We start from the raw sequence: 124,379 nt of genomic DNA, 5'->3' as shown, positions 1-124,379 counted from the left end.
AAGAAGATGTGGTTTATCTATACCATGGAATACTACATGGCAATGAGAAACAATGAAATCTGGCCATGTGAAGCAACGTGGATGTACCTTGAGGGTGCATGCTGAGCAAAATAAGTCAGGCAGAGAAGGACAAATATCATATGTTTGCACATATAGGAAGAGTAGGAGGAACTTTACTGAGGATCATGGGGGAGAAGAAGGGGGGAAATTGTGGGGGAAAGGGAGAGGGGCAAACCATGAGAGACTCTTGAATGCTGAGAAACAAACTGAGGACTGATGGATGTGGGGGGGAGGGGGAAGATGAGCATGGAGGAGGGCACTTGTGGAGATGAGCACTGGGTGTTATATGGAAACCAATTTGACAATAAACTATTTGTTAAAATATAAAAAAATAAAAGAAAAGAAAAAAGAAAAGAAAAAAAGAAAAAAAAGAATGTGCTAATAGCAGGGGACTTTAATACTCTGCTTACATCAATGGATAGGTCAACTAGACAGAAAATCACTAAAGAAATAATAGACTTGAAAGACACATTGGACCAGATGGATCTGACAGATATATTTAGAACTCTACATTCTGAGGCCATGGAATTCACTTTCTTCTCAAGGGCACATGGCACATTCTCCAAGATAGGTCACATACTGGGACATAAATCAACCCTCAATAAATATAAAAGAATTGAGATCCTACCATGCACACTCTCAGATCATAATGCTTTGAAACTTGAAATCAATCAGAGGAAGAAGTCTGGAAAACCTCCAAAAACATGGAAATTAAAGAACATACTACTAAAGAATGAATGGGCCAATCAGGCAATTAGAGAAGAAATTAAAAAATATATGGAAAGAAATGAAAATGAAAACACAATAAATCAAACTCTATGGGATGCAGCAAAGGCAGTCCTAAGAGGAAAGTACATTGCACTCCAGGCCTATATCAAGAAATTAGAAAAAGCACAAGTCCAAAATCTAACAGCTCGTCTAAAGGAACTAGAGGCAGAGCCACAAGAACGCCCTACACACAGTAGAAAAAGAGGATTAGTAAAATTCAGAGCAGAAATAAACAACATAGAGACCAAAGAAACAATTGAACAGATCCATGAAACCAAGAGATGGTTTTTTGAAAAAGTAAACAAAATTGACAAGCCTCTAGCCAGGCTTCTCAGAAAGAAAAGAGAGAGCACCCAAATAGACAAAATTATGAATGAAAATGGACTTATTACAACCAACCCCTCAGAAATACAAACAATTATCAGGGAATACTATGAAAAATTATATGCCAAAAATTGGACAACTTAGAAGAAATGGACAAATTCCTAAACACACACTCACTACCAAAATTCACATGGGAAGAGATACGAAATCTGAACAGACCCATAACGAGTGAAGAAATAGAATCAATTACAAAAATCTCCCAACAAATAAGAGCACTGGATCTGATGGCTTCCGTGGGGAATTCTACCAGACATTTAAAACAGAATTAATACAATTCTTCTCAAACTATTCCAAAAAATATAAATCGAAGGAAAACTCCCGGACTCATTTTATGATATATAGATTCATATACACAATGGAATAATATTTTTCAATCAAAAAGGATGAAATCTTGCCTTTTGCCTCTATGAAGATGGAACTAGAGGGGATTAACCAAGCTAAATTATTCAGTCATAGAAAGACAAATATCATATAGCTTCCCACATATGAGGATTTTAAGATACAAAAAAGATGAACATAAAGAAATGGAAGCTAAAATAATATAAAAACAGGGAGAAGGATAAAAACATAAGAGACTCTTAAATGTGGAGAACAAACAAGGGGTTCCTGGAGGGGTTGTGGGAGGGTGTGGGATGGGGTAGATGGGTAAGAGGCATTTAGGAATATAGTCCTGAGATCATTGTTGCAATATATGCTAACTAACTTGGATGTAAATTTAAAAAATAAATTAAATACATATAAAAAAATAAAAGATAATTGAGAGAATAAATAAGGTGAATCATGTTTATTGAAATTATGTTAATGTGTATTCATTTTTTGAGAGAGAGAGAGAAACAGGGCAGGGCAGGGGAGAGAGAGAAAGAAAGAGAAGAAGACACAGAATCTGAATCAGGCTCCAGGCTAGAGGCTGTTAGCACAGAGCCCAACGCAGGGCCTGAACCCACGAACTGTGAGATCATGATCTTAGCTGAAGTCGGATGCCAAACTGACCGAGCCACCCAGGCGCCCCAGGTGAAGCATGTTTGAGCCAAATAGAACAACACATAAGAGGAGGCACACAGTACCTTGGAAGAATGGGAAACCGACAGAACTCTGGGATGGGTGGAACATGGCATATGAGGTGAGGAAGGGCAAACTGTGTTAGAAAGATTAGGAGGATGCAGATCAAAAAGGGCCACATACTCCATGTTAAGGAGTTTGGCTTTTATCCTGGTGAAAATGAAGTCATTATTTTTCTTAAAATACAGTTATAAGCTTATTTCTCATGCATAGAAATACAAAAAAAGAAACAAAAGTGAGTTTATATTCACTTTCCAAGTTATTTTTAAAAATAATATATGAATTTTTGAAATTTAAACATTAAATTTCAAAATGAAAAAATGCAAATCACTCTTGTTAAAGGAAACCACTGTTAAAAAACATATTTTTATAATGCCTTTCAGAAAAAAAATCCTTATCCTACCATACAAGTATATACATATACATAGATGTGTGTGGATATATGTGTGTGCATGTGTGTATCTTAAAGCAAATGCAAGATGCTCACTGTTTTGTACCGTGCCTTTTACTTAATGGTATATCTTGCAGATATTTTTTCATATATGCATTCACATATACATATATTCAACACATTTTACCAGTTTGAATTTCATCCTTACCCAGGGGTCCTGCTAAACTCTGTATTACTCTAATTTCAGTCAATACAGCAAGCACTGCTGGAGGGCATTAAGTAAGGAGAAATTATAATCACCTTTATGATTTGGCAAAAGTAGTTTTGGCTGTTATTTAAAGAGCAGAATTGTCGGAGACTGCACTGGCCATGTCCAGGGGTCCCTGAAGGATGGACGGTGTCGGCGAGGGAGAGACTGAGAGAGCCCCGAGAATCTTTCTGGTCACCAGGCAGGCATCTCCGCTCTGACTGGGACTCAACTTTATTTTATAATTAAGTGTTTGGGGGACTGCACAGAAGTGGCATTTGCCTTAGACAATGATTTCTGATAACAAACTTCTTTGATATGTAAGAATTTCCCAGAACTTAGATTTGTAGAAGACTTCTGCATAACCTTTATCAATAGTGATTGAGGTAGGTGACTTAGATGCTTATCCTATGGGGAAGAAAGGTATCTTTAGCATACAAGACAGTTTTTAGCATAAAAAGGGTGAAGTTACTTCTTTGTGAGCAGGGGAAAACAGGTCTTTAAGGAAACACCTCCACTCCCATAATCACAAAAGAAGAAGTTCCTCAGTAGGTTCCTTCACAGGGAGCAATCAGCATATTCAAGGCCAGAATAAGTCACTCCAAATGCTGATAACAAATGCCTGGGGGGGGGGGTTAGTTCTCCAAGCAGAAACAATTGGATGGGGGTGGAAATCTGCCCTTAATTCTAAATTAGGCTCTTTGTCTCAGGGCCAGACTCAACTGTAATTCATGTTCTTAGCCCCCTTTATTATCTAAGTCTTGGATCTGCAAGGCCCATAGGAAGAGCCTTTTAACAATCATCCATAATGTTTTCATCTGAAATCTCTTTTGAAAAGACAGGAATATGCTTTTCTTTATGAGCAATCTGTGGGGAATATTGGCCTGATCTGGAATATTGTGAGACCTGGTCAATACCAGCAGCCTCATTTCCAATATGAGCCAGTAGTGGCAGAAAGAGATACCAGTTTTCATTTCTCATGGCAGGAGCTGTGCAAATGCTGCCATTTCCTCACTGTGACTGTCATCCAGCGAGGCCTGTGCGGCTCCCAGCACAGAATGTGCCGGACAGGAATGAAGGCAAAAAGAACAGCAATGATCCTATTAAGAAATGAGAATGGCACCGTCCCTCATCATCAGGGAAATGCAGATCAAAACCATACTGAGATGCCACTTCATGCTGGTCAGAGTGGCTAAAATGAACAAATCAGGAGACTATAAATGCTGGTGAGGATGTGGAGAAATGGGCACCCTCTTACACTGTTGGTGGGAATGCAAACTGGTGCAGCCCCTCTGGAAAACCGTGTGGAAGTTCCTCAAAAAATTAACAATAAAACTACCCTATTACCCAGCAATAGCACTGCTAGGAATTTACCCCAGGGATATAGGAGTGCTGATGCATAGGGGCACATGGACCCCAATGTTCATAGCAGCACTCTCAACAGTAGCTAAAACATGTAAAGAGCCTAAGTATCCATCAACTGATGAATGGATGAAGAAGATGTTGTTTATCTATACAATGGAATACTACATGGCAATGAGAAAGAATGAAATGTGGTCATGTGTAGCATCATGAATGGAACTTGAGGGTGTTATGCTGAGTGAAATAAATCAGGCAGAGAAAGACAGATACCATATGCTTCCATGTATAGGAGAATTAGGAGAAACTTAATGGAGGACCATGGGGGAGGAGAAGGGGAAAAAATAGTTGGGGAGAGGGAGGGAGGCAAACCATGGGAGACTTGAATACTGAGAACAAACTGAGTGTTGAAGGGAGTGGGGAAGAGGGGAAGGGGGGTGATGGGCATGGAGGAGGGCACTTGGAATGAGCAGTCGGTGTTATATGGAATCCAACCTGATAATAAACTATGAAGAAAAAAATAAAAAATAAACATTAAAAAAAAGAAAAGAAATGAGCATGGCTCAGACTAGTGGATGGCAGTGGCCAAGCAGAGAAGTGGCTGTACTCAAAAGATATTTAGAATACAAATATCACAGGACTTGTCATTGGAATGCATTTAGAGTGAGGCAATAACTAGGAATCTTGGATGACATTCAGAGATTAGAGAAATGAGAGTGTGTAGGAAGATGCTGTAATCTTCCTGAAGCTTATCCTGATGCCCATCCTTTGAAAATTACCTCTCCCTTTTCTTAAATGGTATATCACTTTGTATAGGCCTCCCTCTCTCATTTACTATGTTCTTTAATACTAATGAAAAACTTTATTCCTGCATTGTTTAATTCTTGTTTACTGACAGCTTCTTACTAGTGGTGGGGGGCAGATAGCCAGGTGTAAGGAAAGTAGAGGGGGTAAAGAAAAAGATTAGCATTAATTGGTCACCTATTTTGTGTTAGGCCCTTTTATAGACATCCTTCCATTTTATTTTCACAACTTGATTTTACAGGTGACATATTAAGGCTCAGAGAATTCAAGTAACTTTCCCAAGATCACACACTTCAGGAAGAGGCAGAGACAGGATTCAAACAAGAATTGTTCATGCCCAAAAGCCACAATCAGGAAGCCACATAATATAAGAGTAAAGTAGGAGCTGATGCAATTAATAGAGCTGTTCAAGAAAGGCAGCCAAAAAACAAGACATATTAACTGAGCATGATGGGGAAAGAGCTTCGCCAAGTCAGGTAGGAAGGGTCTCGGGCAAAGGAAATTGGTAAATAAGCGTTGGGAGGATGTTTACAGCGAGTCTACATGAATAAGGTAAGGGTGCTGAAGGAACTATACTTTTGGTCTGGGGACATAGATAAATACTGAAGACCAGGAATGTCAAGAGCCCAAGACTCATTTTCAAGTTAGCCAGCAGGGGGTGAGTTTCAAAACAAGCATCCCTGAGATTTGAGCAGTGGTTCTCAAAGTGTGGTCCTCAGTCCAGCAGCATCAGAGTCACCTGGCAACTTGTTGAAAATGCAGATTATCAGGTCTCACCACAGATTTAATGAAGCAGAGACTCAGTGCCTTAACAAATCCTCCAAGGAATTCTGGTGTATCCTCAAGGATGAGACTCATTGCTTTGGAGGACTGAAGAAAGCAGCAGATAGAATTCAAGAACCAGTGTTTCCTGAGGGAACCCAGGACAGTTACACATTGTAGCAGTGTAGCTCAATCCTTCAAAGCATGATGGTGCCTACTGGTCAAAGTGATGGTGGGGACTGTAAAGAGAGGGTGATTGCTGGGAAATCCCTTTCCTCCCTGAACCTCTCCACTTTTTTCCATAGTTTTTTGTTGTTGTTGTTTTTGTTGTTTTGTTTGTGTTCTTTAGAACTATTAAGGGCAAGCTCATCAAATGATCCTGTGATAAAGCAGACAGACTGGCTCTGCTGGGACACTGCCCATGAATTTTTTTTTGTTTATTTATTTTTGAGAAGTGGAGAGGGGCAAATAGAGAGGGAAACAGTATCTGAAGTGGGCTCTGTGCTGACAGCAGGGACCCTGATGTGAGGCTCGAATTCATGAACCATGAGATCATGATCTGAGCCAAGAGTCAGACACTTAACCGACTAAGCCACCCACACACCCCTGCGCATGGCTTTTATTTTCACTAAGTATCTTATGCTATCACTAAACTTCACTGTAAGAAGGATGGAAAGGAAAAATAAAACATTTATTGAAGGTCCCTAATGTGTTGAGCAGTGTGCTAATCGTTCATGCAAATGAACCATGAGCTTATTTAATGAGCTTACTTAATCCTCACAATGTTTCAGTCATGGAAGTTTTTGTTGTTGTTGTTGTTGTTGTTGTTTTGAGAGAGAGAGAGAGAGGCAGAGGAAGAAGGAGAGAATCTTAAGTAGATTCCACACTCAATGAGGAGCCTGATGCAGGGCTTGATCTCATGACTATGAGGTCATGAACTGAGCCGAAATCAAGAGTTGGAGGCTCAACCGACTGAACCACCCAGGCACCCCCAGTCACTGACATTTTATTGTTTCCACTTTACAGATGAAGAACCAGTGGCTCAGAAAGGTTAAGTAACATAGTTCAGAAAAAAGTCATACAGGATACAATCTCTAGTCCTTCTGATTTCAAACACCATGCTTCTCACACTAGATAGTAAGGGACCCTGTGAACCTCTCATCTAGCCATCCCAGAGCCACACACTTGTGACTATCCATACAGAGTTAACCTGGAAATATCAATTAGGTGAATTGATGAATGGATGGATTAGTGACAGAATTTGAAACTTAAAGGATTTTTCTCCCTCCCTCCCTCCCTTTCTCTGTCTCTGTCTCTGTCTGTCTGTCTCTCTCTCTCTTTCTTTCTTTCTTTTCTGTTACTTAAGTATAATTAACATACAGTGTTATATTACTTTCAGGATTACACTGTAATGATTCAACAATTCTAAACATTGCTCAGTGCTCATCAAGTTAAGTGTACTCTTGATCCCCTTTATCTATTTCATCCCTTCCTTCAACCACCTCCCATCTGGCAGCCGCCAGTTTGTTCTCTGTATTTAAGATTCTATTTTTTAACCTTTTTGTTTGTTTGCTTGGTTTCTTAAATTTCACTTATGAAGGAAATCATATGGTACTTGTCTTTCTCTGACTGACTTACTTTACTTAGCATTATAGTCGTTAGGTCCATCCATGTTATTGCAAATGGAAAGATTTCATCTTTCTTATGCCTGAGCAATATTCATTGTATTTGTATATACACTCCAAATCTTTCTAATCCAATCATCTATCAATGGATACTTAGGTTGCTTTCATATCTTGGTTATTATAATAATAATGCTGCAATAACATAGGGGCGAATATGTATTTTCAAATTAGTGTTTTTATTTTCTTTGGATAAATACCCACTAGTGAAATTACTGGATCATATGGTTATTTTATTTTTATTTTTTCATATTTATTTACTTTTTGGGAGAGTGCAAATGAGGGAAGGGTAGAGAGTGGTGGACAGAGGATCCAAAGCGAGTGGACTTCACAGTGACAGGCTGACAGCAGCAAGCCTGAGGTGGGACTTGAACCTAAAAACCGCAAGATCATGATCCAAGCCAAAGTTAGACGCATGACTGAAAGAGCCACCCAGTTGCCCCTATTTTTATTTTTTGAGGAAACTCCAACCTGTTTTCCATAGTGGCTGCACCAATTTGCATCCCCACCAAGGGTCTATTAGGGTTCTTTTCTCTACACATCCTCTCTAACATTTGTTATTTCTTGGATTTTGATTTTAGCTATTATGACCAGTGTGAGGTGATATCCCATTATAGTTTTGATTTCCATTTCCCCGATGATGAGTGATGTTTAGCATACTTTCATCTGTCCTTGGCCATCTATATGTTTTCTTTAGAATAATTTCTATTCAGGTCCTCTACCCATTTTTAAATCAGATTATTTGGGGGGGATTGAGTTGTATAAATTATTTATATATTTTGGATATTAATCCCTTGCTGGATATATTATTTATAAATATTTTCTTCCATTTAGAAGGTTGCTTATTTTTTTCTTTTCTCTTCTTTTTTTTTTTTTTTTTGAGACTTAAGGGACTTTAGAGTACATTCTGGTCTTATGTTTCTCAAATGTGTTTTTAGAGCCATCAAGATTCCTTGCTGGTGCTCCAGGATTAAGCACATTGCCTGGGTGGTCAGCCATACAATTGGACAAGTCCCTGGGTCCCCTTAGCCTTAAGTATTTTCTTTCTTTCTCCTAGCCTTACCAGAAAAGCTACACTTTCGCCTTCCATAGGTAGTGGGGGTTACTGTAAGATTCTGTTTGGGAAATAGTTTTGCTGCCAAAAATAATTTTGAAAAATCACAAATCTAAACCACCTTCTTCGTTTTACAGGTTAGGTACTGAGTCCCATAAAGGCAAAATGATTTGTCCAAGATTACCTGTGTTTTCTTTAGTAATATAACTAGAACTTAAAATCAGGATTCTTGAGGGGCTCCTGGGTGGCTCACTTGGTTGAGTGTCCGACTTCGGCTCAGGTCATGATTTCACATTCGTGGGGTCGAGCCCTGCATCAGGCTCTGTGCTGAATGCTTGCTCAGAGCCTGGAGCCTGCTTTGGATTCTGTGTTTCCTTCTCTCTTTGCCCTCCCATGCTCACACTCTGTCTCACTCTGTCTCTCTCAAAAAAATGTAAAAACAAAATTTTAAAAATGAAATAATTTTTAAAAAAATCAGGTTTCTTGAAATATTCTTTTTTTCCCCACGAATTAGTACAGCTTGTTTTCTAAGAATAATTTAGATTAATTTCTTTATTGAAAAATTTGAAGTGATAACTTATTTTTTGGAATTTATTTTTTTTGCCAGATACTCTGCTAAATAGTTCATATGTATAATTTTATTTCATTTTTCATAAAAGCCTTAGAAAATAGATACTATTATTATGTTCAATTTTTCAGAGGTAAAACTGAGGCTTAGAAGGATTTAATGACTTTTCCAAGGTCAGAGACTCACGAAGTTGTAGAGTTGGGATTTCAATCCAGGATGTCAGATTCCAGTTTCTGTGCTCTTAATAAGTTGCCATGTTGCAAGTGTTTATATTTCAAAGCAGTCTATAGCAGGGTTATTTAAACTACAGTTTGTGGGCCAAATTTGTCTTGCTTCTTGTTTCTTAAATTAACTTTTATTGGTTCACAGATATATCCAATGTGCTGCAATGGCCTACTTTAGTACTTATGACAGAGAGAGGCTATATATTCTCCAAATAAAATATTTATTAACTTGCCCTTTACTGAAACAGTTTACCAACTTCTATTCTATAGGTATCAACTTAAACGTTTTTAGGTGTCTCCTGAGGAAAGACACCAGAATTATGCCTAGGACTTGTAGAAGAGGTAGGTGTGTGTGCCCTGCAGTAAATTGCTGAGTGAATAATACAAGCTCAGAAACCTAGCCTCTTTGGCCTCCCCCAGCCTTCATTGTGTTGACTTAAGTATGTCTATATTACCTGTTTCTTGTTGTCTTTTATGAGTCAGAACAGAGGTCTTATCCCTTCCACTCCCTGTCATAAATGCCTTAGAGCCTGGACTTGGATCTCAGCTTAATGGGTTTGATCTCCACCTTCCTCCTTTAACTCCAAGTTCTACATCTGTGCCAAGTAGGGAAAGAGGCAGATAACCCAAAGGGCTGCTGTGGCCTGATCCAGCTTCCTTTGATCACTAAGCATTTCTGAGGGAACTGTAGCTTGTGACTACACCCTTCTCTGTCAGTTGCTTCTACTTGGCTAAGCCTGAGGTGCTGTCTGTGGGGACAGCACCTAAGTGTCTAGGCACTCTTAAACACCTCCACTGGTTTATGGCCCAGACTTTGCCCTACCAACTCAGTCTTTGAAAGTCCTCCTCCCTGGATCCTGCTCCAGACACTTTGAATCCAGGAGAGAAAGATGTGTCAAGCCTGCCCAGAGAACAGCATCTGCTTCTAGCCCAGATCTCGTCACAAAGTAAGGATACTAAGTGGTGGAACAACCATCATACTTGTCTCCTTCCTATATCTGGTTCTGTTGGGTAGATGCAGTCCTTTCCAAAGTGGAATGGTGTTCTTTGCCTTTTCTCCACAAATTACTCAGTACCCATTCTTTCCTTACACTTTGCATATTTGAAACTTCTTTCTTGTCTACTCTTAATATAAAGAATATGATGTCTTTATGGAATCCCAGATATGTAATTTATAGAGCTTGGAGGGTCTGTATCTAGTTGTAGACTTTTATTATTCAAATGGAGAAACTGTAGCCAGGAGAAAAGAAGAGACTGGGCCAAGGCCAAATGGCTGATTACTGCCAGAGCAAACCAGGGCTGGAACCTAGGGCACTTGACTAAGGCTAGTCACTTTCCACTACCCTCTCTTTCCAGCAGGGAAAAGGGTGGCCTTTGTTTTTTTTTTTTAAAAAAAAAAAAAAAAACCCTCCACACTCCAGTTTCACTTGGAAATTTTAGGGGCCATTTGCTCTTTTTTTTTTTTTTTAGCTTTTTTAAAATTTAATATTTCTTTTTTTTTTTTAATGTTTTATTTATTTCTAGGAGAGAGAGAGAGACAGCGTGAGCAGGGGAGGGTCAGAGAGACAGAGAGTCACAGACTCTGAAACAGGCTCCAGGCTCTGAGCTGGCAGTCAGCACAGAGCCCGACGCGGGGCTCGAACCCACGAACCGCAAGATCATGACCTGAGCGAAAGTCGAACGCTTAACCGACTAAGCCACCCGGGCGCCCCTAAAATTTAATATTTCTAATTCTTCTTGGTCTTCTTAGATTTTAGGATATTGGCCTATCTTACAGCTACATTGGTATCCTTCATGGAAAAATGTTGTTAATATAGTCCTGGGTTTTAATTCTAGGAGTTGCTAGAAATTGCAGAGGCAGAACTAATGTACATTTAAAAAAAAAAAATCTAGGGGCACCTGGGTGGCTCAGTCGGTGAAACCTCTGGTTTAGGCTCAGGTCTTGATCTTGTGGTTCATGCGTTCAAGCCCCATGTCGAGCTCCATGCTCATAGCTCAGAGCCTGAAGCCTGATTTGGATTATATCTCCCTTTCTCTTTGCCCACCCCCACCCCCCGACTCATGCTCTCTGTTGCAGGCTCACTCTCTCTCTCTCTCAAAAATAAATAAACATTAATTTTTTTTTAAATTAAAAATCTAGCAGTGACTGGTGGGCAGCAGGCACATAATTTTGAAGTCACTTTTCTCATCTCAAAAAGGTTCTCTGTTTCTCCCCCATAGCAGCACAGTGTGGTAGTGTGGTGGCTAAAAGTCTAGACAGACCCAGTAAAAATCACATCTCAACTTCTACTTCCTAACTGTGGGACCTTGAACAAGTTGCCTTCCCTCTCAGAGACTGGTTTTCTTCAGTTGTAAAATAAGAATAAGAGCAACTGTTTCACAGGATAATCATGAGGCTTAAAGAATGCATGTAAAGTGGTTAGCCTAGGGCCTGACATGTAGAAAGCTTTTCTGTTTTATTACTAGTTTCATTTTTCTCTATTACCAAGCAATAATAGCCTCAGAATAACAGATATGGCTGATAATCTTGCTTCACAGCAGGAAGGAAATAAGTTGGTGGCAGTGGGCCCTTCCCACATCTAATAATCCTTGCAAAGGGCTCCATTTCTGATATAGGGCTGTTGGAATCTGTAAGCTTTGACTAGCCACACTGGCAGTGCATTATCTTCTCTTTTTCAGCAAAAGACCAACTACCAAGTTTCAATAACAAAAATGCAGCCCACACCCTGTGATTCCTCCTGAGATCCTAACCAGGGTTTAGAAAACATCAAGATATGGTCAAAGAACCATCTAGTGTTTTGTACCAAACCAGAACAAATAAGACATTCCTATATAAGGCACCCAGCGCTGCCCTCTCTTCTGTCCACCCCACCCCAGTACCACCAGCCAAATTGGAAATTTGGACTTAATTTATGAGAAAGGCGTTGTAGCACTGTCTCTCCCTGGGGTCTGCAGTGCAGCACTAGGCTGCTGACATGAATATGGAAGGGTTTACTTTGGCAAAGGTAAGCTTTCTTTCTTATCTTTCCAAGCCCTACCTCACTTTCTTTTCTTTGAAAAATGACTATTTGGCTGGGTTTAGGGTAGTTGTCAGCCACTGGGAGAGAAAGTCAGTGGCAGAGGAGTTGGAGGGAGCTTGGCTGGGTGTGCAGGGAAGTTAAGTAAACATTAGGCTCCGTTCATTCCTTTGGCCAAAATGACCAGGACCACACTGGCTTAACTGCTTCAGGGATAGTCATGGAGTTGTAGAGACGTAGTTAATTTTCTTGTTGAAATAATGATAGTCCTCTGACTCACAAATTGAGGAGTTTATTGAGGTGATTGATCTGAAGAACACATAAGTGGGAATCTCAAACACTTAAAAACAACCACTTGGTTTCATGTTTTGAGATCCAAATTGGCATAGAATAAGCCAATACATGATAGCTGAACCAAACTATCAGTTTTAAATTTAAATTGCTCTCCATACTTTGTGTCTAAATAGTAGAAATATTTTAGAAAACATGTTTTCAAATTTTGGCTTTGCTAGTAACTAGCTGGTTGACTTTGAACAAATCCCTTCACTTCTCTGGCTTCAGTTTTCTGGATGTCGCATCAAGGGGTTGAAAAAAGATGGTTTCTAAAAGTCTTTATGGATGTATGAATTTGTAATGCACTCAGTCTTTTTTACAGAGCATTTATTATATTCCAAGCCCTTTGCTAGGATCTCAATTTGGATTTTCAAAATAATCCTGTGAGATAAATATTCTTATTTTTGGATGAGAAAACTGAGGTTCAGGGAGGTATGAAAGGTCACATAGCTATTACAGGCAAGAAGAAGGATTTGATTCTAGGTCTTCTGATCTCAAATTCTATGATACCACAATTGGGGTATGAGGAAATAAAGCAGTATTATTATTACAAATGCAAATATGTAGTGGAATCATATTGTCCAGGATGGTATAATGGTGATATGCTGGACGTTATTGCCAGACTGGGGTATCAAGAATCTTAGGTTCTAGTATTAGCTCTCAGGACTTTAGGTGAGTCCCTTCCTCTTTGGGCCTCAATTTTCCCATCTCTGGCATGCTAGGATACAGTAATAATGATTAAAGAATAATATACACCCAGTGCTCTATTCCCATCTCCCCCCTCTCCACCCACACCCATGAGTCCTCAGTTTGTTCTCAGCATTCAAGAGTCTCTCATGGTTTACCTCTCTCCCTTTCCCCCACCATTTCCCCACTTCTTCTCCCCATGGTCCTCTGTTAAGTTCCTCCTAATCCTCCTATACGTGCAAACATAGGATATTTGTCCTTCTCTGCCTGACTTATTTCGCTAAGCATAACACCCTCAAGGTTCATCCATGTTGCTACACATGGCCATATTTCATTTTTTCTCATTGCCATGTAGTATTTCATTGTATAGATAAACCACATCTTCTTGATCCATTCGTCCGTTGATGGACACTTAGGCTCTTTCCATGTTTTGGCTATTGTTGAGAGTGCTGCTATGAACATTGGGGTACATGTGCTCCTATGCCTCAGCATTTCTGTATCCCTTTGGTAAATTCCTAGCAGTGCTATTGCTGGGTCATAGGGGAGTTCTATTGTTAGTTTCCTGAGGAACTTCCACACTGTTTTCCAGAGAGGCTGTACCACTTTACATTCCCACCAACAGTGTAGGAGGGTGCCCGTTTCTCCACATCCTCGCCAGCTGGGTGTTATATGGAAAACAACTTGACAATAAACTATTTGTAAAAAAAAAAAAAAAAAAAAAAGAATAATAGAAATTGTATTTGTACTATCCGGAACCCTTTGGGCTTTTAATACTCTCTCCATTTTCCATCCCAGAAAAGAAAGACTTATATCTATTGAAGGTGAGAAAATTCCTATATGGAAACTAATTTTTTAGTTTTTATTCAAATTCCAGTTAGTTAATATACTGTGTAATACTAGTTTCAGGTGTACAATTTAGTGATTCAACACTTCCATACAACACCTGGTGCTCATCACAAGTGCACTTCTTAATCCCCATCTCCTATTTCAACCATCATCCCACCAACTCCCCTCTGGTAACCATCAGTTTATTTTTTATAGTTCAGAGTCTCCTTCTTGGTTTGCTTCTCTCTCTCTCTCTCTCTCTCTCTCTCTCTCTCTTTCCCCCTTCACTCATTTGTTTTGTTTTGAGTCACAGGGTGAAGAAAGAGCATTAAACCTTTAAAAAACAGAGAACCAAAAGGTCGATCTTGACAGACGGTTCTATTAGGAAGGCTGCTGAGATTAAGACAGGCTGTCAAGAGTACCTCAACATTCCTGTGTTCAGCTGCATGATTCCTTCACTCTAGAATGAGCCTGTTCAGCCCACTGTAACCCAATGCAGAAAGAGAGATGGAGAGAGAGAAAAGAGCATTGTCTCATTAAAAGAACAACTTGCAAATTCTAGGGAAAACATAGTTTTCCTGGGTAATGGAGACCAGGCCCACATGATAGTGAGATAAAAGGAAGATAAGGTAACGGAAGGAGAGGCTTGACTTACTGCTCGCTGACCTCCTTAAGACTATTTTCAAATGTATATTAATTAAATTTATATCTAATTCCAAGTAGCCCAAAAATTCATTCATCTTTTTTCTGTCTCTCTTTCTCCATATTCTTCTCTCCCTATCTCTATCTCCTCCTCTCCTCCTTTGGGCACCTCTTCATTCTTTTCTTTTGTTTTCTTTACTTCCTTTCTGTTCCTTTTATTTCTTTTATTTTCTGTTTTTCCTTTCTCCCAGGACCCCTGCTCACCTTATCTATTTTATTTACTTATTTATTTTTACCTTTCCCTTTTATTTTCCTTCCTCAGTCTGGCCTTTCTTTTAAGACTTCCTCCTATGGATTTGGCTGAGAGAAAATAGCCCTGCCCAAGCGAAAATTTTACATAGGGTTTTACATCCTTTATCTCACCAGATTTTCATAACAAACTTATGAGAAACCCAAAGGAGAAATTTCTCCATTTAAGAGATCACTTCCATTTATAGCTCACTATATTAGGTGACTTGCTCAATGTCATACAACTAATACATGATGATTCCAGAATAAGAACCCATTTTTTTCTAGGATATGAAAACTTTCAGTGTTACTATTAAATACCCAAGTGATCCTTAAGTTTTATAGGTTTTCCCTTTCTTCTGTTCTTATAGCATACTATAAAAACAAATAAAAAATGACAGCAACAATAACAACAACAAATGCAGCTTTGGGAAGAAAAAGAGTACCAGTCAGTGTGTTAGAAATAAAGAAAACTAATATTTATCAGGTGCTTATTAAGTACTCAATGCTATCTCATTCAAACACAACTGAAAACAGTACTCAAACCTGTTTATCTGAGTCAAAATGTATAGGAACTTATGAGTGTGTACATGTTGTAGCTATCTATAAAATGTTAAAGCTTTGTGATCCTGGAAAGTTTCATTTCTAAACCTGTTTCCCATCTGTAATAATAATATCCATTAATACTTTTTGATTACTAACTTGGACACTTGATCACTTTTTTGTGTCTAATGAACTTACATATTATAATTCATTTAATCTTCAAAGCTATTCTGAGATGTAACTAATAGTATTAATTCAATTTCAAATATGAAAACACTTTATCTAGAGAAATGAAGCAGTTTATCAAATCAAAGAGCTTGGAAAAGTGGAGCCAGAATTTTGTTTAGGTAGTCTGATTGCAAAACCTGTGCACTGGATGCAAAATGGGGAAGACAATTCCTATCTCACAAAAGTTTGGAATTAACAAGATGGCAGATATAAAAACCATGCTGTATAGTGGGAAATGCTAGGCAAATGTTAGGTAGCATTTTCCCCCAGGATTTATTGTCTAGCTCTTTTGGTCATTAGTCACTACCTTTGAATGCTTGTTCATTGTATGTTGAAGATCTGTACTGGTTTATTTATAGAATATTTTCACATTTATTATGTGTTTCTCTGATTGTGAAACTCTTACCTGGCGTCAGTTTTCTCTCTAGTTAAGTGAGTTTAAGGCACAACAGCTTTACTGGCATCTTTGTTTAAACAAAGTCTATGTTATATGCAGACTTTTGTTGAACTAGGTCACTCCCTTCTTGTTGAGTGTTCCAAGGCATTTGTGTCACCATATGTGGTACTATATGCAGACACATGTAAATGCACCTGTGTTTCACCAGTGAATGTGAGTATTGTCAGAGTGTAAGAGCTTAAAAGGACTTTTTGAGAGCTCTTTATGTAAAACCTTTTTTTTTTTTGTAGTTCTGCAGTTTGCATTTCATTATATTCTCAAATATTCATGACCGCACAAAGGTAGTAACCATATAGTGCAGCTCTATTATTTTATAGATAAGGAAATTAAGGCTCACTAAGGTGAAGTAACTTGCCTAAAGTCACTCTTTTAATCAGTGGCAAACTTGAATCAGCATCAGCTGGTGGGAGAATTTATGTTTGTGTCACTCTATGGCGTTCTAGCAGTAGCTGTTTATGGTATACCAGCAGAGTCCCTATTACCATTTTTGGCAATAGATACACAAAAACTTCTAAGACATGTCATCCACGTCCAAAGAGTTTATAGTCCAATCTGGGAAATAAAATCAGTTCATGAGGCAGCTCACAGAAAGGTAACAAAATTACAAAGTGTGACTTAATGCAATTGGGTGTTATAGAGAGTAAGTAGTCTTTCAGAGAACACTGGCATAGAGAGCCTGCAAAGGACCTTCTGTTCTGGGGAAGTTAGGATTTAAGTTGGCCCTTAGAGTAGAAATATAGAACATATGGTGTGGTGGGGACAGTAAGGATTAAAAAAAAAAAAACTGTAGCCAGTGGAGGGGGGGGGGCAGGGAGAAGGAAACCAGCAGTTACTTTCTGTTATGTTCTAAACTCTAATTGTACTTGGGCACTTTCATGCAAGTTTTGAATTTACTTCTCCAAGGCTGATAATATTATACATATTCCATAGATAAAGAAAACAAATTTAGTGTGGTTAAATATTGCCCAAGGCTATACAGCTGGTCAGTGGGAGACCTAGGTTTTGGAAAGAAAAATCCAGGAACAGGTCCTCCTCTGTACTTTGGCTCTGTACTTGGCTTTCTACCAAATGATAAATGGAGATTGGGGATTAACACTTGGGCCACTGCTGTGTGTGGAAGGGCCTGAGATTTTGTAGGGAAGTCTATTGTTCTGTTTATTAATCAAGGTAAATATCTAGACCTAGCCAAAATAAATATCTGGGAATTTCCTATCCGTATGTGAATCTGCATAGTTTTGATTTTCTATTTTTGATTAACAGTCCCTATCTCATGAGTTTAGGAGTAGGAGTTAGTGAAATAATTTATAGAAACCACTGAATATGGTGTTTAGTATATAGTAACTTCTCAATAAATGGTAGTTTCCATAATTATTATAATCATAAATGATATCAATTCAGTGTATCTCTTCCAATATGAGTATGTATGTCTGTTTCTAGAAGTGATTATAACTACATGTGATTGCGTGTTTCAGAGTGTACAGGGCTTTCCTAGATATGGCTATGGATACGGCATATTCATGTTCTCTGTGTATATATCTATGTGAGTGTGCAAGTATATTTTGTGGAAGGTGGTATAGTAAGGTGATTAAGAACACAGACATTGGAGTCATATTTTCTGGGCTCACAACCCAAGTCAACTGATTGTTAATGAGGTGACCTTGTTCAAATTACTTTACACTTCTATTCTCTAGTTTCTTTTTCCATAATATAGGGATAATAATAGCATTTGCTTCATAGTGTGGTTGTATTAAAAGACTTAATCTATATAAAATACATAGAATAGTGTTGACTTATGCACATTCAATAAATTATTATTATTATTAATTATTGTTATTATTGTTATTTTAGTACAAAGGCTCTTTGTGACAGTGTGGTTTTATGTTTGGATGCAAGTGTGTGCATTTTTGCTTTTAGATATGATTCCAATACTTCTATATGTGTATTTATATTATTGTCTTTCTTTCTGAGTTTAACTGTAGCTGTGTATGGTATGACTGAATGTTTCATCCCACTCCCAACAAGTCTAACCTCTTGGCTGATGTACTGGAATGAAAGCCTAAAGGTTTTAGTTCTGACTCTGACTAAGGATTGGTACAATAAAAAGGGTTTGTGCAGAGCGGGAAACAAGCAGAGAACATTTCTTCTGAGAAGTTAATATTTCCCTCACATATTCTCATTTGTTTTGTTTCATTTTTCACTTTTTTGAAGCATAACATATATGCAGAAAAGTTAACAAATGCTACATTCATAACTCAATATATTTTCACAAACTGAACACACCCATGTAACCAGTATGTAGATCAAGATACATAACATTACTTAGAAGCTTTTATCCTCTTCATTTCTTAGTCACTTATCCCTTCCTAAAGGGTAAACACTATCCTGACTTCTAACAGCATAGATTAATTTTGCCTGATTTTGTATTTTATGTAAATTAAATCATATAGCATATACCTTTTTCTCTGGTTTCTGGTGTCTTGTTTCTTTCTGTAACATTACATTTATGAAAGACATACATATTTTTATGTGTAGTTGTAGTTTGTTAATTATCATTGCTATATAGAATTACATTGTATGAAAAAAATACAATTTGGCTATTCATTCTAGTGTTCATGGACATTTAATTATCATTTGTTTTTAAACACAATTCAAAGAGGATGGGAAGTAGCAACAATGAAAAAAGAAGCAGAGGGAGAATTGGTGACATGCCTTAGATACTGAGTGAGTCGGTGGCCCAATCGGGTTTCTGGTACCTGTTTCCTGATTCTTGGGCCAGAGTACATTCTTCCTTTTACACTGTTGAAAGAACTGTATCAAGATTTCTAATCTGAAAGAAGTGATACATAATTATAAGTGACTTTCTAACTTTGCTTTCCAAAGTCCACTGTACAGAGATCATTGAATGTTTCCTGAAGTGAAAGGGATCACGTAAGGGAGAGATTCTGGGCTAATTGTTTTTTGCTTTCTAAGTCACTTGGTTTGGCTCTTGCCTTTTTAATTTTCCAGATACATGCAAAGCCCTTTTGTTTTCTTTCTTTCTTTCTTTCTTTCTTTCTTTCTTTCTTTCTTTCTTTCTTTCTTTCTTTCTCTCTTTCTTTCCTTCCTTCCTTCCTTCCTTCCTTCCTTCCTTCCTTCCTTCCTCCCTTCCTTCCTTCCTTCCTTCCTTCCTTCCTTCCTTCCTTTCTTTCTTTCTTTCTTCTTTCATACCAGCAGCTATTCATTTGCCTGTTTCCCAGAGTTATGTGGACCATGAAACCATGCCATCTCGTCTGGACTCTGTTGTTGATGTCTTTGTGTCCACAACTGACTGATGGGACCACTCGAGTCTACTACTTGGGGATCCTGGATGTGCAGTGGAACTATGCTCCCAAGGGAAGGAATGTCATCATGAACCAGCCTCTGGACAATGATATGTATGTTTAATCATTTGTGTAATTATAGCTGGAGTGGAGGGCACCATTGAGGTCAGGAGGTAGCCTTTTGAAGACCTTTTTTCAGGGTGTGTTTAGTCAGCTCCTAATCTCCAAGGCCATGCACCCAGTGGCATGTTTCCTGGTAAGATGGCTAGTTGATTCAGGAGCCAGCATCCTATATGGCGTCTGCTTTTCCATATTGAGGTGCCCCAACATTTGTAGGGTCCTAAAAATAATTCCATATTCTCTTGATTCTCAAATGATATCTACAATGCTTTCAAAGGAGAAAGAAATATGAAAAATATACAGTACTTATAAGATGTGTATGATGGAAACACTCTTCCATAGGTCAGTGGAACTCTATTGATTTCAGATATGGGATAATTTGAAAAATTATGGTAATCCTCAGAATCAGGTAAATAACAGTAATGACTATCCCTATGTAACACTTTCTCTATGACAGTCACCATACTAGAAATTTACATACTTTGTCTCACCTAATTATCACAAAAGCTCTAGGACATGAGTATAAATATCCTCATCTTATAGATGAGAAAACTGAGATTCAGGGAGATCAAGTGACCTGCCCAAGTCTCACAGCTAGTAAAAGGAAGAGCTGGAATTTAGGCCTTAGTAAAGTGGATACAAAGTTGGTACTTTTCTTGCCATTCTGCCTTTCACAGTTTTCATAAGATTAACCTTTCTTTTTTTTTTTTTAATGGTTATTTATTTTTGAAAGAGAGAGAGACAGACAGAGAGTGAGCAGGGGAGGGGCAGAGAGAGAGGAAGACACAGAATCAGAAGTATGTTCCAGGCTCTGAGCTATCAGCACAGAGCTGAACATGGGGTTTGAACCCATAAACTGTGAGATCATGACTTGAGCCAAAGTCAGTGACTAAACCAACTGAGCCACCCAGGCTCCCTGAGGTTAACTTTTCTTAATCTTAGAGCCTTGAAGATGCTCCATAAATATCTGTTGGGGGGAAAAAAGACTCCTTTGTGATCTTGAGTCACTGTTTCTCCCCCAAAGACTCAGAGTTTTCCAAAGTTAATTGTAACATATTAGAACTCTCTAAGAAGAATTAAAGTAAGAACAGCATCTACCTTTTTTTTTTCAAACCACCTTCCTATCCATCTAGTTTTGGAGTAACAGTCTTTTTATTAAAGGTGTCTTTGGAGGATAATTTTATTATCTTCCATCCCAAGTACATTGAAAGAATAGTTAACATTTATTAAGCTGTTACTATTTTCCAGGCACTGTCCTAAGCTCTTCATATGTTTTAAATTTTTTAGTCACCAGTATTGACTGTCCAAGTTGGGTGCCATAATTATGTCCATTTTACAATGGGAAAAATGTTCATAAAGAGGTTAACTAACTTGGGGCACCTGGGTGGCTCAGTCATATAAGCTCACAACTCTTTACTTTGTCTCAGGTCATGATCTCATGGTTCATGAGTTTGAGCCTTGCACCGGACTCTGTGCTGATAGCAGAGTCTGCTTAGGATTCTGTCTCCCTCTCTTTCTTACCGCCTCCCACTTGCTATCTCTCTCTCAAACTTAAACAAACAAGCTAAGTAACTTTCTCAAAGTTCCACAAATTTAGAAGTGACAATATGGGTAATATGGGAATAATCTTCCAAACCTTGTGATCTTAACCATTATGCTAGAAGACCTGTCATATATAGTAAGATGACTCAAGGTCAGGCCAGATGGATTGGGAGTTGATCACTTAAAAAGAGTCAGCCCATAGTTGATTGTCTCTTCATTGCTATATATTAGGTTGAACTGTGTGAAATTGCTTTTTTGTAGTTTAAAAGTGATCAAATATCAGCAATTTTATATAGTTTAATTTGATGGTTCCCATTGTCTAACGGATTCTAACCTAAAGTTTCTGTGTTTTGATAAGTACAATCACATTTTTCTCTTGAACAAAAATAGACCTTTTTTGGTCAGCTTCCTCTGGAAAAAAGCTCTCCAGATGTTTAAAGACTGTGGCAAAATCGTACGTCATTCTTTTCTTTCTTCCCAGAGTAGCTTCCAGCTTCTTAAAATCTGACAAGAACCGGATAGGGAGCAGCTACAAGAAGACCATCTACAGGGAATACAGAGATGGCTCTTACATGGATGAAATAGCTCAGCCTACTTGGCTGGGCTTCTTGGGTCCAGTGTTGCAGGCTGAGGTGGGAGATGTCATCCTTATCCACCTGAAGAATTTTGCCACTCGTCCTTACACCATCCACCCCCATGGTGTTTTCTATGAGAAAGACTCAGAAGGTAAATAAGACCACCCTTTCTTTCTCCTATCCGCAACAAATACTGCATTGCTTTTACTGCCATTTGAGAGAGAAGAGCTGGGAATGAAAATAATCTTTAATCTCCTTATTGATCTGAGATGGCAGGGTAGGTACATGGGATTCAATCTTCTTTTTATCATAAAGAATTACTTGAATAACATTTTTTCAAAATTTTATTTAAATTCTAGTTAGTTAACATATGATATAATATTGATTTCAGGAGTAGAATCTAGTGATTCATCACTTACACATAATACCCAGTGCTCATCAAAACAAGTGCCCTCCATTATACACATAAAATATTTAAGGGGTACCTGGGTGCCTCAGTCAGTTAAGCCTTTGACTTCGACTCAGGTCATGATCTCACAGTCTGTGAGTTCTAGCCCCATGTTGGACTCTGTGATGACACTTCAGAGCCTAGAGCCTGCTTCAGATTCTGTGTCTCCCTCTCTCTGTGCCTCTTCCTTGCTTGTGCTCTCTCTCTCTCTCTCTCAAAAATAAATAAACATTAAAATAAATTTAAAAAAATATTTGACTGTGCTTTGCTAAGAGAGAGTGTGCTGCAAATTCAAGAGAGTATTATTCTAGTGTCACAGTCTTCTTTCTTTCTTTCTTTCTTTCTTTCTTTCTTTCTTTCTTTCTTTCTTTCTTTCTTCCTGCATCCTCATACCACATTTAATATAGTTTACATATGTTTAATTTACATATATGTTGAGTTGAGTTTTACTTGACTAGTTAACATATTTTGTAAACATATAACATTTATAATTTTAATTTCATTATTTTACTTTAACATTTGGAACAACAACATTCTTCTGAATCTTAAATAATTCCATAAGCCCTTGAAAAGCTCAGTGACTATCAGGCACTGTGACCATGGGTTTATTTATTTATTTTTTAAATTTAAATTTATTTATTTAAATTCAAGTTAGTTAACATAGAGTGTAATATTGGTTTCAGAAGTAGAACCCAGTAATTCATCACTTACATATAACACCCAGTGCTCATCCCAGCTCAGTGTCGCAGTCTTCTGAAAGGTCTGGTTTTCTTCTTAAGAGGAAGTTCAGTTTACTAATCTGTATCCCCCATCCAATGGCCTATGATAATGACAAAACAGTGAGCGTGGGGAGTAGAAGGGAATCATGTTTTGGCTGAGTCACTAACTCCCTGTATCACTTTGGGCAAGTTATTTTCCCAGAGTTTTCTCCTCCATAAAATGGGTAACTGGACCAACTGATCATTCAGTTGGCTTCATTTAAAGAAAGTAATTCTAATATAGTTAAAATTCAGTGTTATATTAGTTTCAGAAGTACAATACAGTGATTCAACACTTCATACATCACCATGTACTCATCACAAATGCCCTCCTTAATCCCTATCACTTATTTAAGCCATCCACCCACCCACCTCCCCTCTGATAACCATCAATTTGTTCTTTATAGTTATGAGTCCGTTTCTTGGTTTGTTCTCCTCCCTATTTTTTTCTTTTGCTTGTCTTGTTTCTTAAATTCCACATATGAGTGAAATCATATGGTATTTATTTGTCTTTCTCTGACTGACTGATTTTGCTTTGCATAATACTCTACAGCTTTACCCATGTCATTGCAAATGGCAAGATTTCATTCTTTTTTTATGGCTGAATACGCCATTGCATCTATCTATCTATCTATCTATCTATCTATCTATCTATCTATCTATCATATATTTACCATATCTTCTTTATCCATGCATTAATGGATGGACACTAGGGCTGCTTTCATGTCTTGACTATTGTAAATAATGCTACTGTAAATATAGGGGTGCATGTATCCCTTTGAATTAGTGTTTTTGATCTACTCTAGAGGAAAGGGGTTGGTCTGCATGGTGCTGGATCCTTTAAGGCTTCGAGTTTTGAATCCCAGCCATGCGCCAAAGAAAAAAACACAGGAGAGCTGTGGCACAGCGTGAGCTGACTGACCTTGCTATTCTGTGACCTTGCCTGAACAGTGAGGGATGTGAGATCCTCTGTCTGGGGACAAGTGATTGGGTTGGTGCCAACCCCCCCCCAACATCAACACGATGGGACTTCAGAGAAGCACAGCAGCCCCCAATGGAGGCGGGACATACTTACACCAGCACCCCGCTGGTGCTGGCAACTGCGTATTTACTGGAACAAGACTAACTTTGAGCTAGCCCAACATGCCTCTCTTCTAGAAGACCTGAATAGGCAGCACCCAACATGCACCAAATGTACTGAAAATTGAGTGCTTCAAAATGACACTTGCAGCTCTGGTGGAAATAGTTAGACTTATTTTTGTTTCTGTTTTTTTTTTTTTCTTTCTTTCTTCTTTTTTTCTTTTGGAATCAAGTTCATAGTTTCTTGTTTGTTTCATTTCCTTTTCTGTTCTGTTCTGTTTTTGTTTTTGTTTTGATCAGGCTTCTTTTTTCTTTTCTTTTTATGATTACTTTTTCCCCCTTTATTTTTCTCTGGAATCAGCTGTATAGTTTTTTTAATTCCCTTCACATTTCTTGCTTTTTTTTTTTTTTTTTTTTTTTTTTTTTTTTTTTTTTGGATCATGCATTTTCCTTCCAGGCTTATTTTAACAGACAAATCAAAGCACACCTAGTTAAAGGCCCAAACACTTCCCACTGCAAGCAAGGAGAAGCTCTGCAGAGGATTGCCCACTGGGAAAGACTAGGCAAAACACAACAGCTGAGTGCACACAGCATATACCAGAAATACTTCCTAAAGTGCCATGCCCTGGACAGTGTATGATCCTTTTTTAAGTACAGATTCAGGAAACATAACAAGCTTTTAAAACATGCAAAAGACAGAAAGTTAGTCAAAATGACAAGACAGAGGAATTCTCCCCAAAAGAAAGGTCAAGAAGAAATCAGAGCCAGGGAGGTGCTCAAAACCGATATAAGTAATACATCTGAACAAGAGTTTAGAACAACTTTCATGAGATTACTATTTGGGCTTGAAAAAGCATAGAAGACACCAGAGAAACCATTACTGCAGAGATCAAAGACCTAAAAGCTAGTGAGGCTGAAAAAAAATGCCATAACTGAGATGCAAAACTGACTGGATATAGTCACAATGAGGACAGAAGAAGCAGAGAAGAAAATAGGTGATACAGAGGATAAAATTTTGGAAAATAATGAAGCTGAAAAGAAGAGGGAAATAAAACTATTAGATCATGAGGGGAGACTGAGGGAACTAGTGACTACATAAAATGAAACAACATCCGTATCATAAGAGTCCCAGAGAAAGATGAATGGGAAGAAAGGTCAGAAGGTTTATTCAAACAAATTATAGCTGAGAACCTCTCTAATCTGGGGATGGAAAAAGACATTCAAGTCCAAGAGACACAAAGAACTTCCCTCAAAATCAGTAAAAACAGGTCAATATCATGACATACCGTAGTGAAATTTGCAAAATGCAAAGCTAAGAAAAGATTCTGAAAGCAGCTGAGGACAAAAGGTTCTTAACCTACAAGGGTAGACACATATATGGTTAGCATTAGACCTGTCCACTGAAACTTGGCAAGCCAAAATGGAGTGGCAGGAAATATACAACGTGCTGAATGGGGAAAAAAAATGCAGTAAAAAATTCTTTATACAGCAAGGCTGTCATTCAGAATAGGAGAGATAAAGAGTTACTGAGTAGTTTTTCTCCCCTCCCCCTCCCCCTCTTCCCCCTCCCCCTCCTCCTCCCCCTCCTCGTCCTCCTCCTCCTTGTCCTCCTCCTCCTCCTTCTTCCTCTTCCTCCTCCTCTTCTTCTTCTTCTTCTTCTTCTTCTTCTTCTTCTTCTTCTTCTTCTTCTTCTTCTTCCCCTTCTCCTTCTCCTTCTTCTTCTTCTTCTTCGGGGTAGCTTCCTAGTAGTGTGATTACTGAATCATAGGGTTGTTCTATTTTTGATATTTTTAGGAATTTCAGTTAGCNCTCCTCCTCCTCCTCCTCCTCCTCCTCCTCCTCCTCCTTCTTCTTCTTCTTCTTCTTCTTCTTCTTCTTCTTCTTCTTCTTCTTCTTCTTCTTCGGGGTAGCTTCCTAGTAGTGTGATTACTGAATCATAGGGTTGTTCTATTTTTGATATTTTTAGGAATTTCAGTTAGCTTAGATTGAAATTCTGTAATTATCTGCTTTCTATTTTCTAAAGAGTGCCTGAAGAGGGGGTGGGGGGGCGGGGATTCTGTGTTCTTTCTCACTTCTATGCCATTAGCTTTGAGCTAGGATACTATTAGATCAGTCTGTGCAGCACTTTCCATGACCACAGACCCTTCTCCAATGTCTAGCACCTCTCCAGGTTCTGGGAGGTTGATAAAAGTTTTGTGGTTCTTTGGCTGGTTATTTCTTGAACATGTTCCCTCCTCAGATTGTGAGGACCGCTGTCTCATATATCAGCCCTCTCTTTGCTTCTATATCTGTTAGGCTCCTTCCTACTCACCCTGAGACTGGGCATGTGCAATTTCATTTTCTAGGCTCCCTATACCCAGATGGCTCCTCTGGTCAGCTAAAAGCTGATGATTTTGTTCCCCCGGGAGGCAGCCACATTTACAACTGGACCATTCCAGAAGGCCACGCACCCACTGATGCTGACCCAGCATGCCTCACCTGGATCTACCATTCTCATGTAGATGCTCCACGAGACATTGCTACTGGACTCATTGGACCCCTTATCACTTGTAAAAGAGGTAAAGACCCCATGGGCCAGCAGATGTGGTGTGGGATATCTACAGGAAGCAGTGATGTGTGTTGGATCAACAACCTGAAGGGATGTTATTTCAGCACTCTTATTTATTATCAGGAATAAACCATGCTAAACTTTTTTTTCCACTATTTTTTTTTTTCAATTTCGTTACCTTAAAAAAAACTTCAGGTGCATTTGGGTGATTCAGTTGGTTAAGCGTCCAACTTTGGCTCAAATTATGATCTTGTGGTTTGTGAGTTCAAGCACTATATCAGGCTCTGTGCTGACAGCTCGGAGCCTGGAGCCTGCTTCAGATTCTATGTCTCCTTCTCTCTCTGCCCCTCCCCCACTCTCTCTCTCTCTCTCAAAAAATATTAAAAAATAAACATGTTTCTTTTTTTTTTCTTACTTCCTTTTAAAACCTTAACTTAGTAATGATGGGAGTAAAATCATATAAAAGTAAGGTGCGCGATAAGAGTTTAAGTGTGGTTAGTATCGAAAGTAAAACCATTAGGATTTGGAGAGGACTGGAGACTTGGTTGGAAATACGGTATGTTTAAGTATTGTCAGGCCCAGAAGACCTGGGTATTGCAGGGGTATGGTCAGAGTAAGGCCCGGGTTGAATGCATAGGCAAGGATGGTGGGAGGGAATTATTTTAGATTTATATGCCCAACCATCAAGCTCTAGGCTCAGCTGAATTGGGTTTAACTGGGGAAATAGAAATTTGGAAATCGAAATTAGCAGCAAAAGTGGTGCTTAAGCGGCTCAGTCAATTAAGCATTTGACCATTGATTTCAGCTCAGGTCATGATCTCATTCATGGTTTGTCAGTTTGAGCCCCATGTTGGGCTCTTTGCTGACAGCCCAAAGCCTTCTTGGGATCCTTTCTTTCCCCTTTCTCTGTCCCTCTGTCACTTGCTATCTCTCTAAAAATAAATAAATAAACATTTAAAAATTGGAAAAAATAAGAAATTATCAGCAGAAAGCCTTATCTGCTTTCCTGTTGCCAACAGACTCTTAAATCACTCTCTTTTGCTATTTCTTTCTTATGAGTACCCTTTGCAAGTTACTGTTGCTAAGGAAAGGGTGTTTTCAAGGGCATTTTCTTTCTTACTCTAGGAACCCTGGATGGGAATTCCCCTCCTCAGAGGAAAGATGTGGACAGTTATTTCTTCCTGCTCTTCAGTGTGGTAGATGAGAACCTTAGCTGGCATATTGATGAGAACATTGTCACTTACTGCTCAGACCCTGCTTCAGTAGACAAAGAAGATGAGGCCTTTCAGGAAAGCAATAGGATGCATGGTGAGCTGGGAGAGGGTGGCCACACCATGGGACTGAAGACTGATGGAGGGTTTCTACTGGGCCTAGCATTTGGTATTTACTTTCACATATCTGGTTCTTTTTAATCCTCACAAGAACTTAAAATAGTAGGTGCCTTTTCCCTGTTTTACCTATGAGGAAACTGAGGCTCCAAGATTACACAATAGATAAAGTATACAGCTAAAATTCCAACACTTATATGTCTGACTGCACAGGCTGTGTCTTGCAATTAGATTCCTTGGCTTCTAATGTAGAATAGCCTAAGTTATCAATTACAAAGTCATATACTATATGCTCAGTCACTCAGGGTGAGGGTTTCCCACGGGTACGATTAGTCAACATTTCTTTGTCCTAAAAAGGATGGAAAAGTTACCGGCTTTGTGGGAAAAACTGTTCACTACGAGGGAGTAGATCATTTTAATTAAATTTAAAACAAACTAAAGACAAAAAAGCTCTGAGTCATGGGCAGATAATGATTTTAGTAATAGAAACAAATTTATTTATTTTTTTTGTTTAATTAAGAAAGGGATTTACTTCCCTTTGGTACCAGAGATTGTCTCAAAGCCAGAAAGTCCCAAGGGGGGTAGGAAACTTAGATGGAAGATGTAGGGATGGGTTGGACAGTTCAAATTTCTCTTTGGTGTTACACCAATTGCTTTTGATAACCATGGTAATTAGTTAACTTGACAATTGTCCTGTGGAAATTATCAAAGGGAATTGTCCTGGAAGGAAAGAATAGCTTGCAAAATAAACCCCATTCCATAGAAAATTTCTTCAGATTTCTGGGTTGGAATCTTGTTTCTATCACTTAATAGCTCTTTGGCCTTGGGAGAGAAGTAACTTTACTTCTCTGAGCCTTGGTTTTCCCATTGTTTGCTTGAGATCAACGATATCTGCTTATTTTCCAGGGATGTTTGTGAGATTTTAAATGAAATAAAGCATCTGGTCAACACAGTCTGCTTTTTAAAAATTCATTTAAATGTTATCTATTATTACTGTCAGATGACAAACCTTCTCCCATTAGACTGTACTTTCCTAACTCTGATATTTTCCTTGGATTTTCATTTGCAGCAATCAATGGCTTTGTCTTTGGGAACTTACCAGATCTAATCATGTGTGCACAGAAGACTGTGGCCTGGCACTTGTTTGGCATGGGCAATGAAGTGGATGTCCACACAGCTTTCTTCCATGGACAGATACTGACCATCCGGGGCCATCGCACTGATGTGGCTCACATCTTTCCAGCCACCTTTGTGACTGCTGAGATGGTGCCTCAGGAACCTGGCACCTGGTTGATTAGCTGTCAAGTGAATAGTCACTTGCAAGGTGAGAGTCAACATCTCTGACCCTTGAAGTATAGAAGGGAGATGGCATTAATGATCATCAGGAGTCTGGAGCCATAAGATAGGTCTCTCAGGTGGGACAGTTAGGTATAAAGAATGAAATACTAGACTAGAATTCTAGGACTTAACCAGAACTTTCCCTGGCTCAGCTGTTAAAACTTGCTGTCCTTTGCTCAGAATTCTAAGGAATTAAGACCTTGAGTAATTTGCAGCTGATTGAACAGGGACTGAAGGAGAGATTACAAAAGAGTAAGGCTTCTTCAGGAGATCATAAAGTACTGTGAGCAAGTAGTGATGCTTTAGTTGAGACCCAACAGTAATAGGGGTAGGAGATTTGGTTGTCAGAGAAAACATTGTTGAACTAATGACATAGTGCATTGAGGAGCATCAAAGGAGAGGAGAAATATATGAGAAAATGGGAAATGAGAAATATATGAGAAAAAAACAAAGGATGAGTGATTAAAGGTTTGAGTTATTGTCTCACCTCTGTGAAAAACTCACTTGTATGACTTTGTAAAATTGTCTCCCCATGTATAGACCTCATTTTCCACATCTACAAACTGAGTGGTTGATTGATGTAAATAGTGTCTAAGATCCCTGCTAGCTCTTTATTTTTTTTCTTTTCCTTTCAAAATTTTATTTAAACTCTAGTTAGTTAATATATAGTAAAATATTCAGCTCTCACTTTCTAGGATTATTTGATATATGATAAATTAGGTGGATCTCAGGAATGTAATATGAGTCTGTGAAAGTAGATTTGAGTAGGCGAGGAGTTATAGACTAGAAGGATAATGAGTCTGTGGTAGTAGGTGTGAACAACAGAGAACATTTACCCAGGCTTCATTATCCATGGCTTTCTCTCAGTCCCAAACATGCCTGGGTAAAAGTATAAATGTGGATGGATATTAGGGATCCAACACAATCGTGAAGCAAGTATGGGTCTTAGGGACATGCAGAAAAGTTTTAATTCAAATCCTGGTTCTACCAGTTGCTTAATATAACTTCTCTGAAAAAAGAAAATGATCATTCCAATTTACAGTTAAAAGATAGGATTTTAAGTCTCAGTTTCACCATTGACTAGCTGTGTAATATTGGGCCAGTTTCTTAACCTCTCTGATCCTTAGTTTTCTTCATGTACAGAAGGGTATATTAAAAGTCTGTTTCACATGACTTTTAATCCTCATCATCATATGAGGATTGAAGGAGGTAACATATGTAAAGGTAACATAAAGCACTATTTATACATTATCACTATGCATACCTCAATATAAATTCTTCCACATTTGGAGATACTATTTAGAGTTCAAATTTTACTAGGGCACCTTGGTGGGTCAGTCAGCTAAGCATCCAACTTTGGTTCAGGTCATGACCTCGCGGTTTGTGAGTTTGAGCCCTGCGTCAGTCTCTGTGCTGACAGCTCAGGGCCTGCAGCCTGCTTCAGATTCTCTCTCTCTCTGCCCTTCCCCCACTCATGCCCTCACTCACTTGCTCTCTCTCTCTCAAGAATAAATAAACATTTTTTTTAGAATTCAAATTTTCTTGACATTCCCAAGTCTAAAGTGTCATCTCTATGTATAGAAGATGTTCCATTATTTTGAGAGCTTTCCAGTTTACATGTAACTTAGCCCCGTTTTTATTCTTCTCTTTTTTTAAAATGTGATGCTCCTACCAGCCCAGTGGTAGACCTTCCTATTCTCCTCATTTATGAAACAGGGGTTAAAGCTCAGATCTATGAAGTGACTGGCCCAAGGTCTTATAGCAAGTGATAAGGATTAGATTTGAAGTCAGGTATTTCTCACTTCAAACTCATTGATGTTGATACAATGTAAGCCTTTTGCAGAAGTAGGAATAAGGATCTAGTAAATGAGCCAGTGTTGAGCAAGTGAAGGTAATTGAATTCACACATGGCTCCCTTTCTCCCAGTCAGGCTATTGAGGAGGGAAAGAAAGTGGCATAGTGAAAGTTGGGAGGGGGAAAAAACAGGAGAAGGAGGAAGGTGGGTCATTTGGGTATAAGACCTGTTGGGTGGAATGGATCCAGCCATGATATTCTTCCTCCAGATGGCATGCAAGCACTCTACCAGGTCAAGTCTTGCTCCATGACTCCTCCCATGAACCAACTCACAGGCAAAGTTCGGCAATACTTCATTGAGGCCCATGAGATTCTATGGGACTATGGCCCAATGGGTCATGATGGGAGTACTGGGAAGAATTTGAGGGAACCAGGCAGGTAAGAGGCAATGGGCTTCCTTCCCCAGCTTCTGGGACAAGCCCGCCACCTATTACTCCCTCTCAGAAATATCTCACTACACTTGGGGGTTATACTTATTGTCTGGCTGCAATTACATAACACAACTGTTTGCCAAATTCTTGTGGTTCCCTAAAGAGGTTGCTCTTGGGAAGATACAAAGATTTTTGTAGGGTTATGTCATATTCTTAGCAAAGGATTCAAGCAGAGTTTGAGATTGCTCCTGCTATGATCCCAGGTCACATTCAAAAAATAAAACTCAAAAGAAACCAGAACAGTTGAAATGGCATTTATCCAACTCTTCTTTATTTGACTCATTATTTACCTCATGGTTCCTTCCTTTCTTTTCTAGAGCCTAAAGGAGGCATTTGAGAAGGAGTATAAAAAGCACTCTAAGAAATGTAGGAAGTGTGGGAGAAATCTACCTTGTAGCCATTCCATTCTCATTCTTTTGGAGGAATTTCTCCAAATTCTCCTACCTCATCTGTAACTCATGTAGGCAAAATAGAGCAGAAGGTTGCTATTCAGTTGCTAGGCCTTAAGATATACTGACTCACTGGGCTATCAGTGGTTACAGGTATTTTACAGAAGAGGTGCTTAATAAATGACTAGGAGAGTTTTCAAAGAAATATTCTAGGGCACCTATCATGTTTATTCTTTCAGTAAGAAATAATGGAATGAATCTGAAGAAACCATAAGAAAATAGGAACCTGGATCTCAATATAACTTCTAGAATCTCCAACTGTGCTTGCTAAGTTTGTTGGCTTTCATTTTGAAATGAAGAGTATTTTTTACTAAGGTGAGAAAGGATCTTGAATACATGAGGATGATTAGGGCATGTATAAGGCTATGTAACTTAAGAGGGCAGAACTTGTCCCATTGTCTGGAACTTACAAGGGGAAGATTTTAGCCTACTATAAAGAACTCTAACCATTAAAGTTTGAATAGTAAGAATGATTGCTTTCTTTGAAAATAAGTCCCCTGGCCTTTGAAAGACTCAAGCAGGCAGAAGCTGTATATCACTAATTAGTGGTGTCATCAAAGGAGATACCTTCACTGGGTGGAATTTAACCTGGATGATCCCTGAGGTTCTTCCTAAACATAAGTACCTATAACGTATTGAGACTAAGAGTGAGATGGGGATCTATATGATACATAATTAAATCATATGATATTTGCCTCTTTATATCCAGTGGCTCAGATAAATTCTTCCAGAAGAGCTCCAGTCGGATTGGGGGTACTTACTGGAAAGTCCGATATGAAGCCTTCCAAGATGAGACATTCCAGGAAAAAGTGCAGGTGGAGGAAGATAAGCATCTTGGAATCTTGGGTGAGGAATTCTTAACATATGAAATTCACTTACTGGAACATGATAACTGGTGAAGTCTTAGAAACTAGAGCCTGGGTGGGGGCACCTCAGAGGTACACTTGAAACAAACATCTCCCAAACCGAGTCCTGAGGGATGAGTGTCTGCTGAATAAAAGGTACAAGTCTGAATGTGTTTGCAAAACACTATGTTAAACATGGTCAAATAGCGTTCTTTGCTGCAAGACTTCTCATTAACTTGCACTTATTTTTGTTTATCATAATTATTCAAAATGGGAAGAGTATATAGAATTTATTATACTGAACTACTGAACTTTTTACTAGTGAACATGCTCTGGTAGCACTGTTATACAGAACACACTTTAAATTTTTTAATGTTTATTTATTGGGGTGGGGGGAGAAAGAGAGGGAGACACAGAATCTGAAACAGGTTCCAGGCTCTGAGCTCTCAGCACAAAGCCTGACGCAGGGCTTGAACCCATGAACGGCAAGATCATGACCTGAGTCAAAGTCAGATGCCTAACCGACTGAGCCACACAGGTGCCTCCAGATTACACTTTTAGAAGTGCTTCTCTAGGTATATTTCTGAAGGGATATATAAGACAATAAGACTGTCCAGGTTCTTGGCAATATGAAGCTAGGAACAGATTGGAATGGCATGCAGACATGCTTGCTACAGTGAGGGATGTAGTACAAGGCTTAAAGCTTTATCCTGGATAAGGTATCCAGAAGAATAGTATTGTGAAAAGCACAGATATAGCAAAGTTGGGTGTGTTTAGCCACTTGGTAGAGCCAGGAACTAAAATAGATTGGATGGAAGAAAACTTTTGGAATGAAAGTAGTGTAATTGACCATGTTCTGGGGATAAGTGTGTGACAGTTGATTCTAGGAAGTATGAACATTTGTTCTTCCCATCCATGAGCATGGAATGTCTTTAAATTTCTTTGTGTTGTCTTCAGTTTCTTTCATCAGTATTTTATAGTTTTCAGAGTACAGGTCTTTCACTTCTTTGGTTAGGTTGATTTAGGTTCTTAATTTGGTGCAATTGTAAATGGGGTTGTTTCTTAATTCCTTTTCTGCTGTTTCATTATTAGTGTATAGAAATGCAACACATTTATGCAAATTTATTTTGTATTCTTCTTTACTTAATTAATTTACCATTTCCAGTAGTTTTTTGTGGAATCTTTAGGGTTTTCTTTAGATAGTATCATGTCATGCAAATAGTGAAAGTTTTCCTTCTTTCTTACCAATTTGGGTGCTTTTTATTCCTTTTTGTTGTCTAATTACTGTGGTTAGGAATTCTAGTACTATGTTTAATAAAAGTAGTGAATGTACATCCAGTAATCACACTACTGTATATCTACCCCCAAAACATCAAAGCATTAAATCAAAGGGATACACCCATCTGTATGTTTATAGCAGCGTTATTTACAATAAGCAGATTATGGAAGTAGCCTAAATGTCCATTGAAGGGATATATATATATGAATATATATGAATATATATATGAATATATTCAGCCATAAAGCTTGCAATTTGCACCAATATGAATGGAACTAGAGAGTATAATGCTAAATGAAAACTGTCAGTCAGAGAAAGATAAATACCATATAATTTCACTTCCATGTGTAATTTAAGAAACAAAACAAATGAGCAAATGAAACGAGAAAGAGAGAGGCAAAGCAAGAAACAGACTCTAACCTATAAAGAAAAACCTGATGGTTACCAGAGGGGAGAAGGGTGGGAGGATGGGTGAAATGGTGAGTGAAGAATCATTGTAATGTACACCTGAAGCTAATATAACACTTTATGTTAACTACACTGGAGTTAAAGCAAAAATAAAAATAAAAAAAAAATCCCCTTGCTAGTTACAATTCTATTCAGACTTTCTCTTTCTTTATGCTTTAGTCTTGATAGGCTTTCTGTTCCAGGACATTTTCCATTTCATCTAGGTTATCTAGTTTGTTGGTATACGATTATTCATAGTACTTTCTTAAAAATTTTTTTCTGTAGAATTGGTAATAAAGTCCTCACTCTCATTTCTGATTTTAGTAATCTAAGTCTTCTCTCTTTTCTCTTAATCCATATCTATGACAGTTTGTCAATTGTGTTGATATTTTTAGAGAACTGACTTTTGTTTTCATTGATTTTCTTTACTGTTTTTATTTTCTATATTTTATTTATCTCTGTTGCTCTACTCTTTGTTAGTTTATTCCTTCTTCTATTTTTGGGTTTAGTTTGTTTTTATCTTAATTCTTTATGTTGTAAAGTAGGTTGTTGATTTGAGATGTTTTATTAACCCAAATATTTATAGGTATAAATGTCTCCCTTAGCACATTTTCCATGGCATCTCATTTTGCTACATTGAGGTTTCATTTTCACTTGATTCTTGGATCATAAGTACGGCATTAGGTGTGGAAATTGAATACAAAACAAGCCAGAAATACTGAGCTAGGGTTTGAGTCTGCACAAATGCTCAGAGTATTGTCTTGGTACTTCTGGTTAATGTCAAAGGTGACTGAGCCAGATTAAAGGTTGTGGATAGTGGAACAAAAACGGCTCCAGGAATCATGGCTCTACTACTTAGCTCAGGACCTGGATAGAGGATATAATAATTTTATATATTCAGAATTGGTTTGGGCTTGAGGCAAAATTAGATAAGTATCTGATGTATTTGATGAGTAAATGCAGCTATGGGAATTGGGGCAATAAACGTAGGGGAAATGGGATTGAACCTGACAGTGGAATGGGGTAGGAGAAAGACTTGGCTTTAAGTCATGATTCTGTTTCTAATCAGTTATTTGAATTTGGGAACATCAATTCCACCTCTCTGAGCTGCAGTTTACACATTTGTAAAATAAAAATATCCCCTGCCCTGTATATAATGCTTGAAGATCAAAATGAGAAAATTAATTTTTAAAAATGCTTTTTATGGCTGTAAATTGCAATACACTTAAAGGAATTATTTTTATTATTACGCAGGGAGGGTTTATCTTTTTCATTCACCTTTTCTTTCCCTCCCTCTTGTTTCCAACCTCAATGGTTATCTCTGTTTTCAATCCTATTGTCTCTCTTTTCCATCTTCCAGGGCCAGTGATCCGGGCTGAGGTGGGTGACACCATCCAGGTGATCTTCTACAACCGTGCTTCCCAGCCATTCAGCATACAGCCTCATGGAGTCTTTTATGAGAAAGATTACGAAGGAACTATATACAATGATGGTGAGCAAGCAGGATTTCCAACTAATGTGGGCTGCAGTAAATATCATGTAGCTCTAGAGGACAAATAAATAGGGGAGGAAATGAGGGAAGAGACAGAATTAATTGCCCTGCATGGATACCACTGAATGAATGCATGATATTATAGTGAACCAGATCTGGGCTCAACAGGAGACATATTCTTTGAAATATACTTTAAATATATATTTCAATATATTATGACTGACATTTTAATGATATTTGTCCTTCCCATCCATGAGCATGGAATGTCTTTAAATTTCTTTGTGTTGTCTTCAGTTTCTTTCATCAGTATTTTATAGTTTTCAGAGTACAGGTCTTTCACTTCTTTGGTTAGGTTGATTTAGGTTCTTAATTTGGTGCAATTGTAAATGGGGTTGTTTCTTAATTCCTTTTCTGCTGTTTCATTATTAGTGTATAGAAATGCAACACATTTATGCAAATTTATTTTGTATTCTTCTTTACTTAATTAATTTACCATTTCCAGTAGTTTTTTGTGGAATCTTTAGGGTTTTCTTTAGATAGTATCATGTCATGCTAATAGTGAAAGTTTTACTTCTTTCTTACCAATTTGGGTGCTTTTTATTTCTTTTTCTTGTCTAATTACTGTGGTTAGGAATTCCAGTACTATGTGTTTGCACGTATAGGAGAATTAGGAGGAACTTAATGGAGGACCATGGGGGAGAAAAAGGGGGGGAAATAGTGGGGGAGAGGGAGGGAGGCAAACCATGAGGGACTCTTGAATGCTGAGAACAAACTGAGGACTGATGGGGGTGGGGGGAGAGGAAGGGGGGTGATGGGCATGGAGGAAGGCACTTGTGGAGATGAGCACTGGGTGTTATATGGAAACCAACTTGACAATAAACTATTTTAAAAAAAGGAATTCCAGTACTATGTTTAATAAAAGTAGTGAGTGGACATCCTTTCCTTGATTCTGACGTTAGGGGGAAAGCTTTCAGTTTTACCCCATTGAGTATTATATTACCTGTGGGTTTATCATCAATGGCCTTTAAGGCTAGTATCTAAAATATATAAAGAACTTATACAACTCAACACCAAAAAAAATAATTCAATTAAAAAATGGACAGAAGACATGAACAGACATTTCTCCAAATAAGACATCCAGAAAGTCAACAGACCCATGAAAAGACACTCAACATCACTCATCATCAGGGAAATGAAAATCAAACTACCCTAAGATATCACCTCATGAATGTCAGAATGACAAAAATAAAAAACACAAGAAACAACAGGTGTTGGTGAGGATGTGGAGAAAGGGGAACCCTCTTACACTGTTAGTTGGAATGCAAACTGGTGCAACCACTATGGAAAACAGTATGGAGTTTTCTCAAAGAGTGAAAAATAGAACTGCCTTATGATCCAGTAATTTCATATTGGGTATCCACCCCCAAAATAAGAAAACACTACATTGAGTATCATGTCATCTGCAAATATTGAAAGTTTTTTCTTCTTCCATGGTGATTAGATGTTTTGTTTTGTTTTGTTTTTACCTTTTGGTTGTCTGGAAGTCCTAGTCTGGTTGTGGCTAGGACTTTCAGTACTATATTAAATAACAGTGGTGAGAGTAAACATCCTTGTCTTGTTACTGACCATAGTGGAAAAGACAAAATTGTTGGTTTCTGGAGGGAAGATAGGTGGGGGAATGGATGAAATAGTTCTTGAAGACTAAGAAGTGCAGTTGTTGAGATCAGTACTGGGTGTTGTATGGAAGAGTTGAGTGATTATATTGTACACCTGAAAATAATATTACACAGTAAGTTAATGAACTAAAGTTTAAATTAAATTAAAACTTTAAAAATTTCCCAAAACACTAATTTAAAGAGATACGCACACCTCTAGGTTTATAGCAGCATTATTGACAATAGCCAAATTATAGAAGATGAAGCACCTGTCAATAGGTGAATGGATAAAGAAGAAATATATATATATATATATATATATATATATTTCCTATATATATATATTTCCTATATATATATATATAGGAACAAAATTTAAAAATCAAAAAATATATTCTAATTATAAAGGTCATATATATGTATTATGGAATTTTGAAAAAACATGGAGAATTCTTAAATAAGCATTATTCATAAATAAGTTGCCATTACATTTTGATATACCTTCTAACATTTTCCTGTGCTTATAAAAACATATATATTTATAGGTTTTGTGATCATATGGTTTGTGCAGGTTTGTATCATACTGATTTTACTTAAGATTATATTGTATAGATTTTCTAATCACATTATAATGTTAGAAACTTGTTACTGTGTATAAAATACTCTATCACATGGATTTACCATAATTTATTTACCTTATTGTAGACTCTGGTTCTAGAGTCCTTTCTTTGCTAGCAAGAAAGTGGGACACCGGATTAAAATGCAAGAGATGGCTAATGCTCTGGAGAAGACAACAGCCCTAATTAAAGGTGCTTGCTCCATTTTTATTAGGATGAGAAGGCTTACAAATATGGTGATGGATGTGCACAGACATTGAAACTTTGAACATTAACTCATGGATCTGAGGGAAAGGAGGTTTTGAAGTTATGCAGGGTTAGGGATTTGTGTTAATACAAAACAAGATCCAGGCTCTGGGCAGTGGCTGAGTGGAGGGTTGTCTACAGAAGATATGAGACACTACCTCTGTTTACCTAAACTGGTCTAGGGGACAAGAAAGACAGAGAATACTACCTCAGGGTCAAAAAGGCACATCTGTTTTGTTAATTAACTCCACTCTGGGCAACTTTGCCCTGCAGTGGTCTATAGCCCTATTTATCTGTTTACCCAGTTTGGTCCTTCTTTCCTGTGAAAGCACTTGTCTGCTATAGTACAAAATTGGGGCATTTCCGCCCTAAATACCTAATCTTGTTTACCTTATGTACCTTTGTTCTATACTGGGGCCTTTGCCTCGCCTTCTCTATACCTATTTACCTAATCTTGTTTATCCAAACATGGATTTGAGCATCCCATGGGTTTCTAATTCTTTATGCCTGGTTAACCCATCTGTGCAAGCCCAGGGAATTCCTAAACTTATTCCCCACATCTTATCTTCTGTTGTGTGAACATGTAGTTTGTTTTCATTATTTTTGAATGTTGTAATTCATGTCACAAGTAATTCTTATGTTTGATTTGGATTACCATCTCAAGAGAGAATCCTAGAAGTGGGATTATTGGGTATTAATTTCTTGTTTTCTCTGAGAATATTAAACATGCTAATCCCAGGCCTAAAACATAAAAAAAAAATACTGAAAGCAAAAAGGGCAAAATTACAGACAAATCTACAATAAAAGAATATTCTCTAAGGCTACTGGTCTAGTCTCTTCTAGAAGTGAATGCTACAGGGAAAAAATTAGGGACAACGGAAAAACAAAATCTTGGCTGACTCTGGTTATAAAAAATATCCTTAAGAGACATTTTGGAGATAATTGGAAAATTTCTTATATAGACTAGATGCTAAATGATATTAGGACATTTTCTTAGGAGTAGTAATGTTATTGTGGCAATATAGAAGAAAGTTACTGATGTATTTAGAAGCAAGACACCATGATGCTTCCAATGATTTAGCAAAAGCAAACAATCAAAAACTGTGTGTGTGTTTGTGTGTGTGTGTAGGTATACATAGACATAAATATAGGTAAACTAAAGATGAAAACATGTTAACAATCTACTCCAGATGGTAAGATGATTATTGTACTATCCTTTAAACTTTTCTGCACATTTCAAAACTTAAAAAGTTGGGAACAATAAATGAATTAGAAAATATGTTAAAACGATCTTAAATTATACCGCCTGTTATAAGTTGTACGACAAATATCCTTGTGTATGCTTCATTTCACTTTTTTATGATTATTAACTCAGAACAATTTTTTAAATGTTTTTATTTATTTTTGAGAGAGAGAGAGAGACAGGGTGAGCAGGGAAGAGTCAGAGAGAGAGGGAGACACAGAATCCGAAACAGACTCCAGGCACTGAGCTGGCTACCAGCACAGAGTCGACGCGGGGCTCAAACCCATGAACCATGAGATCATGACCTGAGCCGAAGTCGGACGCTTAACCGACTGAGCCACCCAGACACCCCCACATTGAATTTTTTTTTTTTTTACAAATAGTTTATTGTCAAATTAGTTTCCACATAACACTCAGTGCTCATCCCCACAAGTGCCCTCCTCCATGCCCATTTCCCCCTCCCCCCCACATCCATCAGTCCTCAGTTTTTGTCAGCATTCAAGAGTCTCTCATGGTTTGCCTCTCTCCCTTTCCCCCACCATTTCCCCCCTTCTCCTCCCCTTGTTCCTCCATCAAGTTCCTCCTAATCCTCCTATACGTGCAAACATATGATATTTGTCCTTCTCTGCCTGACTTATTTCGCTCAGCATAACACCCTCAAGGTCCATCCATGTTGCTACACATGGCCAGATTTCATTCTTTCTCATTGCCATGTAGTATTGCATTGTATAGATAAACCACTTCTTCTTGATCCATTCATCTGTTGATGGACACTTAGGCTCTTTCCATGTTTTAGCTATTGTGGAGAGTGCTGCTATGAACATTGGGGTTCATGTGCTCCTATGCATCAGCATTTCTGTATCCCTTGGGTAAATTCCTAGCAGTGCTATTGCTGGGTCCTAGGGGAGTTCTAGTGTTAGTTTCCTGAGGAACCTCCACACTGTTTTCCAGAGGGGCTGTACCACTTTACATTCCCCCCAACAGTGTAGGAGGGTGCCTGTTTCTCCACATCCTCGGCAGCATCTAGAGTTCTCTGATTTGCTCATTTTAGCCACTCTGACTGGTTTGATGTGGTATCTCAGTGTGGTTTTGATTTGTATTTCCCTGATGAGGAGGGATGCTGAGCATCGTTTCATGTTTCTGTTGGCCATCTGGATGTCCTCTTTGGAGAAGTGTCTGTTCATATCTTCTGCCCATTACTTCACTGGGTTGTTTGCTTTTTGGGCGTGTAGTTTGGTGAGTTCCTTATAGATTCTGGATATTAACCCTTTATCTGATATGTCATTTGCAACTATCTTTTCCCATTCCGTTGGTTGAAATTTTTGATAGCTATGTTCAAGTTGCTATCTGTAAAATTTGCAGTCCCATAAATTTGGACTTTTATCAACAGTAACAGTTCAGGACAGCCATTTGAATTTTTGTCAAATGTCAACCTTATAGGCAAACAACAATAACCAAGCTCATTGTTGTTTTGATTTGCATTAGGTTGGATGCTCATTTCACTATTTATTGTGTATCTTACTTTTCTGTGGGCCTGAACCTTCTTATGTCTTTTCATACATTTTGTCAAAATTTTTTCCTAAAGGGCTATCTATTCTCATTTACACTTACCTGTTCTATAGTGGAGTGAGAGGGTTAGTTGCCACCTGAACCACTTCTCAGTCCCTTTGATTATAATAATGTGTAAAAGCTTGCCACATTGATAGGCAAAAAAAAAAAAAAAAAAGGTTATGTTTCCATTTTCATTTCTACTTGCTTGGTTACTAATAGGTCTAATTTTTTAATTTTTTATTTGACTTCCAGTTAGTTAACATACAATGTAATATTAGTTTCAAGTGTAAAATATAGTGATTCAACAATTCCATACAATACCCACTACTCTTCATTAGTTTGCCTCTCTGTTTCTATTTTCCTCCTCTTTGTTTGTTTTATAAATTACACATATCAGTGAAATAATACAGTATTTGTCTTTCTTTACATCAGTTATTTCACTTAGCATAATAGTCTAGCTTCACATCATTGCAAATGGAAATATTTCATTCATTTTTATATGGCTGAGTAATATTCACATATTATGTAAATAAATATCAGGGTGCATGGATCCCTTTGAATTAGTATTCTTTTTATTCCTTCAGATCAAATACCTAAGAATGAGACCTGAAACCATAAAAATCCTAGAGAAGAACATAGAAAGTAACCTCTTCAGCCTTGGTCTTAGTAACTTCTTCCTAGGTCTAGGTATGTCTCCTGAGGCAAGGGAAATAAAAGCAAAAATTTACTATTGGGACCTCATCAAGATGAAAAGACTGTTCAGAGCAAAGAAAACAATCAACATAACTAAAAAGCAACCAACGGAATAGAAGAAGATATTTGCAAATGACATATCAAAAAAATGATTAGTATTCAAAATATATAAAGTACACATAAAATTCAACAGCCAGTAAATGAATAATCCAACTAAAAATGGGCAGACATGCCCATTTGATGAATAGACATTTTTTTCAAAGAAGCAATCCAGTTTGCCAAAAGATACAATAAAAGATGCTCAATATCACTGATCATCAGGAAAATGGAAATCAACACCACAGTGAGATATCACTTCACACCTGTCAGAATGGCTAAAATCAACAAATAGGAAACAACAGGTGTAGGTGAGGATGTGGAAAAAGGGGAATGCTCTCGCACTGTTGGTGGAAATGCAAAGTGGTGCAGACACTCTGGAAAATAGTATGGAGGTTCCTCAAAAAAGTTAAAAATAGAAGTATCCTATGGTCCACTACTAGATTTAATTTTTTTAATAAAATTTCTATGCATCATTTGACCATGACTTATAAATCCACTTAAGGAATTATAGCCTTAGTGATTGATTATTTTTCATATATACATCCACTCATACCTGCATATAGAAGGGAAAATGTGTCCATTAAACAGAACCATTCAAAGAGGAAACAAGCTATGAAGTCAGGTAGTAAATCTCCCATATTTGGAGATTTTTAAATAGTGATAGGTGTTCAAGATCAGATAAATGTACGTTTTCAAATGAGTAGTGTTCTGAATAAGTTTTTTTTTTTAATTTTGTAGTTTTTTAAATTTATTAATTTAAATTCAGGTTAGTTAACATACAGTGTTGTCGTGGCTGTAGGAATAGAGCCCAGTGATTTAACTCTGATATTTGACACCCAGTGCTCATCTGAACAAGTGCTCTCTCTAATGCCCATTACTCATTTAGCATATTCCTCCATCCACCTCTCCTCCAGTAACCCCCAGTTTGCTCTTTGTATTAACAAGTGTCTTCTGGTTTGCCTTCCTCACTGCTTTCATCTTATTGTTCCTTCCCATCCCCTATGTTCATCTGTTTTGTTTCCTAAATTCCACATATGAGTGAAATCATGTGATATTGCTCCTTCCCATCCCTATGTTCATCTGTTTTGTTTCCTAAATTCTACATATGAGTGAAATCATATGATATATGTCTTTCTCTTACTGACGTATTTCATTTAGCATAATACATTCTAGTACATCCAACTTGTTACAAATGGCAAGATTTCATTCTTTTTGATCACTGAGTAATATTCCAGTGTGTGTGTGTGTGTGTGTGTGTGTGTGTGTGTGTGTATCACATCTTATTTTTTAAATTTTTTACGTTTTGTTTATGTGTGTGAGAGAGAGACAGAAACAGAGAGAGAGACAGAGCATGAGTGAGGGAGGGGCTGAGAGAGAGGAAGACACAGAATGTGAAGCAGGCTCCAGGCTCTGACCTGTCAGCACAGAGCCTAATATGTGGCTCGAACTCGCAAACAGTGAGATCATGACCTGAGGCAATGTAGGACACTCAAATGACTGAGCCACCCAGGTGCACCAACATCTTCCTATTTTTAAAAAAATTTGAAGGTTTTTTTTTTTTTTTTTTTGAGAAAGAAACAGAGTGTGAGTGGGGGAGGGGGGAAGGAGACACAGAATCCGAAGCAGGCTGCAGGCTCTAAGCTATTAGTATGGACCCCTATATGGGGCTCAAGCCCACAAACCATGAGATCATGACCTGAGCTGAAGTTGGATGCTTAACTGACTGAGCTACCAGGTGCCGCCATGTAACATCTTCTTTATACATTTATCAGTCAATGGACATTTGGGCTCTTTACATTAATTCATATTATTGACAGTGCTACTATAAACATTGGGGTGCATGTGCCCCTTCAAATTAATATTTTTGTATCCTTTGAATAAATACCTAGAAGTGCAATAGCTGGGTTATAAGGTAGCTCTAGTTTTAATTTTTTGAGGACCCTCCATACTGTTTTCCAGAGTGGCTGCACCACTTTGCATTCCCAACAGTGCAAAAGAGTTCCCCTTTCTCCCCATCCTCACCAACATCTGCTGTTTCCTGAGTTGTTTATTTTAGCCACTCTGACAGGTGTGAGATGGTATCTATTTGTGATTTTGATTTGTATGTCCTCAATGATGAGTGATGTTGAGCATCTGTTCCTGTGTCTGTTAGCCATCTGGATGTCTTCTTTGGACAAGTGTCTATTCCTGTCTCTGCCCATTTCTTCACTGGATTATTTGTTTATTGGGTATTGAGTTTGATAAGTTCTTTATGGATTTTTGATACTAACCCTTTTTCAGATATGTCATTTGCAAAACGGTCTCCCATTCTGTTGGTTGCCTTTTAGTTTTGTTCATTGTTCCCTTCAGTGTGCAGAAGACTTTTATCTTGACGAGGTCCCAATAATTCATTTTTGCTTTTATTTCCCTTACCTCTGGAGACATGTCTACGAAGAATTTCCCATTGCCAAGGTCGGAGAGGTTGCTGCTTGTGAATTTTGATCATTTCCTGTCTCATATTTAGGTCTTTTATCCATTTTGAATTTATTTTTGTGCATGGTGTAAGAAAGTGGTTCAGGTTCATTCATCTGCATGTTGCTGTCCAGTTTTGTCAACACCATTTGCTGAAGACACTGTCTTTTTTTCCATTGGATACTTTTTTCTGCTTTATCACAGATTAGTTGGCCATAGAGTTTTTTAGTCCATTTCTGGGTTCTCTGTTCTGTTCAAATTGATCTACATGTCTGTTTTTGTGCCAGTACCATACTGTCTTGATTATTACAGCCTTGTAATACAGCTTGAAGTCTGGAATTGTTATACCTCTAGTTGTGATTGTCTTTTTTAACATTACTTTGGGTATTTGGGTCTTTTCTGGTTCAATACAAATTTTAAGACTGTTTGCCTTAGCTCTGTGAAGAATGCTGATGTTATTTTGATAGGAATTGTATTGAATGTGTAGATTGCCTTGGGTAGTATCAACATTTTAACAATATTTTTCTTCCAATCCATGAGCATGAAATGTTTTTCCATTTGTTTGTGTCTTCTTCAATTTCGTTCATAAGCATTCTATAGTTTTCAGCATACAGAAATCAAATGTTCATTCTTCATAGATGACATGATGCTTTACATGGAAAACTCAAAAGACTCCACCAAAAAATTGTTAGAACTGATATGTGAATTCAGCAGTGACACAGGATGTAAAATCAACCTACATAAACTGGTTGCATTTGTATACACCAATAATGAAACAGTGGAAAGAGAAATAAAGGAATCAATCCCATTTACAACTGCACACACACACACACACACACACACACACACACACGCAGATACCTAGGAATAAACCTAACCAGAGAGACCAAATAAGTTTTAAAGGCCCTATTAATCCTTCAGTCTTATGAGTTTAGAAAACTGAAACTTGGCAAAGTTTAAATTTCCCCAGTTTGTATAACAACTATTGGCAGAACCAGAAACTAACATTGGTTAGTTTTTTAATATTCAGTATTGCATATTTCTGCTGCTCAAAAATAACTTACAGTTTATAATATTTACCACACTTTGGAGCTGTTGATTCTCATTGTAGCACGTATGATAATTAGTCATTTTTTCCCCCTGCAGGCTCATCCAACCTCGGCTTGGTGGCTAAGCCCTTTGAGAAAGTAACATATCGCTGGACAGTCCCCTCCCACGCTGCCCCTGCTGCTCAGGATCCTGCCTGTCTCACCTGGATGTACTTCTCTGCTGCAGATCCCATAAGAGATACGAATTCTGGTCTGGTGGGGCCCCTATTGGTGTGCAAGGCTGGTGCCTTGGGGGCAGATGGAAAACAGGTATTGCCAAGGTTTATGGCTGGAAAGCCTGCTGGGAAGAAGATAAGGCTGTGTTGATAAATAGGAAATAAAAATGGAAATGTGTTCTGAGATAAGGGAATGGAAAAAAAATAACCAAGCTATTAAATCAGAAATGAATACTTGGTGATCTCATGCTATTTTGCATGCTATTTTTTCATTCATAAACATCTTTTATTCTTAGTCTCTATTTCTATTTTTTATCCTCTCATCACCTCCTCATTTTTAAGCCTCAGTTTCCCTTAAACCTGGATCTTAATATTTTTAAATATCTTTCTCATTTTTAAAATGGAAATTAAAGTTAGTTTACATAGAGCGTTGTCATGGATTCAGGAATAGAGCCCAGTGATTCAACACTAAAAGTATTTTTTAACATTTATTTATTTTTGAAAGACAGAGCATGAGCAGGAGAAGGACAGAGGTAGGGAGACACAGAATCTGAAACAGGCTCCAGGCTCTGAGCTGTCAGCACAGAGCCCGATGCGGGGCTCAAACTCATGGACCATGAGATCATGACCTGAACCGAAGTCGGACGCTTAACTGACTGAGCCACCGAGGTGCCCCCATTGATTCAACTCTAAATATGATACCAAGTGCTATTCTCAAGTGTCTTTCTTAATTTAGCCCATCACCCACTTAACCTATCCTTCCACCCACTTCCCCTCCAGCAATCCTCAGTTTTCTCCCTCTCTATTTAAGAGTACTTACAGTTTGCCTACCTCACTGTTTTTATCTTATTTTTCCTTCCCTTCCCCTATGTTCATCTGTTGTATTTCTTAAATTCTACATATGAGGAAAATCATATGATATTTGTCTTTCTCTATCTGACTTATTTCGCTTAGTATTACATTCTAGTTCCATCCACATTACTGCAAATGGCAAGATTTCATTCTTCTTTATCACCAAGTAATATTCCATTACCACATCTTCTTTATCTATTCATATCAACTGATGGACATTTGGGCTCTTTCCATAATTTGGCTATTGTTGATAGCACTGCTATAAACATTGGGGTGCATATGCCCCTTCAAATTAGCACTTTTATATCTTCTGGATAAATACATAATTGTGCAATAGCTGGGTTATAAGGTAGTTCTATTTTTAATTTTTTGAGGACCCTCCGTACTGTTTTCCAGAGTGGCTGCACCACTTTGCATTCCCACCAACAGTGCAAAAGAGTTCCCCTTTCTCCCCATCCTCACCAACATCTGCTGTTTCCTGAGTTGTTGATTTTAGCCACTCTGACAGGTGTGAGATGGTATCTATTTGTGATTTTGATTTGTATGTCCTCAATGATGAGTGATGTTGAGCATCTGTTCCTGTGTCTGTTAGCCATCTGGATGTCTTCTTTGGACAAGTGTCTATTCCTGTCTCTGCCCATTTCTTCACTGGATTATTTGTTTATTGGGTATTGAGTTTGATAAGTTCTTTATGGATTTTTGATACTAACCCTTTTTCAGATATGTCATTTGCAAAACGGTCTCCCATTCTGTTGGTTGCCTTTTAGTTTTGTTCATTGTTCCCTTCAGTGTGCAGAAGACTTTTATCTTTTTTTTTTTTCTATTTTAATTTTTTTTTTTTTTACAAATAGTTTATTGTCAAATTAGTTTCTACATAACACTCAGTGCTCATCCCCAAAGTGCCCTCCTTCATGCGCATCCCCTCCTCCCCCCCACATCCATCAGTCCTCAGTTTTTGTCAGCATTCAAGAGTCTCTCATGGTTTGCCTCTCTCCCTTTCCCCCACCATTTCCGCCCTTCTTCTCCCCCTTGGTCCTCCGTCAAGTTCCTCCTAATCCTCCTATACGTGCAAACATATGGTATTTGTCCTTCTCTGCCTGACTTATTTCGCTCAGCATAACACCCTCAAGGTCCATCCATGTTGCTACACATGGCCAGATTTCATTGTTTCTCATTGCCATGTAGTATTCCATGGTATAGATAAACCACATCTTCTTGATCCATTCATCTGTTGATGGACACTTAGGCTCTTTCCATGTTTTAGCTATTGTGGAGAGTGCTGCTATGAACATTGGGGTACATGTGCTCCTATGCCTCAGCATTTCTGTATCCCTTGGGTAAATTCCTAGCAGTGCTATTGCTGGGTCATAAGGGAGTTCTATTGTTAGTTTCCTGAGGAACCTCCACACTGTTTTCCAGAGGGGCTGTACCAGTTTACATTCCCACCAACAGTGCAGGAGGGTGCCCGTTTCTCCACATCCTCGCCAGCATCTAGAGTTCTCTGATTTGCTCATTTTAGCCACTCTGACTGGCGTGAGGTGGTATCTCAGTGTGGTTTTGATTTGTATTTCCCTGATGAGGAGGGATGCTGAGCATCGTTTCATGTGTCTGTTGGCCATCTGGATGTCCTCTTTGGAGAAGTGTCTGTTCATGTCTTCTGCCCATTTCTTCACTGGGTTGTTTGTTTTTCGGGCGTGGAGTTTGGTGAGTTCCTTATAGATTCTGGATATTAACCCTTTATCTGATATGTCATTTGCAACTATCTTTTCCCATTCCGTTGGTTGCCTATTAATTTTCTGGGTTGTTTCCTTGGCTGTGCAGAAGCTTTTAATCTTGATGAGGTCCCAACAGTTTATTTTTGCTCTCGATTCCCTTGCTTTTGGGGATGTGTCAAGTAAGAAGTTGCTGCGGTGGAGGTCAAGGAGGTTGTTTCCTGCTTTCTCCTCTAGGGTGTTGATAGTTTCCTGTCTCACGTTCAGGTCCTTTATCCATTTTGAGTTGATTTTTGTGCATGGTGTGAGAAAATGATCTAGTTTCATTCTTCTGCATGTTGCTGTCCAGTTCTCCCAACACCATCTGTTAAAAAGGCTGTCTTTTTTCCATTGGATATTCTTTCCTGCTTTGTCAAAGATCAGTTGGCTGTATACTTTTGGGTCCACTTCTGAGTTCTCAATTCTGTTCCATTGGTCTATGTGTCTGTTTTTGTGCCAATACCATACTGTCTTGAGGATGACAGCTTTGTAGTAGAGGCTGAAGTCTGGGATGGTGATACCTCCCGTTTTGGTTTTATTTTTCAGTATTACTTTGGCTATTCGGGGTCTTTTGTGGTTCCATACAAATTTTTGGATAGTTTGTTCTAGTTTTGAGAAGTATGCTGGTGCAATTTTGATTGGAATTGCATTGAATGTGTAGAGTGCTTTAGGTAGTAATGACATCTTAACTATATTTATTCTTCCTATCCATGAGCATGGAATGTTTTTCCATTTCTTTGTGTCTTCTTCAATTTCCTTCATAAGTTTTCTATAGTTTTCATCATACAGATCTCTTGTATCCTTGGTTAGGTTTATTCCGAGGTATTTTATGGTTTTTTGTGCAATTGTGAATGGGATCAGTTTCTTGATTTCTCTTTCTGTTGCTTCATTGTTGGTGTATAAAAATGCAACCGATTTCTGTACGTTGATTTTGTACCCTGCAACTTGGCTGAATTCTTGGATCAGTTCTAGTAGGCTTCTGGTGGAGTCTGTCGGGTTTTCTATGTAGAGTATCATGTCATCTGCGAAGAGTGAAAGTTTGACTTCCTCTTTGCCAATTCTGATGCCTTTGATTTCCTTTTGTTGTCTGATGGCTGATGCTAGGACTTCCAGCACTATGTTAAACAACAGTGGTGAGAGTGGACATCCCTGTCGTGTTCCTGATCTCAGGGGGAAAGCTCTCAGTTTTTCCCCGTTGAGGATGATGTTAGCTGAAGGCTTCTCATAGATGGCTTTGATGATGTTTAAGTAGGTTCCTTCTATCCCAACTTTCTCGAGAGTCTTTATTAAGAAGGGATGCTGTATTTTGTCAAATGCTTTTTCTGCATCTATTGACAGGATCATATGGTTTTTATCTTTTCTTTTATTGATATGATGGATCACATTGATTGATTTGCGAATGTTGAACCAGCCCTGTAACCCAGGAATGAATCCCACTTGATCTTGGTGGATGATTCTTTTGATATGCTGCTGGATTCGATTTGCAAGGATCTTGTTGAGAATTTTTGCATCCGTATTCATCAAGGATATTGGCCTATAGTTCTCTTTTTTTGTTGGATCTCTGTCTGGCTTGGGAATCAGAGTGATGCTGGCTTCATAAAATGAGTCCGGGAGTTTTCCTTCGACTTCTATTTTTTGGAATAGCTTGAGAAGAATTGGGATTAATTCTGTTTTAAATGTCTGGTAGAATTCCCCAGGGAAACCATCAGGTCCAGGGCTCTTATTTGTTGGGAGATTTTTGATCACTGATTCGATTTCTTCACTCGTTATGGGTCTGTTCAGGTTTTCTATTTCTTCCCGTGTGAATTTTGGTAGTGAGTGTGTGTTTAGGAATTTGTCCATTTCTTCTAAGTTGTCCAATTTGTTGGCATATAATTTTTCATAGTATTCCCTGATAATTGCTTGTATTTCTGAGGGGTTGGTTGTAATAAGTCCATTTTCATTCATAATTTTGTCTATTTGGGTGCTCTCTCTTTTCTTTTTGATAAGCCTGGCTAGAGGTTTGTCAATTTTGTTTACTTTTTCAAAAAACCAACTCTTGGTTTCATTGATCTGTTCAATGGTTTCTTTGGTCTCTATGTTGTTTATTTCTGCTCTAATTTTTACTATTTCTCTTCCAGAAGACTTTTATCTTGATGAGGTCCCAATAATTCATTTTTGCTTTTATTTCCCTTGCATCTGGAGATTTGTCTAGTAAGAAATTGCTGTGGCTGAGGTCAAAGAGGTTGCTGTCTGTTTTCTCCTGTAGGATTTTTCATGGTTTCCCATCTCACATTCAGGTCTTTTATCCATTTTGAATTTATTGTTGTGTATGATGTAAGATAGTTGTCCAATTCCATTATTATGCATGTCATTGTCCACTGTGATCCTAATTCCTAAATCTCTTTTAATATTTGTTTGTGCTCCTTCATGTCCATTTCACCATTTCTAACTGTATAACCTTGGGCAAGTTGCTTAACCTCCGTTTGCCTCAGCTTCTTCATCTGTGGTAAAGGTTAACAACAAAAGCAAGTATCTTGGATTTTTGCGAAGATTAATTAAAATAATACATGTGAAGGGCTTTACAGCAGTGTCTGGCACATAATAAGCCCTAAGTAAATGTTAGATGTAATAATAATAGTGATGATGATGATGATGATGACAGCACATTAATAACAATTATATAACTTTTTATTTTCTAATCCCCTCTGGTCAGAGTCCTCTCTTGATCTCCCAGCAACACACCTTGCCCCAAAACTTTCCCCAGGTGACTCCAGGCTCTCTTCCATCACATTTTTTATTTCTTCATAATCCCCATCTTGCACTTCTTCCCTGTCCACTTTAATATATTCCTCCCCTACAGTTTTGTCAATTTTTTCTGATCTCTTTCACCCACCTTCAGTTTGAAATTATCAGAGGAGGGGAGCCTGGGTGGCTCAGATGGCTGAACATCCAACTTTGGCTCAGGTAATGATCTCACAGTTTGTGGATTTGAGCCCTGCATTGAGCTCTGCGCTGACAGCTTGGAGCCTGGACCTCACTTCAGATTCTATGTCTCCCTCTCTTTATGCCCCTTACTCTTTGCAATTTGTCTCTTTCTCTTTCAAAAATAAATAAACATTAAAAAAATTGAAATTGCCAGAGGAAAAACTGTGTAATGACAACTACAGCCCTAAGTAGGTGGTATGGGCTTGGTTCTGTATCTGGAAAAATAAATAGGAAAGAATCCAGGCTTTTTAGATCTGGAGTTGCACAACCCACAACTGCTGAAACTATTGTCTTTTTTTTCCTATGCTCTCTTCCATGGACCTACAGAAAGGGATCGATAAGGAATTTTTTCTCCTTTTTACTGTGTTGGATGAAAACAAGAGCTGGTATAGCAATGCCAATCAAGCAACTGCAATGTTGGATCCCCAACTGCTCTCAGAGGATGTCAAAGGCTTCCAAGACTCCAATCGGATGCATGGTATGGGGAGTGCTCTTGCCCTGAGATACAATTGTGAGGCTATAAGTAAAAACCTAAAGTAGCCTTAATCATGTCCCATCTGTGAAAGCAATGCACCCATGGTCAGCTCTACCCAAAAGATGAGCTAGCTTGAAGAATTCTAAGACAACATGTCTTACAATTTGCACCTTCTTGGACTGTATCTTGTGTTACACAGTATGGGAGACATTGGAAGAAAGGTGCTATGAAATGAAAATTGCAAACAAGGTATCCAGTAGAGAGTGAAGAGAGTGAGCTGGGATGATACCTTTCCAGTCTTATCATCTCCGTTATTGACCACTACGCTTATCTCCCAACTCTATACTCCTGCCAAACGGGGCTATTTTTCTCTTTATATACATAACTTGTATTTTTCTGACTTCATGCTTTTACAGTGCTTTGCCCTCCAGTTTAAGTGCCTTTTCTTATATTTTTGCGTTTAGCTGGTGGAAATTCTTTCCATTCTCTAACGTCTTACTCAAAAGTACTTCATCCATGTAACCATTTTTTATCACCCAATCCCAGGACACCCTCTTCTGAACCATTATTGATTTTTATCAGATTATTTTAATAGCATGTTCTATATAGTTATTTGTTACATGCCTTTTGACTTCTGCTAGAGTGTAGTTTCTTGAAAGGTGGGTATTGTTTGTTGCTCTGTATAGTCTACATTTTCTAATACAAAGTAAATTATTATTGAGCAAATGAACTATCGAATTAATGAGTAGGTATGTAGATGGGTGAGTGAGTAAATGGGAAGACACATCCCAGTTTGCAAAGAACTCCCAGCATTTTGCGATGAAATAAGACTAATAACACACATACACACATGAAATAATTATAGAACAATCCAAGACCAAGTATAATTAAGTACTAACTTATGTGAAACAGCTTCCAAGTGACATGTAATTCATAGGAGAAAGTTAATGAAGAACAATTCAAAATAAAGGATTCTTGGGAGAATGGAGTTCTTGATCTGGTTTCAAAAGCTAAATAGGTTTTCAATTATGCATTACAGGCAAGGGAAGCAGAATCAAGAGATTAGCAACGTTCTCATCAGCATTTTGAGGAATTACCAAGTAAGGTTACTCACTAAAGGTGGTTCCAGTGGATGTGAGGACATTGAAAAGGGGTCAGCTTTAAGCAGGCCTCTCAGTATTTTCAAGAGGAGTTTAAAGTAAGGGAGGGAGTCATGAATGAGTATGTTGTCTTTTGACTGTATTTCTTGGTTCTCATCACCAGTCAGTTATATCAGCTGGAAAAAGTAAACCAGTCTTGTGAACCAAGTTAATTTCAGTTTGAATTTATGGAGAGTGTGAGTGGTACCAGACGGCATGTCAGGCCCTTGGGCAGTCACACCAATACAGAAAAAAAAAAAAAAGTGCTTCCTTCTAGGTCAATCTAGTGTGGGAGATACACTTGTAAATAAATCATTGGACTCTGTGATAAGTGATATGGAAGAATTTTGTAAGGGGAAAATTTCATGGAAGTGAGAGAGAAGAAGATGGGGGAGAGAGAAATAGCTCTGTTTCACAGGGGAGGTGACATTTGAGCTGAGGCATAATGGATGAGTAGCAGTTTGTTGTAGAGAAACCAGAGAAAAATGTTATTCCAGATAGAGGGAATAGTGTGTGAAAAATCAACATATGTTTTGTAAGCACCTAGCATGTTTAAGGCCTTGGGGATACAGAGACAAATAAAGCTCACAGGAATAGTGTGTGGCTCTGTGTGAGATAGGTAGGAGGATATACTAAAGGCAAAGGCACCAGGGATAGGGCTTTTGAGGGAGTTCAGGCCAGAAATGATGAGATCCAGATACTGGGCAGTAACAGTGAAGTGAGGAAAAAAAGGCAGATTGAAATATGAATATGGAAACTTGAGGGAACCCCAAAACTTTATGGAGGGTGAAGTACAAGAACAAGATGAAAGAGGAATAATCAGAAAGGTTGTAAGAAAACCAGGAAAGTGTGATGCCACAGAGGCCAATGGAGGAGAGTTTCAAAAGAGTGGGAATAGTAGAGGCTGGTATCTGTGTGTGTGTGTGTGTGTGTGTGTGTGTGAGAGAGAGAGAGAGAGAGAGAGAGAGAGAGGGAGAGAGAGAGAGACAGAGAGAGAGAAAGGGGGGGAAGAGTTGTGGTAGTAGAAAGAATTTCAGTTTTGCAAGAATGTGAAGTGTGGTATAGGAGGGGCAGAGGGTGAGTTCCGAAAGACAGTTGGGCCCTTATCCCAAAGAGGCAGATCTTTATAAGTAGAACTAAGGTGGCTTACCGAAAAAGGCAGAGGAGTTGAGGATTAACCTTAAATTTAAAATTGTGTGAATCCTTATGCCCGAACGTCTCTAAATTTTTAGCTAGCCCTCCATAGTAGGTTGGCCAAAGGCTGCCATACCCTGATCAATGCATAAGTCCATTATCAAATGACTTGTTCAGATCAAAAAATTAGAGCCCAAAGACTTAAAATCCTCCCTACAAATTATACTCAAGGACAGCTGTAACAATAAGCCTTACATTTCCTACAAAGTTCTAAGAAGTTATGCTAATCTTTTCTAAACATCTGGTGAAACTTGAAAACAAAAGATTGAAAAGTTTTCTTCTCTTTCTGTTAGCTTAGCACAGTCTACTAATTTAGTAATAATTTAAATAAATTGGGTAATAGAAACTAAAAAAAAAATTTGTGGGAAACCATAGTACAGAACTGATGCTATGCTGCTGGCCAGTGCCTGAGGAATCTGTTCTCATCTTCCTGTTTTGTCTTGCATTTTTGTTTTCCAGCCATTAATGGGTTTATGTTCTCTAACCTGCCCAGGCTGGACATGTGCAAGGGTGACACAGTGGCCTGGCACCTGCTTGGCCTGGGCACAGAGACTGACGTGCATGGAGTCATGTTCCAGGGCAACACTGTGCAGCTTCAGGGTATGAGGAAAAGTGCAGCCATGCTCTTCCCTCATACCTTTGCCATGGCCATCATGCAGCCTGACAACCCTGGTAAGTGACTTAACATCTGGCCCTAGGCTGAGAGGCTCTGTTGGGCATGGTGCTGGGTGAGGGAGGCAGGTGAAGAGAAAAGACAAGTTGAGAATTCATGGGAAGTTTTCAAAACACTCCTGACTTCTCTCTCCTCAATGTGCACTCTATGTTCTGGTTATTTGGATATTTTTCTTAGCTGTAGGCAAAAAGTAGAGCTTAGGAAGCTGTTTTCTGGAAAAACAGGAAATAAATATGGATACTGCATGGCAACAGGGCAATTCTTATATAGGTAGAGGGTGGACTTGGCTGTGCACTCCCATGGTTACGTAGAAATTTTATAGATAAACTCCTTGCTTTGTGAGGGAGGTCCACGAGATGTACCTATATATAAAGTGCTTTTAACTCTAATATTCTGTGAGGATTTGTGCAAACTTCTGGTGGGAGAGGGGTGCGGTGTGCTGTAACAGTTTCAGCCCAGGAATAAGAACATAAAACTTTTAGCCCAAGGTCATTCATTAATTTGCTATTTCATTTTGGTCTAACCAACCCCCACCCTGTGGCTGGATTTCTTTCTTCTTTCTTTCTCTGTCCCACCACCCTCCCTCCCTCCCTACCTCTCTGTCCTTTCCCATCTTCCCCTTTTCCTCCCCCATTCCTTTCCTTTCTCTCCCTCCCTCTCTCTCTCCCATTGTTCATTCCCCTCCCTTTCCCCTTCTTTCTCTATCCCATTTCATAATTTCCCTATCCTTCTTTCATAAAGAAAATTGACTAGAATATTCCTTTAGAGTCCATCTATCTCTGACATTTTATAATGTAATAGTACTTTTTATTTTCAGTTCCTAGCGGTATTATTTTTTTAGGCAGTAGGTTGCAATAGCATTTGCCAGAAAAATCTGTCAGTTCCATACAGTCTCCACTAAACCTTTATTTTAGTTCTGGAAAATACATTTGGATTTGGAAAAAATATCCTGAACCAAACAAATCTCCCTGACAATTTAATAATTTCATTCTGGCACTAGGTTTGAAAAACATTTGACATAAAGGTGGTCTCCACAGACTTCTTGGGACTTCATTTCTGTTCATTTACCTGGGATAATTTCTTGGTTAAGGAGAGTTGTTTCTAGTAAATTAGAAACAATGGTTTATGGAGATGGAAAAAAAAAAAACAGACATAAATGTTTGTAGTAAGGCCTAGGGTGGGAAACTTCTAAATGAGAAAGACTTTCCAGGAAGGAAAAAGGAAAGAAGGAAGGAAGGAAGGAAGGAAGGAAGGAAGGAAGGAAGGAAGGAAGAGAAGTCAGAGAAGAAGCAAAAGAGGAAGGGGAAGACAAAAGACCCTCCTCTCTAGCTTTGATCCCCAAACCAAACCCTAGGTTTACTCTCCTTCCTGCAAAATTAGCCAGGCTCCCCAGCCAAGTCTATATGTCTCCCCATGCTTACTCCTACTTTGGATAAATGAATTATTTTTATACCACATCAAAGGAGGCCCAAGAAGGGTTGCTGCTGATGGTTTAAAAACATTCTAATTGGTCATATGGGGGGAAAGAGAGTGAATGGGTTGATTAAAGACTTGAAAGGTTATTCTTGGTCAAGATTCCTTAATTATTAGCAAAGGCCCAAACTCTTTTTACCTTTGCATTTTCCAGACCTTTCAAATTCTTTTATCTTTATCAAGAATGCATGAGTAATGGATTGGAGGAAGTGGTAGAACACTTTTGAGATAATCTCTATTTAGTTACTTTACTACTGATAGGAAAAGACAGAGACCTGGATGGAGAGGGTGATGATTTACTCAGGTTAAATATCTTGACTTTATATTTTTCTTACTGTCTTGCCTTTTCACCATCAAGCTTTGATTATTACTCCTAGATGATCTCTTGAATCTGAAGTCTCCTTCATTCTTTCCCTGGGGACTTGATCTCCAGCGAAGATTGAGAGAGACCATTAGGAGTAGCTCTCCAAACACAACACAAAATTACTGAGTTAATGGAAAAGGCAGCACAAGAATTTGACTTTGAAATTCTAGAGGAATTCTAGAGGAAGGAGTAGCAATGGGAATTGGTATATATATATATATATATATACAACCAATATATATTATACAGATATACATAACTAACTAATGATCCTGGAATTTAAAAAAAATTATTTAATATTTTTATTATTTATTTCTAAGAGAGAGAGAGAGAGCTTGAGCACGGGAGGGTCAGAGAGAGAGAGGGAGATGTGGAATCTGAAACAGACTCCAGGCTCTGAGCTGGCAGTCAGCACAGAACCCGACGTAGGGCTCGAACCCAGAAACCGTGAGATCATGACCTGAGCTGAAGTCGGACCCTTAACCAACTGAGCCACCAGGCGCCCCCAACACTGGAATCTTAATAGGCAGGGAAACTGGCTGATAAAAAGCTAGGGCTTGTAATATGTTACTTCCACCCAATTCATGTTAGATTTCTCAGCAGCAAAGAGAAGAATTCATTATTTATTGTTGCCCTGTCCTTAAGGGTGTCTTTCCCATCCTTCACCATTGGAGCTTTCCTTATCATTCCTCTCTTCCCCCCCTTTTAAAACTTCTTTTCTTCCCACTGCTCCTTTTTCCTGCCCTTTCTCATTTTTCCTCTTCCTCATCCATCCTCTCTTTTTGTTTTTCTTATCTTTTTTTACATCAAATATTTAATAATAAAAATTCTAATAATTCTCTTTAAATACAAATATTTAACATTAAACAATATTCAACCACATGCTTCATGTTAATAACAGATAATATCAGATTGAAAAAAATACAGCTTAATATAAGAAACACTAACCTTCAAAATCCTACAGAATTTTCACCACTGGACTTTTTGACCTCAGCCAGAGCAATTCTTACTAGAAACGTCGCTGAGGGCAAGGGAAACAAAAGCAAATGTGAACTATTGGGAACTCATCAAGATAAAAAGCTTCTTACAGTGAAGGAAAAAAAAAAAAAAAAACTAAAAGACAGCATATGGAATGGGAGAACATATTTTCAGGTAACATAGCTGATAAAAGATTAGTGTCCAAAATATATAAAGAACATATTAAACTTAAGACACATAAACAAATAAACCAGTTAAGAAATGAGCAGATAACTGGTGCAGCCACTCTGGAAAACTTGTGAAGGTTCCTCAAAAAACTAACAGTAGAACTCCCCTATGACCCAGCAATAGCACTGCTAGGAATGTATCCAATAGATACAGGAGTGCTGATGCATAAGAGCACATGTACCCCAATGTTCATAGCAGCACTTTCAACTATAGACAAATCATGAAAAGAGCCTAAATGTCCATCAGCTGACAAATGGACCAAGAAGATGTGGTTTATCTATACAATATATCTATACTACATGGCAATAAGAAAGAATGAAATCTGGCTATTTGTAGAAACGTGGATGGTACTCGAGAGTATTATGCTAAGTGAAATTAGTCAGGCAGAGAAAGACTACAGAGGACCATAGGGGTGAGGAAGGGGAAAAAATAGTTAAGGAGAGAGAGGGAGGCAAAGTATAAGAGACTCTTAAATACTGAGAACAAACTGAGGGTTGATAGAGGGTGGGGGAGAGGAGAAAATGGGTGATAGGCATGGAGGAGGGCACTTGTTGGGATGAGCACTGGGTGTTATATGGAAACCAATGTGACAATAAACTATATTGAAAAAAAAGAAAGAAATGGGGCACCTGGGTGGCTCAGTCGGTTGGGCATCCAACTTCGGCTCAGGTCATGATCTCACAGTTCGTGGGTTTGAGCCACGCGTCGGGCTCTGTGCTGACAGCTAGCTCAGAGCCTGGAACTTGTTTCAGATTCTGCGTCTCCCTCTCTCTCTGACCCTCCCCTGCTCATGCTGTCTCTCAGAAGTAAATAAAACATTAAAAAAAAAGAAATGGACAGAAGACATGAAGACAGTTTTCCAAAGAAGACATCTGAATGGCTAACAGACACATGAAAAGATGCTCAACATTACTCATCATCAGGGAAATGCAAATAAAATCCATGGTGAGATATCACCTCATACCTGTCAAAATGGCTAAAATTAATAACTCAAGAAACAACAGCTATTGGTGAGAATGTGGAGAAAGCAGAACCCTCTTGTACCATTGGTCAGAATGCAAACTGGTGAAGCCAATCTGGTGAATAGTTTGGAATGTAACTCAAAAAATTAAAAATAGAACAATCCTATGACCCAGGAATTGCACTATTAGGTATTTGCCCAAAAGATATAAAAGTACAGATTCGAAGAGGCACATGCACCCCATAGTTTACAGCAGCATTATTAACAGTAGTCAAACTATGGAGAGAGCCCAAATGTCCATCCACTAATGAATGCATAAAGAAGATGATATACATATAAATTTATATATTCTCTGACTTATTTCACTTAGCATAATACACTCTAGCTCCATACACATTGTTGCAAATGACAAGATATCATTATCTTTGATGGCTGAATAATATTCCATTATATATGATACAATGTGTGTGTGTGTGTGTGTTTCTGTGTGTGTACAGCACCTCACATCTTCTTTATTCATTCATAAGTCGATAGACATGGACATTTGAGCTCTACATGGACATTTGAGCTCTTTCCATAGTTGGACACTTGTTGATAATGCTTCTGTAAACATCGGAGTGCATGTGCCCCTTTGAATCTGTATCTTTTGTATCTTTTGGGTAAATGCTTAGTAGTGTAATTGCTGGGTCTTAGGGTAGGTCTATTTTTAACTTATTTAGTAACTTCCATACTGTTTTCCAGAGTGGCTGCACCACTTTGTACTCCCACCAATGATGCAAGAGGGTTCCCCTTTCTCCCTATCCTCATCAACATCTGTAGATTCCTGTGTTGTTCATTTTAGTCATTCTGACAGGTGTGTGATGGTATCTCATCGTGGTTTTGATGAGTGATGTTGAGCACCTTTTCATGTGTCTGTTAGCCATCTGGATGTCTTTTTTTGGAAAAATTTCTGTTCATGTCTTCTGCCATTTCTTAACTGGATTATTTATTTTGAGAGGTTTTGAGTTTGATAAGTTCTTTATAAGGTATTGGCTACTAACTCTTTATCAGATGTCATTTACAAATATCTTCTCCCATTCTGTAGGCTGCCTTTTAATTTTATTAATTGTTGCCTTTCTCGTGTATTTTTATCTTTCATTTCTTATCCCTCTTAATTTGTTCATTCTTTCCTTCTTTCACTTCCATCTATTTTTATGTATCTTACTTTGTCTTTTCTTATTTTTCATCTTCTTCCATTATTTTTATCTCTCTTCTTTTTTTTTTCTCTTTCTCTTTTTTCCTTCCCTTACCTTTCTTCTCTTCTTTTTACTCCTTTTCTTTCTTCCTTTGTTTTTCCATCCTTTTTGGCTTACCTTCCCTCCCATTCCCTCCCTTTTTTTAATTTCTTTGTCTTCCTTTCTGTTTTATTTATTTATTTTTCCTTTCCCTTCCTCTTATTTTCTTCTTTATCATTTTTCCTTCAATCTGTATCTTTTCTCTCTCTCTGTTTTCCTCTCTGTTTTTTCTTCATTTTTATTCTTCACCTCTTATTTTCTTTTATTTTACAATTATATTTTCACAAAACATAATTAATATGTTTTCTTCCACTTACCGGTCTAGATACTAGGGATGTTAAGATGAATTAGGCAGCTCATACTTAACGTGGAAAGGAGATGATGACATCATTATGCCAAGAACTATGGTAATACACACCATGCTATAACAAATTCTGTCTGACTTGTGGAGTAAAGCTTTTTTAGAGATTCAGACATTCAAACTGATCATTTAAGTATGAGTATACTGTCACCCAGTAAGGAAAGGGAATGGATGGCTGGTGAAGAGGGCATTATTACAGGCAGCAGGAAGGTTACGGTAGTGACTTGGAAGAAGCATCTGCCTGAATAGGGTTACATAAATTGATTTTATTCAGTGATGTTCAACTCAAGGCATTATGCTAAAAGGTGTTTGGAAATGTGTGGAGGTACTTTTAGTTGTCACAATGACAGGGCATATGGAGGGAGTCATACTATTATTTAGAAAGTGGGAGTCAGAGAGGCTAAAACTTTCTGAAATATATAGTACAGTCTTAAACAATGAAGAATAATCCCATGCAAAAATGCTACTAGCATCCCTGTGAAGGAATACTGAGAAGTAAGACTTAAGGGGATGTAAAATAGGAGGCTACTGAAAGAGGTGATGAGAGTCTACCAATGGTTAGAAGCAATATGGGAAGAAGGGGTACAGTTAAGGGACATTTGAGAGAGAAATTACAGAACTTGTCTGAGAGGCTGAGCAAGAATAAAAGATGCACGAAGTTTATAGCTTATGTATTATATGTATGGTGACACAATTAACCAAATAAACAAATACATAAACAAGGGCAGGGTAATAAGGTTTAGGTAGAAAGTACTCATTTGGAGGGCATGTACATCTTTAAGTTCCTGCTGAATACAGGTGGTGTGGATTTCACAGTAGGTAGTTATGGATAGAAGTGTAAAGCTTGTAAATAAAGTCCGGGATAGAGAGCAAATTTGAATGTTCTCATAGTTTATGTCCATAAGCATATAAAGTGATAGAAAAGAAAACTTAATTCAGAAATCAACATTTAAGAGGTAAGAAGGAGAAGAGAAGCCGAAGTAAGGGGCCAGAAAATAACTGCTCAAAGAGTTAGGAGGAGGTTCAGATTCCAAGGACAGAAGAATGTTGAAAAAGTGGCTTGGATAACAATGTCCATATTAAAAAATTTAGATAATGTACCAGTACAAAGTCACATGGCTTCCCAGAATGTCTTTTATTTGTTTTCCTCCCCATCAGTGATCATAAGACTTTCTTCTCCACACGAAACCCTGATCTATGACTTTTGGGCAGCATATATAAACATTTATTTGTACATACATTGATTCACTCAGAACATATTTATTACATACTTTCAATGTGTTAACACTGGGGAATAAAGGTGAAAAGACAGAATGATTCTTATTCTCAAATAAGATCCACAATAAACACATCAAAACATACAGAAAACAATAAAATAAATTTAGATTGTGATATATGCCATGAAGGAAATAAAATATAGTGATGTGATGTTAGGAGACTCATTCCTTTAGACAGGATGATCAGGAATGCCTGTTTGAGAATGTGATATTTAAGCTAAGGCCTAAATAATGAGGGGAGAGCTATATAAAGTTTTCTGAGCAGAATATTTCAAACAGAGGGATGAGCAAGTGCAAATGTCCTAAGATGGTAATAAGCATGGATTCCTATGGGTCAGAAAGATCAGTACAGTTGGATTGTGGTAAGCTGGGAAAGTGATTGACATTATATCAAGTTGGCAAGAGTCATATTATGTAGGGTCTTGTAGACTATAGTTAAGAGGTTGGATTACATTCTGAGTATGAAAGAAACATTAGCATGAGTCCTGTATGAGGAATGGTTTAAAAAGGAAGGGGGAGAAGCAAAGAAGACACTTGGTATACTTTTGAAATTTTCCACGTGAGAGATGATGGTGGCTTTGACTAGGGGAGTGAGGGTGAAAATGGAAGAGTAATTTTTAAGGATTCATTGATGGAATAGATGTGGGAGGGTTGGAGACATAGAAGAGTTGGGAAGTAGTTGTGGAAATAAAAGAATAGATTATTTCAAGATGTCTATAAATGAGTGGAAAGAACTGTTTTGTAAAGAGAGGAGCACTTAGTCCTTAACCGTATGGTTTAGATGTAAAGTGACTTAAAAATAGAGAGGCCAAGAATGTAGAGGTCATTGTGGGCCAGAATAGTCATGGAGAGCTTTCTTGAAGAAATGAAACATGAGTTGGGTTTTGGAAAATGAGAGATCTCTTAGATATTTGTGGGAGGGATGGGCAGGTACATTCTAGGAAAGGAATAATAACATGAGTGAAAATTCCAAGATAAAAATGGGATATGTGATAAGGGAAGTCAGGAACAGATTTAGCTGGATCACTGGTTGCATTTGGGACTGAATCATAGTCTGGAGCTGCTCATAGAAGGCTTCAAAAATGAGGGGAAATAGTTTGTAGTGATGGGATAGGCAGTGGGGACTAAGGAAAGGAATGATGAAAAAAAATGTTCTAAGAAATTCAGCTTCTGATCAACATTCTATAAGCCTTAATGTTCCTGACATAGAAAGACTGGTGTTTGATATCAGTTCCATGCATCCTCACAACTCTGACATTTAAGACTTATATCTATGGCACAGAAACAGACACATATACCAATGGAATAGAATTCAGAACTCAGAATTGGACCCACAAATGTACGGCCAATTAATCTTTGACAAAGCGGGTAAGAGTATCCAATGGAAAAAAGACAGCCTCTTTAACAGATGGTGCTGGGACAACTGGACATCAACATGCAGAAGAATGAAACTGGATCACTGTCTCACACTATAAACAAAAATAAACTCAAAATGGATAAAAGACCTGAATGTGAGACGGGTAACTATAAAAACCCTAGAGGAAAAAGCAGAAAACAACCTCCTTGTCCCTAACCACAGCAGCTTCTTACTTGACACATCCCCAAAGGCAAGGGAATCAAGAGCAAAAATAAACTACTGGGACCTCATCAAGATAAAAAGCTTCTGCACAGCAAGGAAAAACAATCAATAAATCTAATAGGCAACTGACAGAATGGAAAAAGATAGTTGCAAATGACATATCAGAAAAAGGGCTACTATCCAATATCTATAAGGAACTCACCAAACTCCACACCTGAAAATCAAATAATCCAGTGAAGAAATGGGCAGAAGACATGAACAGACACTTCTCCAAAGAGGACATCCAGATGGCCGACAGACACATGTAACCGTACTCAATGTCACTTATCATCAGGGAAATATGAATAAAAACCACACTGAGATGCCACCTCATGCCGGTCAGAGTGGCAAAAATGAACAAATCAGAAGACTATAGATGCTGGCGAGGATGTGGAGAAACGGGCACCCTCCTACACTGTTGGTGGGAATGTAAACTGGTACAGCTCTTCTGGAAAACAGTGTGGAGGTTCATCAAAAAATTAACACTAGAACTCCCCAAGGACCCAGCAATAGCACTGCTGGGTATTTACCCAAGGGATACAGGAGTGCTGATGCATAAAAGCACATGTACCCCAATGTTAATAGCAGCACTTTCAATAATAGCCAAATCATGGAAAGAGCCTAAGCGTCCATCACCTGATGAATGGATCAAGAAGATGTGGTTTATCTATACAATGGAATACTACATGGTGATGAGAAACAATGAAATCTGGCCATGTGTAGCAACATGGATGGAACTTGAGGGTGTTATGATGAGTGAAATAAATCAGAGAAAGACAGATACCATATGCTTCCACTTACAGGAAGATTATGAGAAACTTAATGGAGGGCCATGGGGGAGGAGAAGGAGAAAAATAGTTGGGGAGAGGGAGGGAGGCAAACCATGAGAGACTCTTGAATGCTGAGAACAATCTGAGGGCTGATGGGGGCGGGGGAGAGGGGAAGAGGGGTGATGGGCATGGAGGAGGGCACTTGTTAGGATGAACACTGGGTGTTATATAGAATCCAACTTGATAATAAACTATGAAAGAGAAAAAAAGACTTATATCAGCGCCCCTGGGTAGCTCAGTCATTTAAGCGTCCAACTTTGACTTAGGTCATAATCTCATGGTTCATGGGTTCGAGCACCCTGTCGGGCTCTGTGCTGACAGCCAGCTCAGAGCCTGAAGCCTGTTTCAGATTCTGTCTCCCTCTCTCTCTGACCCTTCCCTGCTCTCTCACTCTCTCTCTCTCTCAGAAATAATTAAAAACATTTAAAAAATTTTTAAAAGACTGATATCCAAACCTTTTATTGTAAAAACCTGAGGAAGGCCATTCCAAAGGCCTCTTATATAAATATCCCTGTTGTTTTGTTTTGTTTTGTTTCAGTATCTATTTAAGCCCACTTTTATTTCTTTGGTACTTGGTAGATGAGAGAGACAACTGGTCAATGCATTTTTTGGAATAATAATTATTACAGTTTTATTTACTTATTTATACTTTTACTTATTGAATTTTACTGTGCATTATGATAAGCAATGTATATATATATATTATTATGTTTAATTCTAAAACAGCCCAGTGAAATAAGTAAAATGACTCCCTCTGTACCTCTGAAACATATAGAGGCTTAACTTACTTCAAGGTTATATAGCTAGTAAATGTCATATATGGTGACCAACTATCCCACTTTGCTCAGAACTGAGGAGTTTTCACAGAGATATGGGAATTTCAGTGCTAAAACTGGGAAAGCCCTGGGTTAACAAAGAAAAGTTGGCCATCCTGGAGGCAGAGTTTAGTTTTAAACCTAAACAATGTTAGCTTTACAGCCAGAGCTCTTAACCTTTGTGCTCATTGCTCTCAATAAACATAATAATCTATGGGGGTGCCTGGATGGCTCAGGTGTTTGGATTCAAGCCTTACATAGGGCTCTGAGCCCGGAACCTGTTTTAGATTCTGTGTCTCCCTCTCTCTCTCTGCCCCTCCTCCGCTTGTTCTCTCTCTCTCTCTCAAATAAATAAATTTTAAAAACTTATAATAATCCTTTATCCAATTCATAGAATAACCTTCTATGAAACTACACACTCCCTGTAGTATGCCTAGAGAGAGGCAGGAAATTCTCCAGGTGCTATGCAGGGATATTCATATTCAGGTTTTGCTTTCTGTCCTTTCCTTAGGGTTGTATGAGATTTACTGCCAGGAAGGCAGCCATAGAGAATCAGGGATGAAGGCAATCTATAATGTCTCCCAGTGTCCTGGCCGCCAACCTGACCATCACTATCGATACCAAGCTGCAAGAATCTACTACATCATGGCAGAAGAGGTGGAGTGGGACTATTGCCCTGACAGGAGCTGGGAACTGGAATGGCACAACCAGTCTGAGAAGGAAAGGTAAGGCTTCAGAAAATAAGATATCACACGTTCAGAGACGCTGGATCATTTTACCGATAAGGAGGATACTGAAATTCTGAGAAAAAGACTTATCTAATGTCACCTAATAAGATACCAGCAAATCTGGAACAGGTGCTGGAACGCAGATAAGCTGGAACTCAGTGCTTCTTGTATATTGCTATGCTGTAGGTCTGAAGTAAAAGGCCATATCCACACATTCAGCTTTTAATCTTTGCCTCTTTTCTTCTAGTAGATAGTAGCACCTATAGAAGATCTGAAATTTTGTATGTCTTAATCAAAAGACTGAACACCCCTAGCTTACTTGTCACTTGACGAAATCTCATTAAGCTACAGGCTAAGCTGCATAGCAGAAAAAGCCCAACACATGGGGTGCCTGGGTGGCTCAGTCGGTTAAGCGTCCAACTTCGACTGAGGTCATGATCTCATGGTTTGTGGGTTTGAGCCCCGCGTCGGGTTCTGTGCTGACAGCTAGCTCAGAGCCTGGAACCTGTTTCAGATTCTGTATCTCCCTCTCTCTCTGACCCTCCCCTGCTCAAGCTGTCTCTGTCTCTCTCAGAAATAAATAAATCTTTTTTTTTTTAAATAAAAAGCCCAACATAGAGTGGCTTAAGTAAAGTATAATATTATTTCCTGCTCACATGATAGTATAAATATGAGCAGACCAGAGCCAATAGGTAAACTAATCACTCAATGCATTCTTTCATCTCTGTAACTAAGATGTCTATTTTCGTTGTAGTCATTCACAGCCATTACAAAAGTAGAAAGCAGTCCAGGGCAAGCATCACTGTCTGTAAGGCAATGACCTAAAAGTTGTATACATCACTTTCTCTTATAACCCATTATCCTGAACTTATTAATGTGGTGATACCTAGCTGCAAGAAAGTCTGGGACTTGAAGGTGGCAGAGGGTTGGGCAAAATGAATGAGGGGGAGTGGGATATACAAGCTTCCAGTTATGGAATAAAAAGTAATGGAATAAAAAGCATAGCATATGAAATATATTCAATGATTTTGTAATAAAGATGTATTGGGACAAATGGTAACTACACTTGTGGTGAACATAGAACAAATGTATACATTTATCAAATCACTATGTTGTACACATGAAGCTAATATAACATGATGTGTCAACTATACTAAAAAAAATAATAAAGCCTGGAAAGTATAATCTATGATTAGGTGGCCATGTCTCAGCTAAATCTAGGTGATTCTATTATTACAAGGAAGCAGAGAAGATAAATTGAAGCACAGTTTATTAATTTCCACTACAATTTAATTTTGGTGCTCTCACAACCATTTAGCAATTCTTGCCTTTTATGTTGGTTGTTGAATGTTGAATTTTTTTGTTAACTTGTTCTAAAACCTAGAAAAAGTGCATTTTCTTCCCTGGGCCTTAATTTACTCACCTTTAAATTGATGTGATACAGTTAAAAGAAGTTGACTAGAAAGAGATAAGGAGGAAACACCAAGCTTGCATCCGAGTGCATGATCTCTTGATACCTTTCTGGCTGACAGTATAAATGAAGATAAGTTCTGTCACCTCTGGACCACTGATTTCACCTCTACCTATCTCATTATTTTATTGTAAATGTGAAATGATAAAACGAATAATAAGGTACTTTGTAAACCGGAAAGCATCCTGTAAGGAGGAATCTGTAAAGTTCCATTTCCTCCTTACCTCTTCCCATTCCTTACTCTCCAGCAGCAGCAGCAGCAGAAGCAGTAGCAGCAGCAAAAGTTAGTACTCTCCTTGCACCTTGTACCTTGTCCTTTTGTCAAACTAATTCCATCTGAGACATCACTAAGACTAGAGTTAAGCCCAGGGCTACTGATTCTTATTCCAGTGTTCTTGCCATGTTAATTCTTATCTGGATTATAGTAAAAACAAAGAAACATGAATATATATTTAAATCTGTCATCTTTACTGCAGTTATACAGCCAATGTAGTGGGAAATCTAACATTAGAAGTATTCTATTTGTGATATGATGTTGGGTCTGACTTAGCTTTCTCATAAGTGAAATTAAGGGGGTGAGGGCCAGGTGATGATACTACTTTTTGGATTCCTCTAGTTATGGCCATATCTTCCTGAGCAACCAGGATGGACTCCTGGGTTCCAGATACAAGAAAGCTGTATTCAGAGAATACACTGATGGTACATTCAAGATCCCTCGGCCAAGGACTGGACCAGAGGAACACTTGGGAATATTAGGTGAGTGTCTCCTAGTGTTAGAAGTTTATGCTGTTCCTAGGGATGTTATGTCATATCAGGAAGGACTTTTTATTTCTTTCAGTTAGTTTTTTTTTTATTATATAATGGAACTGTAGTCATATTTTTAAATAATTCATAAAAATAAGCAATCAAAGAGGGGTTTATGAATTCTGTTGTAACATGAATCATATTTTTCCAGGAATCTCTCTAGGGATCTCTGATTGTGATAGATTTTTTAAATATACTAATGGCAGGGGAACACAGGAACATCAAAGAATTGGAAAAACACTGGACAGGAAATCAGTATTACCCTTGTATGCAGTTTAATTATTCTTGCAATTTTTTCCACTTTTTTTAGGAGTGAATGAGTTTCCTCATTCTGTCCTGACAAAGAAGAAACCCATTGGCCCTTACAGAGAGCCCAACAATTTTTTACTCTGTGCCAAATTCCATACTGATAATGATTCCACAGGGCTCTGATTACCTAGATCCTTAGGATATTATAGATAGATAGATAGATAGATAGATAGATAGATAGATAGATAGATAGACAGATACATACATACATACATACATACATACATACATACATAAATTCGGGGTGGTAAAATAGGCGTAATTGGAGCCACAGTCTTCTTGTTGTAGTATCCTCATCTTGCAAATAGCAGTATCAGTTGAAGGGCTTATGGATTTAAGAGAAGTGCAATCAGTCATGATTTTCAATCTAATGACTGAAAATCCTAATTCTAGAGAGCTCCTATGTATGTCCGTTCTTCAATTCCTTTAGTATCCTTGTTTCAACACTCCACTAATGAGACGTTTCCTTCTTTTGCATATATTAGGTCCACTCCTCAGAGGAGAGGTTGGTGATATTCTAACTGTGGTGTTCAAGAATAATGCCAGCCGCCCCTACTCTGTGCATGCCCATGGAGTGGTAGAATCTAGCACTGGTTGGCCACTGGCTGCTGAGCCTGGTGAGTGAGAACACTTAGTTGAAGGGGTAAAAGATGTGTAGCACATCTGCTTCAGCCCTCTGGCTTGCTCCGTTTTTAAAAATTTCTTTTTGAGAACTTAAAATATAATATTAACCAGGACAAAGTCACAACCTGAGTTTGCCTATATGAAATATTCATTTTCCATTTCAGAATAGGGTACTTAGTTTCACCAAAGACATCCTTAATATTGGTCACACATGGAGCCTTATACTGGTCTTAACCCTGGGTACATACTGAGTTTATAACCCTCTCTATATCTGAAGGTAACCTTGGATACAGTGTGATCTTCTAAACATGGCTAGAGAGTGACCTGTCCAATACGAAAAACTGATCATTAATCTTAGTCATGGATAAGGTACTTTTCCTCTTATTGCAGACTAACTTCTAATCCCAGTCGTATAATAAGTTTCTAATACTAAAATGTAGTGTGCTGGAGAGGTATAGAAGAGGTTACCTGAGGGTGGTGGGGGGAAGCTAAGATGGCAGTGTAGTAGGATGACCCAAGATTCGTTCCTCTCATCCCTCAGGGGAAAAAAAAAAAACAACAAAACTAGATAATTATCAGATTATTCTGAACACACAAGAGATCAATCTGAGGATGGACAGAAAAAACTTTACAAATAGAGAGAGAAAAGAGGCCACATTGAAGAAGATAGGAAGTGTGAAGACACATTTTGGGGGAGAAACAGATCGTAGTTGCTTCAGAGGGGAGGAAGCCCGGGTTGTAGGGAAAGGCACACAAGAGTGGAGCACATAGAATAACACACAAGGAGAACATATACCCAAACCCACTGGTTGGGAAAATTATAGGGCCTGGTTTCTGTGAGTTTTTCAACCAGCAGTGTTTGAAAACTGGGGTTTTAAAGGTCATTGGGCATCTAAAGTGTGCATGCGGGGAGCTTGTTCACTCTTGTTGGAGTGAATCTGTGAGAGGTGGTGTTCACAGAGATGTCTCTCTGGGCACAAAAGAGCTGGAAGGTGCCATATACCTCCCCCACTCTTCAGTATAGGTGCAGAGCCCAACACTAGCTGCCTAGGCTGCTTGCTCCAAGTTCCATACCCCTGTGCTCTGATGCAACTGATATTCTTGGATAAAACTGCACCAGTCCCAACATGGCAAGATCCTCCTAAGACCACCAAGGGCCCTGGCCCACACCATATTCTTAAAGTTTGGAATTTGAAAGGTCAGCATACTTGGCTGGAATAGAGCATGGAGGGCACTGTGTTGCTACTGTAGGGAAGGCAAGAAAACAACCCAGACAAAGACAGCATGAAAATGGCCACCTGAAAAATACCTGGGATGTGCAGGGGGCGGGGGGAGATTATTCACTATTCTGGGAGTATTTTTCTGAAAGTACCAAACATGGAGACCCCTATTCAGGGACAAGGGAGATGACCAGCATCATTTGCCTCCCCCACCCTTCAGCATAACCACAGAACCACTTGCAGTAAACAGCACAGTGCTGACAGTGCCTGCCTAACCTGCTTACACCAAGTTCCATACCCTGCATTCTGCCAGAACTGATTTTCTGAGTCAAGTTTGCCTCAGTCCCAGTTGACTGGGGCCCTCCCACAGAAGACCAGCAGAAAGCACCATGCACTCTATGTCTCCCAACCAGATTGTTCTACAGGGCTTCAGTTACAGTGGAAGTAGCATCAGAGTTCATTTAACAAGCAGACCAGTACACACCTAGTTAAAACTCACCACACTCTGGACAAGGTCCAAACACTGCCAATTGCAAGAAAAGAGAAGTTCTGCAGAGGATTGGCCTGAAGGATACAGCAGCTGCAGCTAAAACATAGCAGCAGTGTGCATGCAACAGTCACCAGGGACACTCCTTAAAATTTCAGGATCTGGACACTATATGACCTCTTCTTCTAAAGCCATTACTCTCATGAATAGGAAATATAGAAGGCTTATCTAACACAGAGAAGAATACAGCAACTTCGACAAAATGCCAAGATGGGGTAATTCGTCCCAAATGAAGCAAAAAAGATGAGATCACAGCCAGAAATCTAACTGAGACAGATTTAAGTAATATGCCTATTGGAAAGTTTAAAGCATCAATATTAAGGACAATGCTGGACTTGATTAAAGAAACGAAGCCTTCAGAAAGGCTGTTTAAACAGAGGTAAAAGAGTTAAAAAAAATCTGTCAGAAATGAAAAACACAATAACAGATTCAAAACAGACTGAGAGTAATGAACACAGAGATGGAAGACGCAGAGGAATGAATACATGATATATAAGCTAATAATAAAGCTGAAAAAAGAAAGAAAGAATTATGGAACACAAGAATAGACTTAGTAAATTCAGTGACAACATAAAACATAATAACATTTGTATCATAGGAGTCCCAGAAAGAGAAAAGAGAGAAAAGACAGAAGAAAATTTATTTGAAGACATAATAGAAGAAAGTTTTCTGAGTCTGAGGGACGAAACAGACATCCAAATCCAGCAAGCAGAGAGAACTCCCATCAAAATATATAAAAGCAGGCAAACACCAAAATACATTTTTTTCTGTAATACATTTTATTTTGTTTTATAATTGAAACAAAACCATAAAGAGAAAAGTGGATAAATGAATCATTACAATAGGAGTCACGGGGTAACACACAAGAGACTACATGGCACTGGGCATTTACTACAGAGAAATGTCAGGTAAGTTAAGAAGAAATCACTGATGTAGAGTTTTGAGAAATGAGGACATTAGTCATGCAAAGAGTTGTAGAGTCTCTCAGACAGAGGGCAGAGGATATGCAAAGGCCCTGGGACAGCAGAGAGTTTAGCATATTTGAGGAAGTGAAAGAAGATTCAATGTAGCTACAGCTGGCACAAAACTGAAATTGGAGAAAAAGAGAAAGCAATGCATACAGCACAATTAACAGAGTCGAGGTAAGACTGAGCCTGAAATGATACCCTTGTTGGAATTTTCTCCACTCTCCATCTTGCTTTTTCTCCCATGCTCTTACTAATTTCTTCTATTTTTCTTTTTCTTTTTCTTTTTTACAGTTTATTGTCAAAATAGTTTCCACATAACACCCAGTGCTCATCCCCACAAGTGCTCTCCTCCATGCCCATCCCCCCTCCACATCCATCAGTCCTCAGTTTTTGTCAGCATTCAAGAGTCTCTCATGGTTTGCCTCTCCGCCTTGTTCCTCCGTCAGTTCCTCCTAATCTTCCTATACGTGCAAACATATGATATTTGTCCTTCTCTGCCTGACTTATTTCACTCAGCATAACATCCTCAAGGTCCATCCATGTTGCTACACATGGCCAGATTGCATTGTTTCTCATTGCCATGTAGTATTCCATGGTAGAGATAAACCACATCTTCCTGATCCATTCGTCAGTTGATGGACCCTAAGGCTCTTTCCATGTTTTAGCTATTGTTGAGAGTGCTGCTATGAACATTGGGGTACACGTGCTCCTATGCATCAGCATTTCTGTATCCCTTGGGTAAATTCCCAGCAGTGCTATTGCTGGGTCCTAGGGGAGTTCTAGTGTTAATTTTTTGAGGACCTCCACACCATTTTCCAGAGGGGCTGTACCAGTTTACATTCCCACCAACAGTGTAGGAGGGTGTCCGTTTCTCCACATCCTCGGCAGCATCTAAAGTCCTCTGATTTGCTCATTTTAGCCACTCTGACTGGCGTGAGGTGGTATCTCAGGGTGATTTTGATTTGTATTTCCCTGATGAGGAGGGATGCTGAGCATCGTTTCATGTGTCTGTTGGCCATCTGGATTTCCTCTTTGGAGAAGTGTCTGTTCATTTCTTCTGCCCATTTCTTCACTGGGTTGTTTGTTTTTTGGGTGTGTAGTTTGGTGAGTTCCTTATAGATTTTGGATATTAACCCTTTATCTGATATGTCTTTTGCAACTTTCTTTTCCCATTCTGTTGGTTGCCTATTATTTTTTTGGGTTGTTTCCTTGGCTGTGCAGAAGCTTTTAATCTTGATGAGGTCCCAATCTTTTATTTTTGCTCTTTATTCCCTTGTTTTGGGGGATGTGTCAAGTAACAAGTTGCTGCGGTGGAGGTCAAGAAGGTTGTTTCCTGCTTTCTCCTCTAGGGTGTTGATAGTTTCCTGTCTCACGTTCAGGTCCTTTATCCACTTTGAGTTTATCTTTGTGCATGGTGTGAGAAAATGATCTAGTTTCATTCTTCTGCATGTTGCTGTCCAGTTCTCCCAACACCATCTGTTAAAAAGGCTGTCATTTTTCCACTGGATATTCTTTCCTGCTTTGTCAAAGATTAGTTGGCTGTACACTTTTGGGTCCACTTCTGAGTTCTCAATTCTGTTCCATTGGTCTATGGGTCTGTTTTTGTGCCAATACCATACTGTCTTGAGGATGACAGCTTTGTAGTAGAGGCTGAGGTCTGGGATGGTGATACCTCCCGTTTTGGTTTTATTTTTCAGGATTACTTTGGCTATTCGGGGTCTTTTGTGGTTCCATACAAATTTTTGGATAGTTTGTTCTAGTTTTGAGAAGTATGCTGGTGCAATTTTGATTGGAATTGCATTGAATGTGTAGATTGCTTTGGGTAGTAATGACATGTAAACTATATTTATTCTTCCTATCCATGAGCATGGAAAGGTTTTCCATTTCTTTGTGTCTTCTTCAATGTCCTTCATAAGTTTTCTATAGTTTTCATCATACAGATCTCTTGTATCCTTGGTTAGGTTTATTCCGAGGTATTTTATGGTTTTTTGTGCAATTGTGAATGGGATCAGTTTCTTGATTTCTCATTCTATTGCTTCACTGTTGGTGTATAAAAATGCAACCGATTTCTGTACGTTGATTTTGTACCCTGCAACTTGGCTGAATTCTTGGATCAGTTCTAGTAGGCTTCTGGTGGAGTCTGTCGGGTTTTCGATGTAGAGTATCATGTCATCTGCGAAGAGTGAAAGTTTGACTTCCTCTTTGCCAATTCTGATGCCTTTGATTTCCTTTTGTTGTCTGATGGCTGATGCTAAGACTTCCAGCACTATGTGCAACAACAATGGTGAGAGTGGACATCCCTGTCGTGTTCCTGATCTCAGTGGGAAAGCTCTCAGTTTTTCCCCGTTGAGGATGATGTTTGCTGAAGGCTTCTCATAGATGGCTTTGAGGATGTTTCAGTAGGTTCCTTCTATCCCGATTTCTCTAGAGTCTTTATTAAGAAGGGATGCTTTGTTTTGTCAAATGCTTTTTCTGCATCTATTGACAGGATCATATGGTTTTTATCTTTTCTTTGGTTGATGTGATGTATCACATTGATTGATGTGCGAATGTTGAACCAGCCCTGTAACCCAGGAATGAATCCCACTTGATCTTGGTGGATGATTCTTTTGTATGCTGCTGGATTCGATTTGCAAGGATCTTGTTGAGAATTTTTGCATCCGTATTCATCAAGGATATTGGCCTGTAGTTCTCTTTTTTTTTGCTGGATCTCTGTCTGGCTTGGGAATCAGAGTGATGCTAGCTTCATAAAATGAGTCTGGGAGTTTTTCTTCGATTTCTATTTTTTCGAATACCTTGAGAAGAATTGAGATTAATTCTGTTTTAAATGTCTGGTAGAATTCTCCAGGGAAGCCATCAGATCCAGGGCTCTTATTTGTTGGGAGATTTTTGATCACTGATTGGATTTCTTCACTCGTTATGGGTCTGTTCAGGTTTTCTCTTTCTTCCCGTGTGAATTTTGGTAGCGAGTGTGTGTTTAGGAATTTAGCCATTTCTTCTAAGTTGTCCAATTTGTTGGCATATACTTTTTCATAGTATTCCCTGATATTTGCTTGTATTTCTGAGGAGTTGGTTGTAATAATTCCATTTTCATTCATAATTTTGTCTATTTGGATGCTCTCTCTTTTCTTTTGATAAGTCTGGCTAGAGGTTTGTCAATTTTGTTTATTTTTTCAAAAAACCAACTCTTGGTTTCATGGATCTGTTCAATTGTTTCTTTGGTCTCTATGTTTTTTATTTATGCTCTAATTTTTACTATTTCTCTTCTTCTACTGGGTTTAGGTCGTTCTTGTTGCTCTGCCTCTAGTTCCTTTAGGTGAGCTGTTAGATTTTGGACTTGCACTTTTTCTAATCTCTTGAAATAGGCCTGGAGAGCAATGTACTTTCCTCTTAGGACTGCCTTTGCCGCATCTCATAGATTTTGGATTGTTGTGTTCTCATTTTCATTTGCTTCCATATATTTTTTAATTTCATCTCTAATTGCCTGATTGGCCCATTCATTCTTTAGTAGGGTGTTCTTTACCCTCCATGTTTTTGGAGGTTTTCCAGACTTCTTCCTGGGATTGATTTCGAGTTTCAAAGCATTATGATCTGACAGTGTGCATGGTAGGATCTCTATTCTTTTATATTTATTGAGGGCTGCTTTATGTCCCAGTATGGGATCTATCTTGGGGAAGGTGCCATGCGCACTTGAGAAGAAAGTAAATTCCCTGGCCTCAGGATGTAAAGTTCTAAATATATCCGTCAGATCCATCTGGTCAAATGTGTCTTTCAAGTCCGTTATTTCTTTAGTGATTTTCTGTCTGGTTAATCTATCCTTTGCTGTAAGCAGAGTATTAAAGTCCTCGGCTATCAGCACATTCTTATCTATAAGCTTGTTTCTGTTTGTGATTAATTGTTTTAGATATTTAGGTGCTCCCCTATTCGGTGCGTAGACATTTATGATAGTTAGTTCTTCCTGATGGATGGACCCTGTAATTATTATGTAGTGCCCTTCTTCATCTCTTGTTATTGTCTTTAATTTAAAGTCCAGTTAGCCTGATATAAGTATAGCTACTCCGGCTTTCTTTTGATTTCCAGTAGCATGATATATATTTCTCCATCCCCTTACTTTTAATCTGAAGGTATCTTCCAGTCTAAAATGAGTTTCTTTTAGACAGCATATAGATGGATTTTGTTTTTTTGTCCATTCTGCTACCCTATGTCTTTTGATTGGAGCATTCAGCCCATTTCCATTCAGTGTTATAATTGAAATAAGTGGGTTTAGAGTCTTTGTGTCTTTTGTAGGGTTCATGTTTGTGGTGATGTCTCTGGTATCTTTGTTCCTTGCAGCCTTTCCTTCAGAGCGTCCCCCTCAGGATTTCTTGTAGGGCTGGCTTCGTGGTGACAAATTCTTTCAATTTCTGTTTATTTGGATAGGTTTTTATCTCTCCTTCTATTTTGAATGACAGGCTTGCTGGATAGAGGATTCTTGGCCGCATATTTTTACTGTTCATCACATTGAAGATTTCCTGCCATTCCTTTCTGGCCTGCCAATTTTCAGTAGATAGGTCTGTCACCACTCTGATAAGTTTCCCTTTGTATGGTAGGACCCTTTTCTCCCTAGCTACTTTCAAAATTCTCTCTTTGTCCTTGTCTTTGGCCATTTTTACTATGATATACCTTGCAGAAGATCGATTCAAGTTACGTCTGAGGGGAGTCCTCTGAGCCTCTTGTCTTTCCACATTTACTTCCTTCCCCAGGTCGGGGAAATTCTCTGCTATAACTTGTTCCAAGACTCCTTCAGCACCTTTCCCTCTCTCTTCCTCTTCTGGGATTCCTATGATATGGATATTGTTGCCTTTAACCGTATCGCTGAGATCTCGATCTCTTCTTTTATGTTCCTGGATCAGTTTGTCTCTTTTTTCTGTCAGCTTCTTGTTTTTCTATAATGGTGTCTTCTAGATCACTTATTCTCCTTTCTGCCTCTTCAATCCATGCATTGGAGGCCTCTAATTCATTACGTATCTCATTTATCGCATTTTTAAATTCTTCATGCTTAGTTTTATTTTCCATTCTGTCTGTAGCCACAGTTTCTTTGATGTCCCTTATGTTTTTTTTTCAAGCCCAGCTATTAATTTTACCATTTTTATTCTAAAATCTTGTTCAGTTATGCTGCTGATATCTGTTTTGAGCAGTTCATTATCTGTCATTTCTTTTTGGAGTTTCTTTGGAGGAGAGCTCTTTCGTTTCATCATTTTAGTTAGCCTTCCGGCTCTTGTTGGTTTTAAAGACCTGTTATGCTCTCTGTACCTATGAGCGCTGCTATATTCAAGAAGACTCTTTGACTGTCCAGGGCCTATCCTTTCAGAGAGTGTTTTTTGAATGGTATCTCTTGGTCTCTCTTGTTGGGACCTTGGTTTTTTTATTTTCCTATTCGTAGTGATATTTGGGACTCTCCACCTTGTGTACTCTGGCTTGTTTCTTGAGGTAGCCATTAGAAGTCTTTCTCAGTGGATTCTGCGTCCTTTTTCTCCCAATCTCTCAGGTTTTGTAAGGTTTCCAATAGCTTCAGATCTTTTCTGTGTGATGCATGGGCGCGAGTGCAAGTACGGAGCTCCTTACTTCTCTGCCATCTTGCCCCTCCCCCTACCAAAATACATTTTAATTGTAATTAAATTTGCAAAATATAGTTATACAAAAAAAATCCTAAAATGGGCCAGTCATATAAAGTCCCTAACTTACAGAAGACCCTAAGACTAGCTGCATATTACTCAAAAGAAATTTGGCAAGCCATAAGGGAGTGGCATGATATATTCAAAGTGATGAATGAGAAAAATCTGCAGCCAAGAATACTCTATATAGTGATGCTATAATTTAGAATAGAAGGAGAGATAAAGAGTTTCCCAGGCAAATAAAAGCTAAAGGGGTTATTGACCACTAATCCAGGCTTGCAAAAAATATTAAAGTGGACTCTTTGGGAAGGAAAGATCAAAAGTGACAAGAAAAGAAAAAATCAGAGAAAATCTCCAGAAACAATGACAAAATGAGTTAAAAATATGGCAATAAAAGCATACCAATCAATAATTACTCCGAATGTGGGGCATGTGAATGTCTCAATTGGTTGAGTATTCAACTCTTGATTTCAGCTCATATCCTTATGGGATCAAGGTCCACATCAGGCTCCATGCTGATGGTGAGGAGGCTTCTTGGAAGTGTAACCAATTTCTGTATATTGATTTTATATCTTGCTACTTTGCAGAATTACTGTTATCAGCTCTAGAAGTTTGTTTTTTTTTTTTTTTTTCATGGAATCTTTCAGGCTTTCCACGTAGAGTATCATGTCATCAGTGAAGAGTGGAAGTTTGACTTCTTCTTTGCCAGTTTGGGTACTTTTTATTTCCTTTTGTTATCTGATTGCTGATGCTAAGACTTCCAGTAGTATGTTAAACAACAGTGGTTGTTGTTCCTGTTCCTGTTGTGTTCTTGAACTCAGGGAGAAAGCTCTCAATTTTCTCCATTAAGGTTGATATTATCTGTGGGCCTTTCATATATGGCTTTTATGATGTTAAGGTATGTTCCTTCTATCATGACTTTCTTGAGGAATTTTATTAAGGAAGGAAGCTGCATTTTGCCCAATGCTTTTTCTGCATCTATTGAAAGAATTATATGGTTCTCATCCTTTCTTTTACGAATGTGTTGTATCACATTGATTGATTTGTGAATACTGAACCAGCCCTGCAGCCCATGAATGCATCACACGTGATCATGGTGAATAATTCTTTTAATGCGCTGTTGAATTCAATTTGCTAGTATCTTGTTGAGAATTTTTGCATCCATGTTCATCAGAGATATTGGCCTATAATTCTCCTTTTTAATGGGGTCTTTGTTTGGTTTGGAAATCAAGGTAATGCTGACTTCATAGAATGAGCCTGGAAGATTTCCTTCCATTTTTTTTTAACAGTTTGAGAATAGGTATTAATTCTGCTTTAAATGTCCAATAGAATTCCCTTGGGAAGCCATCAGTCCCCGCTGTCTTATTTCTTAGGAGATTTTTGATAACTAATTCAATTTCTTTGTTAGATATGGGTTTCCTCAAATATTCTATTTTTTCCTATTTGAGTTTTGGAAGTGTCTGAGTATCTAGGAATTTGTCCATTTTTCCCCAGGTTGTCCAGGTTGTAGGAATGTAATGTTTCATAATATTCCTTAATATTTGTTTTTGTTTTTCTGTGTTGTTGGTTGTGATCACCCCTGTTTCACTTGTGATTTTGTCTATTTGGGTCCTCTCTCTTTTCTTATTGAGAAGTCTGGCTACTGGTTTATCATTTTTTTTTATTCTTTCAAAAAACCAGCTCTTGATCTGTTCTACTACATTTTAAAATCTATATTGTGTATTTCTGTTCTAATCTTTATTATTTCTCTTCTGCTAACTTTGGGCTTTCTTTGATACTGTGTTTCTATTTCCTTTAGGTGTAAGGTAGGTAGGTTGTGTACTTGGGATCTTTCTTTCTTCTTCAAGTAAGCCTGAATTGCACTGTATTTTCCTCTTAGGACTACATTTGCTGCATCTTAAAAGGTTAGACTGTGTTTGCATTTTCATTTGCTTCCACATATTTTTAAATTTCTTCTTCAATTTCCTGGTTGACTAAGTCATTCTTTTTTTTTTATATAGTTTATTGTCAAGTTGGTTTACATATAACATCCAGTGCTCCTCCCAGCAAGTGCCCTCCCCCATGCCCATCACCCCCCTTCCCCTCTCCCCCACCCTCATCAGCCCTCAGTTTGTTCTCAGCATTCAAGAGTCTCTCATGGTTTGCTCCCTCCCTCTCCCCAACTATTTTTTCCCTTCTTCTCTCGCTTTGTCCTCCGTTAACTTCCTGCTAATCCACCTATATGTGCAAACATATGGTATTTGTCCCTCTTTGCTTGACTTATTTCACTCAGCATAATACCCTCTAGTTCCATCCATGTTGCTATAAATGGTCAGTAGGCTGTTCTTTAACCTCCATGCATTTGAGGGCTTTCCGATTTTTTTTCTTTTGGTTGATTTCAAGTTTCATTACAATCTGAAAATATGTGTGGGATTATCTGAATATTTTTATACTTGTAGAGGGATTTTTTTATGACCCATTATATGATCTATTTTGGGGAATGTTCCATGTGCACTTCAGAAAAATGTGTATTCTGCTGCTTTAGGATGAAAAGTTCTCAACATATCTATTAAGTCCATCTGGTCCAATGTTTCATTCAGAGTTATTGTTTCCTTATTGATTTTCTACCTAGATGTAAGTGGAGTATTAAAGTCCCCTACAATAATGGTATTATTTTATATACATTTGTCTATGTTTGTGATTAACTGATTTATATATTTGGATATCCCATGTTGTGACCATAAACATTTACAATTGTTAGCTCTTCTTGATGGATAGATCCCTTAATTATGATATAATGTACTTCTTCATCTCTTTTCATAGTCTTTGTTTTAAAATCTAGTTTGTCTGATATAAATATGGCTACCCCAGCTTTCTTTTGACATCCAGTAGCATGAGAGATGGTTCTCCATCTCCTCACTTTCAATCTGCAGGTGTCCCCAGTTTGAAAATGAGTTTCTTATAGTCAGAATATAAATGGATCTTGTGTTTTATCCATTCTGAGGAACTATGTCTTTTGATTGGGGCATTTAGTCCATTTTCATTTAGAGTGATTATTAAAAGAAATGGATTCTGTGTCATTGTGTTATCTGTAGGTTTTGTGATTATAGTGATGTTTCTTGTACTTTGTAGTCTTTGCTGCTTTCCATTCTCAAAATCCCCCTTAGGATCTCCTGCAAGTTTGGTATAGTGGTCATCAACTCCTTTAGTTTTTGTTCATATGGGAAAGCCTTTATCTTTCCTTCTATTCTGAATGACAGCCCTGCTGGATAAAGGATTCTTCACTACATATTTTTCCTACTCAACACATTGAATATTTACTGCCCCTCCTTTCTGGCCTGCCATGTTTCAGTGAACATGTCTGTCTGCTACTACCCTTATATGTCTACCTTTATAAGTTAAGGCCCTTTTGCCCCTATCTGCTTTCAGTATTCTCTCTTTATCTTTGTGTTTTGCCAGTTTCACTATGATATGTTGTGGTGTTGACCTGTTTTTATTGATTTTGAACGGATTTCTCTGTGACTCTTGGACTTCCTCAGATTAGGCAACATCTCAGCTATAATTTGTTCAAATAAACCTGCTCCTTTTTCTCACATTTCTTCTTTTGTTAACTCCTATGATATGGATATTAATTCATTTCATCGACTCACTTAGCTCTCTAATTATCCCCTTATAATCTAATAATTTCCTTTCCTTATTTTTTTCAGCTTATTATTTTTCTTAGTTTTATCTTTTATTTCACCTATTCTCTCCTCAGATTATTCCATCCTCACTGTCACAGTATCTAGTTTATTTTTCATCTCACTTATAGAATTTTTCAATTCACCATGACTATTTCTTAGGTCTTTTATCTCTGCAACAAGAGATTCTCTGCTGTATTGTAATCTTTTTCAAGTCCAGCTATTAGTCTTATAACTGTTATTCTAAATTCCTGTTCAGATATATTGTTTACATCCATTTTGAACAATCCTCTGACTATCTTTTCTTCTTGACTTTTTTAAAAGAATTCTTCCATTTCATCATTTTGCCTAGGTTTCCGTCTTTTATATGCTTTAATAGCTTGTTATGTGTCCTGCACTTACAAGTACTACTATATTAAAAAAAGGGTCATGCAATGTACAAGGTCTAGGACTTCATGAAGTGTTTTTGGAGTGTATTGCCTGCACTCTTATTGCCTTTTGGATACTCTATCCCATTGGTCAGTTCTCTACATAGCTTCTCCTTGCTTGTAGTGGTGGAGTGTTTTGACATTCACCCAGGTGTTCTCCAATTTGTTTATTGAAGTAACCCATTGCATGGGGAAAAACAGACAAGGTGGCTTACTCAGCATAATCTGGGTAAGCACTTCTACTCAAACCCCAGCCTGGATGCAGGAGCAGCTCCTCTACAGTTAACCCAAGTGGTAGTCCTCAGATGGAGAGCCGTGAGTTGATTTCTTGGGATTACCTCTCTTCCTCTATCTCTGCCCCTCCCCAACTAGCTCCCTCTCTCTCTCTTTCTTCTCTCTCAAATTAAATAAATAAACAAATACTTTGAATAAATGGACTAAATGCTCCAAAGATATAGGGTGTCAAAATAGAAAAAGAACCATGCGCCTACAAGAGACTCATTTAAGACCTAAAGACACCTGAAGAAATATTTCTACATCCCCTCCCTTTCTTTTACCACAATTTTATAAAATTTTTAGTCAGTCGCAAGAAAAAAATTGGAAAGACCACAAATATATGAAAGTTAAACAACAACCTACTAAGCAATAAATGGGTCAACTAGGAAGTCAAAGAAGAAATAAAAAATATACATGGAAACAAATGAAAATGAAAACACGACAGTCCAAAACTTTGTGATACAGCAAAAACTATCATAAAAGAGAAGTATAAAGAAGTAGAAGCCTACCTTAAGAAGCAAGAAAAATCTCAAATAAACACTCTAAGCTTAAACTTAAAAGAACTATAAAAAAGAACAACAAATGAGACTTAAAGCTAGTAGAGCAAGGAAAGTAAATATTAGCATAAAAATAAATGATATAAAAACTAAAAAGGAAAAAAAAAAGAACAGGCCAATGAAGCCAGGTGTTGGTTCTTTGAAAAAAATATTTATAAATCTTTAGTCAGACATATCAAAAGGAAAAGTGAAAGGACCCAAGTAAATGAAACTACAACTAAAAAAGGAGAAATAACAACCAACACCAGAGAAATACAGTTATGAGAATATTATGAACAACTATATGCCAAAAATTTTTGACAACCTAGAGGAAATAGATAAACTTCTAGTAAAATGTAAAGTGCCAAAACTGAAACAGAAAGAAGTAGAAAACTCAAACAGGAGAATAACCAGAAAATAAATTGAACCAGGAGTGAAAAATCTCCAGACCCACATAGCTTCACAGGTGAATTCTACCAAACATTTAAAAAAGAGTTACTACCTATTCTTTGCAAACTATTCCAAAAAATAAAAATGGGAGGAAACTTCCAAATTCATTCTATGAGACAAACATTACCCTGAAACAAAAACCAGATAAGACTTCACTACAAAAAGAGAAGTATAGGCAAAAACCCTGATGAAAACATATGTAAAAAAAATCAATAAAATGCTTGCAAACGAAATCCAAAAGTGCATTAAAAGAAACATTCACCATGGTCAAGTTGGATTTATTTTGGGATGCAAATGTGGTTTAATATTTGCAAATCAATCAATGCAATACAAAACATTAATTTAAAAAAAAGAAACATACGATCCTCTCAATAGATGCAGAAAATGCATTTGAAAAGTACGAGATCCACTTGTGATAAAAACCCTCAACAAAATAGAGTTAGAAAGAATACACATCAACATAAAAAAGGCCATGTACAAAACAAGTCTTAGTCTCAGCAATCAGACAATAAAAAGAAATAAAAGGCATCCAAATTGGAAAGGAAGGAGTACAACATTCAGTAATTGCATGACAAGATGTTCTATATAGAAAAACATTTCTATATAGAAAACATGATAGACTCCACCAAAAAGTTACTATAACTGACACAAAAATTGATTAAAGTCACAGTATATAAAATCAATGTACAGAAATCTGCTGTATTTCTATATAATGATAATGAAGAAGCAGAAAGAGAAATCAAGGAATCAGTCCCATTTACAAATACACTAAAAAGAATAAGATGTGTAGGAATAAACCTAACCAAAGAGGTGAGAGATCTGTATTCTGAAAAATATAAAACATTGATGTAATAAATTGAAGATGACACAAAGAAATGAAAAAAAAAAACATTCCATGCTCATGGATTAGAGGAACAAATATTGTTAAATGTAGATACTAACCACAGCAATCTACATATTTAATGCAATCTTTATAAAAATACTACCAGCATTTTCCACAGAGCTAGAACAAAGAATCCTAAAATTTATATGAAACTACAAAAGACCCCAAATAACCAAAGCAAACTTGAAAAAGAAAAGCGAAGCTAGAGCTATCACAATTCTGAACTTCAAGTTACATTACAAAGCTGTAGATAGTATGGTACTGGCACAAAACCAGACACATAGATCAATGGAACAGAATAGAAAATTGAGACATGGACCCACCACTATGTGGTCTATTAATATTTGACAAAGTAGGAAAGAATATCCAATGGAAAAAATGCAGTCTCTTCAAGAAATTATGTTGAGAAAACTGGACAGCAGCATAAAAAAGAGTGAAACTGTACCACTTTTTTACACTGTACACAAAAATAAATTCAAAAGTGATTAAAGACCTAAATATGTGACAAAATCTTAGAGAAGAACACAGGCAGCAACTTCCTTGACATCGTGCATAGGTGCTTCTTACTAGACATGTCTCTGGAGACCAAAGAATCAAAAGAAAAAATAAACTATTGAGACTTCATCAAAATTGAAGCTTCTTCACAGTGAAGGAAACAATCAAAAACTAAAATTCAGTGTGTGAAATGGGACAAGATATTTGCAAATGACATATCTGATAAATGGTTTGTGTCCAAAATATATAAAGAACTTATCAAACTCAACAACACAAAAGCAATTAATCCGTTTTGGAAACGGGCAGAAGACATGAACAGAGATTTTACCAGACATACAGAATGCTAAAAAACACGCGAAAAAATGCTGAACCTCAGTTATCATCAGAGAAATACAAATCAAAACTCCAATGAACTATCACCTCAAGCTAGTCAGAATGGCTAAAATTAAAAACACAAGAAATAACAAGTGTTGGTGAAGATGTGGTGAAAGAAGAACTCTGTTACACTGTTAGTGGGAATGCAAACTGGTGCAGCCACTCTGGAAAACAGTATTGAAGTTCCTCAAAAAAAAGTGGAAAATAAAACTGTCCCATGATCCAGCAATTGCACTACTAAGTATTTACCCAAAGGTTACAAAAATACTAATTTGAAGGGATACATGCACCGGATGTTTATAGTCGCATTATCAACAATAGCCAAATTATTGGAAGAGTCCAAATGTTCATTGACCAATGAATGGGTAAAGAATATTTGGAATATATATATATTTATATTCAATATACATTCAATATATTACTCAGCTATAAAAAATGAAATCTTATCATTTACAACAGCGTGGATGGAGCTAGAAGATATTATGCTAAGCAAAATAAATCAGACAGAGAAAGACAGATATAACGTGATTTCCCTCATATGGAGAACTTAAGAAGATAAACAATTGGACATGGGAGAAAAAAGAACATAGGCAACCAAGAAACATACTTTTAACTAGAGAGAACAAACTGATGGTTACCGGAGGGGAGGTGGGTGGGGAGATGGTTTAAATATGTGGTGGGAATTAAGGGGAAAATTGTGATGAGTATAAAGTGTTGTATGTAAGTGATCAGTTACTAAATTCTACGTATGAAACTAATATTACACTTTATGTTAACTGGAATTTAAATAAAATTTGGAATGAAAAATGAAGAAAAAAAGAAAAGGTATTTAATTAATGTTAAGACAGTCAAGGATAGTTTTCCAGAATAGAAGATACATCAGATGAGACTTTAGATCAGTAGTTTTCAAAATTTAATAAATTGCTAGGATCAAATCCCAAAGTCTTTGATTCAGTAGGTCTGTGATGGGGCTTAAGAATATGTTGAATGTATTTTTTCAGGGGTGCCTGGGTGGCTTAGTCGGTTAAACGCCTGACTTCGGCTCAGGTTATGATCTCACGGTTCGTGGATTCAAGCCCCGCATCGGGCTCTGTGCTGACAGCTAGTTCAGAGCCTGGAGCCTACTTCAGATTCTGTATCTCCCTATCTCTCTGACCCTCCCCTGCTCACATTCTCTCTCTCTCTCTCTCTCTCTCTTTCTTTCTCTCTCTCAGAAATAGATTTAAAAAAATTAAAAACCCAAAGAATGTGTTTTTTTCAGGAGTGCCTGAGTGACTCAGTCAGTTAAGAGTCTAATTCTTGATTTCGGCTCAGGTCATGATCTCACAGTTCATGGGATCGAGCCCCACATTGGGCTCTGTGCTGATAGTGTGGAGCCTGTTTGGAGTTCTCTCTCTCTCTCTTTCTCTCTCTCTCTCTTCTTCTTCTTCTTCCTGTTCTATTAAACTCTCTCTTTTTCTCTCTAAAAAAAGTGTTTTTCCAAACAAGTATCCAGGTAATTCTTGTGTTGGTGAATCAGGAAATCTCAGTGCACTGTGAGAACTACTGATCTGAAGGATATGAAAAAGCATACAGGTAAAGGTATATATAGCACAGAGTAAATGCAGAGGGGAAAAAAACTCATCTGTAGGGAATGCAATGTGTAATGGCATAGTTAGAGTGATGATAGTTGAAGTAGAGAAAAGGGGATAGGCTCTAAAAAAGATCAATGAAGTGAAATCAACAGGATTCAGGGACTAATTGGATATTGAAGGTGAGAAAGAAAAGGATTCTGTAATGACACTCAAGTTTTTGAAGGAAACTTCTGGAATGATACCCACATTTGGGGCTTGAGGAACTTAATAGTGATGTCAATATCCAAGATAGGGAACATTGGAAGATTGTGACTTGGGATGGGGAAGATTGGATAATGGCATGTTCACTTTTGACTTTGTTGAATTTGAAATGTTTGCAAGACAACCAAATAGAGGCATCTAATAGATATAAAGGTCTGAAGCTCAGGAGAAAGGTATAATCTGAAAAAATAGATTTGAAAGGCATCAACATTTAAATAGTAATTGAAAGCAAAGTAATGAACACAGTTGCCTTAGGAGAGTACATTAAATTATGTCATAAGAATCCTAGGATAAGACCCCAAGGAAGACCAATTTTTAAAGGAGGTAATGATTAAAAATTAAGCTTGGGTGAAAAGTGAGCAAGACATTAGAAGGAAAACCAGAAGAAGATGGCATCAAAGATGTTAAGATGAAGATAGTTTCAAGGGTGAAAAGATCAACAATTTCAAGTGCTTCCAAGAGGTTAAAAAAGAATGGAAAATTTCTCATTGGATGTAGCAACAGGGGAGAGGCTGGTTATTTTAATAAATTGGAAAAGAAGCCAGATTAGAATGTATTAAAAAGTAATTTGAAGACTTGAGAGTGGAACCAGTGAGTGTAGTTTTAATTTTAAGATAGGTTGAGTAATTTCAGATGATGAAAAGGTCTGGGGTTTGGCCAAGGGTTAAAGTAAAATGGAGAAGAAATACACTGAAATTTATGATATGAAGGGACTTAAAAGTTGGAGTGTTGGGACCACCTGGGTGGCTCAGTTGATTACGCGTCTGACTTCAGCTCAGGTCATTATCTTCTAATCCATGAGTTAGAGCCTCAAATTGGGCTCTGTGTTGACAGCTCAGAACCTGGAGCCTACTTCTGACTCTGTCTGTCTGTCTCCTCCCCTCCCCCACTCATGCTCTGTCTCTCTTTGTCTTTTAAAGATGAATACATGTTTAAAAAATTTAAAAAAACAGAGTGTTGAATGACTCATGGACATAGATTTTGAAATCACCTAGAAGAATGACAGAGATTGGGGTGGAAATGAGGGTGTGATCTAAGAATAAAATAATCAATAAATGACTACTAGAAAAGAAAGGATGCTTCCAATAATGAAACAACAGAAAGAGGAATCAAGAAACAGATCCCATTCACAATTGCACAAAAAGCCCATAAAATACCTAGGAATAAACCTAACCAAAGATATAAGAGATCTTTATGATGAAAACTACAGCAAATTTATGAAGGAAATTGAAGAAGACACAAAGAAATGGAAAAACATTCCATGCTCATGGATCAGAAGAATAAATATAGTTAGAATGTCATTATTACCCAAAGCAATCTACACATTCAATGCAATACCAATTAAAATTGCACCAGCATTCTTCTCAAAGCTAGAACAAACTATCCTAAAATTTGTATGGAACCACAAAAGACCTCGAGTAGTCAAAGTAACTTTGAAGAAGAAAACCAAAACGGGAGGCATCACCATCCCAGACCATAGCTTCTACTACAAACCGCGCTCATCAAGACAGTATGGTACTGGCACAAAAACAGACACATAGAACAATGGAATAGAATAGAGAACTCAGATTTGGACCCACAAATGTATGGCCAACTAATGTTTGACAAAGCAGTAAAGAGTATCCAATGGAAAGAAGACAGCCTCTTTAATAGGTGGTGTTGGGAGAACTGGACAGCAACATGCAGAAGAATGAAACTAGATCATTTTCTCACACCATACACAAAAATAAACTCAAAATGGATGAAGGACATGAATATGAGACAGGAAACCATCAAAACTGTAGAGGAGAAAGTCGGAAACAACCTTCTTGACCTCAGCCACAGCAATTTCTTACTTGACACATCCCCAAATGCAAGGGAATCAACAGTAAAAATGATATATTGGGACCTCATCAAGATTAAAAGTTTCTGCATGGCAAAGGAAACAATCAATAAAAGTAATAGGCAACTGATGGAATGGGAAAAGATAGTTGCAAATGACGTATCAAATAAAGGGCTAGTATCCAAAATCTATAAGGAACTCTCCAAACTCCACACCTAAAAAAAAACAAATAATCCAGTGAAAAATGGGCCAAAGACAAGAACAGACACTTCTCCAAAGAGGACATCCAGATGGCCAACAGAAACATGAAACGATGCTCAGTGTCCCTCATCGTCAGAGAAAGACAAATCAAAGCCATACTGAGATGCCACCTCACGCCGGTCACCACGGCTAAAATGAACAAATCAGGAGACTATAGATGCTGGCGAGGATGTTGAGAAATGCGCACCCTCCTACACTGTTGGTGGCAATGTAAACTGGTGCAGCCCCTCTGGAAAACGGTGTGGAGGTTCCTCAAAAAATTAACAATGGAACTCCCCTATGACCCAGCAATAACACTGCTATGAATTTACCCAAGCGATACAGGAGTACTGATACATAGGAGTACTCCCAATATTCATAGCAGCACTTGCAACAATAGCCAAATCATGGAAAGAGCCTAAGTGTCCATCAAGTGACAAATGGATCAAGATGATGTGGTTTATCTATACATTGCAATGAGAAGGAATGAAATCTGGCCATTTGTAGCAACATGGACGGAATTTGAGGGTGTTATGCTGAGTGAAATAAGTCAGGCAGAAGGACAGATACCATATGTTTGCACGTATAGATGGATTAGGAGGAACTTAACCAAGGGCCATGGGGGAGGAGAAGGGAAAAAATTGTTGGGGAGAAGGAGGGAGGCAAACCATGAGAGACTCTTGAATGCTGAGAACAAACTGAGGACTGATGGGGGTAGGGAAGAGGGGAAGGGGGTTGATGGTCATGGAGGAGGACACTTTTTGGGATGATCACAGGGTGTTATATGGAAACCAACTTAATAATAAAGTATTTAAGGAAAAGAAAGGTTGCTTTTGAAGTAGGAAAACCAGTTAGAAGTTATAATAATCCATGGAAGTGATGATAATGATTCAACAAAGGTGGTAGAAAATGGTGATTGAAACAATTAATTTGATTTGAGAATCATTAGGAAGGATCAATATGTTATGGTGACTGATAGTTGAGAGGATAACGTGTTGGTGGAATTAAGGCTAACAAACAGATTCTGAGGGGTGTCTGGATGGATGTCAGTTAAGCATCTAACTCTTGGTTTTGGATCAGGTTATGATCTCACACTTCATGGATTTGTGGGTTCTATCCCACATCAGGCTCTGTGCTGTCACTCTGCTTGTGATTCTCTCCCTCTCTCTCTTTCCCTCCCCAAGCTCGACTCTCTCTCTCTCTCAAAATAAATAAACTTTAAAAATTGGAAGCTTAAAGAATAAGAAATACAGAAAGCAATGAGTGTTTTTGTTTGTTTAGTGAGAGAAGATAATACAGTTATTTTTTTTTAACTTCTTGAATGCGAGATATCTGTAAGGCATCCAGGTGGAAATTAGAGTATTTATATTAATAGGCTCTACTTAATTTGAGTATGGGCTTGCAATTTGGAAGAAACACTTATGTATCCATGTAAAATGTGTAATTTAAAAATGTTTACACCACATAATATAAAATATATTATAAATACACATACTATATTCTATACATGCAGATTTAATTTTACCTCCTTTTTAAAGTTTAATTTATAAGAAGTTGCTGTGGTTGAGGTCAAAGAGAATTCTGCCTGTGTTCTCTTTTAAGATTTTGATGGTTTCCTGTCTCACATTTAAGTCTTTCATCCATTTTGAACTTTTTTGTGTGTGTGGTGTAAGCAAATGGTGAGTTTCATTTTTCTACGTGTCCCTGTTCAGTTTTCCCAGCACCATTTTCTGAAGAAAATGTCTTTTTCCATTGAGTATTCTTTTCTGGTTTGTCGAAGGTTAGTTGGCCATACATTTCTGGGTACAATTTCTGGGTTCTCTATTCTGTACCATTGATCTATGTGTCTGTTTTTGTGCCAGTACCACACCATCTTGATGATTACAGCTTTGGAATACAGCTTGAAGTACAGAATTGTGATGAAAACCTTTGGTTTTCATTTTCAACATTATCTTGGCTATTTGGGGTCTTTTCTGATTCCATACTAATTTTAGAAGTGTTTGTTATAGCTCTATGAAGAATGCTGGTGTTATTTTGATGAGGATTACAGTGAATGTATAGATTGCTTTGGATAGTATAGACATTTTAACAATGTTCGTTCTTCCAATCCATAAGCATGGAATGTTTTTCTATTTCTTTGTGTCTTCTGCAATTACTTTCATAAGTGTTCTATAATTTTCAGAGTACAGACCTGTTACCTCCTTGGTTCAGTTTATTCCTAGGTATTTTATGGTTTTGGTGCAATTGTAAATGGCGTCGATTCCTTGATAACTTTTTCTGCTGCTTCATTACTGGTGAATAGAAATGAACTGATTTCTGTACGTTGATTTTATATCCTGCGACCTTGATGAATTCACATAACAGTTCTAGCAGTTTTTTTGGTGGAGTCTTTCAGGCTTTCCATGTAGAGTATCATGTCATATACAAAGAGTGAAGTTTAACTTTTTCCTCGCCAATTTGGATGCTTTTATTTCTTTTTGTTGTCTGATTGCAGAGGCTAAGGCTTCCAGTACTCTGTGGTGAGAGCGGAAATCCCTGTCGTGTACTAACCTTAGGGGGAAATCTCTAAGTTTTTTCCCATTAAGGATATTAACCGTGGGCATTTCATATATGTCTTTTATGATGTTAAGGTATGTTCCTTCTATCCTACTTTCTTGAGAATTTTTATCAAGAAAGGATGCTATATTTTGCCAAATTCTTGTTCTGCCTCTATTGAGAGGATCATAGGGTTCTTATCTTTTCTTTTATCAATGTGATGTATCACGTTGATTGATTCCTTAATTACTCTTTTTGCTATTTCATTATTGGCATATGGAAATGCAGCAGATTTCTGTACATCGATTTTGTATTCTGCGACGTTATTTAATTCCTTCAGCAGTTCAATAATTTTTTCATGGATTTTTTCAGGATTTCTATACATAATATCATGTTGTCTGCAAATAGTGAAAGCTTTACTTCTTCGTTACTTATTTGCATGCCTTTTATTACTCTTGTTTTGTGATTGCTTATGATAGGACTCCAGTACTATGTTAAATAACAGTGGTGAGAGTGAACATTACTGTCTTGTTCCTGACCATCAAGGAAATGTTCTCAGTTTTTCCCTCATAAGGATGATTTTATCTGTTGGTTTTTCACATATGATTCTTATTATCTTGATGTATGTTCCCTCTAAACTTACTTTTTTGAGGGATTTATAATGAATAGATGTTGTATTTTATCAAACACTTTTTTTCTCATTTAGTGAAATGATTATATGGTTCTTATCCTTTCTTTTATCAATATATCACATTGATTGATTTGTGAATATTGAATTACCTTTGCAACTCAGGAGTAAATCTAAATCTATGATAGTGAATGATGTTTTTAATGTACTGTTGTGTTTGGTTTACTAGTATTTTCTTGAGAACTTTTGCATTTGTGTTCATCAGGGATATTGGCCTGTAGTTCTCTTTTTTAATAGTGTCTTTATCTGGTTTTGGTATCAGGGTAATTCTGGCCTCATAGAATGAATTTGGAAGTTTTCCTACTTTGTCCAGTTTTTGGAATAGTTTGAAAAAAGTAGGCATTAACTCTTCTTTACGGGTTTGAAAGAATTCATGCATGAAGCTATCTGGTCCTTGAAGCATTTATCATGAGTTTGTTTTTGTTCTTGTTTTTGTTTTTTTTATTTTATTTTTAAGTAATCTCTACACCCAAGATGGCACTCTAACATACAACACTGAGATGAAGAGCCTTATGCTGTACTGACTGAGCCAGTTAGGCACTCCTTGGTGGGTGTTTTTTGATTATTGATTTTTTTTTTTTTACTTTTTAATCAGTCTGTTCGAGTTTACTATTTTTTCCTCATCTTTAAAAATTGTTATTCAAGGTTTTAATTAAATTTGAGGTAGTTAAATTATACTGTAATATTTGTTTCAGGAGGAGAATAAGTGATTCATCCCTTATACCCAGTGCTCATTACAAGTGCCCTCCTTATTACCCATCTCCCATTTAATCTATCCCCCACTCACCTCCCTTCCATCAATTCTCAGTTTTTATCTATAATTAAGAATCTATTATGATTTTCCTCTCTCATTTATTTTCTTCCTTTCCCTATGTTCATCTGTTCTGTTTCTTAAACTCCACCTATTAGTGAAATCATATGGTATGTGTCTTTCTCTGACTTATTCTACTTAGCATAATACACTATAGCTCCATCCATGTAGTTGCAAATGGCAAGATATCATTCTTTTTCAGTAAGTAATATTTTATTTTATGTCCCTTGGTATCTGTATTTTTGTATCCTTTGTGTAAATAGGTAGTAGTGCATTTGCTGGGTCATAGGGTAATTCTATTTTTAACTTTTTGAAGATTTTCCATACTGTTTTCTGGAGTAGCTGCACCAATTTTCATTCCCACCAACATTGTGAGAGTGTTCACCTTTCTCTGCATCCTTGCCATTTTTATGTTTCTAGGAATTTATCCAATTCTTCCTTGTTGTCCAATTGGTTTGCATATATTTTTTCATAATATTATTTTATACTTATTTGTATTTATGTCGTGTTGGTTATTATTTGTTCTCTCTCTTTTGGAATTTTACATATTTGGGTACTTTGGTTTTTTGGTTTGTTTTGTTTTTGATAAGTCTGCTAGAGGTTAACAATTTTATTATTTTTTCAAAGAACTAGCTACTGTTTTCATTGATCTGTTTTATTGTAGTTGTTTTAGATTCTTATTTATTTCAGCTCTAATCTTTATCATATCCTTTCTTTTGCTGGCTTTAGGTTTCATTTGTTGTTCTTTTTGTATCTCTTTTAGGTGTAAAGGTAGGTTGTTTATTTGAGATTTTTATTTTTTTGTGGTATGACTGTATTGCTATATACTTCCCTTTTAAGGCTGATTTTGCTGCATCTCAAAGGTTTTCGCTTCTCGTTTTCATTTTCATGTTTACATGTTTTTTTTAAAAAATTATTTTATTTCCTGATTTTATCCATTAATTGTTTAGTAGCATGTTGTTTAGCCTCCTAGTATTATGGTATTTCCATATTTTTTCTTGTGATTGACTTCTAGTTTCAAGTTGTGGTAAAAAAATGTTGCATGAGATGCCTACAATCTTTTTGTATTTGTATAGGCCTTATTTGTGACCTAATATGTGATCTATTCTGGAGAATGTTCCATGTATAATTAAAAAGAATGTGTATGCTGCTGTTTTAGGATGGGATGTTCTGAGTATATCTGTTAAGTCCATGTGGTCCAATGTGTCCTTCAGATCCATTGTTTCCTTATTTTCTGTTTAGATGATCTCTCCATTGATGTAAGTGAGATGTTAAAATCCACTAGTACTACTGTATTATTATTAATTATTCACGTATGTTTTTTATTCTTTTATATATTTGTGCGTTTCCAGGTTGGATGCATATTTGCAATTGTTACATATTCTTGTTGGATTTTACCTTTTATTCTGGTATACTGTCATTGTTTTTTATCTTTTTACAGTCTTTGTTTTAAAGTCTAGTTTTTCTGATATAAGTATTGCTACTCTGGATTTCGTTCATATCCATTTGCATGATAAATATTTCTTCATCCTCTTCTTTTCAATTTGCAGGTGTCTTTAGATCAAAAATGAGTCTTTTGTAGGCAGCATACGGATGTCTTGTTTTTTTCTCCATTCTGACCCACAATGGCTTTAGATTGGAGTGTTTAGCCCATTTATATTTAAAGTAATTTTTGATAGATCGTATTTATTGCAATTTTATTACTTCTTTTTTGTTTCTGGAGATTTTTCTCTGATTCTTTCTTGTCTTTTTCTCTTTCATGTTTTGATGTTTTCTTTAGGGGTGTGTTTGGATTTCTTTCTCTCTATTCATTGTATGTTTTTAGTGATTTTTGATATATGGTTACCATTAGATTTGTAAATAAACTCTTCTAGAAATATCATTCTATATTAAGATGATGGTCATTCAAGTTTGAACACTTTCCTTTTCTCCCCACATTTCTGGTAAATGTTATATTTTATATCCTTTTTGTGCATGTCAGTTTTATAGAAATATTCATTTTTACTACTTTGGTGTTTCCTGCCTTTATACTGTCGCTTTTGGTCTCTTCTTTGCACTCAAAGTTTCCCCTTCAATATTTCTTGCAGGGCTGATTTAGTATTCAGAAACTCTTTTATGAGTTTATGTTTTTTGTCTCAGAAATCCTTTATCTCTTCTTCTATTCTTTTTTTATTTTCTACTTGTTTTTTTAAATTTATTTTTGAGAGAAAGAGAGCATGAGCAGGGAAGGGTCAGAGAGAGAGAGAGAGATACAGAATCAGAAGACAGGCTCCAGGCTCTGAGCTAGCTGTCAGCATAGAGCTTGATGCGGGGCTCGAACCCACAAACCATGAGGTCATGACCTGAGCCGAAGTCGGACACTTAACTGACTGAGCCACCCAGACGCCCCTCTCCTTCTATTCTGAATTATAGCCTTGATGGATACAGTATTCTTGGCTGAATATTTTTTCCTATTCAACACTTGAAACCTATCATGCTACTCTTTTCTGGCTTGCCAGGATTATGTTGAAAAATCTCTAGCTAGCTTTATGAGTTTTCCTTTGTGAATTAAGAATTTATTTTGCCTTGCTACTGTTAAGATTTTTATTTGTAATTATGCTTTGACAATTAAATTGCAGCATGTCTTGGTGTTGGACTGCTTTACTTTATTTTGATGGGAGTTCCCTGTTCCTCTTGGATCTGGATGTCTGTTTCCTTCCCCAGATTAGGGATATTTTCAGCTATTATTTATTCAAATAAATTTTCTGCCTCTTTTTCTCCCTATTATTCTTCTGCGACTCGTATAATATAAACATTACTACATATGATGGGGTTACTGAGTTCCCGAAGGCTATTCTTGTGTTACATAGTTATTCTTCTCTTTTGTTAAGCTTCATTAATTTACATTACTTCGTCTCTTAAGTCACTAATTCATTCTCTACTTCTATTCTGCTGTTCATTGCATCAGGCATGTTTCTTTTTTTTAAAAAAAAAAAAGGTTATTTATTTTTGAGAGAGAGTGTGAGTGGAGGAGGGGAAGAAAAAGGAGGAATCAGAAGCAGGCCCCAATCTCTGAGCTGTCAGCACAGAACCCAACGCAGAACTCAAACTCATGAACCATGAGTTCATGCCCTGAGATGAAGTCAGATGCTTAACTGACTGAGTCACTCAGGTGCCCCTGCATCAAGTGTGTTTCTAATCTTGTTTATTTCACTCTTCATCTCTGGTTGAATCTTTTTAATTCTTATCTCTGTGGTAAGTGTCTCACTGATGTCTTCCATTCTTTTCTCAAGTCCAGTGAGCAGCCTTATAATCATTGCTTTACATTCTCTATCAGTCATGTTACTTATATTTGTTTTGCTTAGATCTCTGGCTTTCATCTATTGTGTTCTTTCATTTAGGATAATTTCGTCTTTCTTCACGTTTTGTCTGTCTGTCTTCTTGTGTGTGTTAGAAAAGACAGTTTTGTCTCTTGCTTCTAAAAGCAATGGCCCGGGGCGCCTGGGTGGCTTAGTCGGTTAAGCGTCTGACTTTCGCTTGGGTCATGATCTCGCGGTTCGTGGGTTCGAGCCCTGCGTCGGGCTCTGTGCTGACTGCCAGCTCAGAGCCTGGAGCCTGTTTCAGTCTGTGACTCCCTCTCTCTCTGACCCTCCCTTGCTCACGCTGTCTCTCTCTCTCTCTCCTAGAAATAAATAAAAAACATTAAAAAAATAAAAAATTAAAAGCAATGGCCCTATGAAGAAGATAGCATGCAATGCCCTGTGCCTGGCACTTCATGGAATTTCTCTGGTGTGTTCTGTATGCACTCTGAAGTTGTCTTGGCTGTTCTATCCTTCAGGCCAGTAATAGGTAGTGGTTCTTGCCTGCTGTGGGAAGTGTTTTGTTCTGGCCTGAATGTGGCAAGTTTTAATTAGGTGTCCTCTGAACTGCTTGTGAAATGAGTCCTGTCATCACCTCCACAGGAACTGAGACCTTGGAAACTCTCTGGTCAGGAGACATGGTGTGGGCAGGTGTTTGTGCTGGTATTCTTGGGGAAGGACCCATTGCACTGGGTTTGAGGCTAGCCTGAGGAACTGAGAAGGGCAGTTCCACCAGAGAGAAGGTGGTGGGAATTGATGTAAGCAAATTAGGCAATCAGTGTTGGTGCTGTGCCACTTCCTTCAGGTGATTCTGTGTTTATACTGAGGAGTGGAGGAGGGAGATGGCAGCTGCCAGTGTTTTTTTTTTCCCCCAGAGTTGTCTCCCTGAACATGGCATCTCAGGGACCCACTCTGATAAAACCAAGTCATCTCCCCCTGTGTTCCTCAAGCATTTTTCAGATAGCTGCTTCCATGCTCTCTGCCCCAGAATTGTTTGTATGCTTTCTTACCAGGAGCATTGCAGTGCCCTTCAAGCTCTATCCCAGCCAAGCTAATAGACCTTTAAATTCCAGGCTTTAAGCCTGGGTGATTGCTAGAACTCACAAAATTCAGGCCGTCTCATTTTCCAAACCAACGGCTTTGAGGAAATATTTTTTATGCATTCCCTCTGTGCAACTCTCTCTCTTGCCCTTCTCTGTGACCAAGGCTACCTCCCCTCCACAGTATCTATGATATATTTTTCCCCGTAACCATGTCTCCACACTTCCTATCTTCTTCAATATGCCCTCTCCTCTCCCTTTAGTTATGAACTCTGTTTTATCAGTATTGGTCAATTTCTGGGGTATTTAGCTTGATTTGATAGTTATTTTGTGTTCATGGGATGAGGCAAGCCTAGGATTCTCATACTCAACCACAATCTTCTTGCTCCTTATAGTTCAAAATAGTGAAATGTTTTTTCAAATATGTTTCCATTTTTAATTTAGTTGTTTTCATGTTTAGTCTTGGGAGTTCTTTATGTATTCTGGATACAGAGATGAAAACTTGGCTACTATGGTCAGAACAGGCTCCTCTAAGAAAGTGAAGTTTAAACTGATACTTGAATGATACATAGGAACAAGTCATATTAAGGAATTTTCAGAACACCTTGAACCCCAAGTATAAATACCTTGAAACAGGAATAATCTCAGTGAGTTTGAGGATAAAAGGAGGCAGCATAGCTATAGCAAAATGAACAATATGGATAAGAGTAGGAAAATTAATTTGTAGAGATAAAAAATAAGAAATATTATCTTGATCCTTGCAATCCATACTAATGAGTTTTTATTTAATTGTAATTGCAATAGACGGCTGTTGCAGGGGTGTGACATTGTCGACTTTATATTTTAAAGGATTATATTTCTTTGGCTCATGGACCTACATCACTGTCACTCCATCTCTGTTTTTTGTTTGTTTGTTTGTTTGTTTGTTTTCATCATATCTTCTTTTTTTTGGAGTTTTATTTATTTATTTTTACACATAGTTTATTGCCAAATTAGTTTCCACATAACACCCAGTGCTCATCCCCACAAGTGCCCTCTTCCATGCCCATCCCCCCTCCCCCCTACATCCATCAGTCCTCAGTTTTTGTCAGCATTCAAGAGTCTCTCATGGTTTGCCTCCCTCCCTTTCCCCCACCATTTCCCCCCTTCTTCTCCCCCTTGTTCCTCAGTTAAGGAATGCAGACAGCCTCTAGAAGGTAGCAAAGTCAAGGAAACACATTCACCCCTAGAGTCCCCAGAAGAAATGCTGCTCATTTTTAGACTGCTGATCTCCAGACTCATTTTAGACTGTTGATCTCCATAACTGTAAGATAACAAATGTGTATTGTTTTAAGACGTCAAGTTTGTGATAATTTGGTATAGCAGCAACTGACCTGTCCACTGACCAGGAACAGTCCTATTGGACCATTATGTGAGCAAGAAATAAACTTGTATTGTGTTAATCCACTGAAAAAAAAAAGGATTATATTTATTGTTATCTGGGACATGTGTTATAAGGGACAATTTAGGTGCTTATTATGGTTATTCAGGTGACAGAACATGAAGGCATAGAATAAGGTATTAACAGTGGAGACAGATAGAAGTGTGTGGATAGGGGATATATTTCTTAGGTGTATCTCTCATAACTTGCTGATGGACATGAGATATAGGGGAAAAGAATCAAAAATAATTCTTGATTATTGACTTCAACAACTGGTTTCACTATTTACTGAAACAGAAGGAGTAGATTTGAGGGAGAAATCAATGATGTACTTTGGATATGTTGAGTTTGAGATGAAAATTAGACAAATGTAAATATCAAGCAAGAAATTGAATAATGGAGTCTAGAACTCAATGTAGAGGTTGGAGAATAGTTTAGTCTAGAACTCAATATAGACGTTGGAGAATAGTTTAGGGAAGGAGAATAACCTGATCAAATCACGGAACTGTGAAGGTATGTGATATGCTAAAGTAAATAATTAGTTAACTTTGCCCAGTGTATATTTTGCAAAAGTAGGAAGAGTAAAAAATAAAGCTAAAAGGTAGGTTATGGCTGAGTTATAAGGGCTTGGATGCTTGGATGAAGTGTTTGAGCTTCATTCATTGGGTATAAGGGAGACATTAAAAATTTGAAGAGAAGTGGGGCACCTGGGTGGCTTAGTCGGTTAAGCGTCCGACTTTCGCTTAGGTCATGGTCTCGCGGTTCGTGGGTTCGAGCCCCGCGTCGGGCTCTGTGCTGACTGCCAGCTCAGAGCCTGGAGCCTATTTCAGAGTCTGTGTCTCCCTCTCTCTCTGACCCTCCTCTGCTCACACTGTCTCTCTCTCTCCTAGAAATAAATAAAAATATTGAAAAAAATTTTGAAGAGAAGAATGACATGAATAAAGAGAAGTTTGGGAAAGATTGATATCATATAGCAAAAACAACGTTCAGAAAGAGTAATGAAGTTGAAGAGCTTACACTTACCACTTCCAAAACTTACTATATAAAGCTACAATAATCAAGACTGTGTGGTAATGGCATAAAAATATATAGGTTAATAGATAGAATTGACAGTACAGAAATAAAACCTCATACTTATGGTAAATTAATTTTTAAGAAGGCTGCCAAGACTAATTAATGGAGAAATGATAGTCTTTTCAACAAATGGTGCTGAGACATACTAAATACTTACATGCAAAACAATGGAATCATAACCCCTACCTCTTACCATATAGAAAACCTAACTCAAAACAGATCAAACACATAAATGTAAGGACTAAAGGTGCAAAAATTTTAAACATAAAAGTAAATGTTTGTGACCTTGAGGTAGAAACATGTTTCTTAAATACACAAGTGACTAAATAAATAAGTAAATAAATTTTCAACTCCTTTGAAATTAAAAACTTTTGTGCTTCAAAGTGCACTATCAAGAAAGTGAAAAGTGGCAGGTACCTTTGTATGTAGCAAAGCATCAGTGGTTCCTTCTGAGTAAGGTAGCCATTGCAGAGGTGACTCTTTTGGAGGGCTCAGCAGCAGTAACTCCTTGTGTGGAAAATCAATGCAGTAGTGACTCCTACTCTGGGAGAATACAGAGGTGTTGGCTCCTTGTTAGGAGAGGGGGGCATAATTGGCTCCTTCTTGGGCTTGAGGTTGTTAATGGCTTTTTATGGGAGAGCAGGATGTCTATGGATCTTTGGGTGGGGAGTTGAAGCAGCTTCTTCTTGGTGGGGAATGTGCAGCATTAGCGGCTCCTTCTAGTGTAAGGCAGAGAAAAAATGGCCTCTTCTCCTGGAAAATGCAGCATTGATGCATCTAAGAGGCAGCAGTTTTTTCTGAGTGTTGGGCATGGAGTGGTAGCAGCTTCTTCTTGGAGGGGTGCAGTGCTGGTGTCTCCTTCTAAGGGAGTAGACTAGTAGCAGCTCCTTCTCTTATGAAACACAGCAGAAATGACTCATTGTGGAGCTGGAAGCAAATAACCTGTGATTCTTTGGGGGGAAGGAACACTGGCAGTGGCTCCTTAAGGGGCATTGCAGTGGAGGATCCTTCTTGAAGAACAAGGTAATGGCAGTTCCTCTGAGGAGGCAGATAAGCTACAACTTCTTCTTGGGTTGGGGCAAAGTGGTAATGATTTCTTCTTATAGAAGTGGAAGAATAACAGGGGCTCCAGGCAGCACAGTCATCTAGGGTCAGTGCCAAGAAGGACTCCCTGATGATGAGGACTGCTGGGGTTCACCTTCTGTTCTTTTTCTCCATGGGTGTCCCCTCTTGGTACCAGCTGCACCATACTGGGATGATATAGGTAAGATAACTCCTATACTTTTTCATACGGTCATGTTCAGGGTTTTGTCTGTGTTATGATAATTTCTTCATATATTCTAGAGCTTTCTCTGATGTATTTTTGTTAGTATATAGCTGTTTATTCCTTATTTTTGTTGTTATTGTGGGAGGAAATGAGCATTGAGACCGTCATAGTCTGGTAACCTGCTGACATCCATCCTATGTAATTGAATATGTATAAAGTACTCAAAACAGGCAAGTCTATGGAGACGTAGACTAGTGGTTGTCCAAGTCCTGAGTGAGTGGGTGATTACACAATGATGGCTAACTAGTGAAGATTTTATTTTAGAGTAGTAATATTTCTCAAATTGATGTGGTGATGTTACAAAATTCTGTGAATACACTAAAAAACATTGAACTGTACCCTTTAATCTGGTGAATTGTATGGTATGCAAATTTTATCTCATTAGAAATGTTATAAAAGTAATATGGCACCAGTTGGAAATGGATTGGAAAGAAGAAAACTTGGTGGCAGAGAAACATGTTAGGGGGTTTAGTAATAGTCTAGTTGAGAAAATAAAGGTCTATACTGGGGCAATATTATTGGAATACAAAGGAGGAGAGCATGGAAATATGATATATTGTAGAGGTACAATCAATAGAACTTACTATGTGGTTGCATGTTGAGTGAGTAAAGGTTAGAAGACAAAGACTAAAGTGTTGAGTCTGGATAAGTAGGAGGATTTTGGTATCATTACTAGATACTGGGAGAACAGATTGAGTAACAGGTTATTTTTTAAAAGGAGAGAGGTGAATTCAGAACAATTTTAGTTTTTGATGTGTTGTCATGACAATCTTTAAAAGATACTCAGTATCTAATTTAAAAATTCAGATTGGAGCGTGATGCTAGTAAGGAAGTTCTGGTTAAGTACTTAAAAGTCATCAATACGGGGCGCCTGGGTGGCTTAGTCGGTTAAGCGTCCGACTTTCGCTTAGGTCATGATCTCGCGGTTCGTGGGTTCGAGCCCCGCGTCGGGCTCTGTGCTGACTGCCAGCTCAGAGCCTGGAGCCTGTTTCGGTCTGTGGCTCCCTCTCTCTCTGACCCTCCCCTGCTCACGCTATCTCTCTCTCTCCTAGAAATAAATAAAAAACATTAAAAAAAAAGAAATTTAAAAAAAAAAAAGAGTCATCAATACATAGATTATAATTGACACCAGAAAGATAGCTAAAAATGTCCATGGAGAGAGTATGGAAGAAGAAGAAGAAGAAGAAGAAGAAGAAGAAGAAGAAGAAGAAGAAGAAGAAGAAGAAGAGGAGGAGGAGGAGGAGGAGGAGGACTAGAGACAGTGCCTTGGGAAAATAGCTGAATATAGGAGGCAGTAGCAAGAAAAAGAGAAAAAAAAAAAAAAAAAAACAGTGCCTAAAAAGGAAGGAGGGAGGACATTATAAGTAGAGAGAAAAATATCAGAGTTGCTTTACCATAGGACTGGATCTGGGTTTTTAAAGATAGGGGTAGTAGAAGAGAGGCTGAAGGTGTCTCAGGAGGGAGAAGAGCAATGCCATAAAATTAGAATGCAGATTGGTATATGGAAAAAGGTCTTAAAGGTCCTGAGGCTCATCCACCACAGCTTATTGGAAAACCTGAGAGTTGGGGGAAAAATGACTTGGCCCAACTGGAGATCCCTGTTACCCTTCCTAGGTGAGGTTCTCACTTACCAATGGAACATCCCAGAAAGATCTGGCCCAGGGCCCAATGATTCTGCTTGTGTTTCCTGGATCTATTATTCTGCAGTGGATCCCATCAAGGTAAAGACACTATTGGTTTCCTGGAGGTGAGTCTCATATATGCTGCAGCTCAGAGTTTGTAGAAAACTCATCAAATGTAGGACTTATTTTAATAGAAGGAGTGATAAAAGGAATAGGTAGCACCATATCTTTCTCCTAAGGGTTTTCTTCTTTGTTTCTTTTTCTAGGATCCTAAAGTCCAGTATGTTCCCATTTAAAAAGCCTAGGATTGGTTGTCAAGTGACTGGAGTCTTATCCCCAAATTTGTTTCAATATTGCCTTTGGAGTGATTTTAAATAAGTCATTATCTCCTCATTTCCTCATCCAGAAAATGAGTTTATCTATGTAGCCAACCATTCACAGCCAGCTGTTAGAAAAAATATATATATAATGAAGTTATTTATATATTTTATATATTTATTTACATAAACATATATTTTCTATTTATATGTAACTATATTATTTATATATAAAAATAAATAAAATACTAACAGCTCCTTAAAAAAACATATAATAAAAGGACGCCTGGGTAGCTCAGTTGAATAAGCATCCAGCTCTTAACCTCAGCTCAGACCGTAATCTCACAGTTCATGGGTTTGAGCCCCACATTGGGCTCCGCACTGCCAGTGCAGAGACTCCTTGTTATTCTCTCTCTCTCTCTCTCTCTGCCCCTCCCGTGCTCATGTGCTCTGCATTTCCCTCTCTCAAAATAAATAAATAAACTTAAAAAATAATAAAAGAACCCATATAATAGAAAATGTTATGAGGGGTCTATGAGAGAGTGATTACTTTTGGCTGGAAGAGGAGATGATGAAATGGAAGCTGAAGAATGCACCACAATGAAAGTTACACATATTTATTTCATACTTTATGACTTGATATCTAAATAGAAGTATACCTTAACATAAGGTATGTGGAAGGTATTATAGGAAGAAGAAGCAATATAAGGAAAGGCACTGGGTTGTGAAAGTGCCTTGTGAGTTTGGAGATCAATGGAGAGTCCAGCCTAACTAAAATATAGGTTGCATTGTACATCTTACCTGTCTCTCAAATTATTGTGAAGTTGAATTCAATTAACATAGTGGAAGTGCTTATAAATGTAAGACATTATGATAAAGTGTTGAGTACTGACTTGGATGTTAGTCTGGCACCCTGTACAACACTGATACCCAGGAGCAACTCCATTTTATTTACTGTCTCCCCCTTCCCTCCATCCTCAGGACATGTATAGTGGCCTGGTTGGACCCTTGACCATCTGCCGAAAGGGCATTCTGGAGCCCTATGGAGGACGGAGTGACATGGACCGAGAATTTGCCTTGCTATTCTTGATCTTTGATGAGAACCAATCTTGGTATCTGGAGGAGAATGTAGCAACCCATGGGGCCCAGGAGCCAGGCCGCATTAACCTTCAGAATGAGACTTTTTTGGAGAGCAATAAAATGCACGGTCTGTAGAAAATAATCTACTTTTCCTCCAAAGAACTCCCCATTGGTTGCACGGGGGTATTATATATACAAAATAGATAAGTAGTCGGCATTACATCAGGTGCCCATAAAGCAGGAAGCTCATTCTGTAAAGTTGTAGGGACGCCAGAATAGTTTTAACACACTAGAAAAGAAAGATGGACATTTGTGACCTTCAATGCACCTGGTAGGTTGGCTGTTTAGGGCCCTTCTATTTCAAAATCTTGTGTTTAGTCTCTCAATATCATTTTATCTCTTTACCCCTCTGGATCTGGAGGGGTAAAGAAATAAACTTTCTCAATAGATTCCAATATAGACAAATGAAGGAAAGTTTGTCTTTTAGTCTAATTTCACAACAAAGATTCAATTTTACAATTAGAAAAGGACCTCAGAGAATGTAATACTGGATTTATACTACGTACAATGAAGAGTTTTTTGATGCTTGAATGGATTTTGAAAGGAAATTGTGGATCCATGCCTTCCTTTGTTTCAGAGATCCGTGTAGAATTTCACAAACGAGGAAATCTAAAATAAGAGTGAGAACTTAAATACATTGAAATATGTGAAGTGATTTCTCACCATCTTTTTTAGTGTAATATTTGTTTGACTTGAGGATAAGGTGAAGCTTTGGTAGTGATTCCAATGGAAATCAAATTTAGTATTTCATTGTCACATTGATTCTAGCTATTTCCCCTTGCTAGAGATAGAAGATTCACAAACTGAACAATGTGAACTTTTTACCTTCTGTCAAATCAGAGAAGGTGGTTCCCCAGGAGAAAAAGGGAATTAGGGGGGCACCTGGGTGGCTCAGTCCATTGAGCTTTTGACTTCAACTCAGGTCATGATCTCCCAGTTCGTGAGTTCGAGCCCCGCGTCGGGATCTGTGCTGACGTCTCAGAGCCTGGAGCCTGCTTCGGATTCTGTGTCTCCCTCTCTTTCCTGCCTCTCCCCTGCTCGTGCTTTGTCTCTCTCTCAAAAAACAACACTGTTTTTTTTTTAAAAGGGGAATTAGGGCACATTTAGACATTGCTAGTGTCTGTTTGGTTAAGGAACATTTCTATATGTTTGTTTATATGTTCATTCATCCAAACTCTTCAGGCATCAATCCTTCTACGTATCTATCAGGAATTTGTTGAACACTTTCCTAATGCTGGTACTGAAGATAGAAAGATAATGATAGGATCTGAGGGAAAATACATAATAAATCCTTCCTTTCCCTTCCAGATTCCCAAACCAATTCGAAAGAGAGGGAGGGAGAGAAAGAGAGAGAGAGAGAGAGAGAGAGAGAGAGAGAGAGAGAGGATTATGATCAAATGTGAGCTTACTGAGTTTACTGAGAAGAAACTAATTGAACCTAATTAGTTTCATTGAGAATTAGTTCTTCAAAAAGAGCTAATTGGAACACTGAATTTATTTCTGAAACTAAATGGACTTGCTAATACTCCTCCTGCAGTGAATAGATTTTCTACCCTTTCATTGATAGAGATAAAAAATAGCCCTCCCCTTTGCAGTGGAAGAATCTTCTCTACAATGTAACATTAAATCAATATGCATTCTTTTCTGAGGTGAGACCAATTCAAGAGAGAGAAGATTCATAAGGTGTAGAGTTGAGCAATTTTAGTTACTTTTTTTTTTAACTCACAATTTGGTTGGGGTAAATACAGAGATAGGCAATAAATGTTCCTTCCATTATTTCCCTCTTGAAATGTAGAATAAAAATGACTTTCCTCCATGAGAACATGTGGGGCACAGGAATGTGCTCTGGGCATAGTCCTGATAATGTTAATTAACATGGCTATGAGTAGTTTGTTGTCGTTAGAGCATATGATGTGGCCTGCGAAGAAACAGACAAAGAGGTCCATGCATTAATATAATTATTAATTCCAAAAACACTGCAAGTACTTTTTATTTAGGCTCAGGTGTCTGCTGGGTGGGCTGAAGAATATAAGGAAACTATATTAGTATACTATATACTTTCATATCCTGCTTATTAGGAACCCATAGTCCAGATGGGGATATGAGCTTCCACCATTTAAAAGACGGTTAAGTATAGAAAGGAGTTTTTGGTGAGTTCCAAATAGTGGTACAGATAGTACTGGAGGAGTTCAGAAGTAGGAGTAAATGAAGAGAAAGAGAGTTACTAAGAGGAGCTAGTTCAAGGAAGTGTTCTTGGATAAGGTGAAGTTATGATTCTGCTTTGAAAAGATGAATAAAAGAAGGCAAGATTTCTAGGGGGAAGTTCAGAAACATGAGCAAGGACACAAAGAAAATGCATATGGGGCCATATTGGGGATAATGAATAAACACCCTCATTGGAATAAATGTGTTAGATAATGGGAAATGAGTATGAAGGTGATTTGGCCTTATATTTTGAAGGACTTTGCTGGATGAACTAAGGAGCTTGATCTTTTAGACAGGAGGGTTCTATTATAGTATTTTAAGCAGTAGAAAGATACAGTCAAATTAGATATTTAGAAAGACCGCTCTTACAACACTAATGTGTAAGATAGACTGATGGGAGGCAAATGGTATAGAGATTAGAGAAGTTAAGAAGATATTGTTATCAGGGCCCCTAGGTGGCTCAGTCGGTTAAGCATTCGACTTGGCTCAGGTCATGACCTCACGGTTTGTGGGTTGGAGCCCCACGTCGGGCTCTGTGCTGAGAGCTCAGAGCCTGGAGCCTGTTTCAGATTCCGTCTCTACCTCTCTCTCTGACCCCGCCCCCCGCTCACGCTATCTCTATCTCTCTCTCAGAAATAAATAAAACATTAAAAAAAGAGAAGATATTGTTATCATCAAACATGATAGGGACTAGCCCTAAGGCAATGGTAATGGGAAATCAAAACAAAAGATATGAGACCTTTTTTTGTGTTTTACAGCCATTAATGGAATGCTCTACAGCAACCTCAGAGGTCTTACCATGTACCAAGGAGAACGAGTGGCATGGTACATGCTGGCCATGGGCCAAGATATTGACCTACACACCATCCACTTCCATGCAGAGAGCTTTCTATATCGGGTGAGCTGGAAAAGGGCTGAGTATCACAGGAGTATTTAGAGGAATGCTTTGACAGTCAGTAAAGAAGAAGGGGATAGCTTCTTAAGGAACAAGATAATAGTTAAAACAGGAAAGGTCTTGTACGTGGAGAATTGAGCTGGGAAATCTAGTTTGGCTGTGCACTCCAGCGTTAGTCACTTCCCTCTAGTCCTTAGCTTTCCCCTCTAATATAGAAGAAAAAAATAGCTCAAAAGAGAAGAAGAAGAAGAAGAAGAAGAAGAAGAAGAAGAAGAAGAAGAAGAAGAAGAAGAAGAAATGAGCAGCTCATTTGTGGTGTCAGTAGATTGAAGAAACCAATGTAATTAAATATTAGTCAAAGACTGGAGTAACAGTAAACACTGATCTTAAGAGCAAGAAATTTCATAGTGATGTCTCAGAATCTATGAAAGTTCGTAATCCATTATAAGAAGAACTTCAATTCCGAAGCTACCTGAAACAACATGTAGGTTTTGAAAAAGATTTAGTCTTAGGGAAAGGGGGCAGAGTTGAAGGCACTGATACATATTTAAAGATACAGAGGTGTGATAAAGATGATAGAATTGAAGAGAAAATTCAATTGAGTTAAATTTCTAAAGGAAATATGTGGTTCCTTCCTAGGAGTCAAGGCTTAAGTCAAATTCCCCAGATGTCAGCCTGCTGAAAAGTATGGAGATACTAGTTTTAGTTCCCAAAGGAATATGGGATGTCTTTTACTTTAAGAAAAAGTAGGAAGATATGTTCTCCTCTGTTGGTTCAGTTTGGGTGGGGAGGTTTATCCGGGAGATGGATAAGGTGGACTCTTTAAGCTACTCTCTGATCTATGAATCTTGGAGCCCCATGTCCCTGATTTGTACATCCAAGCTTTTTAGCTCCTGTAAGCTCTGAGATGAACTCTTTATCCTTCATTTTTTTTCTTTTCCACCCCACTCTCTTTTGCAGAATGGAGAGAGCTACCGTGCAGATGTGGTAGATCTGTTCCCAGGGACCTTTGAGATTGTGGAGATGGTAGCCAGCAACCCCGGGACATGGCTGATGCACTGCCATGTTTCTGACCATGTTCATGCTGGCATGGAGACCCTTTTTACTGTCTTATCCCAAAGAGGTAAGGTCTAACTTCCCAAGATTTGAAATATTTGAACACTTAATGTAGCCTACAGGAACCAGATAATCCTGAGAAATACTTTACCCCTGTCTTTATGATCCCAGAAGAACCAGGACTTGGACAGAGCATGCCCCACCTCGGTGTTCTCCCAACTAATATTTCTCATTCTCTATTACTCCCTTGCTCCTTCCCTCTCCTAATTACTTTGACTCCTGTTGATTTCACATGGGTTGACCCAACCTGAAATTCATTACGTTTTATGCATTGTTGCTTAGCATAGATTTGCTTCCCTTGAAATATATTTCATTTAAATATAAATTTATAATTTTAGGGTTTATTAGAAGCACTGACTATTTCAAGAAATCTTGCTAATGAGTTCTTTAAAAAGAGAAATATAGTTCTAATAGTCACCCCTTAATTGATTTGTTTTGTGGAGCTTGTGAAAAAATTATTTCTGTCTTGGAACAACTATGTCTAAAGCTAGATGGAGATATTGGCCTTCAGTTGAGGCTTATCTCAGAAAGAACTGTTACCAAGGGTGCAAAAAAGTTTTGCCTTATTTCTTGTTTTCATATGGAGAGTGAATTGCTGGGTTAGTTTCTTTGCCAATCAGTTTTGTTCATCACCAAGAACATAAAACTTTAGGCTGGGCATGGATTATTTTCTTCTGGTCATTAATTGTTTAAGAGGTTCTTGATCTGTGTCTAGGATTTTCAGTTATTGGCACTCTATCAGCAGAAATAGAAACTTTGAAAATATCTTTGGGCTTTCAAACAAGCTTAGCAATCCAAACTAGACAACACAACTCTGCTCATTACCCCCAAGGAAAGAGAAAATTTCCATTATAATAGTCCATATTTTTTAAAAGCTTTGTTCTCTAGTAACCTATATGGCTAAAATATTTCTTCAACTTACTACTATAATACTATTCCTTACTACTCAGATAGGTGCACAAAATTTTTTGTTGTGTTTCGTCAGCCCTTAATACCAAAGTCAAGTGATGAATTAATGTGTCATAAAGATCCTACAGGTTCAAGACAACAGGTTTTGTCTGTGAATAATAATGGGTCATCCAAAATATGGACCATTTAACTGACAACAGACTATCTCAATATATAACATCAGAGAACTTCCATGAGTAAGGATACCTCATATCTCTCTCTGACAATGAGCCAGCCCATAGAGCCTATTTGCTTTTTTGTTTCTTTATACCTCACATTGGTCTAATTCAATATTGCTCCAACCACATATATGCTACCTGGCCAACAAGAGGGAATAGTTGTAGACAGGGAAGAAAGGACTAATTGTTGAAACAAGGTTGCTGATGAGAAAACAGGGGATGAAAACCAGAGATAAAATGAAAAATTAGACCGAAGTAGGTTTTTTTTTTTTTTAACTAAAAGAAGAGAAAAGACAGTAAAGTAAATGATCATTGTGTAAGTTTGGGTGAGGAGCTTGACTGGAAAGTTAGAATATTTGCTCATGGACTCTGTTTCATTTGTTCATTTGTGAGAGAGAAGCTAAATTCATCTGCTGAGAGTAAAAGATAGAAAGTGAGATAAGGCCCTTGAAGAGAGTGGGCTAAGCTTTGAAATAACCACTTTGGGAAACAGGAAAACAGCTTACTCTGAGTGATAGAAAAAAATTTAATTATTGACAGGCAGAATTGAGGACTTTGTTAAAATGGACACAAAGAATACTTATCTTTACAATTACATGATTTTTCTCTACCAACATTCAGCATACCAGACAAAATACAGAGAAAGTATAGTCGCTGTGGTTTAAGTAGTTGATTATAATACTCCTGGTAAGTTAGTAGTTGAAGTGATAGACCATAGAGTCTAGCCAGACCAGGAATGGGAAAGATAAAAACAAAACAAAACAGGATAAAGCTGACAGTTCGGGGGGAAATGGAAGGAGCCAGGATCTAGAGATATATATAAGGTGAGGGTAACAGGTTAAAGGAAATAACTATCATTAAACCATGGAAGGAAGAGGAGGCTGTTGTTAGATTTTATATTTCTGAGATGGAGCAGTTCTGAATAACAAGTCCAATGTGATCATGGGAGTTGTTAATAGAATAAGAGTAGATATAAAAATTGTTGAAATTAAGAGGTCCAGAAACTGTGAAGTTTGAATGGGTCAACAACTATGATGGGGATTGAGGAATGGAAAGACTGAGTCAGGTACCAAAGACTACCATGAATGAAAAGAAGTACTGTGTAACCATGACAAAAAGCGGTTGTGGGTTTTCTAGCCAAATAATATAATCTTCAAAAGAGATAGATATTTACCCAAAAAGGGAGGAATAACTATCTGAAAGCAGTATTGAGAGGATATAAAGGAAACATAATCCTCAGAGAAGAGGTCAGCCTAATTAAACCAAGAAGAGGAAGAAGTGTTCTGAAAAGGGTTTGAATATGTAGAGATGTAGTTTTGATAAAGAGCAGAGATTTACTGAAGGGAAGGTGGGAAGGGGTGACAAAGAACACAAGAATGTAGATAGGAAATAATGGCAGAGGGGTGACTTACCTTTTGGACTCCTAAGCCTGTTTTTGCTTATATTTTTGTCACTACCTAAAATCAAATCCATATACCAATAATGACTTTGACCATAAAGTAATTAATTCCAGGCACCTTCATTTTGCTTTTGATATGACAGAGAAATTCCTCTATCCAATGCCAATGCCCACAGCAAACTTGTGGATTGGTAGGAAGAATAACAGAGCTAATTAACCTCTTTTTTTTTTTTCTTCTCCAGAACATGTAAGCACTATCACCACTGACATCACCAAAGAGATTGGAAAAGGTAGGGAGAGTAATGCACAACCTGGGTAGTTATATGTGGTGTGCACTTGGTGGGGGGGGAGGTGTAGTGCCTCTAGAAGATGAGATTCACTACCAAAAGGTGGACTACAATACTAGCAGGAAACACCCTGAGATATCTGTAATACTTCAATACTTCAAAACCCAGGAACCTAAAGGTCAGCTTTTCTCAGTAGATTTATTCTCTCTACCCCCCACTCCCAACATCCTAAGTTGTGGAAAACAGCTTCATCCCCAGTTGAAAGTTGCTATCTTAGCTTCTCACCTAATGTGTGAGGACGGGGGGTGGGGGTGGGAAACTCAAGGCTTCTCTGGGTTGGACTTGAAGGGGCTGTAACACAGACATAAAATACTCACAGAGAAAGTATGAAACTAGTATAAAAACCATACAGCCTACATCAGCTTTTTTTTTTTTCTTGCTTCTATGGAATACTAAACAGTTGACTCTTTGAAACCACCCATTTCTTCCTTTCACAAAAGTAGAGATTCTTGTCCTACCTAAATTAGGTCCAAATAGTGGAACTTTACCTACCCCACTCTTCTTCATCCCATTTGTACCTGGACTGAGAAAGGCTTAGAGAGTTATGAGAGGTAGAAGGGATGCTACAGATCACCAGTTTAATATGGAGATTTTTTGCAACTATGCTTGGAAAAGTCCTAATGATCTCCCTAAGTATCTTATAAACTGTCAACCAGTGGACTAAGGTATGTTTTGGAGGGATTGGGGATAGTAAAAGTGAGTCTGGTAGAGTGGAGTGCAATACATATATATTTGTATATTTGTATACATACACATAGATATATTAGTGTGTGTATATACATATTTGTGTGTTTATTTGTATATACATAAAACATATTTCTGTGTAGATACATACATACATACTCACTCATAAGTTGTTACTTGTTAAAACTCCACAATCAGGGGGGAAAAGCCCTCAAAACTGTTGGTCTAATAAAACCCAATAATTTTCTACATGAGAAACTGAAAGATAGAAAGTAATTTGTCAGAGGTCACAAGACGAGTACGTGGTATAATGTAAACTCAGAACTAGGATGTTTTCCAGCTTCCATTTGAACTTGTATTTCATCCTTTCTTATATCTTTAAGAATGTTCATTCACCCATTTATATATTTATCAAACATGTGCTGAGTTCCAGGGAAACGAAAAGAAGTAAGATATTAATATCCAGGAGATTTGCATCTATTTGTGGAATGAGATACAAAATCAATAATGGCATTGCTGGTATACATTGTAAAAAAGGGCAAAAACAACAGCTATTAGTTATTATTTATTTGCTATCTTCCAGGTGCTATGCTAAATATTTTATAAATATTAACTCACTTAAATCTCACACTAAACTTCTGAGCTAAGTATAGTTTTTATCATCATTTTATAAAAGAGGAGACTGAAGTCCAGATGTGTGGGAGATTAGTTCACTTGGCTGAGGCAAGTAAATCATGGGAATACAAACAGTACAGGTACTTTGGGAACACAGAAGAAAAGACCATTAACTGACCTTAAAGGTAACATTTAAGATGAGGATAGAAAGATGAAGAGGGAGAAAGGGTGGCCTGAAAGAGGGTCACCTATTCTTGGAAACAAAGAATGAGTTGCTTTGGCTAAAGAGTAGAAGATAAAACTAAAAAAAAGGTAGGTTAGAGCCTGATTGTGAGAGTCAGAATGCCTGGCTTGTTTCATAGCCTTACTCTGTAGGTTAATTGAAGATCACCAAAAGTTTGCATATCAGTAACTAAAACAATCAGAGTATTTCACCTGACATCAGTGTTATCAAGACCCAAAGAGCTGAGAGACCAGACAGCACAGTGTTAGGCTGTTGTCATGGTACAAATAGTCAAACTGAGCATTTATAAGCTAGATGATTGAGTCAAACTGCCTCCTTAAAGATTCCCCTCATTGATCCCAATTATATCCTCCGGAAACATATAAAACAAATCCAGTTCCTTTTATTGTTAGTTTTTCATCACAAGCATTTATATATTTGAAGAAATATACCAGGGCCCCTTCTACTCAGTTTTAGTTCTTTCCATGGGGGTAAAGAACAGTGATTACTCAGAGCTTTCTTGGGTGTGATTGCTTGTTACACAAATTCTTTGTAACCTATAAATCTATCTTCATAAGCTGGTCTTTTTAGGGATAGGAGAAATTTCTCTTCCCTGTGTTGATGGAGTTATTTCCTCTTTCCCAGGAGTTCACTGCAAATGGTGCCCCATTAAAGTACTCTCCAGCTCAGGTTGCCATTTTTCTGTTCTATTTCAGCATCAATCCTGAGAGACATTGGAGAAGGCAATGTGAAAGTGCTGGGCATGCAGATCCCTGTGAAGAATATTGAGATATTGACTTCTCTCTTAATTGCCATGAGTATCATTCTCTTGCTCACTGCTCTAGCTCTTGGTGGTGTGATCTGGTACCAGCATCGGCAGAGAAAGCTACGACGCAACAGGAGGTCCATCCTGGATGACAGCTTCAAGCTTCTGTCCCTCAAGCAATAACAGTTGGGTCCTACAACTGCACATCTTGAAGGCAGTCCCAGCAGGCCATGCTCTAGTAACTAACCCCACTCTCAAAAGGGGATGAATGGTAGAGAGTAGGAAAGTAAACTCATCTGGGAATTCTTTCACTTATTTATTTACATAGAAATTATGAACTTTCTCTTTTTCTTTATTTTTTCTCCACTTGGACAGCTGGGGCAAGGGAGTCCCATAGTATCCTATATCATAAATTTGAACAGCTGGATTATATCAACCCCTGACTCATGGAAGATCTGGAAATAATTAATAACCAATTCTTACAAAGTAGATACCAAGGGTAAAATTCATTGATTAGGTTTTTATTGCTTTTCAGGACCTATTTAAGTGAACTGTGAAGATAATCCACATCTAAACTAAGGGCTAAGAACATAGGCATGATGGAGAATGGGTGAAGTGGGATTTGAAGATCCAAATTTTACTTTGATTCTCCTTGGAAATGAACTATTTTGGAAGAGAGGGTATATGGAGTATTGTTGCTATGAGCACCTACAACCTCTAGAGCCAGAAGCTCCTCAGGAAGTCAGCATTCAAAGTTTCTGGCACAGTTGTCCACTCTGTACTTTAGCAAAAAAATATTGTACATTAAAGTACTTGTTAGAACACTATAAGAGTGAATGAACATTACTATCTTAATGATCTCTGTGGACTCTGGGAATTTGTGACCATGATTTAATCAAAGAGCACTCACTGGAAGAGGGGTATATTGGTCTACCTATCCTTTTTGTGGAGCCTATGTGTTTGTGTTTTGGAAATTAAAAAAAAATGTCTAAGTCAGAGTGGTGGGTACCATCTTTTAACCCATAGGTGCCAAAATACTTTTGAATTCTGAGAAAATTTTCCAGAGAGAAACAGAAGGCTGAGACAAGGCTTAAACCTGTCCACTGAGCAAGGTGAGGTGGGCACCAATCTTGTGGGCTTTTTGGCAATTGGGTGCATGAGAGGTATATTTGCAATTTTGGGATTTGTTTTTTTAAATAGGACAGACTTCTTCTCTCTGGTACCTTAAAGCAATATTCCTTTGTTGCCTGCAAGTTCAATCTTCTCTGAAACCTTGGTGGGAGACAACAGATGAACAAGATATAAAGTAAGGATGAGATAAGATGATCCACCCTCACTATATATCCACAATACCATTTTACATGGCAAATGAAGAAAAGAAGACATTAGAAACAGAAAGAAAATAATAACTGAAATGTTTAGTGCTTTTCACATTACAAAGCATCTAATGCCTGATTGCATTTAACTCACCTTAGCTCTATTAGCATGATACTTTGTTTTATATTTGAGTAAACAAAGGATCAGATAGAGTAATTTTACCCATGGACATTCAACTAGAAGTTGAGCAAGGATTCATGTCAATCTATTTGACTCCAAATACTTGTTTTATCCTGGTATATCATGGAAACTTCCACTGATATCCATCCTTTGTACCTATATTAACTGCAAATTTACTGTCTTCCCAGCCAATCTGGCTGCCTAATTAGGTATCCTATGTAGATCAAATGTAGAAACCCACAGGGCTGGGTTGTCATATAATGTTAAAGTTTGGAGGAAAAAACACAGTCCAGAGTCTATTATTCAACTCGGTTTACTGTGGTCAGTGGCTTTCCTGTGAGCTCTACTGGAAATATCAGAAGCATAACAGGGGAAGATGATGGAAGGTTTAAATTGCTAGTCATAAAATCAAATGATAGAGTATTTAAGCCGTTGCATAATCAATGCACTTAAAAGCAAAACTTTTTGGCCTATTGTTAATGTGGAGGCTATTGAAAACCCAGTGCACACTGAGGACTCCAGTCAATTAATAGCTATGATTTGCACACAACTGGGATGTTGTTAGGTTGGTCAAGGTCATGATTTAGAGTCAAAGAAAACTAGGTGGAATGAGGGTACATTTCTTCTGAGTGTGTAACCCTCCTACAGATTGGGGAAAATAAGTTCATGCTCATGTATTTCAAAAAGAGATGTATTTTTGTGCTGGTTTTGCTCCCAGTGGAGATGTAGAAGATGTTTTTGACAATTAAGTGACACTTCCATTCATTCAGTTGATCAAGCCAGAAATCCCTAAAGTCCACACATTGGTGAGCCTTGTCTGTTTGCCTCCTAAATTGCTATCACTGATTCACTTGTTTCTATATTTACTACTAACACCCCAGTCTAAAATAGCAACCATCTTTTAGAGTGGTATTCTCCTTATTACTCTCCTCACATTTACTGTAGTCCTTTATATTTGATTCTCCATGCAGAAAGTGATGTTTTAAAAATCCCTCCTCATCAGGGAAATACAAATCAAAACCACACTGAGATACCACCTCATGCCAGTCAGAGTGGCTAAAATGAGCAAATCAGAGAACTCTAGATGCTGGCGAGGATGTGGAGAAACGGGCACCCTCCTACACTGTTGGTGGGAATGTAAACTGGTACAGCCCCTCTGGAAAACAGTGTGGAGGTTCCTCAGGAAACTAACAATAGAACTCCCCTATGACCCAGCAATAGCACTGCTAGGAATTTACCCAAGGGATACAGAAATGCTGAGGCATAGGAGCACATGTACCCCAATGTTCATAGCAGCACTCTCCACAATAGCTAAAACATGGAAAGAGCCTAAGTGTCCATCAACAGATGAATGGATCAAGAAGATGTGGTTTATCTATACCATGGAATACTACATGGCAATGAGAAACAATGAAATCTGGCCATGTGTAGCAACATGGATGGACCTTGAGGGTGTTATGCTGAGCGAAATAAGTCAGGCAGAGAAGGACAAATATCATATGTTTGCACGTATAGGAGGATTAGGAGGAACTTGACGGAGGAACAAGGGGGAGAAGAAGGGCGGAAATGGTGGGGGAAAGGGAGAGAGGCAAACCATGAGAGACTCTTGAATTCTGAGAAACAAACTGAGGACTGATGGATGTGGGGGGGAGGGGGGAGATGGGCATGGAGGAGGGCACTTGTGGGGATGAGCACTGGGTGTTATATGGAAACTAATTTGACAATAAACTATTTGTAAAAATCAGGCTTACAGTTCAGGTGAGATGCCACAAACTCATCTGCCTTTAATGATAAATAAACACTGTAAATAATGAAAGAGGCAATAGAAATAATTTAAAATATTTTATGTTTTTATTCATTTCTGAGAAAGAGAGAGAGAGAGAGCATGAGCAGGGGAGGGTCAGAGAGAGGGAGACACAGAATCTGAAACAGGCTTCAGGCTCTGAGCTGTCAGCACAGAACCTGACATGGGGCTCGAACCTACGAACCGCGAGATCATGACCTGAGCTGAAGTCGGACGCTTAACTGACTGAGCCAAGCAGGCGTCCCGGCAATAGAAATATTTTTTTAAAAAGATAGGAAGGAAAAAGCAATCTGGAAAATAACAGAACGACAAAACAACTGGGTATCTTTCCAACATCCAATCAAGCATTACACATCCCAAGGTCAATAAGGAATCCTAATTACAACCCCAGATGGACTTGGAGGCACAAAGGTGGATTGTAAAAGAGCCCTGCTGACATCAAGTAGCCACGGAATCTGGTACTCATCTCTTTTGGCTAGAGACTCCCCTTTCCTAATTAGACATTGGGAGGGATTTGCAGGGGGAATCTCAACATAGTAAGCTGCCAAGCCCAGGAAGCATTTTTGCCGCAAGACGGACAATCCCTTTCACTATCCAGAAACAATAAGTGGCTCTGTCAGGGATCAACAAAAAGACTAGTGACACCAGAGAAACCAAGCAAAAACAAAACAAAACAAAACAAAAAACAATAAGGTCTCTGAAAATTTCACTGTCATTGGAACAATTATGCCAGGCCTTGTGTGCTAAATATATACAAGGTAAGTATTTTCTAAAATAGATTGTTTAAATATGCTTCATATTTCCATCATATCAAGAACCAAAAAAACCACAACTTGAATGAGAAGATAACCGACAAACACAAAAACTGAAATGAATCAGATGTTCAAGTTACCTGGAAAGGATTTTAAAATATCTCTCATAGAACTGCTTCAACAAGCAACTACAAATTTCTCTGAGATAAATTAAAAAAAAAGAGAGAGAAAACTTTAACAAAGCAATTAAAGTATATATAAATATATATACACATCTATACATATAAAGTGTATATATGTACACACACACATATATATGAATATATATATATATGTATGTATGTATGTATTCTGTTCTCCATTTACCATGTAAAATAGTATTATGGTATATAGTGAGAGTGGATCATCTTACCTCATCCCTACTCTATATCTTGGTTGTCTGTAGTCTTCCACCAAGGGTTTAGACAGGCTTGAACTTATAGACAACAAAGGAATATTACTTTAATGTACCAGAGAGAAGGACTCTTACCGATTAAAAAAGGTTCCAAAATTTCAAGGTCTCTGCTCTGGCAGTGTGGAGGCTGCTTGGGATTCTATCCTTCCCCCATCTTTCTCTGTCCCTTCCCCAATTGTGTGCTCTGTCTCTCTAAAAAAATAAATAAACTTTTTTAAACGTAGGATACAGCTATAGCAGTGCTGAGAAGAAAATTTATAGAACTAAAATGCATTATAAAAGAGAAAACATCCTAAGATTAAAAAATATAAGTTCCTACATAAAGAAACTATAAATAGAAGAGAAAGTAGATCAAAAGCAACCAAAATAAAGAGAAACATACAGATAAGGGCAGAAATAAATGAAACTGGTTTCATTCTTCTGAATGTTGCTGTCCAGTTCTCCAAGCACCATCTGTTAAAGAGGCTGTCTTTTTTCCATTGGATACTCTTTCCTGCTTTGTCAAAGAAAAGTTGGCTGTATACTTTTGGGTCCACTTCTGAGTTCTCAATTCTATTCCATTGGTCTATGTGTCTGCTTTTGTGCCAATACCATACTGTCTTGGTGATGACAGCTTTGTAATAGAGGCTAAAGTCTGGGATAGTGATGCCTCCCGTTTTGGTTTATCTATACGATGGAATACTACATGGCAATGAGAAAGAATGAAATCTGGCCATGTGTAGCAACATGGATGGACCTTGAGGGTGTTATGCTGAGCGAAATAAGTGAGGCAGAGAAGGGCAAATACCATATGTTTGCACGTAGAGGAGGATTAGCAGGAACTTAACGGAGGACCATGGGGGAAAAGAAGGGGAGAAATAGTGGGGGAAAGGGAGAGAAGCAAACCATGAGAGACTCTTGAATGCTGAGAACAAACTGAGGACAGATGGCTGTGGGGGGGAGGGGGGAGATGGGCATGGAGGAGGGCACTTGTGGGGTGAGCACTTGGTGTTATATGGAAGCCAACTTGACAATAAACAATTTATTAAAAAAATAAATAGAATAAAAAATTAAAAAATTTAAAAAGCATATCTAAAGAGGATAGTGCTCTAACTCAACCACTAGATACATTATGCTAACTGAATTATTTTAAAGATAGTTTAAAATTGCATTTTGTTGTATTTTTTAGGTTAAGAAATAAATGAAACTGAAAACAGAAAAATAATAGAGAAAATAAATGAAACATCAATTGGTTATCTGTAAAAGGCTATAAAATAGAAGTGGAAAACTAACAAGACTGACAAAAATAAAAATACTAGAAAAGATACAAACCACCAGTATCAAAATTGAAATGGATTTTCATTGCAAAGCCTGTATTCATGGCTGGTGACATCAACAAGATGGTAACAAAGGTCATTTCAACTTTAGTCTTTCTCACAAAAAGACCAACAAAAAACCATCCATAGACCAGATGCCATTAGAATGTCCCAGAACCTATAGGTGAGGCAGAAGCACCACACTAGATCAGAGAAATGGAGAATAACAGTATTAGGAGGGTAAAGGGAGGGCACCTGGCTAGTTCAGTCAGTATAGCATGTGACTTTGAGTCTCCACGTTGTGATTTCGAGCCCCACATTGGCCTAGAGCCTACTTGGAGGAGAAGAAGAAGAAGAAGAAGAAGAAGAAGAAGAAGAAGAAGAAGAAGACGACGACGACGACGGAGGAGGAGGAGGAGGAGGAGAAGCAGGAGGAGGCGGAGGGGAAGGGGGGAGGGGAAGGAAGGAGGGGGAGAAAGGTAGAGTAACAACTTCATTTTGCCCATACCACCACTTACCAGGTAACCATCAGATTGTCCTCAATTGGTAAGTGTCTGTTTCTCTCTTTCTGTTTTTTTCCCTCCCCATTTTTTTTTGTTTCTTACATTCCACATATGGAATGTAAATGGAAGAGTAAAGTCATGGCATTTTGATTTCTCTGACTGACATATTTCAATTAGCATTATACTCTCTAGTTCTATCCATATTGTTGCACATGTCAAAAATTTTACTCTTTTTGTGACTGAATAATATTGTCTTGTATACAAAACTACATCGTCTTTGCCCATTCATTTATCCAGGGACATGTGTCCTGCTTCTATAGTTTGGCAATTTTACATAATGCTGCTATATACAGAGGACTTCATGTATCCCTTTGTATTAGTGCCTTTGTACTTTTTGGGTAAATAACAAGTATGATTACTGGATCATGGGATAGTTTAATTTTTAATTTTTTGAGGAAACTCCATATTGTTTTGCATAGTGACTGTACCAGTTTGCAGTCCCACCAAAAGTGAATGAGGGCTCATTTTTCTCCACATCCTTGCCAACACTTGTTTCTTGTGTTATTGATTTTAGCCATTCTTATAGGAGCAAGGTGATATCTCATTGTAGTTTTGATTTGCATTTCCGTACTGATGAGTGATGTGGAGCATCTTTTCAAGTGACTGTTGGCCATCTGGATGTTTTCCTTGAAGAAATGTCTTCATTTCATCTGCTCATTTTTAATTTTGATTATTTGTTTTTGGGGTGTTGATTTATATAAGTTCTTTATATATTCGGATACTAACCTTTTTTCAGATATATCATTTGCAAATAACTTCTCTCATTCTGAGGCTGGAGTTTTACATCTTTTAAATTGTTTCCTTTGGTATGCAGAAGATTTTGATTTTTATTTTGGCCCAATAGTATATTTTTGTTTTTGTTTCCCTTGCCTCAGGAGACATCTAGAAAAAAATTTGCTATGGCTGATTTCAGAGACATCTAAACCTACTTTAATGAGAGTTTTTTTTTTTCCTTTCACAGTTTATTGTTCACACCCGAAACACAAAGTGTTGAGGGTTTTTATCATGAATGATGTTATGCTTTGTCAAATACATTTTCTGTATATGCTTTCTTCCAAGATTTTTATTTTTTCAATTCTTACATTTGGGTCTTTAATACATTATAAATTCATTTTTGAGTAAAGTGTAAGAAATTGGTCCATTTTCTTTTTATTTTGCATGTAGCTGACATGTTTTCTCAACACTATGTGTTGAAGAGTCTGTCTTATTTGTCATTGGATATTCTTTCTTGCTTTGTCAAATATTATATGACCATATAATTGTGGGTTTTTGTCTGGGTTTTCTGTTCTGTTACCTTGATATACATATCTATTTTTGTGCCAGTACCACACTGTTTTTAACACAAATTTTAGGTTTGTTTGTTCTAACTCTGTGAAACATATTGATATTTTGATAGGGATTACATTACAATGTGTAGATTGCTTAGATTAGTCTAGACATTTTAACAATATTTCTTGCTTTAACCCAGGAGCATGGAATGTCATGCCATTTCTATGTACTCTTCAATTTATTTCATCAGTGTTTTATAGTTTTCAGAGTACAAATATTTTACCTCTTCGGTGAAGTTTATTTCTAGATATCTTATTATTTTTGGTGTAGTTTTAATGGAATTGTTTTTTTTTTAATTTCTCTTTTTGTCGTTTCATTATTAGTGTGCAGAAATGAAAAAGATTTCTGTACATTGACTTAGTATCCTGCAAATTTACTGAACTCATTTACCACATCCAGTGGGTTTTTGGTGGAATCTTTAAGTATTTTGTCTATTTTTAAAAATATAATTTATTGTCAAATTTGTTTCCATACAACACCCAGTGTTCATCCCAACAAGTGCCCTTGTCAAAGCCGATCACACACTTTCCCCTCTCATTCCCCCCCCCCCGCATCCACCCTCAGTTTGCTCTCAGTATTTAAGAGTCTCTTATGGTTTGCCTCCGCCCTCTCTGTAACTTTTTTCCCCTTCGCCTCCCCCAGTGTCTTGTGTTAGTTTCTCCAGATCCATATATGAGTGAAAACATATGGTATCTGTCTTTTGCTGCCTGACATAGTTCACTTAGTATAATACCCTTAAGTTCAACCCATGTTGCTACAAATGGCCAGATTCCATTCTTTCTCATTGCCAAGTAGCATTCCATTGTATATATAAACCACATCTCTTCATCCATTCGTCAGTTGATGGATATTTAGGCTCTTTCTAAGATTTGGCTATCGTTGAAAGTGCTGCTGTAAACATCGGGGTACCTGTGCCCCTATGAATCAGCACTCTTGTATCCCTTGGGTAAATTACTAGCAGTGCTATTCCTGGGTTGCAGGTTACCTCTATATTTAATTTTTTGAGGAACCTCCACACTTTTTCCCAGAGCTACTGCAGCAGTTTGCATTCCCACCAAAAGTGCAAGAGGGTTCCCATTCCTCCACATACTTGTCAGTATCTATAGTTTCCTGATTTGCTCATTTTAACCACTCTGAATCAGTGTGAGGTGGTATCTCAGTGGGCTTTTGATTTGTATTTCCCTGAGGATGAGTGAAGTTGATCAGGGTTACATGTGTCTGTTGGCCATCTGGAGGTCCTCTTTGGAGAAGTGTTTGTTCATGTCTTCTCCCCATTTCTTCACTGGATTATTAGTTTTATTCGGGTGCAAAGTTTGGTGAATTCCCTACAGATTTTGGATACTAGTCCTTTATCCAATATGTCATTTGCAACTATCTTTCCTATTCTGTCAGTTGCCTATTAGTTTTATTGATTTCTTCCTTTGCCGTACAGAAGTTTTTACTCTTGATGAGGTGCCAATAGTTCATTTTTGCTCTTGATTCCCTTGCCTTTGGAGATGTGTCAAGCAAGAAATTGCTTTGACTGAGGTCAAAGAGGTTGTTGCCTGCTTTCTCCTCTAGGGTTTTGATGGTTTCCTATTTCACATTTAGTTCGGTCTTTCATCCATTTTGGCTTTATTTTTGTGCATGGTGTAAAAAAGTGGTCTAATTTCATTCTTTTGAATGTTGCTGTCTAGTTCTCCCAGCACCATTTGCTAAAGAGATTTTTTTTTTTAAATTTCATACTCTTTCTTGCTTTGTCAAAGATTAGTTGGTCATACTTTTGTGGGTCTAACTCCAGGTTCTCTATTCTATTCCATTGGACTATGTGTCTGTTTTGTGCCAGTACCATACTCTCTTGATGGTCACAGATTTGTAGTAAACTTTAAACTCTGGGATTGTGATGCCTCCTGTTTTGGTTTTCTTCTTCAATATTACTTTGGCTATTTGGGGTCTTTCATGGCTCCATGAAAATTTTAGGATTGTTCTAGCTTTGAGACGAATACCAGTACAATTTTGATTGGGATTGCATTGAATGAGTAGGTTGATAGTATTGGTAGTATTGACATTTTAACAAAATGTATTGGTAATATTGACATTTTAACAATATTGATTCTTCCAATCCAACAGCATGGAATGTTTTTTTTTTTTCCATTTCTTTGTGTCATCTTCAATTCCTTCATAAGTTTTCTATAGTTTTCATCATACAGATCTTTTATATCTCTGGTTATGTTTATTCCTAGGTATTTTACGATTCTTGGTGGAACTGTAAAAATAGGATCAGTTTCTTGATTTCTCTTTCTGTTGCTTCATTTTTGGTGTATAAAAATGCAACCAATTTTTTAAAATGTTTTATTTATTTCTAGGAGAGAGAGACAGCATGAGCAAGGGAGGGTCAGAGAGAGAGGGAGTCACAGACTCTGAAATAAGCTCCAGGCTCTGAGCTGGCAGTCAGCACAGAGCCCGACGCGGGGCTCGAACCCACGAACCGCGAGATCATGACCTAAGCGAAAGTCGGACGCTTAACCGACTAAGCCACCCAGGCGCCCCTAAAAATGCAACCAATTTCTGTACATTTATTTTGTACACTGCCAGTTTGCTGAATTCATGGATCAGTTCTAGTAGGTTTCTGGTGGAGTCTATCAGGTTTTCTATGTAGACTGTCATGTCATCTGTGAAAAGTAAAAGTTTGACTTCTTCTTTGCCAATTCTGATGTCTTTTATTTCCTTTTGTTGTCTGGTTGCTGATGCTAGGACTTGCAGCACTATGTTAAACAACAATGGTGAGAGTGGACATTGTTCTTGATGTCAGGGGGAAAGCTCTCAGTTTCTTTCCCATTGAGGATATTAGCTGTGGGTTTTTCATGCATGGCTTTTATGATGTTTAAGTATGGTCCTTCCATCCCAACTTTCTTGAGGGTTTTTATTAAGAAAGATGCTATATTTTGTCAAATGCTTTTTCTGCATCTATTGACAGGATCATCATATGGTTCTTATCCTTTCTTTTATTAAAATGATGTATCACATCAATTGATTTGCAACTATTGAACCAGCTCTATAACCCAGGAATGAATCGCACTTGATCATGGTGAATAATTCTTTTTGTATGCTGTTCAATTTTATTTACTATCTTGTTGAAAATGTTTGCATCCATGTTCATCAGGGATATTGGCCTGTAATTCTTTTTTGTGGGGTCTCTGTCTGGTTTGGGAACCAAGGTAATGGTGCCTTCATCAGGTGAGTCTGAAGTTTTGCCTTTCATTTCTATTTTTTGGAACAGATTGAGAAGGATGGGTATTAACTCTGCTTTGAATGTCTGGTAGAATTCTCCAGGGAAGTCATCTGGCTCAAAACTCTTATTTGCTGGAAGAGTTTTGATAACTGTTTCAATTTCTTCACTACTTATGGGTCTGTTCAAATTTTTTATTT

The 124,379-nt window shown here is 37.9% G+C and overlaps 1 protein-coding gene and 1 non-coding gene across 2 annotated transcripts; one reads left to right on the top strand and one right to left on the bottom strand.

Moving 5' to 3' along the window:
- Positions 1-2,829: 2,829 nt before the first annotated feature.
- LOC120225194 lies at positions 2,830-2,931 on the bottom strand. The gene has a single exon (XR_005526762.1). It is a non-coding gene; the product is annotated as a U6 spliceosomal RNA (small nuclear RNA).
- Positions 2,932-10,164: 7,233 nt separating this feature from the next.
- On the top strand, positions 10,165-113,460 carry HEPH (hephaestin). The gene is given in 22 exon segments (XM_039223452.1): positions 10,165-10,192; positions 10,195-10,309; positions 19,619-19,795; positions 21,825-22,069; positions 26,550-26,762; positions 27,878-28,060; positions 29,150-29,404; positions 31,482-31,650; positions 32,862-32,998; positions 36,084-36,215; positions 45,917-46,128; positions 51,932-52,082; positions 54,872-55,084; positions 65,776-65,989; positions 68,080-68,219; positions 69,062-69,193; positions 102,436-102,542; positions 103,742-103,967; positions 106,864-107,003; positions 107,961-108,123; positions 110,885-110,932; positions 113,228-113,460. Coding segments are annotated over 22 exon segments (3,633 nt in total).
- The last annotated feature ends 10,919 nt before the right edge of the window (positions 113,461-124,379 follow it).

This window comes from Hyaena hyaena, unplaced genomic scaffold (assembly GCF_003009895.1).
Source record: "Hyaena hyaena isolate Hyena2069 unplaced genomic scaffold, ASM300989v1 scaffold_1349, whole genome shotgun sequence".
NCBI classification, from domain to species: Eukaryota; Metazoa; Chordata; class Mammalia; order Carnivora; family Hyaenidae; genus Hyaena; species Hyaena hyaena.
This window is presented reverse-complemented; position numbering and strand designations above follow the sequence as displayed.